The following is a 101899-nucleotide window of genomic DNA, read 5'->3' on the forward strand; positions in this document are numbered from 1 at the left end:
CTTTTATTGTGGTCAGCCCCTTGCTTGGGCACTAAGCAAGGCTTGGCCGACCCTATGTTTGGGCAACAAGCAAGGCTTGACTGACCCTTTGCTTGGGCACCAAGAAAGGATGTGGCTGACCCCTTTCTTGGGTAGGAAACAAAACGAAAACGGGTGAATGCGAGGCTTTATAGAGGCTACAACAGGGACCGAGAGGAGGAATTGGTTTTGGTCTCCCGATGGACTTAAGCTTCCTATGTTCGACCCGAACACTCAACTCAAGTTTATCAATAATAACTCATACCACTAAAGGGTCATTATTGAACTACCACACCAATCTCATATTACAATATGGGCTCCTAATTATCATGAGAGCGTTAATCTCCCTGTGTTTAAGATATCGTATATCCGTTAATTAAATAAGTTACTGACAACTCATTTAATTAACATCTGACTCCAAGAGTAGTACCACTCAACTTTATTATCATGTCAGACTAAGTCCACCTGTAGGGTTTACATGATAATCCTTATGAGCTCCTCAAGGGGGCATCATCAACCTAAATAAATATGACTCAGTTCCCCTTCATAATCAACAACACATCATATAAATGGTATTATCTCCCAACTTATTAGGAGAAAATGTTTCCTCATAATCGATTCCCTCTTTCTGAGTATACCCCTTCGCAACAAGCCTCACTTTAAAGGTTTCCACCTTCCTGTCTGTCCCTCTTTTCCTTTTGTAGACTTATTTACATCCAATGGCTTTTACACCATTTGGTGGTTCTACAAGCTCCCAGACTTGATTAGAATACATAGATTCTATTTCAGAGTTTATTGCACTTTGCCAAGATGCTGCATCTTTATCTTGGAGTGCTTCATCATATGTCCAAGGATCAGGTTCATGTTCACCAGGGATCAAGTCCGAAGACTCTCCCAAAACATGAATCTATCAGGTTGTTGAACAACCCTCCCACTATGACGAGGTACTACCTGTAATTGTGCATCATTTGTGGCACGTGTTGCAGTTACTTGTGGTATCTCATCTTGTACCGTTGGTACTAAAGTAGAAGTGTCATCTCTTATTTCCTCAAGAACAATTTTTACTCATGGGATTGTGATTCATTACATAATCCTCTTCTAAAAATCAAGCATTGGTGCTAACAAATGACCTTCTGATCTTTGGGATTATAAAACAAACCACCTTTCGTTCCTTTAGGATAAACCACAAACAAGTGAACTTCTGTACGTGATTCCAACTTATCAGCATCTTCCTTTAGTGCATGTGTTGGACTATCTCAAATCTGAATGTGTCTTAAACTAGCCTTACGCTTATTCCACAATTTTGTGGGAGTAGAGGATACTGACTTAGAAGGTACCAAGTTCAGAATGTACGTCGCTGTTTTCAGAGCATATCTCCAAAACGAATTTGGTAATTCTGAATAACTCATCATTGATCTAACTATTTCCATAAGAGTCATATTCCTTTGTTCCACCACACCATTCTGTTAGGGTGTACCAGGTGCAGATAATTAGGATTTAATCCCGGCCTCTGATAAGTAATTCCTAAACTCTCCTAAGAGGTACTCTCCACCACGATCTGACCGTAATGTATTGATACTTTTACCATGACGTTTCTCCACATCAGTCTTGTACTCTTTGAACTTATCAAAGCACTCAGACTTGCGGCGCATCAAGTAAATGTACCCATATTTTGAATAGTCGTCTATAAAAGAGATAAAATATTCGAAACCACCTCTCGTCTGGATAGTTATAGGTCCACACAAATCAGAATGAACCAATTCTAACACTTCTTTGGCTCTATATCCCTGTGCCTTAAAAGGTCTCTTGGTCATTTTTCCTTATCAATAGTCACTCGGTCGATCTATCATAACCCGTATCAATAGGCAATTCACCCCCTCTTGTCAGCCCCACCAGCGGTCCAACAAGTGGTATTAGAGCACAACTGTCTTAGAAGGACTAACCGCTGACTGAAACACCGAAACGATAGCTGAACCGACAATTTTCCCATCGAAGTTCGAGGGAGAATTTGCGTCATGGAATAAACGCATGGAGGTATTTTTCAAAACTAATTTTAAATTTTTATTAATAATTAAATATGATTTTGTAGCTCCCAAAGACCCCCAAGGAAATGAAAAAGAAGGGTACCAATCAACCAAGAAGAAGCAAGCATATTTTGTAGCAAAGAGACGAGCCAAGTTCATCTACTCAACGTACTTCCTACCCCAGGAAGTAAATCGGATCAGAGATTATGAATCAACAAAGGAACTTTGGGAGAAGTTCCTGAAGCTACACGAAGGAACTTCCGAAGCAAAGCACGCGAGACGGGACCTGCTCCGGAACCAACTGATGAACCTCCGGATGAAAGAAAGCGAAACAGTTGCACATCTGCACTCGAGGATCAAAGAACTCATCATCAGACTCATAAATCTCGGAGAAAAGGTAACGAATCGAGATTCATTAAGGTATGCTTTAAACACATTTCCTAGGACACCTGAGTGGACATCTATAGTTGATTTATTTTACATATCTAAAGGCCTCAAAATTAGTTCATTAGAAAGTTTTTCCCCACTTTTAAACTTCACAAATCAAGATGTGCAGACTTGCGAAACAAAGGAGAAAAGGCAGCCCACAACATAGCTGTAAAAGCCAACTAAAAGGGCGAACCAGATTCAGACTCTAAAACATCCATCGACATAAATGAAGTGGCACTATTGGTAAGGAAATTTAATAAATTTATTCGATCTAATAAATTTAAGTCGCAGATGAAAAGGGATATCAGAATAAAAAGAAGATTCGATGCTACAACTGCAACGAAGAAGGGCACATCAAGGATGACTGCCCTAAACTAAAGAAAGAGAATGGCAAAGGCAACAGACCAAAGCACAAGAATTTGAAGGCCACATGGGATGAATCGTCATCCTCTGAGTCCGAGATTGAAGCTTACGCCGGACTAGCTCTACTAGCTGACCACCAAGAAGAAGACGAAAGTAGTTCAGAAATGAATATCGATGAAGGGGGAGAATCATCAAAGGAAAGCTCCGATGAAGGGGAAGCATCAGTTCACGAGATAAGTGAGGTACGTGCTCTTTCACCCAAACAATCTTTTCAATTTATCAAAATATTTCTAAAAATTTGTGCAAATTAGAAAATAAAAATGTTGATTTGAAAAGGTAATTAGCCAAGGCTAGAATTATTTGATAGTTTAAAGTTAGAAAATGGAAAATTAAAAGGAAAAAAAATAGAATTATTCAAATAAAATTCTACATGCTCAAATACCTATAATCATTCAAATGTTAGACCTATTAGTAGGCTAAACTGGTATTTATGATTTCACAGGGGTCAACTTAGAAAATTTTCCAGGAGCTATATATCCCCTAAATTTTTAATTAACCCAGTAGGAAAGAACCTATATCGGGTTCCAAAATCGTATTTGGATTGAATTTTCTTTTGAGCTTTCAGAGAGAAATAGGGTTGTGCAAAAAAATCGATAAATCGAAAATCGGACAAGAACCGGTAGCTTACTGGTTCCAGTTTATCGGTTAACCAGTTAATTGATTTTAACTGATTCCGGTTAACTAGTTTTTACCGGTTTACCGATTGGTTCCCAGTTTTGGATTTTTTTTACCGGTTTAACTAGTAAAAATAGGAATCGACCGATTTTCTTTGGAGAATTTTTAGTTGGGCCTTTAGTTAATTAGTTTGTAAAAAAAAGCCCAATAGCCCACTTCACTAAGTACACTTACCCAAGCCCAATAGTCTTTACCGGTTCACGGTTGGAACCGGTTAACTGACCGAAACTAGTAGAACCGGTAAGATATCGGTTGGTTAACCAGTTTTAAATAAATCATAGTAAACTGGGATTAACCAGAACCGATAAATCGATAAATCGGTTAACCGACCGGTTGAACAGGCCTAGAGAGAAAATTAAATGTTTAATTTCTTTAAGAGACTTTGTCTAGAAAGTGGTTGTTGTTTCAATAACTAAGAAAGTCTAGTGTCTCGCCATAACCTGAAAGTTAATTAATGAAATGAATGTTTAATTGACTAATTGTTAAACATTTAAATTAACTAATGCTTTCAATGTTTGTCAAAAATTCTATCAGAAATTATTTAGAAATTTTTTCATCGCTTATATTTTTTTAACAATTAGAAAATTTTTCAAAGTGTTTTCTTTTGACTCAAATTTTTAGGCTTACATCTTAATATTTTTCTGCAATTTTTTCCTTAGACTTTTTAATGAACCCCATTTTTTTGTGATCAAAAGGGGAGAAGTAAAGAACAAGTCTAGGGGGAGGGTACTTGCAATGTTTTTTTAGATTTTATTTTTAAAAAAACTATTTCTTTTTATGGTTTACTCTAACTTAACTTGAGTTTGATCACATCAAAAAGAAGGAGATTATTAGAACCTCGTGGTAGTTTTGATGTGATCAACTAAGTCAGGTTAGGTCATGTTAGTATTTGATCTCTGTGTCTAAGTGTGCAGGGGCTTAGGAGCACAAAAAGTCGAGTGGAAGACGTAACTAGTAAGAAGGATGGCACGGGAAAAGAGTCGACGGGCTCGGTGCATCCGAGGGACAATGTGCTGCGGAAGAGTACACTAGCGGACGAGAAGGACACGCGCGACGGTCCGAGGGACGAGAAGCCAAAGAGGAAATATGCTCGAGGAGAAGATCGTAAAATGGGTTCGGGTGAGCCCTATATCAGTTGGCCTAAATCACCCGAGTGAGAGGAGCAACGAAAGAGTAAGAGAAGAAGCTTGGAGTTCGGCAGCTGCTGAAGCCTTCTACTAGAAGGCGCCTTCAAGAAAGCACCTTCGACCAGGCAAATATTGTCGTTGCCAAACGATAAAACTTTATCCTTTGGCGTCTCGCTAGAGGCGCCTTCCAACCCAGATAAGATTTTTCTGGGGCTTTAAAAAGACCCTTGGACCTAGGAAATAAACATTAACTTCAGTATTCATTTCCTAGCAACTGTCTGAGCAATTAACGAGTGTAAGAGGCTTCTCAGCCTTCGCCGAAGGAGATCTTTTAGAGTTTTTTCATTATCCTTGGATTAACAACCACCTAGGTTGTAACCAAGTAAATCTTATGCCTCAGTCTTTTTAGTTGTTAATTTAATTTACTATTATTGTTGCTTTTAATTAGAGTTTAAAGTATGGGAAGGGTGTTGTTTTTGTTGATAGGCAATTCACTCCCCCTCTTGCCGACCCCACCAGCGGTCCAACACCAACAACATTGATGATATTGGAAAATAACTAATCATCCATAATAATGAAGCATGCAATCTAAAATTAGTTTTACTTGCAACATCATAAGTGACCGACCTTACATTCCATAGTTCATTCAACTCGGCAATCAAATGTTATAAGAAACATCAATCTTTTTATTTAGAATTGGTTGGACCAGGAATTAGCACAGTAAGGAACATAAATTGACCAAATGGTTGAAATACATATACTGAAAGTCCCAATATGATATTACGTGGTTCCATTGCAAAGGAGAAAAATACAGTATCAAAATATTTCCATGCAGGAGAATTACAAGGATGACACATAATACCTCCTTCATGCTTATGTTCATGATGCCACATCATGTGGCAAGCTGTAGCGGGAGATGCATACAAGCGTTGAAGTATAATAGTTAAAGGAAAGTAATACATTGTTAGAGTGTATACTAAAAGTCTAGCTTTTTGTATAAACATATAAAAATCACATTGGTGAAATACCTACATTTATGCTAAGTGTAGTTGTCCATTTAATTTATATTGTAGATAACATGATGTGAGGAGACACACAGAAGATCATGTTATCAAATCCTTATAAATTATAAACAGTTGCTCACAACCAAGATGGAATGGGACAAACCATTGGAGTGATTGTAGTGTAATTAGGTATTAGTTTATCTTGACTAATAAATTATACTAGTACACTATGAGTGTATTGAGCAGAACCAATTGAGGTAGTATCTTTTTATACTGACTATATAAAAGAACAATACATCTATTATTATGGAAGTGTGTACACTTAATCATGATATAATAACAAGCACATATATTTAGTATTTATTTCTTTGATTTATCAAAAGGTGTGATTTAGCTCGTTAAATCAATAGGCCCGATAAGTTGGAAAATGATATTATTTATATGGCGTGCTATTGATTATAGAATGAAACTGTGTCCTAGTAATCTAGGTTGATGATGTCCCCTTGAGGAGCTCATAAGGATTGTCATGTAAACTCTACAGGTGGACTTAGGGGTGTCAATTCGGGTGGGTCGGGTCGGGTTGAGTTTTTTTTTTTTTTTAACCCAACCCGAACCCGAGTTTAACCCAAAACACCTCAACCCGAACCCGAACTCGACCAACCCGATCAACCCAAACCCGACCCATATAACCCGAAAATCCGATTCAAAATGACTTTTTTGGACTATTTTCCCTATAATTCTTCACTTTTATCTCAATATTCCATCATTATCATACAAACATGATATTAATATACATAAAAACATCTAAATTTTTAAAATAAAATTTGATTTAACCCCAAAAAAACCCACAAAACCCTATATTTAAGCCAACCTGGGTCAACCCGAACCCGACCCGACCCAACCCGAAATTTTTTTACTCTCCAACCCTCCAACCCGAACCCGACCCGAACCCGAAAATGCCCAACCCGAACCCGATTTTTTCGGGTCGACTCGGGTTGGGTCGTCGGGTCGGGTTCATTTTTGACACCCCTAGGTGGACTTAGTCCGACATGATGATAAGGTTGAGTGGTACTACTCTTGAGCTAGATATTAATTAAGTGAGTTGTCAGTAACTCATTTAATTAGTGGACATTCAATATCTTAAACACAGGGAGACTAACACACTCATGATAAGAAGGAGCCCATATAATAATATGGGATTGGTGCGGTAGTGCAATAATAACTCTTTAGTGGAATGAGATATTATTGATGAACTTGAGTTGGGTGTTCGGGGCGAACACGGGAAGCTCAAGCTCATCGGAAGACCAAAACTAATTCCTCCTCTCGGTCCCTATTGTAGCATCTTATTTATAAAGTCTTATATCCACCCAAACCCAACTTCTTACCCACCTTAAGGTGATCGGCCAAGCCAAGCTTGGAGCCCAAGCTAGGGCCGGCCAAACCAAGGTTAGATGGGTTCAAGTTGTGGCCGGCCCTAGCTTGGAGCCCAAGCAAGGGTGGCCAACCACATTGAATTCAAAAGGAAGTTTTATTTTGTAAAATCTTTCCTTTTATAGAGATCCATTAAAAGGATTTAAAAGGATGATTTTAATATAAAAATTTCCTTTTTAGATAGGTCATAAAAGGAAATAAAAGGAAGTTTTTATTTTGCTGAAAGCTTTCCTTTTATGTTGGTTTTTAAAGAGAGTTTTAAAATTTTAAAATCTTTCCTTTTATAGCTTTCTAAAAAGGAATAAAAGAGAGATTTGAAATCTTTCCTTATTTGTAGTTATCTATAATGTGAAAGAAAGATTTTAATTTTTTGATAAAACTTTCCTTTCTTGAAACTATGTTTTATTTTAAATCATATCTTTTATAGATATCCATAAAAGTATTTAAAAGAGAGATATTTTAATTTATAAAGCATTCCTTTTAGAACTATCCACAAAAGAGATTTTTAAAAGAGAGATTTTAATTTTTATTTAAAATCTTTCCTTACTTGGAGAACAAGCATGTGGCCGGCCATGACAAGAAGAAAAGGAAGTTTTAATTTTTTTATTTTAAAACTTTCCTTTTTAGTCATTGGCAAGGAATATAAGGAAGTTTTAATTATGTTTAAAACTTTCTTTATTTGCCAAGACCAAGGAATATAAAAGAGAGGGTAAAGGTGCCTCACCTCATAACAATACATCTTCTATTCATCTCCTCCCTTCCTTGGTGGTGGCCGGCCCTTACTCTTTCTCTCTTCTCTTTTGTTTTCCCTCTTGGTGGCCAGCGGCATATTGGTGTGGAGATCCATTGATGGCCGGTTGCTTGAAGGAGAAGAAGAAGAGAAGGAGGTTATCTTGTCTAGCATCCCTTGGAGGAAAGTTGGTGGCCGAACTTCATCATCTCATGGAGAAAGTAGGTGGCCGAAACTTGAAAGGAAGAAGAAGGCTTGGGTGGATTCTCGTCTTGGTAGATCGTCGCCCACACGATGTCCAAGATAAGAAGAGGAATACAATAGAAGATCAAGAGGTCTATAAGTTACAAGAGGTATAACTAGTTATTAGTTTCCGCATCATAACTAATTCATCTTTTGTATAGATCTTGAAAAACCAAACACAAGAGGTTATCGATTTTAATTATCATTTTTTTTTATCGATTTTCATTTTGGTTCCATGTTTCGATAATGTGTTTCTATTGAGGTCTCTATTGTTAAACCTTGTTTACTGTGAGAAGTTTAAATATCCGATTTCTTTGAAAGGTTTTGTCTAGGCAGTGGTGGATGATCCCATACCCAAGAAGGCCTAGTGCCTCGCCACGTTTGACCTGGAAGTCGATCCTTAAAATAGATATTTGATCAACTTCTGTAATATGGTTTAACTTAGGAAGATCACATCGGTTGAACTTGAAGTAAGAATGTTAAGTTTCGTTCCCAATTCAAGTTTAACTTCTAAAGGGAAAATTTGGATTAATAATGTTAAACATCATTTGCAATCCAAATTTAACTTTAGTAGAACACATGGGTAGCTAGGATAGTTCTATGCTTGTACAAATTTTTGTACAGGGGAACTAGGACGGTATTTCGAGTAGCAACCAACAATTGGTATCAGAGCTAGGTTTTAACCTCTGTGTGTTTGGTTTTAGTTTAATTATGCACATGTCATGCATATTTTAGGCAGGATAATAGTAGAATGTGCAAATAGATTAACTCTGTGGTTGCAGGTTCCAACTATTATGGCCTATTGTGATTGTGTGTGATTGGACCATCGGACATGTCGAGGGCATTTTATGTGTGTGCATGATTGTATGTATTAAATACAGCAGGAGTTGTATTAGCTTTAGGATTTTACTTTTTGTTCGATCTAGATTACATGTACATTCCTTCGTGAAATTAAGGATCGATAAATGTAAAATTCTATTTTTGTCGCGGATCGTATCATTGCAAGGCGTGGTGCTATTTGAGGACCAGAGGCGCAGCGAAAAAAGAAAGAAAGCAAGATAGATGCGACAACTAGACCCGATTGCGATGACTAAATATGGCAGCAGCTAGGGTTGGCAGCACACGGAGGATAGTGATAGAAAATGCCATAATAGTTGGAAAATTATTTTTCCATATTTATTGCTTTTATTTGTTGTGATGTGTGTGTGTGCATGTTAAAATCCTCATCTTAAATAACTAAGTGGGAGATGGATTTATAAATAAATTCCACAGTCTCCATTACTGGTTTGTAAGTGATGCAACAAACTTGCGTGTTGGCTCTGAGTGCCTCCCTCCATATCAGATGAGTTTGTTTGCGGATCGCTAGATCAAACTTTCTTTATGGATGGTTATAGGAAATTATTTATCCTATTTAATGGACTAAGTATCAAGTAATGATATACACTTAGGCGTATTTAATAGTATCCTCCCCAACGGAGTCACTGCTATTATCTGTGTGACCGAAGGAAAACCAACTATTAATTTATCATAAAGCTAGGTAAAACCCCCTCTTACAAATGTTTGAATTTGTATACGTCCACATTAATGTGGCATACAAAATTCATGGTGTTTGAGGTAATTTTATTTGTCATAAAGTTAGGTTGACAAAATAAAATGGGTAAAACCTCCTCTTACAAATAATTGAATTTGTATACGTCCACACTAACGTGACATACAAAATTCATGGTGTTTGAGATAATTTAAGGTTGACAAGATAATTAATGGGTAAGATCCTCCTCTTACAAATGTTTGAATTTGTATACGCTCACACTAACGTGGCATACAAAATTCACGGTGTTTGAGATAATTTAAGGTTGACAAGATAATTAATGGGTAAGACCCTCCTCTTACAAATGTTTGAATTTGTATACGCTCACACTAACGTGGCATACAAAATTCACGGTGTTTGAGGTATTAGTGAATTTAAATGATATTATTTTGAGGAATCAATATTACTTTAAATTCAAAAGTTTTGACTAAATATTTGATCAAAGACATGTTGGTTGCTACTCAGAAAACCTAGAGGTTCCACTGTACAAAAATTTTGTACAAAGGTCTGAACCTTTTCCTAGCTACCATGTGTTCTTTTAAATTAAATTTTGGATCGCCTACGGAACTTAACACGTTTGATCCAAAACTTAATCTATTTGTTCTTTTAGGTTTTGACTTGGATCTCCTGCGGAACTTAACACGTTCGACCCAAGTCACCTTAAGTTATTAATTCCATTAAATATTAATTTTCATAATTGGTTCCCAGTACTGACGTGGCGAGGCACATGGCCTTCTTGGATATGGGAGCAACCACCACCGACTAGACAAAACCTTTTATGGAAAGCTAATATTTAATTTCCTAAAATAACTTTAGGTTAACCGAAAAGAACAATCAAATCACAAGGAAAAGAAAAAACAAAAGAACACAACATCGAAAAACATATTCGAAATTCTAGAATCGTAAGCCTCTTGTATTTGGTATTATATCCATAATAACTAGTATGATGCGGAAAGGAAAAATTACTAGTTATACCTTCTAGAAACACCTCTTGATCTTCTATCGTATTCTTCTTCTAACCTCGGACGTTGTGTGGGCAACGATCTTCCAAGATGAGAAACCACCAATCACCTTCTTCTCCTCCTAGCTAGGTTCGGCCAAAACAAAAGAGCTTCACCAAGGAAGAAGAAAAACACCAACCAAGCTCCAAGGGATGCAAGCTTTCTCTCCTTCTTCTTCTTCTTCTCCAAGTAGTATCCGGCCACCACAAAAACTCCAAGCAAGAGGGATGTTTCGGCCACCACAAAGAAGAAGAGAGGGAGAGGATGTTGGCCGGCCACACCAAGGAATAGGAGAGGGAGAATAATAGAGGTTGTCACCATGAAGGCACCCCTACCCCTTCTTTTATATTCCTTGGCTTTAGCAAATAAGGAAATTTATTTATAATAAAATTTCCTTAACTTTCTTTGACAATAATTAATTAAGAAAAATTTAATAAAATTTCTTAATCAACTAATCACGGTCGGCCACCTCAAATAGAAAAATTAGGAGAGTTTCAATCAACAATTAAACTTCGTTATTTGTCTTTGGAAATTAAAAAAAAAAAAAATTCCTTTTAAAATCCCTTCATGGTTGATAAAAAGAAATTTCTATAATTTTAATTTTCTACATGTGAATAATTTCCAAAGAGAAAAAATAAAATATCTTTCCAATCTACAAATAAGGAAAGAGATCTAATCTCTTTCTTTTAATCTTTTGTAGATCTTTTAAAGAGAGATATTTTAATTTTAATTCTATGTAATAAATTATATCTTCCACATAATAAAAATTAAAATTAAAATTCTTTTTTAATTTAATGTGGCCGGCCCCCTCTAGCTTGGGTTCAAGCTAGGGCCGGCCACCCTAAACCATGCTTAGGCCGGCCCTAGCTTGGTTCCCAAGCTAGCTTGGTCGGCCCCTTTTAGGTGGGTATAGAAGGTGGGTATAGGTGGGTATAGTACTCTATAAATAAGAGGCTACGATAGGGACCGAGAGGAGGAATTGGTTTTGGTCTCCCGATAAAATTAAACATCCCGTGTTCACCCCGAACACACAACTTAATTTTATCAATAATAATTTATTCCACTAGAGAACTATTATTGAACTACCGCACCAATCCCAAATTATATTTTTGGGCTCCTTCTTATTATGAGTGTGTTAGTCTCCCTGTGTTTAAGATGTCGAATGTCCACTAATTAAGTGAGTTACTGACAACTCATTTAATTAATATCTTAATCCAAGAATAGTACCACTCAACCTTATCGTCATGTCGGACTAACTCCACCTGCAGGGTTTAACATGACAATCTTTATGAGCTCATCTTGGGGACATTATCAACCTAGATTACTAGGACACAATTTCCTTCTATAATCAACAACACACACTATAAGTGATATCATTTCCCAACTTATCGAGCTTATTGATTCATCGAACTAAATCTCACCCATTGATAAATTAAATAAATAAATATCAAATATATGTGCTTGTTATTATATTAGGATTAAGAGCACACACTTCCATAATAACTGAGGTTTTTGTTCCTTTATAAAGTCAGTATAAAAGAAACGACCTCAAATGGTCCTACTCAATACACTCTAAGTATACTAGTGTAATTATATAGTCAAGATAAACTAATTCCTAATTACACTATGACCTTCCAATGGTTTGTTCCTTTCCATTTTGGTCATGAGCTGCTGTTTATAATTTATAAGGTATTGATAACATCATCTTCTGTATGTGACACCACATACTATGTTATCTATAATATAAATTAATTGAACAACTACAACAAATGTAGATGATTTGACCAAATGTGATTCTTTATTCAGAATAAATGTTTACAAAAGCTTAGGCTTTCAGTATACACTCCAACAAGACAGACCTATTAATTTTATTTGTCATAAAGATAGGTTGACAAGATAATAAAATTAATGGATAAAATCTTCTCTTACAAATGTTTGAATTTGTATACGTCCACAATAATGTGACATACAAAATTCACGGGGATTTTGAGGTGTTGGTCTTGACCAAATATTTTTGTGATTCTTAGGATTTCAAATGTTTTTCAATCTCCTAGCTGTTATACTAAAGAATAGACTTAGTAGTCTCAATTATAATGATTGGAAACAAAACTTGGACACTAAGGTGGACTGTCCTCTCAGAACTGAGAACAATAAAGGTGTATTTTATTTATTAGTTGTTGAAACATATTTAGTGGTGTTATCTACCGGTACCCGGTGTGTAGATACGGGAGCCACTGATCATGTCTGCAATTCATTGCAGGGGTTCCAGGAAACTCGACAACTATATGGGCACTGCTGCAAAAGTAGCAGCTGTTGCAGTGGGAAATGTTTATCCTCTGATAGGAATAAAACATGGATTTTGAGAAATTGTCTTTACGTACCAAGTTTTAGAAAAAACTTGATTTCAATTTCTAAACTATTCAAAGAACTTGATATTCTGTCTATTTTGATAACAAAGTTGTTATCAAGAAAAATAGGGAAGTTATCTGTTCTGGTACGTTGGTTGGTAATTTATATATTCTAAATCCAAAAACTCTCACGATGCAACAAATAAAAATTAATAACACATATTTTAACTCTAATAAGAGAAAGCAACCTTCGAAAATGAACCAATCATATCTTTGACATCTAAGGCTAGGTCGTATTAACTTGAGTAGGATTCAAAGGATAATGGACGATGAACTTTTGGGTTCATTGGTGGTGAAAAACTTTCCAACCTGCAAGTCTTACTTGGAAGGAAAAATGACCAAGAGGCTTTTTAAGACTAAGGGGTATAGAGCCAAAGATGTGTTGGAATTATTCTGATTTGTATGAACCTATGACTATCTAAGCAAGAGGTGGTTTTAAATATTTTGTCTCTTTTATAGACGACTATTCGAGATACGAGTACATTTACTTGATGTGCCACAAGTCTGAGTGCTTTGATAAGTTCAAAGAGTACAAGGATGATGTGGAAAAATGTCATGGTAAAAGTATCAAGACATTACGGTGAGATCGTAGTGGCAAGTATCTCTTAAGAGAGTTCAGGAGTCACTTATCAGAAGTTGAAATTCAATACCAATTGACTGCACCTGGTACACCTCAACAGAGTGGCGTGGTAGAACGAAGGAATAAAACTCTTATGGAAATAGTTAGATCGATGATGAGTTATTTAGAATTACCAATTTTGTTTTGAGTATATACTCTAGAAATGGAAGTGAATATAGTACCTTCTAAGTCAGAACCCTCTATTCCCATAGAATTGCAGAATGAGCGTAAGCCTAGTCTGAAGCATATTCGGATTTAGGGTAGTCCAGCATATATGCTGAAGGGAGACACTGAACAGGAGTTCACTTGTTTGTGGGTTATCCTAGAGAAACGAAAGGAGATTTATAGTCCTAAAAAGCAGAAGGTCATTGTTAGCTCCAATACCCAATTTTTAGAAGAGGATTATGTAATAAACCACAAGCCCATAAGTAAATTTGTTCTTAAGGAAATAATAAAGGACACGTCTAATCTAGTACTAACAGTACAAGATGAGATACCACAAGAAACTGTAATACGTGTCACAAATGATACACAACTATAGACAAAGCCTTGTTGTAGTGGGAGGGTTGTTAGGCAACCTGAAAGATTCATGTTTTTAGAAGAGTCGTCGGACTTGATCCCAGATAAACATGAACTTGATCCCCGTACATATGATGAAGCACTCAAGATAAAGATGCAACATCTTGGCAAAGAGCAATGAATTCAGAAAAAGAATCTATATATTCTAACAAAGTCTGGGAGCTAGTAGAACCTTCAAATAGTGTAAAAGCTATTGGATGTAAATGGATCTACAAAAGGAAAAGAGGGACAGACGGGAAGGTGGAAACCTTCAAAGCAAGGCTTATTGCGAAGGGGTATACTCAGAAAGAGGGAATTGATTATGAGGAAACCTTTTCGCCAGTAGCTATGCTTAAGTCTATCCGGATACTCTTATCTATTGCTGCTCATATGGATTATGAGGTTTAGCAAATGGATGTCAAGACAGCTTTCCTTAACGGAAGTCTTGAAGAAAACATCCATATGTAGCAACCAGAGGGGTTTATTGCCAAGGGCAAAGTGCATCTAGTATGTAAGCTCAATCGATCTATTTATGGACTAAAGCAAGCTTCAAGGTCTTGGAACATCCGGTTTAATGAAGTAATTCAGTCGTATGAATTTATTCAGTGTCCGGATGAGTCTTGTGAAAAGAAGAAGTGTGATGGGAACGTGGTGGTATTTCTTGTACTATACGTAGATGACATTTTGTTAGTTGAAAACAATATCAAAGTGTTGTCGGAAGTAAGAGTATGGTTGTCCAAGCAATTCGATATGAAGGACTTGGGAGAATGCGCACATATTCTCGGGATCAAGGTAATAAGGGATCGCAAGAAAAGAATGTTGTGCTTATCCTAAGCTTCATATATCGATACGATCCTAGCTCGTTTTAGCATACAAGACTCCAAGAAAGGTTTTCTACCTTTTAGACATGAAGTATCTTTATCTAAAGAGATGTCTCTGAAGACATCAAAAGAGATAGAAGATATGAAGGCAGTTCCTTATGCTTCAACTGTAGGAAGCCTAATGTATGTTATATTATGCACGAGACCGGATATCTATTTTGCCGCGAGCATGGTTAGCAGATATCAAAGTAATCCAAGACAGGGACATTGAACTGCCGTAAAGCATAGAGATTATATGCTGGTTTACCAAGCAGATGATTTGATCTCTGTGGATTACATGAATTTTAACTTCCAATCAGATAGGGACAATAGTAAGTCGACCTCGGGGTTTTGTGTTTACTTTAGGAGGTAAAGCCATAACAATGGAGGAGTGATAAGCATAGATGTTTTTCGGACTCCACCATGGAAGTTGAGTATATGGCAGCCTCTGAGGCAGCCATAGAAGTTGTATGGCTCAGAAACTTCATGATGGACTTAGATGTGATTCCTGGTTTGCCCAAAAATTATTACAGTGTATTGTGATAATAAGTGGTGCAGTAGCAAACTCGAAGGAACCACGAGCCCATAAGGCAAGTAAACACATAGAGCGCAAGTACCAGCCAATACGAGACATCGTATAACAAGAAGTTGTTGTCGCCTAGATTGCATCAGATGATAACCTGGGAGATCCTTTCACTAATGCCCTTAAGGCAAGAGCTTTTGATGGGCATGTTGAAGGGTTGGGAATCAGATGTATGACAGGGTATATGACATCATTGTCTTTTAGTATAAGTGGGAGATTGTTAGAGTGTAAACTAAAAGTCTAGCTTTTATATAAACATATAAGAATCACATTGGTTAAATGCCTACATTTATGCTAAGTGTAGCTATCCATTTAATTTATATTGTATATAACATGGTGTGAGGAGACACATAAAAGATCATGTTATCATATTCTTATAAATTATAAACAGTTGCTCACAACCAAGATGGAATTGGACAAACCATTAGAGTGGTTGTAGTGTAATTAAATATTAGTTTATCTTGACTAATAAATTACACTAGTACACTATAAGTGTATTGAGCAAGACCAATTGAGGTAATATCTTTTTATACTGACTATATAAAAGAACAATACATCTGTTATTATGAAAGTGTGTACTCTTAATCATGATATAATAATAAGCACATATACTTAGTATTTATTTCTTTGATTTATCAAAGGGTGCGATTTAGTTCGTTAAATCAATAGGCCCGATAAGTTGGGAAATGATATTATTTATATGGTGTGTTGTTGGTTATAGAATGAAACTATGTTCTAGTAATCTAGGTTAATGACGTCCCCTAGAGGAACTCATAAGGATTGTCATGTAAACCCTGCAGGTGGACTTAATCCGACATGACGATAAGGTTGAGTGGTACTACTCTTGGAGCTAGATATTAATTAAGTGAATTGGCAGTAACTCATTTAATTAGTGGACATTCAATATCTTAAACACAGGGAGACTAATACACTCATGATAAGAAGGAGCCCATATAATAATATGAGATTGGTGTAGTAGTGCAATAATAACTCTTTAGCGGAATGAGATATTACTGATGAACTTGAGTTGACTGTTCGGGGTGAATACGGGAAGCTCAAGCTCATCGGAAGACCAAAACTAATTCCTCCTCTTGGTCCCTATTGTAGCCTCTTATTTATAAAGTCTTATATCCACCCAAACTCAACTTCTTACCCACCTTAAGGTGGCCGGCTAAGCCAATCTTGGAGCCCAAGCTAGGGTAGACCAAACCAAGGTTAGATGAGTTCAAGTTGTGGTCGGCCCTAGCTTGGAGCCCAAGCATGGGTGGCCGACCACATTGAATTCAAAAGGAAGTTTTATTTTGTAAAATCATTTCTTTTATAGAGATCCATTAAAAGGATTTAAAAGGATGATTTTAATATAAAACTTTCCTTTTTTAGATCGGTCATAAAAGGAAATAAAAGGAAGTTTTTATTTTGTTGAAAACTTTCCTTTTATGTTAGTTTTTAAAGAGAGTTTTAAAATTTTAAAATCTTTCATTTTATAGCTTTCTATAAAGGAATAAAAGAGAGATTTGAAATCTTTCCTTATTTGTAGTTATATATAATGTGAAAGAAAGATTTTAATTTTTTTATAAAACTTTCTTTTCTTGAAATCATGTTTTATTTTAAATTATATCTTTTATAGATATCCATAAAAGGATTTAAAAGAGAGATATTTTAATTTATAAAACATTCCTTTTAGAACTATCCACAAAAGGGATTTTTAAAAGAGAGATTTTAATTTTTTGTTTAAAATATTTCCTTACTTGGAGAACAAGCATGCGGTCGACCATGATAAGAAGAAAAGGAAGTTTTAATTTTTTTTGTTTTAAAACTTTCCTTTTTAGTCATTGACAAAGAATATAAGGAAGTTTAATTATGTTTAAAACTTTTCTTATTTGCCAAGACCAAGGAATATAAAAGAGAGAGTAGAGGTGCCTCACCTCACAACAACACATCTTCTATTCCTCTCATCTCTTCCTTGGTGGTGGTCGGCTCTTACTCTTTCTCTCTTCTCCTTTGTTTTCCCTCTTGGTGGCCGGCGACATATTGGTGTGAAGATCCATTGATGGTCGGTTGCTTGAAGGAGAAGAAGAAGAGAAGGAGGTTCTCTTGTCTAGCATCCCTTGGAGGAAAGTTGGTGGCCGAACTTCATCATCTCTTGGAGAAAGTAGGTGGCCGAAACTTGAAAGGAAGAATAAGGCTTGGGTGGATTCTCATCTTGGTAGATCATTGCCCACACGACGTCCGAGATAAGAAGAGGTATACAATAGAAGATCAAGAAGTCTATAAGTTATAAAAGGTATAACTAGTTATTAGTTTCCGCATCATAACTAATTCATCTTTTATATAGATCTTGAAAAATTAAACACAAGAGGTTATCGATTTTAAACACAAGAGGCTCCGAAATCACCCAAGCGAGTAGAATCGGAGCGGAAGATCTGGACAAATCCGAGCAGAACCAGAGCAGAAGACCGAGATTGAAAAGTCAATAATAGGTTGACTTTTCAATACAAGCTCCCGAACTTGGTCCAGGCGCCCGGACCCCCCAAGACAGCCTGGGGGTGCCTTGTTTCAGCGGCTTCACGGAGCGGGTTTAACCCGATCTGGGCACCCAGAACTGGTCCAGGTGCCTAGACCGGAAAAGTTATCGACACGCCAGGTGTCGCAAGCTGTTGCAACGGGAATAAAAATTTATCCCCCTCCAAGTGTCTAGAACCCTTTTAGGTGCCCCAACTAGGGCTATAAATACAACCTCGGTCCCAGAATATCAAAACAACTCTTATAATTGATTCTACTTTAGTCTTGTTCTGTAATTGAGTGGTTCAAGTACTGTAAGAGGCTTTTTCGCCTGAAGTAGATTGTTTAGTGAACTTCTACTTTCTTGGATTAACAACTTCCCCAGTTATAACCAAGTAAAATCTCTGAACCTCTTCTTTCTCTGTTTAGTTTTCTTTTTGTACAAGTGTTTATGTTAATATAGTTATAAAGTTGAGAAAGATTTGTTTTTATTGTGTAGGTTATTCACTCTCCTCTAATCAGTTGCCAAGGGATCAACACCTCCAACCAATTTCTTTATACTATAAAAACTATTAGTCATTATATTATTAACAGGAAGCAAATTTGACATCAATTGACATATATGTTATCATAATATCTTTCTAAAAAATGATGTTCTGCTTTCATATTTAATAACCTTGCAGTAGCTAATAGTTGAGAATAACCAAAGGAATGTCTTCCCACACTTCACTTTCATAGAATTGTTGATATTTAGGTATTGGTATTTCATCTATATTGGAATAATCAACTACAACATTCATCACATTGTGAACCATTGATTGCATTGGAACATCATTAGTTGATGATTCAGGTGCAGTAAAAATTGTGCCAAATGATGAACCACTAGAAGTCTCAATTGGTTCATACAAATAAGGTTGTTCGTGATTGTACCAATTGTAGTAATTTGGCACAAAATTATTTCTATATATATATATATATATATATATATATATATATATATATATATATATATATATATATATATATATATATATATATATATATATATATATATATATATATATGTGTGTATTGCTATATCCTCATCACAGAAGGCTCTGTTTCTATATTTCGAATGATTACAAGGACATCATAACTCGGTAGTATTCATACATCCTGGATGACTCTTAGCAAAGTTTACAGACTCTTCAACTTCAACAATAAAATCATCTCTAATGAATTTATTTTCTAATCTATTGTACATCCAAACTTTGTTCATAGACATTGTCATCTAATGAGAATACAATTTAAAATACTATTAAACAAGCATCCCTTACATAAGCATATGCATCTCTAAATTGGTTAATATGCCGAGAACTATGTAACTTAATCACTTAACATGTTTAATACTCGTATTATTAAAATCAAGATGTCTACTATCTAAAGCATAAATTTATACAAGTATAACAATTACCATAAAACATAATAATCACCATAAAACATATATGCACTATTAACCTACAAATCACCATCAATATGTAAACTATTTAATATAATATATATGTAAACGTATTGTTTAAGAAAAAATACTCGAAGAGAGTAAGCTAACAGAAAAAGAGCAATAGATGTAGTACACTACAAAATAATAAAAAAAAATTAGCTAAAATTAAACTAAAACAATCACAACTAAAATTAGTTAGAAATTTAGTAAAAGGTTGATGATCGTACAAGCTCTCGGTCACGATCAAGTGGTCGAGCACGCGGTCAGCCACATCTAACAAGTGGTCGCTGGCTACACAAGTAGCCACATCCAATAGGTGGCGGCTGACCATGATGCCAATAGGTGGCGGCTGACCACGATGCCAATAGGTGGCGGCCAGTAGTTGGTGGCCGATAATGCCCGCAGCCAACAGGTGGCGGCAGTAGTTGGTGGCCGACGGCCAACAGCCGGTAGCCAACAGTTGACGGACGGCACAACCGCCATCCCGTGCTAGTGGCCGACATAGTTGCTAGCACATAGCTGGTGGCCGGACACACGATTGGCGGCCAGGGACTACGCCAGCTGTGTTCTACTGGCATGCACAGCCGCTAGCATGCGGCTGGCGACCTACACAGCTACTAGCAGTTGAAAACGCCACCAGCCGTGTTCTGGTTGTCGAAAACGCCGCCACGCTTGGCCGAGTGTGCGCCGACAAGTGTAAAAGAGGAAAAAATGCTGGAAGAAAATTACTTGGAGAAAATGTTGGTTGCTACTCGGAAAACCTAGAGGTTCCACTGTACAAAAATTTTGTACAAAGGTCTGAACCTTTTCCTAACTACCATGTGTTCTTTTAAATTAAATTTTGGATCGCCTGCGGAACTTAACACGTTTGATCCAAAACTTAATCTATTTGTTCTTTTAGGTTTTGACTTGGATCTCCTGCGGAACTTAACACGTTCGACCCAAGTCACCTTAAGTTATTAATTCCATTAAATATTAATTTCCATAATTGGTTCCCAGTACTGACGTGGCGAGGCACATGGCCTTCTTGGATATGGGAGCAACCACCACCGACTAGACAAAACCTTTTATGGAAAGCTAATATTTAATTATCTAAAATAACTTTAGGTTAACCAAAAGGAACAATCAAATCACAAGGAAAAAGAAAAACAAAAGAACACAACATCGAAAAATATATTCGAAATTCTAGAATCGTAAGCCTCTTGTATTTGGTATTATTTCCATAAATAACTAGTATGATGCGGAAAGGAAAAATTACTAGTTATACCTTCTAGAAAGACCCCTTGATCTTCTACCGTATTCCTCTTCTAACCTCGGACGTTGTGTGGGCAACGATCTTCCGAGATGAGAAACCACCAACCACCTTATTCTCCTCCTAGCTAGGTTCGGCCACAACAAGGAAGCTTTACCAAGGATGAAGAACAAATCACCAACCAAGCTCCAAGAGATGCAAGCTTTCTCTCCTCCTTCTTCTTCTTCTCCAAGTAGTATCCGGCCTCCACAAGATCTCCAAGCAATAGGGATGATTCGGCCACCACAAAGAGGAAGAGAAGAAAAGAGGTTGGCCGGCCACAACACCAAGGAAAAGAGGAAGAGAAATAATAGAAGTTGTACCTCATGAAGGCACCCCCTCCCCTTCTTTTATATTCCTTGGCCTTGGTAATTTAGGAAATTTAATTACAATAAAATTTCCTTAATTTTCCTTGACATGAATTAATTAAGAAAAATTAAACAAAATTTCTTAAAATAACATGTCTTGGCCGGCCACATCAAAAAGAAGCAAATTAGACAAGTTTCAATCAACAATTAAAACTTCCTTATTTGTCTTTGGAAATTTTAAAAAATAAAATTTCCTTTTAAAATCCCTTCATGATTGATAAAAAGAAATTTCTATAATTTTAATTTTCAACATGTGAATAATTTTTCAAAGAGAAAAAATAAAATATCTTTCCAATCTACAAATAAGGAAAGAGATCTAATCTCTTTCTTTTAATCTTTTGTAGATCTTTTAAAGAGAGATATTTTAATTTTAATTCTCTGTAATAAATTATATCTTCTACATAATAAAAAATTAAAATTAAAATTCTTTTTAATTTAATGTGGCCGACCCCCTCTAGCTTGGGTTCAAGCTAGGGCCGACCACCCTAAACTATGCTTAGGCCGGCCCTAGCTTGGTTCCCAATTTAGCTTGGCCGGTCCCCTTTAGGTGGGTATAGAAGGTGGGTATAGGTGGGTATAGTACTCTATAAATAAGAGGCTACGATAGGGACCGAGAGGAGGAATTGGTTTTGGTCTCCCGATAAAATTAAACATCCCGTGTTCGCCCCGAACACACAACTTAATTTTATCAATAATAATTCATTCCACTAGAGAACTATTATTGAACTACCGCACCAATCCTAAATTACATTTTTGGGCTCCTTCTTATTATGAGTGTGTTAGTCTCCCTGTGTTTAAGATGTCGAATGTCCACTAATTAAGTGAGTTACTGACAACTCATTTAATTAATATCTTAATCCAAGAATAGTGCCACTCAACCTTATCGTCATGTCGGACTAAGTCCACCTGCAGGGTTTAACATGACAATCTTTATGAGCTCATCTTGGGGACATTATCAACCTAGATTACTAGGACACAATTTCCTTCTATAATCAACAACACACACTATAAGTGATATCATTTCCCAACTTATCGAGTTTATTGATTCATCGAACTAAATCTCACCCATTGATAAATTAAATAAATAAATATCAAATATATGTGCTTGTTATTATATTAGGATTAAGAGCACACACTTCCATAATAACTGAGGTTTTTATTCCTTTATAAAGTTAGTATAAAAGAAACGACCTCAAATGGTCCTACTCAATACACTCTAAGTGTATTAGTGTAATTATATAGTCAAGATAAACTAATTCCTAATTACACTATGACCTTCCAATGGTTTGTTCCTTTCCATTTTGGTCATGAGCTGTTGTTTTTAATTTATAAGGTATTGATAACATCATCTTCTGTATGTGACACCACATACTATGTTATCTACAATATAAATTAATTGAACAACTACAACAAATATAGATGATTTGACCAAATGTCATTCTTTATTCAGAATAAATGTTTACAAAAGCTTAGGCTTTCAGTATACACTCCAACAATCTCCCACTTATACTAATGACTAAGCTGCCATATCTTCTACCATACATCTGATTCTCATTCCCTCCACATGCCGATCGAAAGCTTTCGCCGGAAGGGCCTTAGTGAAAGGATCTGCCAGGTTATCTGCTGATGCAATCTTGGCGATGACAACTTCTCCTCGCTTCACGATATCTCGTATCAGGTGGTACTTGCGCTCTATATGTTTACTTGCCTTATGGGCTCGTGGTTCCTTCGAGTTTGTAACTGCACCGCTATTATCACAATAAATTATGATAATTTTGGGCAAACCAGGAATCACATCTAAGTCCATTAGAAAGTTCCTGAGCCATACTGCTTCTTTAGCTGCCTCAGAGGCTGCTACATACTCAGCTTCCTTGGTTGAGTTCGAAACGCATTTCTACTTAACACTCCTCCATGCAATGGCTCCACCTCCGAAAGTAAACACATAGCCTGATGTAGACTTACTATTGTCCCTATCTGATTGGAAATCTGAATCCGTGTATCCCACAGGGAGCAAATCATCTGCTTGGTAAACTAGCATATAATCTCTAGTCCTTCTCAGGTACTTTAATATATGTTTTACCGCAGTCCAATGTCCTTGTCCAGGGTTACTCTGATATCTGCTAACCATGCCCACGGCAAAACAGATATCAGGTCTCGTACATAGCATTGCATACATTAGGCTTCCTACAGCCGAAGCATAAGGAACTGCTTTCATGTCCTCTATCTCCTTTGATGTCTTCGGAGACATCTCTTTAGATAGAGCTACTCCATGCCTAAAAGGTAAGAAACCTTTCTTGGAATCCTGCATGCTAAAACGAGCAAGGATTGTATCTATATATGAAGCTTGGGACAGACACAACATTCTTTTCTTGCGATCCCTTATAACTTTGATCCCAAGAATGTGTGCACAATCTCCTAAGTCCTTCATATCAAATTGTTTGGACAACCATACCCTTACGTCCGATAATACCTTGACATTGTTGCCAATTAACAAAATATCATCTACGTATAGTACAAGAAATACCACCACGTTTCTGTTACACTTCTTGTATACACAAGACTCATCCGGACACTGAATAAATCCATATGACTGGATTACTTCATTAAACCGTATGTTCCAAGATCTTGAAGCTTGCTTCAATCCATAAATGGACCGATTGAGCTTGCACACTAGATGCTCTTTGCCTTTTTCAATGAACCCTTCTGGTTGCTTCATATGGATGTTCTCTTCAAGACTTCCATTAAGGAAAGCTGTCTTGACATCCATTTGCCAAATCTCATAATCCATATGAGCAGCAATGGATAAGAGTATCCAGATAGACTTAAGCATGGCTACCGGTGAAAAGGTCTCCTCATAATCGATTCCCTCTTTCTGAGTATACACTTTCGCAACAAGCCTAGCTTTGAAGGTTTCTACCTTCCCGTCTGTCCCTCTTTTCCTTTTGTAGATCCACTTGCATCCAACGGCTTTTACACCATCAGGTGGTTCTACAAGCTCCCAGACCTTATTAGAGTACATAGACTCTATTTCAGAATTCATTATATCTTGGAGTACTTCGTCATATGTTCGGGGATCAGGTTCATGTTTACCCGGAATCAAGTCCGAAGTCTCTCCCAAAAACATGAATCTTTCAGGCTGCCTTACAACCCTCCCACTATGACGAGGCACTGTCTGTGGTTGTGTATCATGTGTGACACGTGTTGCAGTCTCTTGTGGTACTTCATCTTGTACTGTTGGTACTGAAGTAGACGTGTCCTCTCTAAGTCTTCTAAAACAACTTTGCTACTGGGCTTGTGATCCATTATATAGTCTTCTTCTAAAAACTGGGCATTGATGCTAACAATGACCTTCTGGTATTTAGGACTATAAAATAAACCACCTTTCGTTCCTTTGGGATACCCCACAAACACGCGAACTTCTGTACGAGATTCTAACTTATTAGCATATGGTTTCAGCACATGTGCTGGACTACCCCAAATCTGAATATGTCTTAGACTGGGCTTTCGCTCATTTCATAATTCTGTGGGAGTAGAAGAAACTGATTTAGAAGGTACTAAGTTCAGAATGTACACTATTGTTTCCAGAGCATATCCCCAAAACGAATTTGATAATTCTGAATAACTCATCATCGATCTAACCATCTCCATAAGAGTCCTATTCCTTCGTTCTGTCACACCATTCTGCTGGGGTATACCAGGTGCGGACAGTTGGGATTGAATCCCGGCCTCTGATAAGTAATTCCTAAACTCTCCTAAGAGGTATTCACCACCACGATCAGATCGTAGTGTCTTGATACTTTTACCTAGTCGTTTCTCCACATCAACCTTGTACTCTTTGAACTTATCAAAGCATTCGGACTTGCGGCGCATTAGGTAAATATATCCGTATCTTGAATAATCGTCTATGAAAGAGACAAAATATTCAAAACCTCCTCTTGCTTGGACAGACATAGGACCACACAAATCAGAGTGAACCAATTCTAACACTTCTTTGGCTCTATACCCCTTGGCCTTAAAAGGCCTCTTGGTCATTTTACCTTCTAATCAAGATTCACAAGTTAGAAAATTTTCCAACTCTAATGAACCTAAAAGTCCATCGGTCATAAGCCTCTGAATCCTACTTAAGTTAATATGACCAAGCCTTAGATGCCAAAGATATGCTTGGTTCATTTCTGAAGGTTCTTTTCTTTTATTAGAGTTAGAAGATGAGTTATAAATTTCCATGTTTTGCTTTGTGGGAGAATTTGGATTTAAAATATATAAATTGTCAACTAATGTACCAGAACAGATAATCACTTTATTTCTTTTAATAATTACATCATTACTAAAAGAAACTGAATATCCATCTAAAAACAATTTAGAAACTGAAATTAAATTCTTTCTAAAACTGGGTACATAAAGACAATTTCTTAAAACCAAATTTCTATTTCTATTAAAAGATAAATAGATGTCTCCCACTGCAACAACCGCCACCTTAGTAGCATTGCCCGTGTAGACGGTAATCTCTCCTTCAGATAGTCGTCGGGTTTCCTGGAACCCCTGCAAGGAATTGCAGACATGATCAGTGGCTCCCGTATCTACACACCAGGTGCTGGTAGATAACACCGCTAAACATGTTTCAACAACTAGAGCATGAGATATACCTTTGTTGTTCTGATTCCTACGAGGACAGTCCGCCTTCCAATGCCCTGACTGCTTGCAGATGAAGCACTTGCCCTTAGGCTTCTTCACTCCAGCTTTAGGTCTCGTACTCTGAGATTTATTCACTTTCTTTGCTGAACCAACTTGTTTCTTCTTCTTCTTTCCTTTCGGTTTAGAAGTAGAACCATTTTCAGCATAGTGAATATGAGAATTGTGACGAAACAAACCTTCTGCTGCCTGAAGTTCTGTCAGTAGTTCCGCCAATGAATATACCCTTTTGTTCATATTGTAATTCAGGCGGAATTGCTCAAAACTTCTAGGTAATATTTGGAGGATCATATCGATCTGGGTTTCCCCATCAATTTCACCTCCAAGGATTTGTATCTCGTTTAGATAAGCCATCATCTTTAGGATATGATCCCTCACAGGAGTACCCTCTTGCATGGTGGCTGTCATTATCTTTCTCATGGCTTCTTGCCTAGAAGCCTGATCCTGATGACCAAAGAGTTCCTTGAGATTGTTCATAATATCATAGGCTGTTGGTAAATCTTGATGCTGATGTTGCAATACATTTGACATTGAAGCCAAAATGTAACACCGCGCCATCTCATCTGCTTTTACCCATTTCCTATGATATTCAATCTCCTCTTGGGTAGATTCCCCAGTGAGTGCATCAGGACAAGGTTCAGTCAGTACAAACTTATAGCTTTCAACAGTAAGAACAATGTCCAGGTTCCTTTTCCAATCTATATAGTTAGGACCAGTAAGTCTATTCTGTTGTAGTATGATGGACAGTGGGTTGAAAGTCATCCTAAGAATCACAAATAACTTTTGTTCAGAACTCTAAATTTAGAATAATATTGATTCCTCAAACAATACTATTTTAAATTAACCAACACCTTAAAACACCGCGAATGTTGTATACCACGATAGTGTGGACGTATACAAATTCAGCATTTGTAAAAGGAGGGTTTAATCCATTAATTTTACTATCTTGTCAACCTAACTTTTTTACAAATAAAATTAATAGTTGGTATCCTTTGGTCACACGAATAATAGCAGTGACTCCGATGGGGAGGATACTATTAGACGTGCCTAAGTGTATACCACTACTTGACACTAAGTCCATTAATAAGATTGTGCCCCTTCCGATGGGGAAGATCACATGCCCCTTCCGATGGGGAAGATCACACGCTCTTAATTAACTTCCTATAGTCATCCAAAATGGAAGTTTGTTCTAGTGATCCACAAACAAGCTCATCCGATATGGAGGAAGGCACTCTGAGCCAACGCGCAAGCTTGTTTGCATCACTTACAAACTAGTAATGGAGACAGTGGAATTTATTTAAAATTCCTCTCCCACTTAGTTATTTATAAATGAGAAATTTTAACTATGCTAGCCTACTAGACATGTATACTAACATGCACACACAGCACAATATAAAAGCAATAAATAGAAAATCTAATTTTCAACTATTATGGCTTTTATCTATGGTTGTCCTCCGTGTGTTGTCATCCCAAGCTGCTGCCATATTTGGCCACCGCCACCGGGTCTAGTTGTCGCATCCATCTTGCTCCTTGTTCCCCTGCGCCTCTGGTCCTCAGAAGGTTTCATGCTTTGCAAGATTCGATCCGCGACATAAATAGAATTTTACAATTTTGATCCTATATTCCTCGAAGGAATGTACATGTAAACTAGATCGAACATAAAATAAAAATTTACATCCATCGATCCTATATTCCATAAAAGGAATGTACATGTAACTAGATCAAAAATAAAATCCTAATAAAAACTAAATACAGCTCCTACTGTATTTTATAATACAATCATGCACACACATATAAATTGCCCTTGACATGTCCAAGGGTCCAATCACACACATAAAAAACTATAAGCCATAATAGTTGGATCCTGCATCCACAAAGTTAGCACATCCTACTATTAACTCTGCTCTATGTATGACAAGCATATAATTCCAATCCAGATGCAAAACCCCTTGAGCGATCCTTGTTGGTTGCTACTCGGAAAACCTAGAGGTTCCACTGTACAAAAATTTTGTACAAAGGTCTGAACCTTTTCCTAGCTACCATGTGTTCTTTTAAATTAAATTTTGGATCGACTGCGGAACTTAAAACGTTTGATCCAAAACTTAATCTATTTGTTCTTTTAGGTTTTGACTTGGATCTCCTGCGGAACTTAACACGTTCGACCCAAGTCACCTTAAGTTATTAATTCCATTAAATATTAATTTCCATAATTGGTTCCCAGTACTGACGTGGCGAGGCACATGGCCTTCTTGGATATGAGAGCAACCACCACCGACTAGACAAAACCTTTTATGGAAAGTTAATATTTAATTATCTAAAATAACTTTAGGTTAACCGAAAGGAACAATCAAATCACAAGGAAAAAGAAAAACAAAAGAACACAACATCGAAAAATATATTCGAAATTCTAGAATCGTAAGCCTCTTGTATTTGGTATTATTTCCATAAATAACTAGTATGATGCGGAAAGGAAAAATTACTAGTTATACCTTCTAGAAAGACCCCTTGATCTTCTACCGTATTCCTCTTCTAACCTCGGACGTTGTGTGGGCAACGATCTTCCGAGATGAGAAACCACCAACCACCTTATTCTCCTCCTAGCTAGGTTCGGCCACAACAAGGAAGCTTTACCAAGGATGAAGAACAAATCACCAACCAAGCTCCAAGAGATGCAAGCTTTCTCTCTTTCTTCTTCTTCTTCTCCAAGTAGTATCCGGCCTCCACAAGATCTCCAAGCAATAGGGATGATTCGGCCACCACAAAGAGGAAGAGAAGAAAAGAGGTTGGCTGGCCACAACACCAAGGAAAAGAGGAAGAGAAATAATAGAAGTTGTACCTCATGAAGGCACCCCCTCCCCTTCTTTTATATTCCTTGGTCTTGGTAATTTAGGAAATTTAATTACAATAAAATTTCCTTAATTTTCCTTGACATGAATTAATTAAGAAAAATTAAACAAAATTTCTTAAAACAACATGTCTTGGCCGGCCACATCAAAAAGAAGCAAATTAGACAAGTTTCAATCAACAATTAAAACTTCCTTATTTATCTTTGGAAATTTTAAAAAATAAAATTTCCTTTTAAAATCCCTTCATGATTGATAAAAAGAAATTTCTATAATTTTAATTTTCAACATGTGAATAATTTTTCAAAGAGAAAAAATAAAATATCTTTCCAATCTACAAATAAGGAAAGAGATCTAATCTCTTTCTTTTAATCTTTTGTAGATCTTTTAAAGAGAGACATTTTAATTTTAATTCTCTATAATAAATTATATCTTCCACATAATAAAAAATTAAAATTAAAATTCTTTTTAATTTAATGTGGTCGGCCCCCTCTAGCTTGGGTTCAAGCTAGGGCCGACCACCCTAAACCATGCTTAGGCCGACCCTAGCTTGGTTCCCAAGCTAGCTTGGCCGACCCCTTTAGGTGGGTATAGAAGGTGGGTATAGGTGGGTATAGTTACTCTATAAATAAGAGGCTACGATAGGGACCGAGAGGAGGAATTAGTTTTGGTCTCCCGATAAAATTAAACATCCCGTGTTCGCCCCGAACACACAACTTAATTTTATCAATAATAATTCATTCCACTATAGAACTATTATTGAACTACTGCACCAATCTCAAATTATATTTTTGGGCTCCTTCTTATTATGAGTGTGTTAGTCTCCCTGTGTTTAAGATGTCGAATGTCCACTAATTAAGTGAGTTACTGACAACTCATTTAATTAATATCTTAATCCAAGAATAGTACCACTCAACCTTATCGTCATGTCGGACTAACTCCACCTGCAGGGTTTAACATGACAATCTTTATGAGCTCATCTTGGGGACATTATCAACCTAGATTACTAGGACACAATTTCCTTCTATAATCAACAACACACACTATAAGTGATATCATTTCCCAACTTATCGAGCTTATTGATTCATCGAACTAAATCTCACCCATTGATAAATTAAAGAAATAAATATCAAATATATGTGCTTGTTATTATATTAGGATTAAGAGCACACACTTCCATAATAACTGAGGTATTTGTTCCTTTATAAAGTTAGTATAAAAGAAACGACCTCAAATGGTCCTACTCAATACACTCTAAGTGTACTAGTGTAATTATATAGTCAAGATAAACTAATTCCTAATTACACTATGACCTTCCAATGGTTTGTTCCTTTCCATTTTGGTAATGAGCTACTATTTATAATTTATAAGGTATTGATAACATCATCTTCTGTATGTAACACCACATACTATGTTATCTACAATATAAATTAATTACCCCCAGGGCGTAGCACAGATGGGGAGTGCATGGTTCTGTGGTTGAAAGGTCCAGGGGTCGATCCCCGGGGTGTCACTGCCTGGGGTTAACGTCTCCGCCATGCACTTTCCACCTGTGTACCTGCATTTACCTCCCTCCATATCCGTGGGACCGGCTCTAGGGGGGCCGCTGATATGGCGGTTCCACATTTTTTTTTTACAATATAAATTAATTGAACAACTACAACAAATGTAGATGATTTGACCAAATGTGATTCTTTATTCAGAATAAATGTTTACAAAAGCTTAGGCTTTCAGTATACACTCTAACAGAAAATGCCGCCGAAGAGAAGACACGCCGCCGGAGAAAAGATATGCGCGCGTGAAAGAAAGGAAGGGCACGGGTGTCCTAATAATTTCGAGTTTTTCGACGGAATTAGGATATCGTCAGTAGTTACTGACGAAAATCTATATCCGTCGGTAATTACCGACATAATTCTATATTCCGTCGGTAATTACCGACGGAATCCTAATTCAGTTAGAAAATTCAAAAAATTTCATGTTTTTCAATAGAAGTTAATTTATGTCGGTAATATCAAATAAATGCTGATGAAAAATATTTTGTCAATAAACTAAGAGATTTTTATAGTGTTAGTTGGTAGAATTAGTTTTATAAACTATTTTTAACTTTATTTGGTAGCATTTACAACTATCCACAAGTCATAGAAATTTAACATTAGCAATTTGAATGTCAAAATATATTATATAATTCTCATAAAAATATATTAAGGGTCTTAAATTACCATAACTATAAGATGAAGATGCACCATTTTTTGGAATCAATACATAAACATGAGATTATGTTAGGGCTATTTTCAATTTGAATATAACCTTTTAAAATACATTAAATCTAGGATAACATTACTACATTAGTACGTTCCATATTTAAAAATAACATCCACTTAAGTTTCACTGATTTATTGTTAAATAGATGACTTGACATTCCACATTTTTTGCACAATATACAACCATAAACTATCGTAATGGTCTCGACGGATATGGTGCAATGACAGTAATAAAAGGAATAAAGTTCGAATAATTGATTGAATGTCAGTAAACTAGCAAGGACCCAATAATTCCGTTAAGCGTTGGTGGATGAGTTCGGAATATCTGATCCAATAATTTCATATCTTTTTATCGATTGGACGAATTAGATCATATTTTAAAGATATAATACACATCACGAGGATATACACATATCTCAAGAATTCTATGATTATTCAATCAATTAAGAACATAAAAAAACAGATTTATTAGGATAAAGGATCGAACTATTGGTTGGCTAGGGCCAGGCAACACTCATGATTGAGATGAGAGCAAACAAATAGATAGAGATGAATATGAGTGGGACATGGACACTTTAGAGCTTTGACAACAAATATGAAAAAAAAAAATCACAAACATATATACACAACGACTTACGATTTGATAAAGATGTTATCCTTATCTAATCTACATAGTACCACCGCATTCAGAAGAGCGTCATTCGATAACAAAATTTTTAAAAAATAAAAATTTAAAACTTATTAATTTTTTTAATCCAAGTAATCAATTTTTTAAAGGTACTAATCTTTCATGATCGATCCAAATCCATGAACATTTTTCATCGATAATTAGAATAAAATAGAAAATATTCACTTAGAACAAATAGTCATTATTCTTAGATTTATTATACTATAAAAAAAAATCTACGTCGCATTTAGATTGCAATTTTAGATATGACGACAACTTAAGTGATCTAATGAATGTTATAATATCCGTTTAATGATAATGAAATAAAATCCTAAATAAATATTATTGCTAAACATAAAAATGCAAATTAAATACAGTTAGATTTAGTTTTAGGCATTTTACTGAACCATGTGAGTACCAGTATTACCCATTTTAGGTATCCAAATTTTAAAATTTCAAAAATATGTATATTTTTCCTGTTATACCCCTCTATTATTTCAACGCTTAAATTTTTCTCAACTTGTTCAAAAATTTACTGTTTTAAATTTATACCATGTGAATTCAAATTTAAGGACATAAATATATTAAGAAGTTTTCTAATGATATATTAATTTTAGTTTGAAATGATTTAAAATTCTCTAAATATATCAATTAGTTTTGGATGAAATTAATTTATAGATCTACATTATTCAAAAAAATTTAAAATTTGATATTTTTTAAATCAAGTGAGTACTATAAATTTATTGGTGGTATTGGCCATTGAATATTATTGTTCTAAGTTTTATAATAAATTTGTGATAAATTTTATCAAGCCTTTATAAATTTAAAATTTTATTATTCTTAATTTATGCGTTGAATTCAGATCCAAAGATAAAGATACATTAAAGAGATAGGTAGGAGTGTATTTTAAATCACTTCATATCAAAATCAATATCAATGCATTCATGTAAATCTCTTTAATGCATCTATGCATTGGTAGGATAAATTGAGAAAAATAAAATTTTGAATTGGTAAAATAAAAAATTTGAATGTAGAAAATCAGAGGGAGACCATGTGAATGCGCTAAGGGTACGTTTGGTTCAAGTTATCATGTATAATCTTGGTTATGTGATTACCTGATTACCAGGTAATCACATAACCAAGGTTATGGGGAATAAAATATAACCAAATGTTATTTGGTTCAACTTAGTTAATTCAACAAAAACTTATTAGTTTGAAGGTTTTAATGAATACCTTAGTTTAATATTTTACCGTATTACCCTCCGTTACAAAATCAACTAAACATATTATTATTATTTATTTTTTTAATATTTTTTTTACTTTTCTTTTTCTTGTATATTTTTTTACGTTTTTATGTGTTTTTTATTTTTTTTAATGTTTTTATATTTTTTATATTATTTATATTTATATTTATATTTATATTTTTACATTTTTTAAATTTTTATTTATTTATTTATTTTATTTTTAAAATTTTTACAAATTTTTTTTTTTTAATTTTTTAAGTTTTTAATTTTTGTTTAAAATTTTTAAAAAAGTTTTAATTTTTTTTAAAATTTTTTATTTTTTTAAATTATTTATTTTTAAAAATTTTAAAATTTTTTAAACATTTTTTTTACATTTTTTAATATTTTTTTACAATTTGTTCTCTTTTTTCCATGTTTTTTCTTATCGGAGGATATTTTTTGGTAAAAAAAATTCGTCAACCCCGAAATCAAGAAAAACCTTGGGTGCGTTTGGTTTGCACTGTTTTCATTTTCATTTTCTGGAAAACGCACGTTTTCTAGAAAACAGAAAACGACTTTTTATCATTCTCTGTTTTTCTAGAAAACGCTAGCTATTTTTTTAGAAAATAAGAACGAAAAACGCAAACCAAACATCATTTTTCAGAAAATGCGCGTTTTTCAGAAAATAAAAAAGGAAAACGCGCGTACCAAACGCACCCTTAGTTTTCTGAGGTTTTCCTATTCCGGGCTACATGACCCTTTTGCTGACGTGTCGGACATGGAACATTACTCGGGAATCATTGAATATCTAAACCAAATAAGATTTTTGTTGATAACCTTGGATGGATAATACATGAAATAGACGTCGTTTAGTATATTTAAAATACATGAAATAGATAATACTGAAATTGCTCTCGTAGTTTAAGTAAAATGCCGTTTAGTTTTTGAATTTTATACTACATTTAGAATAATTCTAAGTGTATTATTATATTTATTTACTAATCTTATTTTTTAAAATACTAAATTAAGTTTCAATAGATAAATAATTTACAAAAAAAAGAGTTTTTTTAGATAAAAACTAAAGTTAAGGTTTTTTTTTTTATAATTATGCGTGTAAAAATATTTTGACGTCTAAAATATGTTTAATTTTTTTTTCACTGGTAGTATAAGCAAGGATTCACCTTAAGGAATCTCTACGGTTGGTTACCGGACTATGGAGAACGGACGGCTTTGATGGGAACCGCTCCAAGATCGTTGTCTTCACCCGTAAATTCACACATCCCTCCATTTGGTCACGTCTATAAATTCACTCAGAAACCCTAGCCCTAGCGAGCTTGCGCCGCAGAAGAGGCCATTCTATCTCCCGTCTGGTCTTCGACGCTGCACGCGGATCTCCTTCTGCAATGGCGCCCGTCAAGAAATCGGTATCCTTCCGCCCATTTCTAGCTTTTCCTCTCGTCTTGTATGTTTTTTGATGTTCTTCTCTTGGGGTGTTCTAATGTTTTTCCCTTGTCTTGTGCTTTGTGATTATTTAATGCAGAAGAAGAATGCCGAGAACATCAACAGTAGGCTCGCTCTTGTGATGAAGAGCGGGAAGTACACCCTCGGCTACAAAACGGTCCTCCGAACACTTCGGATCTCTAAAGGTGATGATATTACCTTACTTGGTTCCTTTTCCCCCCTCCAATGATTTAGAGTTTCTACGTAAAGGGTCAAAGGTGTTCTCCATCCGATCTGCTAAAAAAATCTCAACTTGATACTTGATTGGGTGTGACGCGGAGCTGAAGTTTAGCTCCTTGGTTGTGTAATTATGCGTCAATATGTCCTCTCCCATTCTGTTTTTTATTCCGAGTAGATCATCTACTTATGTATTTTAGTTGGGGAAGACAATATAATTTTGCTAAAAACATCTTTTGATTCTGATTTATTAGGTGTTTAGGTTTAAAACTTTTCTGGTATGCCAAAAAATCATCTTGATGTATTTTGTCAATTGGGGGTGAATGCCGAACTAAAATTTGGTTTTGACTAGATCATTCATGTCTTTTTGAATATGCGATGATGATATAATCTTGCTAAAAGGGTACTTTTGATTCTTGCTGTTTAGGTTTAATAACATCATGACACATTTCCCCACCAATGCGATGTTACTGATGCTTCGTTCAATATATGTTGGGAAAGATTGTTGTGTGGACCAATTAACTTTGCTTAGTTATTTTATTCAAACTGTAACTGACTGCCTCTTACAAGGTTCGTTCAGGTTTTGCAGTGACATGCATAGTTTAATTTTCAGCTGTCTTGTTTTGCAGGAACACATTTTTTTTCTGTTTAGGTCTAGGGCATCTCCAATGGTTAGAGTTCTACAAAAGCTTTTTTTATGATCCCAATATGCCACATCATGCCACATCAACATTCTAAAAACCTATTGAAACATCTCCAATAGTTAGAGCTCTAAATGATTTTTGTGTGGTCCAATTCATAACATGTAATTGCATGGCTACATGCATATTACATCAATTTTAAGAAAAAAAGTAGCTTTGAAATTTTACTACTGCTCTTGAACTATAAACTTCAAACCTTTTATTTACAATGGTTAGAACTTTTTTGTTCAGTTTTTTCATTTCGCAAACCTCTTCAAAAACATTGCATTGGAGATGCTCTTACCTCTTTGAAGTTCGGCTGTATTTAATTTGTATAAGATTTAGTGTTAATCATCATAACTTATCGCACTGTTCTATTTCCAAAACAAATAAATAATAGGCATGGTCAAGATGGTTTATGAATGAATGGCTTCAGTTATTGGGTTGTAGTATAGGCCCAAACAAATGCTATTTTAAATTTTAAGTGTGGTATATATATCACATTTATAACTGAGATACGATACATGTGTATTTTTTTTGTGTGTTCTGGTAGGGATTGTATGATTAATGTGTTATTTTGCTTGTATATTTTTTGAAGGCTTTTCATGAGGTACATTTTCTTTTTGTAGTCCTATGATATTTTTGCACTGGCACTTATTGTATATTTTTTCTTTGTAGTATGAGGTCATATTTGTTCCCAATCATTTATTTGCATGCTCTACGAGTCATTTTATCTGATTGTGATGTTCTCCTAGAGTGTGAAACATTTTTTTCATCCATAAGCTACTAACTAGTTCCCATTTCCCGTCTTACTCTACATTTCTTTTAGTAAAATTTGAATCAGTCTTAACTGTTGTTTTTATTTAGTATATTAAAGCTGTTAAATGTAGGATCAAGCTTTTTGTACTCATTTCTTTTATTGGCTCGATTGTATCTTATAAATGTAATAACATTGTCCACAATCTTTCACAAACATTTGCCACTAAACCTTTCCTACCTTCAACAGCAAAGTTGATTATCATTGCAAACAACTGCCCACCACTCCGTAAGTCTGAAATCGAGTACTATGCAATGTTGGCGAAGGTTGGAGTTCATCATTTCAGTGGAAGTAAGTGATATTCATAATTGTTTGCTGGTTTTTTTAATTCGTCATTTGATTTCATCCTCTAGTTGTGTTCGTTGTAGTAGATTGAACTAAACTTCAATCACCAGGAACATTAAAAGTTATTTTACTAATTGCTATGCCTTGTTCAAAAATGACTTTTTAAAAATATGTTCTATTTTCCGATATACTTCACAGATAATGTTGACCTTGGAACAGCATGTGGAAAATATTTCCGAGTTTGCTGCCTCAGCATCATCGATCCTGGTGAGTCCATTAACCACCTTAAAAGAAGCTCAACCAAATTCTCCCAATGATAAATCATATCTATGTTTCATTTTAACTTTTTGTTTCAGGCGACTCTGATATCATCAAGAGCATCCCTGGGGATCAGTGAGACATGCAAACGGACAGTTTTCCTAGTTCAAGGTCCATAGGATTTGGGACAAAATTACATCTTTTTTCTTAGTGGACAATTTCCTGTTGGTTTTTCATCTTGAGTTATCTAGTTTGTGGCCATCAACTCAAATCTCTTGACGTAAAATGCGTTTGAATATCTTGCATTTCTTACGATTTTCAAATATTCCTTAATTATAAGATAAAGATGCTTCAGCTGCTTGGTTTTAGCTTGTCTGCTTTGAAATTTTTCTTGGTGGGAAATGCATGATTTATTTATATACGGTTTAATTAACCCATTAGGTCTGAAGGCTCTTTTGCTTGAGTAATCTCTTTGATTTCATCCACCGAACTTTGACGTGTTTCGTCTGGCTCGACTCTTTTGACCGATTAGATACATCTGATTCTTGACTATCATGGTCATAATATTTATATATTTTGATTTTAAAACAACAAATTGTGTCTAATCATTAAAATTGATGGTAAATAAAACAAGTGTTCATGCAAACTAAACAGTCTCGAGAACAAGAACTAATAATAATAATCCTCTTTTTCGTTTTTTATGTAAAATGTCTCTGTGCTTCCATCGAATTATTATTATTATTTTTGATTGAATTTTTATGTGCCACACATAAAAGTTTTATGGACATAAATAAAAAGGTTTCTTTTTGTCTAAATTACGACTTATCAAAAGGTATCCTATTCCATTGTTTTTGTTCTGTATTCAATCGTGTATAATTATCTAATTGTATATGATTATTTAATTGTCGTCTAATTTTTAAACTGGTTTAGTGTGTTGTATTAATTATCAAATTGTATGATTTTATAGTTATAATATAAATATTAGGTGAGCAGTTTGAATTCGTGTTATAGCAGCTATCATATGAATTCCTATCATTTATGTTGTAGCAACTACTTTGCAATGTAAATTTCTATCAACGTGGAATAGATTAGGTATGTATTCTTAATAATATTGAATATATTAAATATAAATGGTAGTAATTATAAAATCATAATTGCTACAGTATATATTGAAATTATAAAATCATAACTGTTATAATGTACACAATCGGCTCAAGATTTAAGGCTCAGGATTTAAGTGAGAAATTTTGATGGGAGATAACAATTATTAGATGGTATACAATATTTTTGATAAAAAAAAAAAAAATCAAAGACGTCGTTTAATTATTTGAAAAAAAAAACACATTTTTCACTTTTGCACAAAGTTTATCACATTCTAATTCTTTATTAAAAAGTTTTGGTTGATTATTGATGAAAGAAAGCCACCATAAAAGAGAATTTATAAAAAAATGAAACATGAGAATTTATACCCTGAGTCAAAAGAAAATGACTTGTAATATTTAAATGATGCACAAAGTTAAACAAACACTCAATGATGATCGGGCAAAAATTAAATAAAAAGACGCCTTCCTTTCCAAATTCTCCACCTTATTTTTAATTAAGGTTGCCCATTTCGTTCAACCCTAAATATTTATCCATCCGTCTTTTAATATTATTCATATTATTATCTTTCATCTAAATTTTAAATTAGTGGACACATTATACCTGTTATAAAATCATAACTGCTACAATATATATTACAAATATGAAACTACAACTATTATAATGTGAATATTAGATGAGTAGATTGAATATACGTTGTAGTAATTATGAAATCATAGCTATTTCAACATGAATATAGATGAACATGATTGAATACACATTGTAGCATGTATGAAACTGTGCCTATTATTACATAAATATTTTTAAATATATTAATTATATGTTATATTAACTACGAAATAGTAGATGCTATAAAGGGCACAATCAATTCAAGATTAGATAAGAGATAATAATGATAATAATAATGGAAGATAGAAAGATAAATATACATGACCGAACAAAGACAATGAACGTCATTTTGATTAAAAAGGAAAATGAGATTGGAGAACCACATTAATAATCATTTTTAGGAATTTATTAATTGCAACAATGATATTTGTTATAAGAAACCAGGAGATTATTCACAGCTTTAACATTTGCTTGAAAATAATTTTATTCATAATTTCATTGTTGTAACGAGCTGCGAGATTATAATTACTCTCTGTTAATTTAATTTGTGTGCATTCCCCTTAATCCATATCTTCATTAGCAATTCTGAGTCATCGAGATTCATCGTTGAATCCTTTTTGAGAAATAATGTCTTCAACAAGTGGACACTGGGATAAATGGTTATTTATTATTTATATATTTTTAAAAAAGGGTTACGGATTAATTATATTAGTTAATATATAAATTAAATGCGAAAAAACAAATTCTGGTGTATAAGATAGAGACGTAGTCATGGCTTTCACGTTGAAATCCCGCGCCACCACCAATCCGAGTCGTCAAGGAAGGAAACGTCGATCGCCGGCGACAAGAGCAACCGCCACCCTCTAGCTCCATCGACGCAGCACCGCCTTGGGCCGCGGCGAGTTACGTCGCAGGAGATCTCGGTTAGTAGAATGTGTTCTCTTTCTTTTCCTGTCCGTTTTTTCTTCTTATTGTTGGATAAGCAATTAAAAGTAGTATAGAGAGAAAAGGATCGAAGAAATTGGAAAAACGCTCATGAGCTATCGAGATTATCATCGAATTCTACAAATTATGCGCTCAAGAACTGGACAACGAGATGGAAGTTTAATAAAAAGTAGTTTTTTTTAAAAAAAAAAGATTATGAATGAATTATGGGAGATTGAACTATATTTTTCTCTGCCTTTTTTAGTTAAATTTCGGTTTGTAGATGCGAATCTCGTCTCTTTGTTTCTTCCTTCGAAGCTCTTTCTCAGAAATCAGAAGATTCACTTGGTAAAATTCTTTGTTTGCCTTAAAGTTGGTCAGTGCAGGTTGGAATTTAACCAGAAAAGTTGCATTTTGGGAGAAAAAGGAAGCTGGTGATTTGGTCAAAAATGAAAAAGGATAGCAGATGGAGAAAGGTAACACTATTTGTGAAGAAAAAAAAGTTGAACTTTTTTTGTTAGTATTATGAAGAAGATTTCTTCTTTTTTTGTTCTTCATTTTAGTTTGTTGTTACATTAGCGAAATTGGGGAGAATCTTATTCCAGCATCTGATTTCGATCATAATTGCAGTTTTCGCTTTGGAATATCATTCGGATCAATGATAATAATGCTGGAAACTCAAGCAAAGGCAAAACATCAGGTAGGTTCTTATGCTTTGGTCATAATTGAGGTATATATATCAACAATTCTTACCTTTTCGATCTCGAGAACTATTCTTAAACTGTGTTAGTTTCAAAGCTGAAAATAAGCAGAAGCATGTCATGTCTTTTCTGATACACTAGAAGCCACTTAAGAATTTGAAAACTGTGTTAGTTTCGTAGATTAGCAACCGAGAAAGTTGCAAACTACCTTCATTCTCTTACATTAGTTCACAATCACCATGATGATTGCATATTTACATTGCCTATACCAAACATGATCGTAATTCGTCAGTAATCTCTTCATTTTTGATACATCATTCAAGAAACAGATTCACAAGTCGCGAGCATGGTCTTCAATGACCGCCTATATAGAGCTCCAAGTACCATAACTAGTGAGGCAATCAGGTATGATAACATATCCGTTCCCTTGCGGTTTTTGTCTTCGATCTCACCTTTATTTGCTTAATTTTGAATCTGTCTATTGCGATTTAGGATTTTCGCGGCAACATGGAATGTTGGAGGAAATACTCCCCATGAGGGACTTAGCCTCAGTGACTTCCTTCCTGCTGATGATCACTCAGATATATATGTTTTGGGGTAATTTGAATGTACATCTTTGCAAGGGAAGTGATGGATTCATTTCCTAGCTTTCTTTGAAATCGTATAGAATTCTGATGTCTCTATTTCTTTCCGGCCTTCCAGTTTTCAGGAGATAGTTCCTCTGAATGCCGGGAATGTACTCGTAATCGAGGACAATGAGCCAGCGGCGAAGTGGCTATCTCTAATCAATCAAGCATTGAATGGTGCCGGTGATACAGAGACTGACATCGAATCACACTCATCATCTCCTTATATTGACTCTGCCTCAAGAGGTGCATTGCTCTTTCAGAAACTACCACTTAAAGCCGTTAGCAAAACTTTCAAAACGGAACAGGGACGCCGTCTGAGAGCCTGCAATTGCCCTGCTGAAGCGACAAGGAAGTCCTACAGAGGGTCATGTTTTAGTTGCCAGCATGCTCACATCAATGACAGTGACTCAGAGGAGGAGGAGGAGGAAGAAGAGGAAGTTGTACATTATTCTATTTCGGGGTTTTCGGTTAGGCCTACAAGTAGTAAGCAGAAGTATTGCCTCATAGCCAGCAAACAGATGGTGGGGATTTTTGTCACTGTCTGGGTGAGGAGAGAACTTGTGCAGCACATAGGACACCTACGAGTCGCTTGTATCGGAAGGGGAATTATGGGTTGGCTTGGTAATAAGGTGAGAGGAAGGGTTGTTAATCTTGTTTTTTTTTTTATCAGCTTTCATGTGCTGCATTCTGTTCTTTCTTTCACCTCGTAGGGATGCATCTCGGTGAGTCTGTCGTTGCACCGAACAAGCTTTTGCTTCATTTGCAGTCACTTGGCTTCGGGGGAGAAAGGAGGAGACGAGCTGAGAAGGAATTCCGACGTTTCAGAAACACTGAAACACACACAATTCAGGAAGGTCTGCAGAAGAGCCGGTCGAAGAATACCCGTAAAGATTCTCGAGCATGAGTAAGAGTTCTTTTGTTTGAATAATAATTTCCGTCGATGATCGGAGACTGATCTAGTGATTTTATTTACTTTCTCCGGTTGCTCAGCCGTGTCATATGGTTGGGGGATTTGAATTACCGGATTTCTTTGAGCTACAGTGAGACCAAAAAACTTCTCGAGGATAATAACTGGCATGAGCTTTTCGAGAAGGATCAGGTACTTGGTATCCACCTTTTCGTGTAGCGGAATCCACAAGTGAAATCTGTGATGCAAAACTTTCGTCCTGATTGTTTTGATAGCTTAAAATTGAAAGAGAAGCTGGGAGAGTGTTCAAGGGGTGGAATGAAGGGAAGATCTACTTCGCTCCCACTTATAAGTACTCGAACAACTCGGACACTTATGCCGGAGAGGGTGCAACATCGAAGAAGAAACGAAGAACACCTGCGTGGTAAGAATTGCTGCTTGGTCCAAAACAACTACATGATTTCTCTAGCATTATAGTCTAGCTCGAAACAATTTCAGGTGCGATCGCATTCTCTGGAATGGTGATGGAATTGCGCAGCTGTCTTATATCAGAGGGGAGTCTAAATTTTCAGATCATCGACCGGTATGTGCCGTGTTTGTTGTGGAGGTTGGGGTGAATGATGATAGATCAAAGAATTTAACCACTCCTAACATGAGAGTTGGTGCAGAAGAGATTTTAAATAGCAGAGGAGGCAGTTGCTAGCGCTTACGAGTATGTGAAAACACATGTAAAGCATGAATGCGAAAATCGCCGCATACATCGTTCATGTGAATCATCTGGACGATATGTTTCTTCCTTGCATATGGTTTATATAACTTACTCCTGGAGAAGGGTGCGAATAGAATAAGAGAGATTGGAAATGCTATAATTTGGCTGCCGAAGCTAAAGCGTCGGTTTTGTTCATCACCAAACTGTAAAATAGTAGAGCCATGTCACACGAGGGGCTACAAAATTTGATTATTTTGTTCTATGAATCAGAAGTTTGACCATTAATTATTGTTTTAAGACGTGCCAACGCGCGTGTAGTTGACTTCTGCAGTTTGACTTTTCAACAAAATATTTGTAAGTTTCTTCTTTTAATGATTTCTTTCTTCTGTGTCTTGCAATTTCTACCCACATAGATAGAGACTTCATGCACAGCCTCCTTTATAGAATGAAATACCTCATTTTCAATATTAATTGTTTCAAAATCTAAATGGATAGGCAAGCTGATGGGCTAATAAATTGAGTTGGATGTCCTAGGTAGAAATGGTGTAGAGAACTTAAAAAATAGACACGCTATACTCCAACGTGCCAAAAAAATCAAATTGTTTGGAGTCACTGGACGTCCCCAACCTTAGGTTCAATAAAAATAAGGCAAGGCATTATGATTGTTCTAACGAAATAAAGAGCATTTTATACATCAATATTTCCCAGAGGGTGTTGGAAACAAGATGGTTTAAAAAAAAATATGGACATGTCAAATGAATTATCTTTTACATTAGACCAATGGAAAACACTAGAAATCACCTCGGTTGGATTGCTTCGATGATCTTCTGATCTGCTTCTCCATAAAAAGATAACACGGGTGGGTGCACTAAGCCTCAATACACAAGGCCCCCCATCTCACCATTCTCATCTCATGATCCCAATTCCTAAACACTTAGCAGAGTAACTGTCGCCGCCTCATTTACAAGGATCTATATGACCTGCAATAATGGCTACAGTGGCTCAAGGTATCCACTTTTTAGTCTCTCCATCCTTGCTTGCAAGCCGGATAATGCCTTCTCATCCATTGGGAGAATATTGCTCTGTGTTGGGGCTTCCCCTTCGCCACGATCTATTCCATGAAGGACATTACCGTTGACATGTCCAAATGGTCGAGCTGAACCATCCAAATTGCCAGCAGCAGCAGCAGCCTGTATGCTTTTCATCCGTTCTCTGATGGCATCAAGAGTCCCCATTGTTACTGTAGGGGCTGGAGAGATATGAAAGAGAACGCACACGTCATTCTAACAATTTGATGTAATTTAAAGCACACCGACGTTCATACATTCATGAGTTCATATGCGCACGCATACACTTGAACATGTATAGAGCGGTGAGAGAGTTACCAGCTGGATATCGATCCATTCGGTCATCTCCTAAATGAGACTTAAACTCTGAAAGATCAGTTTGACTTCTCAAAGTAGTTGCTCCAACAACACCATCATCTGTGTATGCACTTGGATTTATGCTTTCAGTTTTTGCATTAGCTGACTTTGCGTTAACAGGAGAAAGAGGCCCAAACTTTGGAGATGAAATAGTTGCTACGGGTGGTGGAGTAGCCATGGGAAGGCTGGCAGGTGTCCTTCCAGCTGCTGCATTCTTCTCCATCTGGATGGAGAAAGACCAAATCCAAACACAATAAACACAGATATTCATACTACCATAAAGGCAGCTCTTCGAGAAGATTCTACAAACCTGAGCAAGTCCATCTCTAATATATGTTCTAAATGCTTCACTCGCATTTTGGAGCTGAGCAAATATATCCACCTATAAATAAGACAAGGGGCTTCAGCATGCAAAGGAAAACAAACTAAGCAGATGAATGAATCAGAGTTACTAGTATTTGGAACAAGGAACTCACCTTAGGATAGAGTTGGGTAATCCGGTAGAGTTCATATAGTCCGATTGTACAGGTTTGCTTATCACCAATTTTCTTAAATACTGCAGCAAGTTCTTGCTGTTACAAGTAAAAAGAAGGAAAAAAACATCACAATGAGGACTGACATGGATGAGTACAATATAGGCAAGGTCAAACTGAATTTCACAAGCAGGCAAGCTGCAGTTAAACACACCTTCAATTGAGCATCTGCTGAATGTGTTGCAGGAGCTGGACTATTAGAAGCAGTGTCACCCCAATGTGTTTGTCCCATGGGACCAGATGGAGTTAACATTCTAGCAGCCGCAAGGGTCTATTCATTTAAGGAAAAAGGTTCAGTCAATTCAGATACTAATCACTAAAACAAGATATTTTGATTATAACCACAACTTACCTGAAGATTTAGGTCAATATAAGCAAGGATGATTGGTTGAGGTTCGGTGTCTATAGGTACCATAGAGAGGTGACCCTTTATAGCTGTACCTCGGAGTTTCACTAATTCATGCAAAACAGTTTTAACCATCCTAAGTGGTTTATCATCTGCTCCAGCCCTGCAAGTACCGTAAAAGTGTAATCAAGACAGACTACTACCATATTAATCAACTACTAAGTCGACTAAATTACAAGATAATAAAAAATATTACCTTCTTCGAATCTCCTCCATCCCTAGTCCTTGCAAATACACATGAATGCTTTGAAGAACACGGTCGAGATCAACTTCATAAATTGTGCTCTGTAATACCTGTATGAACAACATTGGATGAAGCAAAGAAAGAGTTGACAAGGAGTTTCCAATTACCGGATGGTACCTTTGTCAATTTAATTAAACATTTAACAACTAGATCTGAGAACTTCTGGTTTCTGATGATGAGAGCCTCAGATGATGCAGGGGATGGCCACCTTGATGGGTCCAAAGGTCTCAACAAGCTAATTAACACCACAAACGAAGATGTTCTTTCTGCATTATCCTGTTCAAACAAAGATACTTAAGGATACATTTTCTACTTCAAGATACACTTCATGCAAAAATATATACAAAAAAACTACCAGAATCTTGAGCATCAAAACATTAAGTGCTTTCAATAATTGACTACCATCATCCATCAAAGGAACTCTTTCATCCAAAAGCCAAAGAAGAAGTTCAGTTATGAGGTTATCTAATGTACTCTCTTTCACAGCATGAGCAAGTTTTTTGATCTGGAAGGTCTGTAGAAGAAAGCTTTCATACAATCCATCCAAGTCGGATTAAAACAGATGAAAAAAAAATATCAACTAAAAGATGAATACCTGCATTAGTGTATTAAGAACATATTTACAGGATCTTGAAGAAGCTCCAGAAAGACTGAAATTAAAGGTACTGGGAACCTGAATAATTTGACAGATGGTTTACGCAATTAACAATAACACAGTTTCTTGAAATTAGAGAAAATAGATCAAACTACCATTTTCGCTAGACACGAAACTAATCTATCAGCATCTTTAGCTAGCTCTTCCATTGCACTGTTATTGGAGTCAGCTGTGGCCTGTGTCAACTCATGGCATATAACTTTCATGCCTTCGACTGACTGCAACAAGATAAAAGAGAAGCTAAAGAATACCATCATCAAAGAAAGACAAAAATGGTGGGGAAGGAAAAAAGAAAAGCAAAGAAGACAAATAAAAATAAGACTGAATCACAGTTTATAATTGCTATACAGCACAAGAATCAAACTATACAGCACAAGAATCAAACTAAATTGCCTCACTGTAGTTGCACTTGAAAAGTTATCTATGTAAATTAAGATGCTATAAAGAAAACAGAAGGATTTCCTCAAGAACAGAAATGCCATCAAATTCAACATCAATATTTGAAAAACCAAGTCTACATGCTTAAGATATTGTTTAAACTAATTTGATTTTGCATTATGACTCACAAAAAGTCTCTTCAAAAAAGTAAGAAAGAAAGACTTGAAATCTTTCTAGAATGAATATAATAGTAGTTTACTCCAGCATAATAATTTCATGGCGCCCTATTATGAAATATACAAAAAAACAAATCTGTACCCTTAATATGTTTAAACTTATTTGAGATTGCATTATGGCACATAGCATAGGAGTTATAATAATGCAAGTCTCTTCAAAATATAAGAAACAGAGACTAGAAATCTTTCTAGAATGTATATAATAGTAGTTTACTGCTTTTACTATTATGAAATATCCTTCATAATAAGTGCAACTCTAACTCTCTATAATGTTCTCATTTCTTATCTATTCATCCTCGTACGCCCGCACATCCACCTCATCATCCTTATCTCTACAACTCTCATATTCTACTCGGGTGTTCATTTAATAACCTAACATTCAACTTTATATAATAACACCATTTTGTAATCCTTTCCTTTACGCTTTAAAAGTACCTTATGATCACAGAGAACACGTCCTCCTCTAATTTAACCATCTTACTTATATTCTATATAAAATATTTCTATCAACCCCTCTACCCTTTTATAAAAAAGATCCTAAATACTTAAAGCTTTTAGTGACTCGTGATCTCCTATCTGAACAATTGTTTTGATATGTCGAAAGTAAATGCACAAATAAAATAAAGAAAGCAACAATCATATAGAGGTGGAGAAACCTCAATTAAAAAGAGAAGAAAAATTACGAGCGAGGGAGAGAGCTTGAGTGTAGAGATTTTGGCAAAGTACAGTCGTTGTAAATGGTTGTTGATTTCGTAGCCAACAAGTCTTATATTTATTGCCTTCTCTCAAGCTCTCAAGAAATCTCTAGAAGCATCCTATTTGTCATACATCAATCGACTGCTCCATTAGCATTAGTTCATTGGTCAATACCAATTAACTGTTATTTCAATTGCTTGTTCCACTAGCCAATTGCCTTCAACAAACAACTGTTGTGTCTTAGTCGACCGCTTCCACCATCCTACGATTGCCTTCAATTATAGCTCCAAGAAAACATCTATTACAATAAATTACTTAACTCAAGTGTACCAATCAATTCTTCAATCGAGACGGCCAAAGAGATCGCTCTGAGCAGTCAGCTACTCAGTCAACTAGCACGCTTGGCAAGCTGAGGGCCTGGGTTATCTGTTGAATTGTTTTGATCATCAGTCGACTAAAGAAGTGACTAAGTCAATCCTAAGGCTTTCGTCCGAGCCTAATCTATCCCTCATTTTTCCAAGGTTACATATGGATTCACACTCACACTCATTGTAGCACAAATGAAATTTGCCAAATCATTCATTGGAGAAAACCCTTCTCCCATATCTTTATATGGAGTCTTTTTCGCCTTGAGAAGTCTTTTATCAACTTTGACTAGCTGAGACTTCGTATTGCCAGAAATCTAATCACCTTTAATTTTCCATGATTTCATACCACCGGGACTTTTTCTTGTCAAGTATCGGATCACCCTTAATCTATCAAGACTTCTTGCTACATGACCTGCTCCTGCATGCACTTATCACAAACTTATTAGATACATTTTCTAACTTAACTCTTTGCTTAACATCAAAATCGATTGCACCAACAGTTTCCAGATACATTTTTCTAACTTAGCCCTTTGCTTAACATCAAAACCGATTGCACCAATAATTTGAAACATGGTCCAAACACATCTAGGTGACTAGGCCAGAAGAAGATAGAAAAAGATCTGAAACATTATAACCATAAAAAAACAAGAAATTGAATGAGGCTCAAAATTTTGAATCGTAAGCAATTCAGGGATGAAATTAATACAAAAGGGATGAAACGAATACAAAAGGCTAGTTACTTTTAAATCTAACATAATCAACATCAAAAAACAAATGTTGATTTTTATCTCAATCTTAGATTACATTATTTCTTTAAGGACATGAACTAGCAAATAGAATCTAAGAATCACTTATACAAATAAATCCAAAGTTGCATTAAGTTAGACACCCTCAAAATTGTCAAATTCAGATTCATATAGTGAATCATTTTAATGATCCCATATTGTGAATGTATTGAATCGTAACTTATCGAAAAAGGTAAAAAGATTCTCTCTTAGATATGATTTTCACAAACTAATGTATATTAAAAAGGAAAAATCCTATTTACTAATACAATATGATTAATGCATCATATTGATTATGATTTTATAACCAAAACTATAAGTTCATATTTACCGTGATTAAAAATTCCTAAATAATGTATATTTTTTTATGCAGAATTGAAATGTAATTCTGTAACAGAATAGATAACATGACAACCATCTTTGTGACCTTCCAACAATAGGGAAATGATCGCCACTTTAGTCACTAGTTCTGAGTCTCCATGTACATTTGCATGGTTGATGAGAGGAAGAAAAGGACTATGGCATACATAAAGAGAGGAAGAGGCCTGTTTCAATGTAGTAAGATTCTTCTTAGTCAACCTCACTATCACTCCAAATTGCAGAAAAACTCATTCTTCTTAGTCATCATTGGGTATTGATTTCCACCTCATTTTTTCTTATTTTCCACATGAAAAAATTTCTTCTATGTTGCTAATTCTGGGAGACCAACATCCCAAGCTTCTTTATTTTTATTGTGTAATAAAATATTCATTTTTCCCTCTTTATACTGAGTTGAATTTAACTTTTGTTGGATTGAATTAATTTAAAGGTTAGGTATTAATTTTAATAGCTCCAATCTGATTCTCAGGGATTTTCTTCTCTTTTTTTTTTCAAAAATAATAAATGATGATTAATAGCCAATGTTATTGAGATGAATCATAATTATTCTTTTAAGTTTTGATTCATACAAATTGATATCATTATTTGATTCTAGAAACTATAGAGAACCAACTTATGGCTTTGAAAAGGATGCCATCAGTTAAGGAAAAAGATTAGGCTACTAATTTTAAATGACTGGTTGAAAAATGACTTACTGAAAACTAGTAAAGCTGAAAACTTTGCAAATAAAATACCTGTTCAGGTAGACCCAATGCAATGATATCAAGAGCTTCATGCCAGTCGGTAGGTCCATTCGCAGTAGCAAACTGTCGAGCTAAAATGTGCCTTTCATCAGGTTCAGCATAACCAACATTGTCCCTGTTGTTAAGCATTATCAATAAAAAAAAAGGCAAAAACCGGAAGAAAGGTTGTTGATGGAATATGTGGTTTCATATTTAGAACATGAAGCAAATTATAATTTTTCAATGAATTGCCCAGACCTTGTTGCCATTGGAACAGAAACAAAACGTGAATAAACTTCTCCACACTGCTCTGCTACATCTAGCCTATAAATTCAACATAAAATTAGTCTTCATGACACAACAAAATTGTGAAGATCAGTGACATGCTGAAAAAATTCAATTAGAAACAACTTGGGAATCAACTAGAAAAACTATAATAAACCATAGGAAAAATTACATTCTTTCTAGCAGAAAGTTTTTGATGGCTTAAATAAATACTTCCTCAAATTTAGGGAGACTAACTATTTAAAATATCAAGAAAAAAGCAAGGATAAGCATCTAGCAAAATGAAGCAACAAAGAAACCATATATTATAATTCACGAACCCTCTCTCAGCAAAAATATAATGATAGGCGGAACCATGAAAAATGTCAAGTTAGTCCTCACACATTATACATTGTCAACAACTATGCAATACATCTAGCATGGCACATCATCACTATAGGACACCATAAGATCTTAACAATGACAGAGAAAGGATCGGACATTCCACTCATCCCTCCAAGACACAATAAGTGGCAAACTGATGACTATATAACAGAGATAAGGGCTCCAAACAGTTTTTCCCTTCTAAACAGCCTAAGTGAACATAGCCGCTAAACCTTTCAAAATAATAGGAACTTGTCTTATATCAAAAGTTGCTCAAAAACATAAGAATAAGGGGGAATAGAGCGAGACAAGTGGTTGCTTACCTAAATGTATAACCTACCACTAATTAGCATTAAGTTAGTGCTAATAGAATAACAAAGAAGAGAGCCTTGGCGCAACGGTAAAGTTGTTGCTTTGTGACCAAAAGGTCATGGGTTCGAATCCTAGAAACAACCTCTTACAAAAAGTAGGGTAAGGCTATGTACAATGGATCCTTCCCCGGGACCCCGCATAACGGGAGCTTTGTGCACTGGTCTGCCCTTTTTTTAATAGAGTAACAAAATTCCATAGATATCATACATCCAAGACACCACAACTAAAATGCAAAGGCAACAATAATACCATCAAATACATGTGATTCACTTCTTTTCCAACTTCTTACTTCAGGCAAAAGATAGAAAACAACATAGGAAGTCAAAGTGGGAATAGTGTAGAACTAAAATTGGTTGCTTTAAAGACTAAAGTAATTTCCATGTAATCAAGCCTTGTCACTTAGTAGATTCCCTGAATAACATTCAGATGTCATGAGAACAGACTGTAACAAAGATCTCAGTTGCACAAATGCCAATACAAAAGGAGGTTATGCATGACTTGTCATGCTTCTAGCTTGGGATAAGACCAGTATGTCTCATCTTTATTTCCCTTAAAAAGGATTAATAAGTTCATTTCAAGCTAACCAATGGTTAGGCTGCATGATGATAAAGTTGGTTTGATCTTTTGCTTCCAAAGAGTAAACAATCTTCACAATTTCCATAACTCCCCTAGACCTGAAGGTACCATAGGAATTTGATGTTTACAAACATAAAGAAAAATATGCTGAATTTCAAATGAGAAAGAAAGAGATTAGAGTTCCTATGTCTACTCTTAAAAAAATGAGAAAAGACAACCAAAGCAAATGACTAAATGAGTAAAAGTATGATATCATCCCAAGAGAAGAGAAAAATGATATCCAAGAAAAGAAAAAAAGGAGATACAAGAGAATTAGCAAGAAATAGCAGAAAGCACAGCAGAGAAGTTGCAGACATTGTTGCTCGGTGGGATCAGAAAATAGTGTGAGGGCACAATTGAAGTATGGGAGGAAGAAGGTGCCTTTCAAGCACCACTCCTGGGCTGTGGCAATGCTACACCTTGCATTACAAGGGCTTGCCTGTGTGGGAGATAATTGGAGACTCACTTGTGAATTTGACTCGTTGAGGTTGCAGCAAGTAATAGGGAGAAGCAGGCTGAAAAGCCTTATGCTTGTGAAGAGTAGCTAGTTGTCTAGCTCATTTGGGGTCAGAATCTAAAGCATTGCAAGTTGAGAGGCATAGGGGCAGTGATCAATTAACTCTGGAGAGATTGCAGAGGGAAAGTGTGAAAGGGAAGAGGAGGCTGCACCGTTTCAACAATCTGTAGCATCCCTCACAAATGGAAAAACCCTAGAAATGCAACCTTAAAATTTATTCATTCCAATCCCAAGCTAGAAGTACTGAAGCAATATATAGAATAGAGAGAGAAAAAAGAACATTCACATCCAAATTATATATTCTAACAGTTCGAGCACCACAAGATGGAAAAATAAATGCTTCATCATACTCTAATCTAACAAAATAAATAAAATATTTTTTAACTCTCAAGTCATATGACAATTTATTAATATGCAATTAGTTAATATTCCTGCAACATAATTGAAGCAAAATGCAAATTAATTTACAAAAATATACACACATTTTTGTATAATGGAAAAATTACACAAAAACTACCCAAGAGATTTTCCAAAGAAACATAATTAAACAAGTTGTATCCATCATTTGCATTGTATTCAACAAGGATAGCAGAATTTGATATTAGATAAATAAACGTAAACAAATATATGTATATATACATATATGTTCAAAGAAATCTATAGAGAGAGAGAGAGAAGAAGAAGAGACCCATTTTCTCGAACTGAACGCCTTAGAGCAATTCTAGCCTCACCAGGCTTTCCTTCCTTTCTCTTATCCATTTCTCTGGCCTGAAAATGGAAGAAAACAAAACTCAAACTAGGAAAAAAGGCATGGAAAAAAAAATGAAAAACAGAAAGTAATCATTGCAGTAGAAATTAACATAGTTTTATAGCTTATGACAATCCAATGATATTGACAAAGCATGGTCATTATTAGATGGAAAAAAAATGGTCTAACCTTCCATTTAAATCTATCATCTAGCATACTCCTTTGGGCATCAGAAAGCTTCCCAACATATCTCCATACATCTTCACCTGTTAAAGAACAGACAACCGTGTCTATAGAAGTACAAAAACACAGATATCATAAAGGTACCAAAATGACTATCTTGAAAGATATACAAAACCCTATCTGTCATGTAATCACAGTAATCTGAGCATAATAAAAGCATGCCAAATACAGCAATTTGAAGTTTAGAGCACAAAAGACACATACCAAGATGTTTGTAAGCAGTAGCCAATGTATTAAGAGCAGCTTTCCTAATTTCACCATCACGCTCAGATGTTAAACCAGCAACAAGTTGCAAAGATTTCAACTGTCCACTAATCTAAAAAATAAAAATATAATAATAAGCATTTATTTTGCTGATAGGAAAAATTCTAATAGTATGATGACTATAAATTAACCTCAGTTCCATAATGATCAAGTAGGCATTCGATGAAATCAACGCATTCAACCCGAGTCCGATTATTCTTTGATCGCAAACCTTCCACAATATAAGGAAAAAACTTTGATGCTGAATAAACAATAACAATTTTCTTCATCAATTCACGCATTTTCTCCCGGACTTTTTCGATGTTATGACCAAACTGCAGTGAGAAATAACTTAGCACCACAAAGTAAGAACCAAATTAAGAAAGGAAAACTACATATATTCGATCATACATGTATTGTATTCTACAGGTTTGAAAAATGGGTACAGAGAATTTTCATCACATCAAAGGATCTATAAGATCAAACTATATGTTTAAAACAACCTTCTCAACAAGGCATGGAAGAAATATTGCAGCTTCTGCCTCAGTCAGACTATAATTCTCATCCTTTAGAACATCAAAAAGCTCAGGAAGGAATTCAAGCACCTACAAATCATAATTAAAAAGAGATAAGATGATCTATTACTAAACAGTCTAAGTAGAGCACAGGCCAGTCAATTACGATAAGCAAACAAAGTATGTTTTACCTTCAACAAGCATGTCGTATTTGACTCACAAAATCGTAGAACGAACCATCTCAAAAGTATGTCAAGTAGTTCAAATATATCTGTCCTATGTGACGGCAGAACCTATTTAAAGACAAGCAGGTTACTCAAAAATAAAACATCTTTGAATCACACATGCACAATTTTGTTTTGCTGATTTGGAACAGAAAAAGTCAATCCACCTTTTGCAACAACTCGAGTCCATCTACTTGCTTTTTGAAGTCTGTGCTTAAAAGTCTCCTATGGAGATCTTCTCTGAAATGCTTTGTGATATCATACTGCAGTAGAAGTTTTAGTATCATAACAGAGAATGTTTAATATCTTATCATGTAAAATCAAATATCCTAAATTTAAATTTATGTATGTCCACACCATCATATGAGGATAGAGCAGCCCTTGCACAGATCTGGCACACTGTGAGGTCATGAATAACAGCACCCAAACAATGTACCCTAATTTGAGAATATAATAAATTCCTAATGTTTATCCTAAGTTTTTCTTAGTAAATGCATACAAGCCCAAATCACATGTCCGGTTATATTTGTGTTATTTGGTAACAACATATATTCTTATACTAGTAAAGATTTTCTAAATCTCCACATTCCGTTAAAACAACAAATAAAAACTATCAAATCTAGAAAAACTTTTTTTGAAAGAATTAAAAAAAAAACCTTTATGATAAAATCTTGAAGCAGTTAATGTGGTGGATTTTAAATGTGGTCCACTTTATGGGTGAAAGGTGTATATTTAGTAGTCATCTCAGTGTAATAAGGACATGAATGATAATGCAATCCCTAGCAATAAACCTGTTGGCTTGTAGATTTACATCAAAAGTCAATAAATCTATATCATTTTGTGTTAATATAGATGGAGTCACCAATCGTATTCAAGATAACCACACCTGGTGCATTGGTGTATGTTATTTGTGCACTATGTTGTGCTAAGTAATGGGAATGTAATTTGAATTACGAGAAGAATCTTTAAAAAACACTGCAACTATTACATATTTTGGAGATGTTATTCAATGATGAGATATTAATGAATATCATCAATAAAAAAAGAAGCCAACTCTACCTAGTAAGATAAGGCTTGGTTATTGTTGTTGTTGTATCAATAGAAAAAAGAAATATTGTGTGATTTTCATATGCCCATTAGACTAAATGAAATTGTATCAGAACATGGATCTGTGGCAATGGCATGAGCTGCTTATTGTATTTATTGAAGTGATGGACAGTTAAGAAAAAAAGAACAGTACAATTAGAAAGCAAAGTGCATATCGAATATATGATAAAATGCGGGGAATAATTGATTAAGAAGACATGTTTTAACGTGAAGTTAGACTCCATGCAACTACTATTCATCTACCCCTTTGTACTCATATTGGAAACTGACCTTGCAAATTGAACCAACACCCCTATTGATCGCATGCAAAGCTTTTATAAATAGTTGTCAAACATCTAGGACCCACAGTTGTATCAAATATTGTACTTGAGTACGAGTAACATAGGCAAATTGAATTTATAATAGTTGATTGTGTCCACATTGGAAATGCTATTGACTTTCAGTTTTATATGGATATACTACTATTTATTTATAAGTAATCGAGCGTGGCTTCAAAGATGTACATATACAAAGAGGACCCATCAATTTTATAATTGGACGAGTACAACTAATTAGAGTTAATGGTGCGCAACATAGAATGAGATCAAAGAAATCAGTAGTTGATATGTAGTCAATACAGCTTGACAATGTATTACAATATCAGTCATCTGCTTTGAAGATTAGATAAATATATTTTCAAAGAATTACAAAATATATCATATTCATGAGATAAGCATCTACAACTGCTTGAAAGAAAAGATATAAGAGAAATAGGACAGGAAACAGAAACAAACACAGTCAATAGCATGTCGATGGGAACTTTTTATCAAATATTTTTCTTCCATTACTAGAGTGGTCTTAAGCAAGCTCCAATGTCAAAAGAAAAAAATAAACAAAAATATGTCAGATCTTTTGAGAAACAAACCTCCAGCTCCTGAATTTGTTCAGGACGTGGCTCCTCAAACTTAAATCTCCTAGGAACATGCTTCTCCCTATCTTCCTGCAGAGTTATACAGAGAAAATTTTAAGTAAATGAAATTAATGAATACATGTTAGAATTATCAGCACAAATATAAATGGTTTCCCCTTATTAAACCTTATTGGAGTCTCTAATGTTAAATGAAGGCTGTGACTGGACGGCAAGATCTTGAACACTAGCAAAAGGGTCGAGTTTGGAACCCCTTATTGGAGCATTTCTCTGGCAAAACAATAATATCAAAAGTAAGCATCATCTGCTTTAAAGTTATCTTACAACTAGGGAGAAGATCACACCACTGATGTCATCTTGCTGCCAGGTCTACGGTCATTGGCAGCATTTGATACTAGCTTTCCATTCTTCATGGTAGACTTGGAAGCAGGACCACCAGCAATCACTCTAGCAGAATCTGAAAATTCTGAAGGCAACAAAGTAGGATAGAAATCAAATAGAGTTGGGATTGGGTTTTTAAGAGACATAAAGTCCAGAAAAATACCTTCAATCACTTCAGATGGCTTTAAACGCTCAAGTACAACTGTTAAAGCAGGTCCCTTCAGATCCTTCATACATTTGGTAGTCTGCAAAATTAGAAGGAAAAAGATGTTGATATTCCATGTCAGCATTGCTGTAAGGAGAAGAGAAAAAAGGTTTTTAAAATGGTTCACATACTGCCTCTTGTCCACAGACTCTAAGAACTTCAACAATACAAGACTCAGCAGCCTTGCGAACATCGACTGATTTATCCTGAACAAATAAATGTATTTGCTTAGAATTTCTATCTAAAGAAAATGAACCTTATGCAACTGTGATTCAGACTTACCATCATAGCAGTAGCAATTGGCTTAAAAAGTTGTGAAGCATCAGGTAAATCATTTGCCTCTGACAAATGTCTTGTTAACCAATCAAAAAGATCCTTCCGTCCCTCAGCACCAAGTTTTGCATCAGCTAGAGTGACTGTAATATATGGAATCTAGAAAAAATGCATCAGATAAATATATTACTAACTAATAAGGGGAGAAACCAAAAGAGATTGCTATCGATCCAAAGGTACCATTTTATCAAGGTGAACTGCAAAGACCCATGAATCTAAAGCATTTAATGTGCATTCTCTCATGTGCTTCTTGTTATCACCCAAACACTTCAATACATCCGATAGGACCCCCTATACAAGAAACAACAGCAGTAGCAGTGGTAGGCTTAAAGTAGCTTAGATGAATATAAAAAATTAGAAATTGTTTGTTCAATTGGACTGCCTACCTTACTAGATTTCTCAACAGGAAGGCCCATTGCTGATGCAAGACTACCAATAGTAGCCAAAGTTGACATTATCAAGTTTTTGTTACTATCATATAGGCGGCTCCTAAGAGCACCAAACAACTCCACTGGCATTGGACATTTAACATAGGTGAAGTGAATTCACAAATCATGTGACTAAACAACAAAGAAAATATGACGAAACACGCACCAGTTCCAGCAGGTTGGATACGCTTATGTGCTTCATCCAGAATTTTATTAACAGTCTCAATGGATTCCAAACGGACCTATACAATGAGAGAAGCAAATTCAGTTTTCATTAACACAGAAATGCTAGTAATTATAAAATATTGGATAATGAGTCTGAATCGCTTACTTTCCAGTCAGAATTTCCCAGATCCTTTAACAAATTAGGTGTTATCTTTGCACTAATATCTTCACGAGGAAGTCCATCTGATCCAGATGCAATAGGCAGTTCAGAATCCAAAACTTTTACCAATTTCTTGGGAGCTGCTGCAACACCCTGTCAATTGTCAAATAAGTAGCCATAGTGATAAATTAAATAAATCCAACAACAAGATCATATCACATCATTCATATTTTACCTCATATGAGTTCTTTTCACACTCAGCATCCAAAGCACTCAAAAGAGCAGGCTTGACATCACTCAGAAAACCTTTAATGTCTGAGAAAGCAAAATTTAAGATTTCCATGGTAATAACAATTATTATTTGAAAAGTCAAAAGAATTTTACCTGGGCCTACAAATTTATGTAAGATTCCAATAAGTTTGACAGTCGCATTCCTGATTGGTGCAGTGCTAGATTGCAGCCCGAACTCTTTGCAAAAATCAATTAAATCCTGTAACCAACACTTACTTTGAAGAGAGGATTTTGTGAGAATCACAGGCTGTAAAAAGATTCCAATGCACCTTTAACTTTATATGTGCAATTCCAAAGTCTTCAACTGCAGATACCATCCATGAAATGCCTTCACTGGAAACCTTGGGATTCTTGTGCTCTTTCATTATTTTGTAGAGCTTGAACATGAGCAAAGCATCTTGTAAGAGCTTATGGAAAAAAATATAGTAATTGTAAAACAAATCAAATTCCTTACTCTATCAAAAACAAATCCCGGACCAACTGCCTCAGAAAAAACTGTAAGGCATTTCATTGCTTGATTTCGTGTTTTAATATCAGCAGCCCTTTCACTTATGCCTGTCAACAAGAAACACCCACCCACTAGATTAAATATCCTTAAAATTCAAATCTAACTCCAATGGCAAATTAGAGTGAGAGAGCCTGCATTGGAGCAACTCATTCAATAAAACTTTTGACCAAGATCCAGGAATATCAAGGAAATATAAATGGTTGTTCCATACCCAAAAGGCACAGCACCACACATCGCTTTGGAAATTTTTTCACAGTGGAAGCTATGTAAGTAATTACATCAATGACTTGTTGTTGGACCTGTCCCATAAACAAGTTAAAATCCCTTATGAGGTAAGTGTAGAAATCAATAGCTATCTTTTTGTAATTTCTACTTGGGCATGTTACCTGCACGTTTTTCTCATTCCAGCCAGGTACAACACATAAGAACCGAATCAAAATCTCGGCATATTGATCTAGATTTTGAAGATTCTCGATTTCCTCTTTAAAAAAGCCAATAGCTGCAAAAGACATATCTTGGTCAGTGTTATTGTTCTCACCAGCATTAGTGTTATAATGATTGATTTGACCACATGTTTTGAATCATGACAAGTAAAGGAAATCTTATAGGTTGTACTACTTTGGAATTGATATATGGAATTATAATACAATGAAACATGCTACAGACAATGGCAAAACAGATTTATCACTTATGTTCCTATATGAAAGCACCCATATAGGTAGACTAGACAACTAAACATAATAATGACAAGAAAGAGGGATCCATTACCTTCTAAACGTTCCTTCCAAACACTACTCTTTAGTTGAGAGATAGTTTCCATCTTTACGCATGATCCCAATCTTCCTTCAATTTCCTCTAAACTCATTTCGCTGGGCTATTATCGATCAAAGAAATTAAGAACCAGATAAGATAGAACAGAGTATTAGCTAAAATCTACCCAAAATATCTATAGAATAATTATTCTACATTTGTTTTTTCCTACTTTGCAATCCGATTCCATGTAAAAGAAAACAAAAGGTCTTCAATTACAAAAGAAAAAAAAACTGAATTGGAGTTTTGCTGAAACAAATTACCTCAACATCTTCAATCTCAACAAAAGTCTTCGATTGTCCCACACCATCTGCCTTTTTCACACACGGCTTTGCAGCAACACTTTTCTTAATAGAGGGCTAAAAAGATATTCAATCAAATTGAAATTCATAAGTTGGATATGAAAATCATATTACAAATAAAATAATATCAGCGCTCACCAATGCTTGGGCAGGTTTCTTCCCACTAAGCATGCTAGCGGCAGACCGCCTTGCACATGAGCTATTAGTGCCCTATAAAAGGTCATATCAAGCAACAATACTTAGAAATCTACATAATGACTAATAAGTTATCTATTGCAGTCATTTTATGTGGTTGAAACTCCAACAAAAAACAGGACAAAAGTAGTTATGGCTGCACATGCACACACAAATACAAAGCCAAAATGACAAAGAATTATGACAGCATGACTAAAATAGCCTAATGTGTAAATCAAAAATGAATAAAAAATATTGTAATTCAGCTTTGGAGCTTCACCTAATTTAGTCAATAGCAAATAAGAAACAAGTTATATTCTTCAATGAAAAGGCAATTAACAATGCTATCATGTTATAAATGTTGATCAATTTGAAAGGAAAAAAGTAATTCAGGAGCTAATTCATAAACCAAAAGATTAAAGAAATCTTCTTGGAAGAATGTATATGCATTGAAAATAGAAAATTGTGAAAGCAACGACTTAAAGGCTTCTAGAATTTTATGATTCATAAGTTGTATAGGGAATATTTCTGATAAAAGGGTAACAAGAAACAAAAAAAAATCTTATAGTTCCAAGACATTCGGTCCCGAGTTCCTCAAAATTAAATAAATTTTCAGATAGTAAATGCAATGTAAAGTACAATGCTTCTACATGATTCTTGGTGAATGCATATTGACTTTTTCCACCATTTCTCTCTTCAAAACAGTTGCTTTGAAATTGCTCTTTATTTCTTTAGTGGTGGGTGAAGTATAATACTATTTGCATCAAAATAAGAATTTCTCATTTAATTATTTAGTTTATTGGTCCAATGAGACCAGAACAATCGAGATAACAAAGTTATGACTAGTTGGATGACAAAGTGGAAATTTATGTGAACGAAATGTTAATCACTATCATAAAATAAAATAAAAATAAACAAATAAACTCACCCTAGGACCAGATAAGTTGGTACTTGAATTAGAGGGAGGAACTGGAAAAAAGTTGAAATTAAGAAAATTAAAGTCAGAAGAAAAAAAACTAATGGCTACTTGATTTGTCAAGAACATAACAAAGTGTTCACACCTGGTCCTGATATTAGGCCCTCACCACTACCAGAGCTTCCAATCAGATCAGATAACTTCTTTTTCCTAACCTCATCAAGTTTCTCCAATGATCTTTCTAATGGTCTCAAGCCAACCATCTTAAAGAATCAAAATAAGGGTTAGAAAAAATCTTCATATAATCTAACAATTATATCCGCTGGTGAGGAAAACAAAGAAGCGTAACTCTTTTACCTGAGCAATAGCCGCCAATGCAGCAAAAGCCGCATCTCTCACTTCAGGTGTTCCATCGTTAAGGCTCTGCAAATTTCAACAAGAGAAACACAAATACATACACAAACAGTTAACTAAGCAGTGTTTTACAACATGCAAATAAACAAAGCATTCTCTTCCTGACCTCCAAAAATACAGGCACATAATCCTTGTGCAATTTAAGGATAGTAGCTTTATTGTTTGTCTCGATGCAAAATGTGACCCAATTTAGTGTTAATGAGCGGACAAGTGGAACCTTATTTTTCACAGCCATTTTTACATCTGTAAAGCAAGATATCATTTAGAAAGAAACAAAAAAGGTAATGTAAACAAAAGACAATTCCACATTGAAACCATCTAATATAACTGTCAGGTAACACTTGAAGTTCAGAGTGAGCTTTGATAACATATATCACAGAGAACAAAGAAATTCGAGTTACAACATTTCTTGAGAAACATCCAATGCAGACCCCAAGTTCAGATGAAAAATATTGAGGTTGTGCCAGCCCTCGATAGCTAGCATTCAAATTGCTTAAATAAATGAGCATAAATCTTAAACATAATGGAAGGATAAGATCATTGTAGTCAACCTCAATAGCTGAGACAGATTATAACTATGATGATCAAGAAGTTACTAATTTCATAATGAAAAAATATAGGAAACAAGGGTTAACTTTAAGAATGCCATCAACCTTCTGCTGCTTAAAAAGAAGCAGTTGGTCACTCGGAAAGTTGAAGATCATAGAGGGATGCGAACAATGCAGCTAACCCCAAATCGCTGACACAAACCATAATGATGGCGATGAAAGTTGTTAATTTCATCACAAAAACATATAGCTCTAGAATGTGATCAACCTTCTATTGCATAATGCAGTCAGTCATTCAGGAAGCTAATGACAACGACAATAGTGATGATGATGAGTCACTAATTTCATCACAAAACCAAACAATGAGGATGAAGGTGAATTATTAGTTTCATCACAAAAATATATAGGATATTTACAATGACGTCAACCTTCTGCAGCATAATTAAAAACAGGCAGTTGTACAGTCTCAATTATTGGCGATAGTTGTCCCCTCGGATGGGTCTAGTGGTTAGCGCATGAGGTATTGCCACCATGAGGTCTGGGGTTCGAATCTCAGCAAAGCCGAGGTAAATGCCTCCCTTATGTGCTAGTCATTATTCCAAAGACCGTAGCCGCCCGTGATTTACCTCCTCCGTGTTGACCCTGGGACGGGTTGGCGGGGGCGCTAGGGGCGAGCGTATTCGTCTTTTGCCACCAATTATTGGCGATAGTTAGACTGAGTCAAACAAAATTTCTTAATTTTTAACAGAAAAACAAAGGATTTAAATGCAGGTTCCATCTGAATCAAAAACAAAGGTTAACAATAGAAAAGTTACTGAACATTCAATATTAAATATATACAAGGAAACATTGATTATTCAAAATAAGTGCATTGATTTAGCATGATTGAGTGGCTGAAAATATTAGGAATTAGTTTAGTATCAGTATAAATATGGCTATAGTTGGTATTCACTGATTAAAACAATGCACAAATTAAATGTAACACACAAAATGGTGTAGTATGTTGCTTCTAAGACAAGAATTACCTTCAATAACATCAGCCAAAGTTAAGCATCCAGACTTGTGAATCGCTTGAAGAGTTTGAGTCAACGCATCAGTTAGAGTTGGTTTTTTCTCCTTTAACTTTTCCTGAAAAGTAAATTTGTATGATGATCAAAATGACAATTTGAACCATAACTTAAGTAGGAATGAAAGAACCTATGTAAAAACACAATCTTGAACCAACAAAGAGAATAACTAACACAAATTTGCAAACCAAAAATACAAGCCAACATTTATGACCTACTTAATAGGAAGGGAGCCCAAGCAAGGGAAGGAAAGAGGGAAAGCAATCAACTCACTTGTCTACTTCAGTAGAAGAATGAAAAACTAAGTGAAAAGCAAGCAGCAATTTGGAGCTTTTCTCCCCACTTTTATTTCCATCCAAAATGGGGCAGAAGAGGGGGCAAAAAGTAAAGTATTGAAAGATTGGTTTGACACTGCATGTCAAAGGATTAATTTTGTCATTTTTTCCTTCTTTCCTCTCTCCTCAATTAGACAACAAAATCAAAATAACTCCACTCTCCTCCGCCCCCTCTTCCCTTCCCCAACACTTCCTTTCTATCCTCTCTTCCTCCCTTGAAGTAGACAGAGGATTAGGGTCAAGTACATGGATCTTATTCTTATCTTTCTTTAAATGTAATGCAAGACTATATTGCTAATAATATTGAGCTTCATGAAATCCCGTCTTTAAACTCGACTCATTTCAACCCGTTTAACTATTTAAGACAAAATGAATTTTATTGAACCATTGAACTATATCAAAGACTATATCTTCTAGTAACATTCAGGTCTTCTAATGTGTCCTCAATTCTAAGTAATTCAACTTGTTTAATGATATAATTTAGAGGTCATCTTTGAACATATTCATACAATCATATCATCTAAACCTAAATTTTTCTCACTTTGATTTTTTTTCTTTTTTTTTTTAATCTTAATAACAACTAACAGCTTTGGCGCAACGGTAAAGTTGTTGCTTTGTGACCTAAAGAACACGGGTTCGAATCCTGAAAACAGCATCTTGCAAAAAGCAGGGTAAGGCTGCGTACAATGGATCCTTCCCTGGGACCCCACATGGCGGAAGCTTTGTGCACCGACTGTCCTTTTTTTAATCACAAGAATCAAAGTCGTATTTGATACACTAACTTTAAGTTCTTATTCCGTCGAACACACTTTGCACACTAAAATATGGATGGCCTTACAATACTCTATTTAGACAAAAGGGCATGTGAATATCACACAAGATTCCTGTTTCATCTTAAAATCCTCAGCGCCTATTTGGTAGGGTAATTTTTATCCCTAAAAGATTCATAGAAGGATTACCTATCCGTCCATCAAAAGTATTCCTTCAGTTCTTTCTATTTTTCAAACTACAATTTATCCATTCCTGTTTCTTCGCAAAATCCTTGGGCCTATTTGGTAGGGTAATTTTTATCCCTAAAAGATTCATAGAAGGATTACCTATCCGTCCATCAAAAGTACTGCTTTTCAATTTTTCAAACTAGAATTAATCCATTCCTGTTTCTTCTTAAAATCCTTACGGCCAATTAGGTAGGGCTAATTTTTTATCCCTTTTCACCTTTTCATTTTCATGAAAACGGAAATGAATATTTGAAAAGGTGTTTGGCTTGATATTTTTCTAAAATATGATTTCACAATTTAGGGATTTTGTAAAGTTGAACAATAAAAAACAGAGAAGAAGTGTTTAGACAACTTCGTATATTGCTCTCCCTTTTTCAATTACCAAATTCCTCTTACCTGTCTTGCCAAGGATAGCAAGGTCCACCTTATTTGCTTCCTACCTCCAACACCGACAGAAATAACTATTGCTTCATATTTCTATATTCTCTCCTAGCGAACAAGGAGAGAATGGTATGGTGGTTTTGCAATTTTTCACTCTCCTTCCTTTCAAACAGCACAATCATATGACGGCTTTGTATTTAAAAAATATATATTGGCTGCTAACACCATGATAGATGATTTTGTGCCCTTCTCAATTAAATTTTTTCCTTACCTAAATCTATTAAAACATGTTTCTTTAAACTAATAATCTTTTTTTTTAATCTATCACATCACCTCTATTAGTCTCTATCTATTATGCTGAATCAACCTTTGGAGTGTCTAAGAATTTAACATCAAATAACTGAGCTAAAATAACACAACACATCCAACAACAAAAGTATAGTGGAACTTGTTCTGTAAAAATGGGCAACACAAAAGAACTTACGAGTAGGATAGGCAAGAGAAACCTTGAGCTCGCAGCAAAATGATTTCTCAGACCTTTGGCTAGATTTCCTATTGCTTGAATTGCCTCGACTGAAACAGCCAGATTCACATCTGTAACAAGCTGAAACCACAGAAAAGAGGACAATAAGATTAATACAGAACTGATACTTTAGTAAACGCCATAATTAAAGCCACAAGTCTAAAAGGGTTGTAAAGAAGTACAAAACTCACACCAACAAGAAACAAGCATATCCAATAACTCAAGCAGCATAAAACAAAAGTGAAGAAAGCATGCTGATGTTCTAGTGTACAACACCAACAACAAGCAAATAAATACTTGCCCAGAATGTTGATAAAAGAAACTCAAGAAAACTATATTAAAAATGGGTTTGTAATGCACATTAATCCACCTGTATACATCATCGAGTTTAAGATGATAAAAAAACATATAATACCTTTTTAAGTGTTCGACAGACTTCAGAAAAGTCACCAGGAGCAATTCTTTTAGTTGAAGCAAGCTTAGTAAGTTCGCAAACAGCATCCCTTCTTTCAGACCATTTAGCAGCTTTCTAGAAACAGATAATGGCATGTCCAATTATCACTAATGCAAGAAAAAAAATAATAGGATTTCCTAAAGACAAAAACAGCACAAGGAAAAACACTAACCACTCCATCCCAAAATCCAGACTTATCCAAAGGAATCAAAATATCAACAGGATCAACGAGCTCATATTCATCGATTTCCTGAGGAACTGGAAGAAAAGTCACATTAGCACATTTTGCCAGGCGAAAAAATTACATAGCATGAAGAAAAAGCTAATTAAATTACTATCAGGGTTTGTTAGGTAGCTACAAATAACTAGACTCTTTCTAACCATTTGTTACAGATTCTTCATGAGCACCAGCAGCCACTGTTTCAGCAACAACTTCTGGCTCAGGTTCCTTGTCTTGTTCAGATCTAAACAACATGTTGAAAAGTATTATTCTAATAAAATATGAAAGTAACATCTTAAAGCATATTTCAAAATAATCATTTTATATACACACAAAGTGTTTAAGTTGTAACTAGATTGAAAATACTTTTCTTGAAAATGAATTTCGAGAACTTTCCAACTGACAATGCAAATGAATGGTAATGAGAAACATTTTTGTTAAAGTTCGTAGTCTTAAATATGATGCATAATAATTAATAACTAATAAGCCCATTCATATGACTGTTAGAGTTATTGTGTTATTGAAATGAGTTATTAGGTTATTAGTTATGCGGCTTATAGCGCAGTGTTGAATACTACATGTACATAGTTATATCTTACTATCAGTACTAATACAATATTACATCCTCTCAACTTCAGTACAAGAACAGATTTATCACCTAGAATTCGAATTTTCTTTATAAACGCATAAGGTGGAGACTGCAATTTATTTTTACAGCAGCGTCTTGCCTCCACCTTCAAAACCTAAGTGTCATAATCCTAACCTTCTTTCCTACATTATCCATAATCATAAATCATAATCCCTAATTTTCTACCGTTCTTTTCTCCACTATCAGTAATCCTAGTTTTCTTCTTCCTCTCCATTATCTGTCATCATGAAACCCTAATTCTTCTGCTTCTCCTTCAAATACTGAGTTTCTCATCCTCCTTTGCAGTCTCTTTCTCTCCTCTCCTTGCCATTTAATCATCATAAATTCTAATTTACTTGCCCTCCTTTCTTGGTTGTTTCTTCGCTCTCCACATTATCGCAAATCCTAATTTTCTTCCTCTTCTTTCTTTGATGTTGTTGTTGTTGTTGTTGTTGTTATTGTTCTTTCTTTGATGGTCATGGTGAATCAAAATAGACAAGTATTCAGAAAAAATGATGAGATAATTAAAGCAAATATTTTTGAACAATCTTCACCTTCAATTTTACCTTTTCTATTCATTTTTGCCTCAAGATCTGTTAGTTTCAATCTTACCATACTTTCATGTTTAGGCATGAGTTAAGATAAGATTTGCCAGTTTTTTGTTTCTGACATCTATTACCTCTCTCAAAGACTGAAAAAACATCTGATTCTTGTCTTGGAGTAAAATGACTGATAATCAAGTCTGCTCTCGAAACTTCTCCCCACAAATGAGTGAACTACTGGAACCCTAATTTCACTTATTTCTGCAGCATTTCTCTTTGTAGGTTGGAAAAATAAGATAGATTAGTAATGTTTATCTCTTTTCAACTATCTTATTTCTCTCAACTAGTATGAGAATTTCAATCAATGTCTCTCTAGCATCCACATCTCTTAAAGTAATTTCAGCCTTCACCCATTCTCCCCTCCATTATTATCTCCACATTTCAAGGGTATATGTTGAAATCCTAATATGTAAATTGTATCCGGCAATCACAAATTTTCAAACAACCTCACAATGTAGATTCTTCAATTTAAGGGGAGTCAAGAAATCCATAATGGGACCATGGATTAAAATACCATTCCATATCAGTAGGGGTGGCAACTTGTGTCGTGTTAATCATATCACAAATGAGTTGAGTTATTCAAGTTACTAAAAACTATATGAGATGATATAAATATTAGAGATAATTTTATATCTTGTGAGATCAACTAAATATTATACAGAATTAAGTTATATGACAAAAATTATGTGATTTTAAAAATGAATTTTCTTTGTAAATGAGTCATTTCGTGCCACTCTATTTATATGTTTGGGTTGTGTCGTGTCACTTTTGGGGTTTATCTCTATTGATTGTGTTTTGGGTCAAGTCAAGATGTGTCGTCATTGGGTCATGTTTTAGTATCATTAAAAAAATGATGAATCAAGTAAAACCAAACCTGGGGCGATGGACCCAGCCCCACGGAAATTTTCCACCGACTGTTGAGAAGTGCTTGCGGCGGGCGACCTAGAAGCCCACCCATGGTTGCACACCCCATTTGGAGGAAAAAATCCCTACAAATGTGTCATAGCTGGGGATCAAACTGTGGGTGCCTAGGTGATAACTTGGCACCCTTCCGTTGCACCATAGCCCCAGGGACCATGTTTTAGTATCGTTAGCTCTATATGCTGGTCAATATATGCAAAACATTTCATTCTATTTGCCAACCAACATATTGAACTCGCCAAAACTCAAAAGAAAATGTGTGATGACTCCTTGAGGGCTTTACACGATATAATGAGCAACAATGAAGCAAGGCAACGAGCTTCTACCACCACTAGAGGGCTTCACACAAGGTGATAGCAACATGGCAATAGACTACCCAATACCCCGACAACTCAGAGACTTACAGGCGGTAGATCCTCCTCCGATTGAACAAGACCTTTGAAGGAAGTTATTTTTAGACCTTTAAAAGACCATAACTATTTTTAAAGCTCTCTCTTGAGTCTCCACTCTCCACAACTAGTTCAGTCATCAACTCATTATAAGATAAATCCAAATTCTTATATCCTCATGCCACTACATGAGTATTATGCCTTTATCAATTTTGTTGTTTACTTTTCGAGATTTATTCTACTTTATATAACAACATAGATATTAATATTATATATTCCCTGGTTTCTGGGAGAGTGTTAAATTTATTGGGTCATAAAAGTTAGTTGTTGGGTTATTAGAGTTATTCGTTATATGTGTTGTAAGTTTAGCACTTGACATATTGGATGTTTTGTATTATGTTGAGTCCTTATATATAATGAGTGACAATGAGTCATGTCTTCATGTGTTTGTAGTATTATCTGAACAAACTCAAGTAACTACTTGCTATGCAAACCCACATAAAACTTTGAATTAAAACTGAGTACTCAAATTTGTGGTATTCAAAAATAAGTCAGCCACCAACGGGCACCCACAATTTATATAAACCAGAACACATGAAGCAATAACAAAACAAGGCAACATTAGAAACAGAATTAATTGATAGCTAAATTACCTTATTTTCCGAGTAGGACGAGCAACTCCAGATACATTAGCAAGCTCTGCCTCTAACTCTTTTTTCTTTGTACAATAAGAAAGGATATTAGAAATGAGTGTAAGCATTAGACATTAACTAATAATGGCCAAAATCTTACCATAGTATCTCGCATTTTTTCAAATAGAATAGACTTTACAGGTTCCTTTCCAATCCACCGACATAGTTCAAGGGTAAGTCCTTTAGAAGAAGCGCGGACATTCTGATCTTGGTGATCAAAAAGTTCAGGAAGCATTTTTAGGATCTTCTTGGGAGGAACCACCTTTACCCCAAATTCGCTACAGTAAGAAAGTGAGAATATTAATTCATAGCTCTTGAGTAATTCAGAACTAGTGCAACTGGAGCAAAATTTGAGAATGGATTGGATATACACCTAAGAGCCTGAAACATCACGTCAATAGCAGGAACAACAGCTTTTGCAACTTTATTTTTTATTGCCTTCTCCATTGCTTCCTGGCAATCCAAGTAGTGAAGGTAATAAGGTTAGCTACCCTCGATGAAAAGATTTGAGCAACAAAAAGAAACCATTAGGAAAAGAAAATTCTAGCACCAAAATTATATTTTAAAACAATAAAATAGAAAAGGCATTGTTAAACCCTAAAGATTTGCAAGTATCTGATGTCGCAATCAATTAGTTGTATTCTTAAATGCAATGATCCAGATAAATATATGATAAATCAAAATTAAGAAAAGAATAGCAATCTTACCCAATTCCCAAGCAAGCTAAGAATTGAGTTTAATTAAAGAAAGCCTCCAACTATAACCATATGCTACTGTAAGAGTAACATCAACTATGAAAGCAATAGCATAACTCTGCCCATCTAAGCACAAATTAAAGAACATTTACGAAATCACAATTAGCAGGATTAGCCAATGTGATAATCCAGATCAATCTGGATTATGACCGCGCAAACAATCTAGAATTTATCAATAAATCAACTTTGGAAAAATTAGATACAAAAAAAATTATATACACCTCAAAAAGTTTCAGAGTATTTCATGTCCAAAATTGCTATTTTAGTCAATCTAAAAGTCATGACAAACTAAATAATAATTAATGAAAGTAAATATTCAAAAACAGTTTTAAAATTCACAAAATAATTTTTTTGTTATAATTGATTTTTTTTTCATATTTAAAGTTGCCACATGGGACTGATTAGGGTACTAGCAAGAAGATTTTGGATTTAAGAAATGGATACATAGATTACCCTTGATGAAGAGGTACAGGCAATTAACCTTAATTGTAATTTTATGCACTAGTATGCACTGAGAAACAGAATATCATCAGATATCAGTTATGGATCCATTATTATTTTAGTATTATTGTTTATCTTGATTAAAATACCTTACAGAATAATAAAAAAATATATTATCATTAAAAAATTTAATCTCTATTAATTTATCTCCCATAATTTTAATATAAAAAAAATACTCTCTTCAAATTTATAAATTATTTCTAGTTTTTCCTTCCATTCTAAAATTTGTGTTATAATGAGATAAATTAGAAAGATTTACCAATTATCTCATAGTAAACTCTTGTAATATTAAAATCTAGCTCCAAAATTAGTAAAATATAAGCATAGAGAGAATTTTAACTATATTATACCACTAGGGATATTTTATAAATAAATAAATAATGGAAACTTTAATGATGACCATAATTAACTAATTTGAAGCAAAATAAAAAATATGGGAAGAAAATTAATGGATTGGAGGTATATTAGTAAATGAGAATTGAAAATTCTTATTTTGATACAAATACTCAAAAGCTTAATCCATACAACGGTTTGCAATTATGTCGAGATATGGGCAATTCATTAATTGCATAGAAAAGAACCATGAACAACTGATTGAATTATTAGAACAAATGGAGGTTTTAGATTGCCCATTAATTTCAAAGCTTAAATGCATACTTCACTATAAAATAGGAAGTCAAGTCGATCATATAGTATTTAATATATATTATAGATTTAGAGGAGATGGTCTAAAAAAAGGACAATCTAGTGCATGAAACTCCCACCAATGCGGGGGTTTCGGGATCCAATGTATACAATCTTAGCTGCATTGCAAGAGGTTGTTTTCGTGACTCAAACACGTGACCTCAAGGTTACATGATAGCAACTTTATCATTGCGCTAAGGCATTTAGGGGAGATGATCTATCGAAGATAAATTACTATGACTAATTGAGTATTTTATTGTGTTTTATGCTTATATTTCATGTAATTTACATAATTTAAACTCAGGTAGAGTTGAGTTGAGTTGAGTTGATTGGTATTTTGGACTAGATATTTGTAACCACCAAGACCCTAAATTTGATAATATGTTTGATCCAATAGCATGCCTCAATTATTCACCTCGACAATCCATAAGCCAACCCGGTAGTAGATATCAAAACAACCACAAAATCTACAAAAAAAAAAGAGAAGAAAAAAAGTGACACAATTGTTTTCACTCTTGCATTACTCTAAACAAAGCTTCCAAGCACTACCACACAACCTATAGGAACTGAGAAAACTCTATCCACCACCCCTATAAAACCACCTGATTGGCAAAATGGCAATGAATCATTTGAGCATTATCAAAGAGAAGTGCTAATCCAAACTCCAAAGCCCTACATGTAATGAAGCTTAAATAGGTAAAGCATTTTGTGCTACACAAAAGGTTGGATTTCTATAGCATAAAGGATTCACTCATAATTTTTGTTGTGCTCCACTTGTATCATTGATATAGTCAATATAAAAGCAGTTTAACAACATTCTTTGTCAGTTGGCACCAAAGTTTTCTTCGGCACAAAACTCAGCCAACAAATATGATCAATATGAGTAAGATCCTAAGAGAGGCTTTATGCCTTAACCCATACAAACAGACCCACAGAGAAACTACACAAATGACATCTCAACGTTCATCATAAGTAAGGTGCCTCTAAAAATTATTATGACACATTAGAGAAATCATAGGATTCCAAATCAACGAGTTAAAATGCACCACATTTTTTGACAAGCCGTATAACTTATGATGTCATGATATAACACCAATATTCAAGCTTGCCACAATATAAATATGTTGAGTTAGAGTAGCAAGGTACACTCGTTAACTCCTCACAAAATTTCTCAACTAATGCACTTCCAACTCAAAATATAATTTATTAAGGCAGAGTAGAAATATACATGCTCATTCTCAGTGTTACACTCTTTACATGCAGAAAAGAAGGAATCAATTCCAAATTTTCTGCTCCAAATGTCTGGAAACGAACTCTCCCATCCTACAGGCTAACTGAGATCTAGTTGGAATTATATTTCATCATTATTGATTATCCAATTTTAAATAAATGTATTATTTGGAAGAGTGTGATGATAAAAATGACCAATAACTAATATAATTGAGATATCAATAATATATAGTTAAATTCATGAATAATTACAAATATTGGCTTATATCACTTTTCCATAAGTAGTTTTATGAACAATGATTTAGCAAGTGCATAACTAAAATCATAGTTGTGAAAAGTGCGGGCCTGACTCTGCCTAGGCGCATGCACTACTTGAATGAAGCGTGCTTAAGCATGCACTTTGAGAGGTTAAGGCGTGTTTTAGGCATGATTTTCCTGACTTTATTGAAGTTTTATTTTTTTTTTTTTAAAGTCCAACCCATACCTTTAAATACCCTTTAAATTAATTAGGTTGCATTAACTTGCATGCATGCGGCACATTTTTCTTGCTAGACACTCCCTCTCCCCTAGAAAATGAACATCAACCTCCCTTAGTCCCTTGCAAAATGGGCATCAACCACCCCTCCCTTCTCAAACATGAACTCTTCTATCGCCTACAACATCAACATCGGTCTTTTAGATTTGGCTACATTTTCTTACTTTTCTCTTTTTGTTTCATCTATAACAGTATGTTTTTTTCCTCATAGATTTAAGTTCATAAGTTTTCTTATTGGTTTTGTTTTTTTCTCTCACAAAATCAAATTGTAAATTAGTTCAGAATTTACATTCTAATGATATTGTTTTTTCATTCCTCACAATTCAAATTCAAATTCAAATTCAAATTGTAAATTAGTTAAGAATTTTCATTCCATTGATTTTGATTTTTCTTTAATTTGAAGTTTGATTTTAATTTTGATTATGAAGATAAACTATTTCAATATTTGAATGTTAGTGAATTTTATTTTACATTATTGTTTAATAGTTTATGAAATATTTGAATTTTGTTAGTGAAATATTTTGACAGAAATTCCCTATATATATTTGAATTGTAAAAATTTATACCCAAAGCGCCTTGACCTTGCACCTAGTGCCTAAGGCCCCACAACACCTATGCACTTTTGGACGCCTCATGTCTCAAATAACTATGACTCAAATTGTAAACATGACTACTTTTATATCCATTTTAGTGATCCTATATAACTCCACAAACAAAGTAGTGCATATAGCATTGTCAATCTAATATAATAGCTAAGATATCATGATATTATATTTGCGACTCCTAAAACCCATAATCAGATTGACATCCCATAATTGTAAAATTTCAATAAGTCTCACTCTGTAATAAATTTAAACAAAATTTAAATTGTGGATACAGATTTAATACATCCAGAGCAACTTGAGTTTTTTTTTCCCAAACTCAGACACGTTGAGAAAAGTCAAACAAATTCATTACAAGATCATATATATTTGTAAGCTTATAAATGTATGACAAGAAATCCAGGAAAGAAAAGGAAATTTAAATTCTATTTGTGTGTAGTTATCAGTCATAACAATTCAATTCATCATTTGAAATGAGAGGTCAGTAGTTCAGATGAAGATAGAGAAACTGCAAAAACACAAGGCTGATGGGAGAGATCAAAGTGGAAATTGCTGGATACATACAGATTACACAACTTGAAGAATTTATAAATTTTTCTTCACTAAGCTCGGAGACATGAAGGCTGTGGGAGAGATCAAAGTAGAAATTGCTGGATACAAATTACACACTCCTGAAGCTTTTAGATAATTTTCAGGGTTTTAACAGACATTAGAAGAATGTGCTGAGCTTGAAGATGTACACTAAGAAAAATCATGCGAGCAAAGAGGAAAAATATTGCATATGCCAGAAGTGCAGCACAACAATAAGAGACACGATACCAATTCATGATTCAAATCAACTTAATAAATTTAGAATGAAAAAGCATCTAGAAAGTTATTATCTTTGTACCAAAAACACTTCAGTTGCCTCCAACTCAACCCACAAGAGAAAGGCTGCCTGAGCTTTCTCAACTGTCTTTGGCCTACCGGTGAGGCATTTTGAAATAATGGAATCACAAACTTCCTTCGCGTACCTAAATTAAAAGTACAAGTTCGTCAATTAATTAGTAGGTTATGCGCCATCATTCAGAGAAAACAAGCATTCACCTTCCTGCATCAGCGTCGGCCGCTCGTAAAAATGCACTTAGGGCATCGAGCGCCTTCTCCTGCACTGGCGCATTGGAGTCGGCCACCGTCTTTCTGAAGAAAGGACCTAATCGGCCAGAATTTCAAAATCAATCAGAAACTAATAGCTTCACTCAGATTAAGTACCGACCCGATTAAAATTCATCGAGCAGAGTCTCCTTTCGACCGAGAAAACACATGGATCAGGTGGAAGTGCACGCGCAGAGGAAGAAAAGGAAAAGAGAACGACCCAGACCGAGGAAGGCTCAGGGATTACCGAACTCTCTGAGACGCGGATCCTTCGGATCGGTGATGGAGTCACAAACGGCAGTCAGATCGATGTTGGCTTCGTTTCGCACTTTCCAGTTCTTATGCAGGAGTCGATCCTCCCATGGAAGTTTCTTCGCCTCCTTCAGCAACTTCTCTTCTTCCGTTGACATCTCTCCGCCGCCGCCACGCCGCTATCGGACCCCTCTCTTTTCTTGCTACCGTAGCCTCACCTTCGAGCAAATGCTCGTAGACCAGTACAAATAAAGTCGGATCAAAACGCACGGACGAGGCGTTTGCCTCCCTCCTCCCCCTATTGATCTCTTCGCCGGCCAGCGGGTGCGAAGAGAGAGGACAAGGAAACTAAAATTAAATAATAATAATAATAATAATAATAATACGAGAGGAAAAATGGGTTGGGGACGAGAGAGGAAAGAGAGAGCGAGAGCCTACTAGCGGAGATTTGTGTGGGCGGTCGGCACGTGCGAGACGGTAGGTTTTGGGTCAGAATTGGAACTGATCGAGCCCTCGCACGTAGGTATTCGTCACATTCTCATTTAAATTATAGTTTAAATTGAAATAGATAACCAGAAGTTATTTGAAAGCTGCCGATTATGGACGGATAGCTGAGCTATTAGGTATCAAGCAGGGGTGACCTCCGGCTACAATCTAAATAGAAATCTGAATAAAAAAATAACAGTTAATTAGGATTCCAATCATAATATTCAAATTATATTCTAAATAAATAAAAATATGAATAAAAAAATCACAGTGAATTAAGATTTAATTAAAATTCGACCGTAATTATATAGTAACTAGGAGAGGTCAAGAAAAAAAACGTAGTAGAAGATCTACTCTCCGCACACGAGTCGGCCCGTGCCACTGCCACCGGAACTCGCGAGGGCCCGGTGGGGCCGCGCCGCGCTCGATTCGAATTAAAATGGAGCGGAGCGTCTCCTCATCAGAAGACGACCCATTCTTGCTTACCCATTTCGATCTGATCATGAGAGTTACATGTGGTGGTCGTAGGATGAGGAAGGGCCCCATCGTCGGGCCTGTTTGATGCTTTCATGGTTGGTAAGACAGGCAAGTCAAGTATTCATGAAAAAGAAAAGGAGCGGCATGTGATCCGCACGCCTATCTGTAGGTGGAGAGTCTCTTTTTGTCTCTTTTTATTTTTTATTCTTTATTCTTTATTTTTAATTTAGATGTTATTAAAGTTGCCACAATTAATTTTTAATTTTACAATTGAGTATAATATTTTGAATGCAGTTATTCCTACAGAGTGTCTAAAAGATTCAGATTTACGATAAGTAGAATAGTGATCAATTTTCAACCCAAAAAAAAATAATAATTTCACTCTAATTATTTTCTAGTCAGTTATAAATTACATTAATAATTTATCTCCTACCAGTCAATTTCACGTTTATCTACGAGAAAATAAATCAAAAAATTATAATTAACCAATGTGAAAAAAAATTTTAACCAACTTTATGGAAATTCAAACTCTTATCTTACCGTACTAGTTAACCGTACCCATCCAAATTCAAACTCTTATCTTACCGTACTAGTTAACCGTACCCATCCGAGAGCTAAGGATTTATCTCCCAATCATCTTTTATTATAATTTAAAAGCGGTAAATTACAATATTGTATAAATTATATTAAAGAAGTGTATGTTTTTTTAATAAAAAACATTACTCAATTATTTAAAATAATCAACATGATGTTTTAATTATGGTGTCAAATTCGAAAAGTAATTAATATAATTTTTTTATTATGGCATAATTTTATCAACTTTATCATAATTTTTTCACATTATCATTAAATAATGTATTTTTTTATTCTTTTGTATTAATATCATTTTACTAAAAGAGAGATATAGTTTAAAAAACAAGTTTTAAAAAAGGCAACATAGTTAATTTGATAACGTTTATGCAAATTTGAGAAAATAAAATACCAAGCGAACTTGCTAAACAGATCATGAAGTACTTGACACTTTAATACGATATTACAGCATACTCTCAAAAAGAAAGTAAAACAACGAGGATCCAAATTAGAAGATTACAAGAGGAAAAAATCGATTTACACTGGACACTTATCCATCTTGAGCCTCTAATGCAGTTAGCCTCAAACTATAATGAATCATGTAGCATAGAATCGGTCTCCATCCCTCTCTATTTGCAAGGGCAAGAATCATAAACCTAAATCAAATATATGCTCATTTTCATGAACCAACTAATCAGAAGCTTCCTAGTCCAAGTCCGTTGGTGTGAAATCTAGTATTCGAATTTTCTTGAAATTTGGCACAAGCAAATTTCGACGGGCTTTGCTTCAATTGTAATCCTGCACCCACGTGGATTTATATATTAACATTGCATTCTTCCATGAACCTCTCTTCTCGAGTGAGGTATTTCTTCCAGTATTTCTTATACTTGGAAATGCCTAGATCAAGCCAAGGCTTCATGTTGCCATCATAGTGCAGCACTGCTGCATTCTTTATATTGCTGCTGCAGATTCCAAAATCATGACCGAGTCCTTGCTGAACCAAAGTATCATCGAGTGCATATATCTGATCATGGAAAACAAGCAAGCTCGCTTGTATTGCTGCAGCTCTCCATGACACTTCATTTTCATGATGTAACTATCATTCACAGCGAAATCAACAGAATCAGAGGGGATACTAGAATATCAACATCTGAACTATTAAAGTGGAAACAAATCAGCTCGCTAAGATGCATCAGTACAATTAGTAAGTTTAGTTGCGATCTCAAGTAAACTATGATCATAAATGTAGCAATTACCTGATGGAGAAACCGTTGGTACCTTCCAGTGATATCATGTTCTCTCCATTTTTCCAAATTAAGTACATTTATACCAGACATCCAGGCACAAGAGTTACCATCATATATATCAGTGCCTAAATAAGATTTTAGCTCACTGAGTTTGATCCCACAAAATTCTACAGCACCATTTACTTTTCCTCCTAAATCAAGATTCCACAAGAATGATATGTCTCTCTGGACAACCACATCATCGTCAAGAACAATTATCTTCTTCAGATTTGTGAATAAATCAGAAAGAAGAAAATGGCAATGACCAAACACTGAGATATATTTAACTTTTGTTTGCAAAGGGGAGGGTTGAGCAACTACATGAGTGGAAACACGGAACTCCTCAGACATCAACAGCTCTTCCAAATCTAGGTTAATAAAGTGTTTAAGCTTAAGCTCATTAATATTCACAACGTGGATGTTCGCCGTTCCATACGAGTTTCTGGCAAACCACTGCTTCATGGAGTAAAAATTTTGTTTACTAGTTAGCACATGGAAAACCATGTTATCAGGATCCTGTAAAACAGTCAAGTTGATTAAAAAGGGGAACAAAATCTTTGATATCAAATCACATAAGACCAAGATCAGAAGGTTATACCTCTGAGTTCACTACCGTTGAGTTGATAGTTACTGATAGGGCCAATATATTTCTTGAAAATATCACATAATGCTGAATACGTGGATCGTCAATTTTGTTGGAAATTGAGTTTTCTATATCTGCCGAGGGTGATTTGAAATACTCCACTGTCAATCTCATTGAAAGGCAATGAAACGTCTTGGACATGGTCAGGACACCAAGCTGATACAGGAATGCACTTTGCTTTGTATGAAAATAAGCTTCATCTTCTGTCAGATCGAGTATTTGTCTTAGTTTTTTATCAACATTATAGCAATCTACAGTATGTGCCGTCGCTTTGTCAATAGCTGCATCCATCTTTTGTATCTTCACGTCAACACTGAAGAAGGAAGTCAAAATCTTAATATTCACAATAAGAAAGACAAGCTATGCAACAATTTTGAAATTTTTAAAGTGATTACTGTTGTTCCATGGGCATAACTTACAAATATTGATTTTTACACAATTTTGGCTAATAAAACAACTTAAACCATATTTTGACATATCAACCCTCCATATTCTTCACAAATATTTCAAATCATTATGAAGTTTATGGGCCTGAATAGAAACAAGATTTATCATCGAGCCGCATTTGTGATAATTATTTGAGGTCTGCTAGATGAATCTTATTCATTCATTGAGCTCAATTCAAGGGTATATTAATGATAATATTCAAATCAATTAATTTTTTAAATGCAGACTGATATTTTCCTGTCTTTTTTTGATCTTCCTCTGCTCCTTGCACCTTTCATTTTAATAGACTTATACTTCTGATTTTAGATTCTTTTTCCCAACCTTTGAATATGTTGATATCATCTCAACCTATTTGAACATGTCCATAACTAAATGATAAAACAATAATATTTCAAGAAAACAAGTTCTTAATTTGTATCAAATTGTCATGCTTCTCTTTCAACAAGCTTTCTTATATTTTTCATTGCCAGTTATGAGAACTATATCTAGGCCTAAATTGAACATCAGTGTGATCCTTGCTGTCCAATTGAACAAATTCTGAAATCCTCAACTGTGATTGGCATTTGAAAATAACAAAGGTATTTTCTATCAGACGGTAACATCTTATTTTTGTATGGATGTAAATGAACTGGTGTTCGGTTCAATGAAGTTCCTCAACTGTGATTGGCATTTGAAAATAACAAAGGTATTTTCTATCAGAAGGCGACATCTTATTTTTTTTATGGATGAAAATGAACTGGTGTTCGGTTCAATGAAGTTCCTTTATGATGGTTCAATAATAAAAGCATATGAAACAAATAAACTTAAACACTCACTTCGTTAACATTCATGAACAGAGCTCATGAATAATCTATAAATAAATTTTCTTATAAACTTGCATAAAATTTAATTTTTTATTTTTTATTTAAATATATAAAAAATATAGTAATTTATAATAAAAAAATTGCAATCATAGATTGTTCATAATATATTTTTTAAAAAATATATATTCCATGTATTTGATCGATGTTTTACCTAAATTATAAGGACAACAACAATCTTAATTGAGCTCAAAAAAAACTCGAACTCAGCTTGAGCTTGCTAAGATTTTTAATAAACAAGTTTAAACAAGCTCGATAAGAAAATAAACAAGCTTGGACACATTAAGTTCAACTTTGCTTGGCTCTTTTACACCCTATTTATTTTCCATCCCACCTATTGACTCTTGGATGTTATAGGTTTGGAATTAAGTTTTTTAATATTTGTCCCAGATGAGAAAAGGGTTAGAAGGCAAAAAATAGAAAAGCCAATCTTGGATTATCTCCAAGGTTTAAAATTTCGACCCGTACCGAGATTTCGATCCTGGACCGGAATGATACGATTTCGGTATCGTATCGTGTCATGCCGATATAGTTTCGGTATTTTTTAAATATAAAATATATTAATTAAAAACTAAAATATTTAACATAAATATTTTAAAAAAAAATAAACAAGATAAAAAATAATCTTTTAAAAAAGGAATAGATATGAAAATAGATAAATAAATAAATAAAAATTTTATTATAATTTTTAAATTAAAATAAATGAAATATAAAATTAATTAGATAATTTTATTAGAGTTTAATAAAGTCTCTTTAGATTATCTCCACCATAACTAGGAGTTGATTAAAAAATTTAACCTAAATTTAATTTTAAAAAAATCTGAAATTCGACACCACTTGCGAGCCCGCACGACTTCGGTATTGTCACAGGTTGCGCGACCAGCCATGGCCACGAGGATTGCATGACTCCTTCGACGCGACCATGTTGGTCGTGCGACCCCTCTGCAGTGACCGTAGAATCGCACGATGCCTCCACGGCGACAACGGAAGGGTTATGCGACCTCTCCGCTACTGTTGCAGGGTCGAGCGACCCCTCTGCTGTGATCACGAGGTCGCGCAACACATCGCACCTGTCATGGGTTTGCTGCCAGGGTCGTGCTGGTTGCCAGGGTCGTGCTGGTGTCGGTCGCCGAGCGAAACGAGATGTTTCGCCCATCTCGTCCGTTTCGACCATTTCGGCACGACACTTTAAACCATGGTTATCTCTAGTAGTGTAGCGGAGGCTATACCAGTCTACTATATACATATACACACACCTGAACATATCACATTCAGCTAATATGTAACACTGTCACAGACAGCTAAAGGTTTCAAATTCTGGAATCTGCATTTGCAAATCCACTCTATGAGAAGCATAAACTATAAAGAAACACTAGTTGCAAATGAGACACAGAGGTGACAATAAACTTCAGGTGTCGAAAGGATAGTCCCAATTATTTTTAATACAAAACTTCCAAGAAGGGTTTTCTCATACAATTATACTAAGCAATCAAATTTAAGGTAACTTAACAAGATATTAGGTTGGAGTTACTTGAAGTTGATCCACTTGGACCATATAGCTAGAACAAGCCAAACTTAAATGTAGGGGTGTCAATTCGGGTGGGTCGGGTCGGGTTGGGTCGGGTTGAGTTTTTTTTTTTTTTTTTTAACCCAACCCGAACCCGACCCGAACCCGAGTTCAACCCAAAATACCTCAACCCGAACCCGAACCCGAACCCGACCAACCCGAACCCGACCCATATAACCCGAAAATCTGATTCAAAACGACTTTTTTGGACTATTTTCCCTATAATTCTTCACTTTTATCTCAATATTCCATCATTATCATACAAACATGATATTAATATACACAAAAACATCTAAATTTTTAAAATAAAATTTGATTTAACCCCAAAAAAATCCACAAAACCCTATATTTAAGTCAACCTGGGTCAACCCGAACCCAACCCGACCCAACCCGAGACTCTTTTACTCTCCAACCCTCCAACCCGAACCCGACCCGAACCCGAAAATGCCCAACCCGAACCCAATTTTTTTCGGGTCGACTCGGGTTGGGTCGTCGGGTCAGGTTCATTTTTGACACCCCTACTTAAATGTGTTTTTGCAGCATTCTCTTTAGTACATTTTGATAATGGTTCTAGTTCGGCGTATTCAAAACTTGGTTTCAAATACTTTGTTACTTTTTTAGGTGAGTATTCAAGAATGACGACTTTTCTTAATTAAAGATCGTTCAAAAATCTATTCTATTATTTTTCTGCCTTTAGTATCGAGACACAACGTAGGGGAGTCTTGGCACAATGATAAAGTTGTTGCTTTGTGACCAAAAGATCACGGGTTCGAATCCTGAAAATAGCCTCTTGCAAAAAAAACAGGGTAAGGCTGCGTATAATAGATCCTTCCCAGGAACCCCGCATGGCGGGAGCTTCATGCACCAAGCTGCCCCTTTTTAGTATCAAGACACAACCCAACATGGCGAATCTGTTAAGACATTAAGGAGATATAACACTAAGAAAATTTCTCTCCTTCACAACTTTTATATCTAGCCATGACATTCTTCATCGGTCCTCTTATCCTCATACACCACAACAATATAGGGTTGCAAAAATGAAAAATCACGCCTTAGATAATATTGGTTGTACACTTCCCACTCAATATGGTTCCACCTAAATTTTAGGATAATGTCATTCTTCTCTTTACTGTCCTATTTTCACATCATTTATCAATTATTTTCTATCTCAGATATTTATTTGTTTAGTCCATCTCTTATCTTTCGACAAAGATAAATTATGATCTAGAATAGTTAAGTGTGTTTTATAGGCTATTTTTACTTACAAAAAGAATATTGTTGCTGCTCTCTTAAGTTTTATGTATTTATCTCTATCAATGTCACCTTCCTTGAGTCTACTACCTTTTATTTGAACTCCTTATTTACTTCTTAAGTTTATGAGTAAGATGTTTTCAATCTGATTACCAATACCAAAGTTTATACCATTGAGGACCTACATACAATAGTATGTGACCATGTGACTTCTCCAGTCACCAAACACAATTCTTCTTTTGAATCCAACCTCTGATTTATATCTTTCGGCTGCTTTCAGGAAGGTTACACTTAGTTGTCCTACGTTTCATATCATTTCTTGTCTATATTTATGATACATTCTTACCTAGCTATTCCATCTTAATTTTTTCTTTGGATTCATGCATTATTCCTAAGACCAGTTGCACAGGCGCTCTTACATTCAAATGTACGCTCCCATCCTAATGCTACATGGGACCACCTCTTCCTCTTAGCAATCCCACAAATGAAATTTTACTATAAAGATATTCCCTACAACTAGAATCACTTGGGTATGACTCTTTCTTCATCTTAGAAAGCATGTTTTATTGGTTTCTTTAGTTGGATATAAATGACCTTATGAAAGAATTTTACATGGTTGAAGGGGAATACATCTACTACACAGGCAGAAAAGTTCTATGGTTTGAAGTAGACTCCTATAGCATGGTTTGGTAAACACAGTGAATATCTTGTCCTCCATCATTAGAAAATTTTCATATAACCGAAACTTTTATTTACCTTTCGGAAAGTATATTTTTATTATTGTCTACCTAGATGTATCTTTAAAACTAGCAATTATTGATGGATCACTAGGCTAGTAATTATTTTGATTGATCACAAGGCTTGTAATTTTTGCTAAATCACAAGGTTGAGAGACTATCTTCATTAACACTTTTAGACTAAGGATCTAAATGACCTAATTAATAGTGGTGGCCTGCAAGGAGAGACATAAATAACTATTAACAAAAAAAATGTTTGATATACAAGAGAAGATTAGAATGCTGGGAGCTAAGCTAATAAAAACTCAGATTGGAAAGGTGGAAAAGACCAATCAGGAAATTAAACTACCTTATAGTCACTGTAAAGACTAGACATAGTATTTGCAGTGAGCATGATCAATCACTTTCTTAAAGCTCTATGTCATTATCATTTTAGAGGCAATCTAGAAAATCCTATGATAGCTGCTCCAAATAAGGATTTTTGCATAAAGACTATAGTAACTTTTAGATTATAGCTACACTGGTGTTGACTGGGTAGATTCTCTCACAAACAGAAGTCAGATTCAATGCTGAATGCAGATGAGTATGGGGCTATAACCCTAGCTACATATAAGTTTATCAAACAACTGATAATCAAGTTTGGGCATGCTCTCCTAAAGAGCTGATAAAGCTCTACTGTACCAACCATATCACTATGCATATAGCCACTAATCCAATGTTCCATGAGAAAAATACAGATAAAAATTGTTTGTCACTTTGTCAGATATAACATGCAATCCAATAACATTATTACATCAAGTGTAAGCTCAAATAATTAATTAGCAAATTTGCTAATCAAGTCCTTAAGACATCAAATAGATCCCAACTATTTCAAGTTGTTAAGTGTGTGTGTACATTTAAACCAAAAAATTCAAAATTTCCAAAGTTGTAACTACAATGGATTTCATAAATAAGTACAAAAACTTCAATATCAGAGAAAACAAAAAAGAATTCATTAGTGAAGATGAAGCTTCAGAGGATATGTAACTTACGATGATTGAAGATCATCATCAGAGACTGCTTCACTAAGCATCCGTTCATGATCTTGAATGTTCATCTTCAGTTCCTGTGAAAGGCCTTCCTGTCCCTTTAGTTTTGCAATGCTTGGATAATAAGCTCTTGCCTCAAACAGCTGATCCTTGAGTTTCTTCACAAGTGAATCTTTGATTACTTCTCTATGTACCCTGGACCAGAGACAATAGCTTCCGAACTCAAGCTCACAGGATCTGTCAGTCTCGTATGAACCTACTGGATTATTATTCTTTTCAACTCCCTCACTAGCCTGCCATAATAAGATGGTTATAAACTATGCAAAGCCCATAAATAGAAACAGAAATATGAACAGAGAGCTGTGGAGCAAATTCATAATAAATATCCATCAGAAAAAAAAAATCCAATAGACTAAAAATAGCATATGATTAATGTATAACTAATAGATCAACAACTCTGCAACTTTAAATTTCTAAATTTTATTTAACCTTCCAGAAGGTAATATCTTTTACACACTCATAAATACATGAATCCTTTTCCATATGGCTCTTTAGGCAGAAAAACAATGGTATGCTTACTCTATTACTCAGAAGTGAAGATTCTTTCGCAGTAGCATTATTTCCTGTAACTGAATCTGCACAACCTAATAGTACAAAGTTATAATATGTGGAATGCCAGAAACACAATTTAGTCATATCAGGTGAGATGGAATTGCTATATTAAACTTTGAATACCTTCCGGAGTTGAGTTTTTTGCGGGGGTCTGATAAATATGCTCCTTTTGTGAAATAGCTGGCAAATTAACAGGTTTCTCAATTCTTTTGTACAGTTCTTTATCAGGAGATACACTTCCAGTTTCCTAAAATGAAAATGAGAACTTTTCAGAATAACTGCAGTTCCATACCATAGAGCAAACTCGCAAAATTTCAAATAAGTTCAGATATCAAAAGCTTCTCACAATAGAAGAAAGATTTCATGTCCCATTTTAGTGCCAACCCTATAAAAAAAGCCAAACAAGAAAATACAAAGCACCTAGAACTGTGAATGAGAATGTGAGACAAAGGGATCATATTCAAGCAGACTACTTTAGTGTTTGAATTCCTTCTGCTGCAACTCTTTACAAAGTGCAGGCCTAATATAAACTTGGTCTTTTTTTACAACCTCCTCTTTTGCCAGTGGTTCATCACTGTATCTGTACAAACTTAAATCTGAATTTGTCGGAATGAAAGCGCTAAAGATTAGTGTTTATAGGTTATCAATTGGCATTCAAGTAGAAGACAACAAACAACTTCCATTAGTCAGTTAACAAACTAAAAATAGGGACAAGGAAAAATGAAATTTACAAATAACTCAATGGAAGGAAAAACTGATATTTTCAGGTATATTGATTAAAGGAAACAGAAACAGAGATGGGGAAAAAATGATATTTAGTTCTAAGAAAAGGGAAGACAGTCCACTACATGAGACTCTTCAGGGTTGCCAATCTGAATTTGCTTAGCAGGCACAGCACGAATAATCAAGAAAATTTCATTTAAGAATAATTTGTATTTATGGATGGGCAAACTCCAAGACAAAAATTCTCAATACAAGACATTGATCTATGAGAGACAAACTAGCTTCGACTTGAGAATTTTTCGTGTAAATGCAAAACGCATCTATAAACACAAGTCAAAAGTGACACCTAAGTGCAGTCAATATAGGGCTGTAAAAGACCCAAGCTGAATGGAGCTTTACCTTGTTTAGTCTTACCTCTGAAAAATTAATGCAAGGTTTATTCACAAATCCTCAAACTCAAGCTCAAATGAGCAAGGTTCACTTGCATGGTGAACAAGCTCAAAGTTGAAATAGAGCTTGAACTCCAATTTTTAAGTCATAGGTTTACTGATTCCCGTACTTAAATTGAGCTAGAACTCAATTTTTAATCAATAACTAGCTAGCCTATCAAAATAAAACAACCAAATTATAACCAAATCTATGAGTTCATATTAACTTTGTTCCTCATCTAATTCACTAGTTAATAACTTCTTGAGCTTATAAATGAAATAATACATACAAACTTGCTAGCAAACTTATGAATGAGCTTTTCTATGGACTACAATTTTATTGTTCAACCTCGAGCAATTAGAATTGAACAAAAATTAAAAGTTGGATTTTCTTTCAGCAATAGCTGGTAAAACTCTACCTCAAGCAGCTTATTGTCCAACAATTGGAATTAGCAAAAGAAAATAGCCATACAGCAGTAAAAGAAAATATATATATGGAAGTTATTGCTATACACATGCCAAGTGGTAAGAAAATTTCAGATACCAGTTCAAGATAAAACGAACTTTATATAAAAAGCATTTCTCCATATTGCATTCCTCTGTGCGGAACACTGATTTCACTCCATTTAAAAATTAAATCTTTGTTTTCCACTGCGAACAGACACCCGTCAGCGACAGAATATCTAATTATCATGTGCAATTTCGTGGACAAGGTCATGATTCAACGGATGATCATCCAATCATATGCAAGAACCATCATATATATCGTGAATAATCAGTGAACTGACGACAATACCAAAGTTTGATAGTGAAGAAAGGCAAATGTCCACCCCCATCGCAGATTAAGAACGAGATTCGGAAAGATAAAACGAGAAAAGAGAACAGACGATAACCTGAGAGTTGCTTTTCTCTACACCATCCTCGACACCATGGTATATCTCAAAACTAATTTCCTAGAAATAAACCAGAACAAAAAACGAGATGAAATCAACCAAACAAATGGATTTCTTGAGTTTGTCATGTTTGCTTACCTGCAGGGAACGATCGTCAGTAAAATACCCTGCAGAAAGTGACAGAAGTGGAATGAGAGATCTGACCAACCAAAACGAAGAGTTTCGAATCCAAAAAGACGATGTAATAATAAAATCCATGTCAAAGTCCCCCGACCAGACCAAAAGCCTCCTCCCCATCACTGAGAGCGGTGACAGCAAAGACCTCCCCGGCGGCGAGATCCAGAGGCTACATTAGGATTGTAGTGAGATCTGAGGAGGCCTACCAGAGGAGTAGCGAGTGAGGAAGCCGAAGACGAAGAGGAGGGGCACGAGCATGGAGAAACCGACAAGAACGAAGACGGCGGCGGCCTGCCCCTTCGACCGCCGCTTCGGCACCGGATGCGCGGCCGCGGCGACTCCGCCGGGGGCGGCGCCGTGCGCTTTCATCTCGGACACCTTCCAATTCCCTCCAGTTTGTTTCCTATCAAGAAAAAATTGGAAGGATCCAAATCTTGAGAGCGACAAATCAACTTTCAGTCCTATTTCCACTTCCAAATGCTGCTTGTTCTTGAAGCTTCCAACAAATCTTTCTCGCTCGATCTCAAATTCTGCGTTCGTAAGGATTGAGAAGCGACTAAGCGAGAGAAAGCAATATAAATGTAGAATTAGAAATTATTATTGTTATTATCATTATTAATATCGTTATTATTATGCCGACATTGTCTATTATTTATATCAAACATTCCTATAAATATTTATAGGATAGGATCAAATGAATCTCCTATTATAACATTTCCGGTAAAGGATTGGTAGAAAATTTAACGCTGTCCCATTATCAATAAAATTTAGTAGAAAAAAAAATTAATCTCAGGGAGTACATACTCCTTATTTCAATCACTGAAGATTATCGTTTAATTGATACATTTCTATTTTTGTGTATCAATTTCTTAAATGTCAAAATCGACAATACTTCTATGAATTTCTAGAATAAATTTGTAGAACGAAATTGTTGGATATCCTTTTTTTTTTCTAAAGTTTATGTGTGTAGAAGAATTTTGAATAAATATACTTTGTTATATCTCCTTTAATATAATCTCTCTTTAATTGTACCATGCAAATAACATTATCTTCAAATATAATTGTCAGTTATTTTTAGTTGTTTTAGTGTTAGAGTAGGTGTCATGCAAGTCAACTATTCATTAGAGCTTTATTAACTCTGGTAAATAAATATCCTTTATTTTAATATAATTTAATTCAGTATAGTATTTATTTTATTTTTATACCCATGCTAGATGCATAAATAAAGTCCTTAAATATACTATAGTGAAATGTGATGGTACATATGATGACCATCATGAAATATATCAATATTCACTGGATATTCTAAGCATGTTCCTACTCAATTGGGTTGCCTAATAAACAAAAAATAAAAAGTCACTCAAGTTAGAGGTTATCATCTGTGATGTAATGTATCATATTTCACTGGTAAGGACATAGAGATGTTCAAGCATACAGATGGATGCTTATACGATAAGTTCATCGACCACCTCGATAAAAAATGACACTTGATCTCTAATGTGATCAAGCGTTGGAAAGGGGACTCCGATCGTGGACCTGATTAAACAGAGGAAGCACAAGTTCAAGACAAATAAAGAAGAACTATTTTGCTAAACCTGAAATAGTTGGAGTCATCCTCAAACAAAGATTGTTTAAAAGGTATGTTTTCGTTTATATTTGGATTTATTTATATATTGTTGTATATGTTAATAGTTTTATTTAGATTATGCTTAAATGATCTAGTATATTTAAATTAGATAGTTTTGCATGTCTAAATAAAAAGATTAAATTTACATTAGATAGATCAATAAATAATAGTTTATCTTTATTATACTTCAAAGATCTTACTTGTATGATTAGATTGTAATGCATACTTAGATTAAAGATTATGCTCATGTTTGTTTTTACAAATTCATATGAATACTCTTTTGATTTAATTGTTAAATCATAAAATAAATTTTATAATAAGATAATAGTTTATCTTTGTTATATTTCAAGGATCTTACTTGTATGATTAGATTGTAATGCATACTTAGATTAAAGATTATGCTCATGTTTGTTTTTACAAATTTATATGAACTCTCCTTTGATTTCATTGTTAAATCAGAAAATAAATTTTAAACTTCCGCTATGCATAAGGGTGCAGAAACACAATATGTGAAGTTCACATGATTCTTGAATATATAACGTTATGGATCTCAACGATATAATGTTGGTGCAGGGAGCGCCATAATGAAACCTATGTTTTGATATTGTCAAATATCCAAGTTAAGTTTTGTTATTATCTGATGAATTAATCCAGTATGCAGGATGCTCAACTTGGAAAGTCCTAGTAGGTCAACTGGACCCGATACTAGGCAAGAGAAGTCTTAGCAGATCGTGGAACTAGACAGAAAGTCCAGATGGGTCAAGTGGACCTGACATCTGGCAGGTGGACTCGATAGGTCTGGAGGACCCGATATCGAGTCAAGTGAAAGTTATGGCAAGCAATATGATACTAAGCAATTAAATCCAAATAGGTACGGAGGATATGATATTTGGCAGATAAGTTGAAGTAAGCTATTAGAGAGAGTATAATGAGATCGTGTCCTAAAAAGGACAACGCCTTAGGCTCTATAGTCCATCTAAAGAAACCAACGGAAGTTTCTAAGTTGAAATTAAGACAGTTCTAACTATCTCATTCATGCACTTATATATCTATCTAACTCTGTTTTGCAGAACTATTATTATATTATTATTGTGCTAACTTTATTTTATAGATTGAACAAAATTTAAGTTGACCGAGGGTTTGGTCAACCGATTCAACCAATGTGGCACATATACGATTGTGTTCTGCAAACTTGGAAACACAGACTTATCGGTCAACCAAACAGGCGATTCAATTGATTGATCCAATTTTGGTAAATGACAGAGACCATATAAAATCTATATAAAATTGGAAGATTCAGGTTCGATCGATCGATCAACTATAACAGTCGACCAAACAACATGATTTACAGGATCAAAGGGATCTAATCGAAGTAAAGAAGGAAGGGCACAGGGTTTAGTTGGCCGATACGAGGTTCAGTTGACTGATAGGTTCAGTCGACTGATAGGTTCAGTCAACCGAATGATGCCTATAAAAGAAAGCCTTAAGGTTAGAGCAGTACTATTAGTGCAAGGTACACCAGAATCAAACCTAAGTTTTGATGTTGTCAAAGGTTCAAGTTAAGTCTTGTTGTGATATGATAAATTAACAAAGTCTACAGGATGGTTACTCAACTGGGAAAGTCCTAGCCACGACTAGGCAAGAAAGTCTTAGTAGATTGTGGAAGTCGGGCAGAAAAGTCTAGGTGGGTCGAGAACCGGACACTTGGCAGATGGACTCGATAGGTCTAGAGGACTTGATATCGAGAGGTCTTCTCCCAACATCACTTGGCGGATCATGTTCCTCATCCGGTGGCCTCGCGTGAGGATGGAAATTCCAATCCTCTAATTTGTAAGTGCCCGCATCACTGCAAACACTTGCTAACAAAGAAGTGACATGGTTAGAAGAATTTGATAAATCATACTCCAACCTTTCTTTACCAATTACCAATGACAATTTATGATTTTTGACATCAATTATCGCTCCAGCTATTGCAAGGAAAGGTCTTTATAATATTATTTCATACTGAGCTGAAATCCAAATAGGTTTGGAGGACCTGATAATTGGTAGATAGGTTAAGGTAAGCAACTGGAGTGGAGCGATGGGGAAGTCCTGTTCCGAGAAGGGACAAACACTAGGTCGCTGATCCAACTGAAGAAACTAGGAGGTTTCCAAGTTGAGATCAAGACAGGTCTTACTGTCTTTCTTATATTATTTCATACTATGCTAACTCTGTTTTGTAAAATATTATTGTTATATCGAACTAACTCTTATTTGGAGAAATTGAGCGATCAGTCGACCAAATAGGAGTATTGGTCGACAAAACCTAGCTGATGTGGCAGAGTTCAGATTATACAGAAGCAAACTTGGAAGTCAGGATGATTGATCGACCGAACCCAAGAATCAGTCGACCAAACCTATTTTGGTATATAAAGTGGCAGATTCAGATCGCAACGAAGAAAGGAAGTTTAAGGGATCGATCGACCGAATAAGGTTATCAGTTGACCGAACAATAAATGTTATTAATGAGGCAATGATCGGATCTCGGCAAGGATGAAAATTTGTGTGATCAATTAATCGATAGAGTGATCGATCGACCGAACTGATCAGTCGACCGAACGTCTTTTCGATCAACCCAACATAACTTATAAAAAGACCTCGAGATCCGAGCCGACAAAACAACTTAGTGAAACTTTTGACCTTCTTCCTCTTTGTTCGTGCTACTACTGATCTACACTTTTGTGTGCAAGCTGCGACAATGAACAAGCTCTGACGATCTTCACATCAAATATTATTTGTCTGTAAATTTAAGTTTAGCTTACATAATTTCTTGTAAAACTCTTGTACGAATTACCTCTTCTCTAAAGGTTTCGGAAAGGAAATTTTAGTACATTATCCAACAATATAATCAAGGATTGCGGGTCTTGGAGTAGGAGTCGATATAGGCTCCGAACCAAGTAATCAATTACGTCACTTGTATTGCTTTTACTATTCTCTCCCGCTGCTCACTTTGATAAATGAAAAGATTTTTAATGAGTGATATTCAACCCCCTCCCCTCTATCGCATTTCCAATCTTTCAAGTACAACAATTCTTCACTCTACTTCATTTTGTTCGTACTTCTACTTCGTGGGCAAGATCCAACTACTTCAACTCTCCGACAACCAATGCTTCATCTCATTTATTCTTTGTCGGTATATTTATTATACTTGCATACTATTGTAACTACACATTATTGTTAGTTCCGTTGAGGTCGACAAGAGAGGATAAATTGCCTGCAAGTATAATTTAAAATTAATCTCTTGCTACTTAGCAAGGACAAACACACATTAGATAAAGTAAAAGACATAAAAGGTAAAAGACACAAGGAATTACTTGGTTTGCAACCGGAGAGGTTGCTAATCCAAGGCATTGTAAGCTCACTAAAATTCTGCTTCGATATAGGCGGAGAAGCTTTTTATAGAAATTTAAAGCATGAACAAAGAGACAGAATTCGTAGATGAAAGTACAAGTGTGTTCTCTTAAATAAAGAAGATCAGACTTTATTTATAATCCACTAGTAGAACTAGTCATTTTACTGACGTGGCATCTCTGGGCGCTTGGATCCAATTTGGGTGCCCCTAGCGATACACCTTATTTGTCGCAATGACTATGCAACGATCTGAGGTTAAACTTTTATCCTTGCCTGGGCGCCTGGATCGGTCTAGGCACATAGACTATTGTTGACGCAGATTTCAATGCCATCGGGTAGCAACGAGCGCCCCTGATATGCTAGGGGGGTCCGAGCGCCTTGACTTGCTCCAAGCACCCGGACAAGTCAACAGCGTGTTGACTTGTCCGACTTCCACCCTGGTTGCTTCTTGCTTGGGTGATTCTCTGGTCATCTAAAATTGAGCTCACTCTAGCTCAACTCTAGCATTCTTTCCTCGAGTAGACTTCTGCTCTAGCTTCTCGTCCTTTGGAAACACCGCTCGCACCCTTCTCGTCCGCTGATGTACTCTTCTGTAGCACCTTGTCCCTCAGATGCATCGAGCCCATTGACTCGATTTCCGTATCATCCTTCTCGCTAGCTACATTTTCCACTCAACTTCCTGTATTCGTAAGTTCCTATATACTTAAAAACAACGATTAAATATAAGAGAACATAAATCTGGTTGATCACATCAAAACTTTTTTTGGATACTTACAATCTCTCCTTTTTTATGTACATCAACCCCAAGTTAAATTAGGGTAATAAAAGCATACTAGCATAAGTAAATATTGATTTTGCAATTTACTATAAAAATTTTACAATTATAACAAGTAAAAAAGAAATTGTAAAATCTAAAACATATACCTCCCCCTAAATTCAATCTCCCATCATATAAAAAAAATAGAATTGAGAAAAAATTTCCAAGAATAATTTTTCTAGTATTCGAATTTCTAAAATTTAAAAACTAAATTTATCTAAAAATAATTTTAAAGTATCAAAAAATTCGGAAATTTTTTATCAAAAATAATCATAATAATTTGAGAACTTAATAAAAATTTCAAGTAAAGAATATTTTTATATTAACCGTAGAAAATGTTTTAAATAGATAAAATTCTTTTCAAAATAAAATTTTAAAAATAGTTTTTCATTTCTAAAACTCTGGTTGATTTTTCTCAATATTCAAAATAAAACAATAATTTCTCGAAAAATCAAAATTTTCAAAATTAATTTCCATAGAGATTTTAGAATTGAAATTATATTTTTAATAAAAAATTTAGAAAAAAATTAAACAATAGTTAAAAAATCCCTAAAAATTTTTATACTAATAGAATATTCATTTTTACAATACATGAAAAAATTTCAACAAGAAATATGAACAGCAAGCATACTAACTAATTAATTTTTCAAATAAAATTAAAACAAACTAAGATTAAAACATGCATAAAAATTTATTTAAACTAAGCATGATTTAAGTACCAAAAATAAATTTTTTTCTACTGGACTAACAAGATATTTTCTTGGAATATATTTTCTTTTTTGATTTAGTCCTTGTAAAATCTAAAATATCAATTTAACCCTCTATTATATTTATCATGAGAAATATGTGAAAGTTTTGAATCTAAACAAGTATTATCCTTTTTCAATTGTTCTAGTTGATCTTTTAATTTTTCATTTTCATCTTTGAGTTTGTTAAAATTTTCAAATAGGTCGTCTTGATCTTCCTTTGATTTTAGATATTTAGATCTAGTTTTACACAAAATTCTACTTAGCATTTTAATACATTCATATAGTTGATCTAGAGGAAGCTTATTTACCCGACTTATAATGTCGTGCTCGTCGGTAGACGCTCCCCCTTCATCACTGCTCTCCTCGGAACTGGCTTCATCTTCAGATGGGTATTCGACTATTAGTGTTGTGTTGGTGATCTCCTTAGTCTCAGATTCCTCTGATGATGAAATGATGTCCATGGAAGACTCGGATGACGAAGCGATGTCCATCGACGAGTCAAATTCTTCTTTTCTTAGTTCTTCGTGAGTTCCAAGAATTTTTCCCAAAGTTCTTTTGCACATTGGTAGGCGTTGATTCTTCCGAGTTCTTGAGAGGGTAGCACACTCAGAAGGTGAAACTCAGCCTTGCAATTTGCCATGAACTCATCATGAACTCATCACGTTGTTTTTCAGTCCAACAGTGTTCTTCGAGTTCTTCTCCGTTCTTGTCCTTGAGTGCTTCAAAATCATATTTAATTGTTAATAAAATATTAAAATAAGTTTTGAAGAATACTTCCATTCGTCATTTCCAAAATGCAAACTCCCCCTCTAACTCTAGTGAGTAGATGCTAGATCTGGCCATCGTCTCATCGCTTCAATTGGTCGTTAGCCCTTTTGAGGAGGTTAGATTCTGATACCAATTGTTGGTCCCATTAAGACCAACAAGAGGGGAATGAATTGTTTGCAAGTATAATTCAAAACTAATCCCTTGCTACTTACTTAGCAAGGATAAACACACATTAGATAAACAAAGTAAAAGACATAAAAGGTAAGAGACACAAGGAATTACTTGGTTCGCAACTAGGGAGGTTGATAATCCAAATCAATATAAGCTCACTAAAATTCTCTTTCGATGTAGGTGGAAAAGCCTCTTAGAGAAATTTGAAGCACGAATAGAAAGACAAAATTAGTATATGAAAGTACAAGTGTGTTATCTTAAATGAAGAAGACAGGGCTCTATTTATAGCCTACTAGTCGAACTAGCCATTTTACTAACGTGGCATCTCCGGGGTGCCTCCAGTGGTGCACCTTATTTGCTCATAATGTCTACACAACGGTCTGAGGATACACTTTTATCCTTGCCCGGATGCCTAGACCGGTATGAGCGCCTGAACTATTGCTGACATGGACTTCAATGTCTCGTCGTAGCAACAAGCCCCCCCCCTACTATGCCAAGGGCTCTGGGCACCTGAACAAGTCAACAGCGTGTTAACTTGTCTGGCTTCCACTCTGGTTGCTTGGGTGATTCTCTGACCATCCAGAGTTGAGTTCAACCAATCCCAACTCTGCCCTTCTCTCCTCGAGCAAACTTCCACTCTGACTTCTCATCCCTCAGAAGCGTCGCATGCATCCTTCTCGTCCGCCGGTGCACTCTTCCACAACAACTTGTCTCTCGGATGCACCGAGCCAATTATCTCACTTTTTGTATCATCTTTCTCATTAACTGTGTCTTTCTCTCTACTTCTTGTGTTCCTAAGTTTCTGCACACTTAGACACAAAAATTAAATATAACAAAACCTAACTTAACTCAATTAATCACATTAAAACTTACCCAAGGTACTTACAATTTTACTTGTACAATTCAAGCATATAGTGAATTAACCCATTGATACAATCCAACGAATCATGGATTCTTAGAGTAGGAGTCGGTCAGGCTTCGAACCAAGTAAAAATCAAAAGTGTCATTTTTCTTTTAAGTTTCTTATTTTAATTTCCGATGCATATTCGATAAGTTTTTTTTTAAAAAAAAAAAGAAAATATTTTAATCGGATGAGATTCACCCCCTCTCGTATTTCATGATCCAACATATATATTCTTGACTTGGTTCATGCATTGTAATAATTTCAGAGTGATTTAACGATGTCATTGTTAAAGTTTATTTTGTTGACTTTCATGATATAGTAGTGCCTCCTCATGTAAACATATAACCTGTTTGGAATCTAGCTTTATGTGGATTTGAAAGATAACCTGCATCTACATATCCTACTAAAAATGAGTTTATTCTTATCGAATAAAATATCCTAATGTTTGTTGTACCACAAACATAACGAAATATGTACTTTATATCATTCCAATATCTTTAGATTGGAGAAGAGATATATCTTGTTAGAAGGTTAACAGAAAATATAATATCTGGGCGAGTGCAATTGCAAGGTATGATAATGCACCAATTTCTCTAAGATATGGTATTTCTGGACCAAGGATATTTCTCCATCTTCAAGTGGATGAAAAGGATCTTTCTTAGTATCAAGTGGTCGAACAACCATTGATGAAGGCAATGGATGTGATTTATCTGTATAGAAGCTTTTTAGTAACCTTTTTATGTATGAAGACTGATGAACAAATATTCCTTTTGGTAAATGTTTAATTTGCAATCCAAGCAAAAATTTTGTCTTTCCTATGTCTTTCATCTCAAATTTACTTTTTAAATAATTGACAGTCTTGTTAAACTTTTCAATAGTCCCTATAAGATTTAGATCATAAACATATATTGCTGCAATATGTAAAACCTTTATCTTTTTTGTAAAAATACACGGGCAAATAGCATTATTTGTATAACCTTCTTGTAATAAGTATTCACTTAGATGATTGTACTACATGCACCCTGATTGTTTTAATTTATATAATGATTTTTGTAACTTTATTAAAAATATGGTCTTGGGGGGTTACATCATTTGCTTCTAGTGGTTTGAGTTCTTCATGGATTTTCATGTATATATCACTATCGAGTGAATCATATAGATATGCAATGACCACATCCATAAGTCACATTACTAGTTTTTTTGATACAACTAAACTAATCAAAAATCAAAAAGTAGTGGCATCCATCACAGGTGAATATGTTTCCTTATAATCGATTCCAAGTCTCTGCAAGAAACCTTGAGCTACAAATCTAGCTTTGTATATCATAATTTCACCTTTTTCATTCTATTTTTATAGAAACACCCATTTATATCCTACTGTGATTACATCTCTAGCTGTTCGAACTGTAGACTCAAAGACTTTACGTTTCTCTAGAGATTCTAGTTTAGTTTGTATAACCTCTTTCTATTTTGGTCAGTCATTTCTTTCTTTACAATCTTTGACAAATTATGATTTGGAATCTTCATATCCTTGCATGATAGGGCCACATTGAGAGTAAAATTATCATTAATGGTTGTATTGTTTCGATCCCATATTTTACAGGACATCAAATAATTTATTGAAATATTATTATTTTTATGTAATTATGACTCTTCAGGACAACATTATCCATATCTGGTTTAATGATTTTTCTTGCCGTATCATCTGGAATTGCTTCTTCTGGAGCATTTAATTCTTCCTTTTCTTGTACTTTTCTTTTCCAAGGTATAGTAACTTTTTTTATCCAATTGCTTGACCACGCTTCTAGTGTATTCTAGATACATTTGCAGGTGGAGTAATTGATGGTTACACAGGGATATCAATTTTTGTTGGAGTATTCTCTACTTGTATGTATGAATTTGTCATATTTTTTGTATTAACAAAAGCATTAGGCAATAGATTTGCAATTTTTTACAAGTGAATGATTCTTTACACTTCTTGCTCGCATTGATTGTTGTGGGGATCAAAATGAGATAATGTCTTTTCATTCCAATAAAATTTTTGTTATTTTTTAGGATACAACTTTTCTCACCCGGTGTTAGAAAATTCATTTCATCAAAGTGGGAATATGTAAATCTTGCAGTAAATAAGTCACCTGTCAAAGGCTCCAAATATCTAATAATGGATGATGAATTATATTCCACGTAAATCCCAAATCTACGTTGTAGACCCATTTTGGTTTTTTGTGTAGGTGGAATAGGGACTTGTATTGTACAACCAAATACTTAAAGTTGAGAAACATCAGATTCTTGACTATAAGCAAGTTGGTAATACTTAGTTAGTCTTACACAAATCAATGATGTAGTGTGTATTATGGCATGACCCCAAACAGAAGACGGAAGTTTTATTTTCTTGAGTAGTGATCTAGCAATTAATTGCAATCGTTTAATAAATGAATTGCTATTCTATTATGTGTATGAACATAGACAATTGAATGCTCAACTATTTTTTTGATTGACATACAATAGTCATTAAATGCCCGTGACTTAAATTCAACAGCATTATCAAGACGAATTGTCTTAATTGAGTAATCAGAGAATTGAGCTCATAATTTAATAATTTGCTCAAGTGGTTTAGCAAAGGATATATTTCAAGATAAAAGCAAACTAACAGATGACCATCTAGTTGAATCATCAACCAATACCATGAAATATCAAAATGGTCCACATGATGGGTGTATAGGTCCACAAATACCCCCATGAATCCTCTCCAAGAAGGTTGGAGTTTCAACATCAACCTTTGTGGGACAAGGTCATATAATTAGTTTGCCTTGTGAACAAGTACACGTGGAAAATTATTATGTAAAAGAATCTTCTGGTTCTTTAAAGGATGCCCACGTGAATTATTTATTATTCTTCGCATTATTGTTATCCCAGGTTGACCTAGTCAATCATGCTATGATGATTTGTTATTATGTATGTCTCAAGTGCTTTCACCGTTGTACAATATATTCCAGAAGGGAGTGCACACAATCTTTCTTTTATCTACTTCTGGCCAGATATAATAGAAATAATGTAAAGGTATTTAATATTATTTTCATTTAATATTTCAATATGATATTCATTTTGGCATATGGTTTTAAAGCTAAGGAAATTTCTACTAGATTTGTTAACATAGACTGCATTTTGATATATAGGATTGTATCATTTTGTAAAATGATATTTGTTTTTCCATAAACTATAATAATTTTTTATGTACCTGATATTGTTATGACATTATTTTCTGCTAATGTTAACTCTAAAAAATACCTTTTGCTTTGAATGACGATGTGGATTATACCACTATCTGCTAGACATTTGTCTTGATATTCCATCATTAATCTTAAAAATATATATATATAAGTAAAGAGTTATAATTCCAATATAACTTCTTGCTAAATTTATAAATAAAACACCTTATTAAATGAAGATCCAAAGTAATAACTCTCATTGACAACTCAACAAAAAATGAAAATTTAAAATATAAAACATATTGTAACTCGACTGAAAAATAATCATTCCATATTATCTAGCATGCCACCACCAATAAATGATCAATATTATCATCTAGCTGGCAAAGAAATCAGAGACATCCAAATGAATTATGTCAATTGGGTCATAATCATCAGCATATGTTGTCTTTATTTTTCCTTGTTCTTTGATCAAATTTTGGTATAGATCCATATAGACAAAGTATTCTCTGTAGTGCAGTAAAATTGGGTTTGATTAACCATTGGTTCAGCTCGTCGATTTCATTTTTTTTTATTTTGTGGTCGTTGGAACTGCTGGTAGCAGTTGAGGGGGGCGGGGATATTTTTTGAGTATTTTTTTTCAATAGTTAAGATCATTTAATCATTTCTTGATCTATGACTATGGTTTAGTGTATGTTACTATCCAAACTCTATAAATAGAGACTTCATTTTATCATTTTCATACACATCTCTATTTTTACATATTTCATTTTTAATTTTCAACTACAATGGAAGGAGGTCGTGGAAGTTTGTCGTCTCAACCTCGAAGGGGAAAGGAAATACTAAATCTGCACGAGGACCCCAATATTCAATCCACCAATGATGAGACTGAGCACCTTCTGATTCTGACACATGAAACACAGGGAACTATTGATACAATTACTTCTAAGGTTCAAAAAAGTTCTCCTCTAAAATCTGTTGGGACCTTGATGTCCGCCAGAGGGGGGGTGAATAGCGTCTCACCCAAATCGTCACTTCCTACACTTGTTAGTACGCAGCGGAAAACAAAATACAAACTAACAAGAAGAAAACTAAACCCTATAAACAATAAGGAAAGACAATAAACCAAAAATAAACCGTAACACAAGGCATTTACGTGGTTCGGAGATTAGGGCTCCTACTCCACGATTATCCGTAAGATGAACGATCCTAATCCGTTGGTGGATGACTCCCCGGAAACCTCCGACTAGCTCAAATCTCCTTCTCGGTGGAGAAACCTCACCACAACCTTGATCCAAACACTCTTAGATCACAAGAAGAGCTTAGAGGCTTTGGAAGACTACTAATAGGGGTTAACCACCTCTATTTCGTCAACCATGCCGAAGCACCCTGAGCTCTATTAAATAGAGTTCGAGAGGAAAACACTAAGTTATTTTCTCGCTACCAGTCGACTGGTGTATGCACTAGTCGGCTGATCCTTTAAGTGAAGTCGATTGTTACCCAACAGTCGACTACCAGTCGACTGCTACAGTATACCAGTCGACTACTACAGTACTGCTGTAGTGTCACAACCGTTTCACAACAGTACTTCTACAGTGTCGCTACAGTGTTGTTACAGTAAATCCTAAAATTGTAGGATTTTTCCCCGAGTATAATCACTCAGCACTCGTCCTCGCCGGACTAACCTAGACCTAGCCTTCTAGCCTCCTCCATCATCCTCGCGCCCCTCGGATGTCTCCCCATCTTTCACGTCTTGCCTTCTGGAGCTTCCTTCGGCCTTGTCTTTATTGTCGGGTCTTCCTTTGCCAAGAGGCTCCTCACCTCCGGGACTTCATCTATTGTCAAGTCACACTTGGACTTACATTGTCAAGACTACATACTTGGACTGACACCGCAAGACTCATCCTTGAACTTTTCTCCTCTACCAAGATTACACTTAGACTTTCCTTGTTGTACCTGTATCCTGCACACTCACAATACATATCAAATATAACAATAAACTTAACTTAAACCTTTGCCCAAACATCAAAACCTAGGGCACCTTGATTGCTCCAACAAAATCTTCTATTTTCACTAAATATTTTGAGAATGTCATTCTTCCGTCGAGAGAATTACGTGCAAAATGTAAGCATTGCAATGCTTACTACAAATTCCAAGTTGGCGATGACTAAGGGTTGTTGAAATGACACGTATAAACGAAGCATCTGTTGGTGCAGTTAGCACTAACGGTCTAACTCAAGTTTTGATGAATAACAAAATAGGTTAAGTTAGTTTCATATTTATCTAACACTTCTGTGAAGTGTACAGGAGAAGCCCAGACGGGTCGGCGGGCTAACCTGACGTCTGACACAAAGTCCAGCTAAGTCTATGGGTTGACATGATAGCTGGCACAAAGCCCAAACTAGTTGACGAGCTGACCTGACGTTTGGCACGAAGTCCAACTAGGTTGATGGGCTGACCTGCTAGCTGGCACAAAGTCCAAACCGGTCGAAAGGCTGGCCGAACATCTGGCAGGTAAGTTGAGGTAAGTCACTGGAGGGGAGTGACTGTGAGGACGCGCTCCTGGGAAGGGAACATTAGGCGTCGATCAAACTTAGATCCATTTCGAAAATCTAAGTTGAGATCGTGACTAAATTCTGGTCTCGAGGAGATGGAATATAATTAATACTCTGCTTGTTAATTATAACTATGCTAACACTTTGTTTTACAGAGTAATATAAATTATACTTTGTCTCGGACTAACCATTTCTTGCAAGAGAAGGACTTCTTGGAGAAAAGTGGTCTGGGCGCCCCGGAGTGAAAAAATTATCTCCAATGCACGTCACAACGTGGAGCGTTCTAGTTGGACGGGCTACGTCACACTCCAAGCGCCGGGAAGGGATTCGGGCGCCCCGAGCCTCCTATATAAGGAGGATGTTGTTGGTCCCTTTGGAGGTCGGCAAGAGGGGAGGGGTAATTACCCTACAAAAATAAATCTAACCTTTCTTGGATATATTGACTAATTAAGAAACACTTGTAATAATAAAAAGACGAAACTAATTAAAAGAGATTAGACACAGAGAGTTTACTTGGTTTGCAATCAGGGGATTGTTAATCCAAGGAAAAGAAGGCGCAGTATCTGATGATCTCCTCCGGGCGGAGTAACCTCTTACAATGTTGAGAGCACGGACAGAAAAGTAAAGCGCTAAGAAACTAATTACAAGTGAGTTAATTAATCTGTGCAAATCAGTGCTATATTTATAGCACTGGTCGGGGTGACCCGAAGGGTTCTGGGCGCCCTGGGGGGATAAAATTTTATCCCCTAACATTCAGATTGAGTCAAAACTCGATCTAGTCAAAATCTACTTCCGGGCACCCGGACCACTTAAGTCAACCCAGTTGACTTTTTGTGGTCCGATTCCACTGCTCCGGTTCAACTCATCTCGGTCCGGGTCTTTTGTTCCGGCTCCGCTAACTTGGATGATCTCGGTCATTCGGAATAGGGATCACCCGAACCCAAGTTCTGGCCTTCTCCTTGAGCAGCCTTCCTTCCCAGTTTCTCGTCCCTCGAACGTCGCGTACGTTCTTCTCGTTCGCCGGTGTACTCTTCCACAATCACCTCGTCCCTTGGACGCACCAAGCCCGTCGGCTCTCTCCCGTGCTGTCCTTCTCGCTAGCCGTGTCTTTCGCTCGACTTCCTGTGTTCCTAAGCTCCTGTACACTTAGACACAAGGATTAGACAAAACAGGACCTAACTTAACTTGTTTGATCACATCAAAACACCTTGGGGTTCCAACATATGCATCCTAAAGCAAAGTACAATGAACAAAAAGATCTTCCAACGTTTGCTCTGTCATGCTACGCTTCTACGACGCTGCGAAAGCTCCTCCAACAACGCGCTTCATTTTTATTTCTCTTTGTTGTCGGTATTCTTTCTTTAAAGCAACTATACTTTCTATTTATAAAACAATTATTCGAATTGCTAGTGGATTGTCCAACGAAAGCACTCAACGAGTGCGGACCTTGGAGTATGAGTCGACCAAGGCTCCGAACCAAGTAAAAAGGTTCGTGTTAGCATTGTACTTTTTTGTTCTAGATTTTTCCGCTGCTTACTTTATGATAATTCTTTCCGATCGATATTCACCCCCCTACTCTATCGACTTTCACGATCCAACAAGTGGTATCAGAGCAAGTACCATTCTGAATTGGTGCAACCACCAATCAAGCAAGGGGGTCCTTTTTAAAAGTAAAATAGA

General features: G+C 35.2%; 4 protein-coding genes across 9 annotated transcripts; 2 read left to right on the plus strand and 2 right to left on the minus strand.

Annotated features, from left to right (window-relative positions):
* The first annotated feature begins 34338 nt into the window (after positions 1-34338).
* Positions 34339-37130, plus strand: LOC121985834 (60S ribosomal protein L30-like). Its single transcript, XM_042539510.1, has 5 exons — positions 34339-34469; positions 34586-34691; positions 36409-36510; positions 36703-36771; positions 36861-37130. Exons 1-5 carry the CDS (start codon positions 34449-34451, stop codon positions 36899-36901), a joined length of 339 nt encoding a protein of 112 aa, XP_042395444.1. The 5' UTR covers positions 34339-34448; the 3' UTR covers positions 36902-37130.
* A 2116-nt stretch (positions 37131-39246) lies between these two features.
* LOC121985836 (type I inositol polyphosphate 5-phosphatase 10-like) lies at positions 39247-42641 on the plus strand. Of its 4 annotated transcripts, none has more exons than XM_042539513.1 (10): positions 39247-39395; positions 39770-39872; positions 40027-40096; positions 40427-40502; positions 40590-40694; positions 40800-41355; positions 41437-41630; positions 41717-41825; positions 41909-42057; positions 42132-42641. In XM_042539513.1, the coding sequence occupies exons 2-10, from the start codon at positions 39846-39848 to the stop codon at positions 42334-42336; spliced, it is 1491 nt and encodes a 496-aa protein (XP_042395447.1). In that variant the 5' UTR covers positions 39247-39395; positions 39770-39845; the 3' UTR covers positions 42337-42641. The 4 variants fall into 4 exon arrangements, with proteins under 4 accessions (XP_042395447.1, XP_042395445.1, XP_042395448.1 ...); XM_042539511.1 differs by having other exon boundaries at positions 39248-39395; positions 40421-40502; XM_042539514.1 differs by having other exon boundaries at positions 39253-39395; positions 39783-39872.
* A 334-nt stretch (positions 42642-42975) lies between these two features.
* On the minus strand, positions 42976-74233 carry LOC121985837 (protein MOR1-like). 2 transcript variants are annotated; one of them, XM_042539515.1, is made up of 54 exons: positions 73840-74233; positions 73545-73650; positions 73348-73471; positions 68525-68604; positions 68252-68429; positions 68113-68177; positions 65081-65163; positions 64872-64957; positions 64661-64774; positions 64207-64326; positions 61967-62069; positions 60500-60636; positions 60337-60402; positions 60125-60242; positions 59992-60032; positions 59028-59099; positions 58851-58946; positions 58546-58651; positions 58164-58276; positions 57989-58076; positions 57724-57824; positions 57539-57646; positions 57363-57468; positions 57214-57293; positions 56985-57131; positions 56820-56895; positions 56612-56736; positions 56406-56516; positions 56175-56324; positions 56024-56098; positions 55851-55932; positions 55651-55772; positions 55475-55576; positions 55304-55378; positions 53460-53555; positions 53260-53361; positions 53057-53158; positions 52706-52888; positions 52515-52626; positions 52257-52333; positions 52008-52087; positions 49426-49491; positions 49180-49303; positions 45700-45822; positions 45545-45622; positions 45305-45463; positions 45067-45225; positions 44902-44999; positions 44652-44808; positions 44454-44570; positions 44243-44338; positions 44077-44148; positions 43728-43989; positions 42976-43591 (listed from the first exon to the last, which is right to left on the minus strand). In XM_042539515.1, exons 1-54 carry the CDS (start codon positions 74000-74002, stop codon positions 43335-43337), a joined length of 6039 nt encoding a protein of 2012 aa, XP_042395449.1. In that variant the 5' UTR covers positions 74003-74233; the 3' UTR covers positions 42976-43334. The 2 variants fall into 2 exon arrangements, with proteins under 2 accessions (XP_042395449.1, XP_042395450.1); XM_042539516.1 differs by having other exon boundaries at positions 55654-55772; positions 73840-74232.
* Positions 74234-75778: 1545 nt separating this feature from the next.
* On the minus strand, positions 75779-86604 carry LOC121985838 (probable galacturonosyltransferase 7). 2 transcript variants are annotated; one of them, XM_042539518.1, is made up of 9 exons: positions 86236-86604; positions 85991-86019; positions 85853-85912; positions 83932-84055; positions 83776-83831; positions 83200-83489; positions 77262-77619; positions 76634-77179; positions 75779-76473 (listed from the first exon to the last, which is right to left on the minus strand). In XM_042539518.1, the coding sequence occupies exons 1-9, from the start codon at positions 86396-86398 to the stop codon at positions 76192-76194; spliced, it is 1908 nt and encodes a 635-aa protein (XP_042395452.1). In that variant the 5' UTR covers positions 86399-86604; the 3' UTR covers positions 75779-76191. The 2 variants fall into 2 exon arrangements, with proteins under 2 accessions (XP_042395452.1, XP_042395451.1); XM_042539517.1 differs by having other exon boundaries at positions 83776-83840.
* Positions 86605-101899: the final 15295 nt, after the last annotated feature.

The sequence above is a fragment of the Zingiber officinale genome, chromosome 5B (assembly GCF_018446385.1).
Source record: "Zingiber officinale cultivar Zhangliang chromosome 5B, Zo_v1.1, whole genome shotgun sequence".
NCBI classification, from domain to species: Eukaryota; Viridiplantae; Streptophyta; class Magnoliopsida; order Zingiberales; family Zingiberaceae; genus Zingiber; species Zingiber officinale.

Excerpts from the sequence above, each read along its gene's own strand:
- LOC121985838 (XM_042539517.1), bottom strand. The coding sequence starts at position 86,398 with ATGAAAGCGCACGGCGCCGCCCCCGGCGGAGTCGCCGCGGCCGCGCAT. Across the intron at positions 84,056-85,852 it reads TAGAGAAAAGCAACTCTCAG|GAAACTGGAAGTGTATCTCC; the intron begins GTTATCGTCTGT and ends TTTTCATTTTAG. Across the intron at positions 77,620-83,199 it reads GATGATGATCTTCAATCATC|TGTTGACGTGAAGATACAAA; the intron begins GTAAGTTACATA and ends TTCCTTCTTCAG.
- LOC121985834 (XM_042539510.1), top strand. The coding sequence starts at position 34,449 with ATGGCGCCCGTCAAGAAATCG. Across the intron at positions 34,470-34,585 it reads TGGCGCCCGTCAAGAAATCG|AAGAAGAATGCCGAGAACAT; the intron begins GTATCCTTCCGC and ends TATTTAATGCAG. Across the intron at positions 36,511-36,702 it reads AGTTCATCATTTCAGTGGAA|ATAATGTTGACCTTGGAACA; the intron begins GTAAGTGATATT and ends TATACTTCACAG.
- LOC121985836 (XM_042539511.1), top strand. The coding sequence starts at position 39,846 with ATGAAAAAGGATAGCAGATGGAGAAAG. Across the intron at positions 39,873-40,026 it reads AGGATAGCAGATGGAGAAAG|TTTTCGCTTTGGAATATCAT; the intron begins GTAACACTATTT and ends TCATAATTGCAG. Across the intron at positions 40,695-40,799 it reads TCAGATATATATGTTTTGGG|TTTTCAGGAGATAGTTCCTC; the intron begins GTAATTTGAATG and ends CCGGCCTTCCAG.
- LOC121985837 (XM_042539515.1), bottom strand. The coding sequence starts at position 74,002 with ATGTCAACGGAAGAAGAGAAGTTGCTGAAGGAGGCGAAGAAACTTCCA. Across the intron at positions 68,178-68,251 it reads AAAAAATGCGAGATACTATG|AAAAAAGAGTTAGAGGCAGA; the intron begins GTAAGATTTTGG and ends TATTGTACAAAG. Across the intron at positions 52,627-52,705 it reads TTGATCATTATGGAACTGAG|ATTAGTGGACAGTTGAAATC; the intron begins GTTAATTTATAG and ends TTTATTTTTTAG.